Source organism: Chenopodium quinoa, unplaced genomic scaffold (assembly GCF_001683475.1).
Source record: "Chenopodium quinoa cultivar QQ74 unplaced genomic scaffold, ASM168347v1, whole genome shotgun sequence".
NCBI classification, from domain to species: Eukaryota; Viridiplantae; Streptophyta; class Magnoliopsida; order Caryophyllales; family Amaranthaceae; genus Chenopodium; species Chenopodium quinoa.
Genome location: NW_018743389.1, coordinates 19,821 through 137,066, shown reverse-complemented (window position 1 = coordinate 137,066; position 117,246 = coordinate 19,821). Strand labels below are relative to the sequence as shown.

General features: G+C 35.9%; 10 protein-coding genes, 1 long non-coding RNA gene and 1 other non-coding gene across 20 annotated transcripts; 7 read left to right on the top strand and 5 right to left on the bottom strand.

Moving 5' to 3' along the window:
* Nucleotides 1–5,570: 5,570 nt before the first annotated feature.
* On the bottom strand, nt 5,571–6,729 carry LOC110738275. Its single transcript, XR_002514588.1, has 2 exons — nt 6,489–6,729; nt 5,571–6,407 (listed from the first exon to the last, which is right to left on the bottom strand). It is a non-coding gene; the product is annotated as an uncharacterized LOC110738275 (long non-coding RNA).
* A 255-nt stretch (nt 6,730–6,984) lies between these two features.
* LOC110738339 (crossover junction endonuclease MUS81-like) lies at nt 6,985–21,897 on the bottom strand. Of its 5 annotated transcripts, XM_021918706.1 has the most exons (16): nt 21,608–21,897; nt 20,926–21,014; nt 20,729–20,807; nt 20,049–20,135; nt 19,779–19,904; nt 17,906–18,122; nt 15,197–15,404; nt 14,993–15,051; nt 14,504–14,646; nt 13,118–13,175; nt 10,943–11,101; nt 9,424–9,503; nt 8,350–8,587; nt 8,125–8,211; nt 7,633–7,875; nt 6,985–7,329 (listed from the first exon to the last, which is right to left on the bottom strand). In XM_021918706.1, the coding sequence occupies exons 1-15, from the start codon at nt 21,802–21,804 to the stop codon at nt 7,771–7,773; spliced, it is 1,932 nt and encodes a 643-aa protein (XP_021774398.1). In that variant the 5' UTR covers nt 21,805–21,897; the 3' UTR covers nt 6,985–7,329; nt 7,633–7,770. The 5 variants fall into 5 exon arrangements, with proteins under 5 accessions (XP_021774398.1, XP_021774400.1, XP_021774397.1 ...); XM_021918708.1 differs by lacking the exon at nt 6,985–7,329 and having other exon boundaries at nt 7,798–8,211; nt 15,197–15,251; nt 15,348–15,404; XM_021918705.1 differs by lacking the exon at nt 6,985–7,329 and having other exon boundaries at nt 7,798–8,211.
* A 117-nt stretch (nt 21,898–22,014) lies between these two features.
* Nucleotides 22,015–22,088, top strand: TRNAV-CAC. The gene has a single exon. It is a non-coding gene; the product is annotated as a tRNA-Val (tRNA).
* A 6,154-nt stretch (nt 22,089–28,242) lies between these two features.
* Nucleotides 28,243–29,476, top strand: LOC110738274 (heavy metal-associated isoprenylated plant protein 16-like). The gene is made up of 3 exons (XM_021918651.1): nt 28,243–28,429; nt 28,557–28,635; nt 28,718–29,476. Exons 1-3 carry the CDS (start codon nt 28,424–28,426, stop codon nt 29,155–29,157), a joined length of 525 nt encoding a protein of 174 aa, XP_021774343.1. The 5' UTR covers nt 28,243–28,423; the 3' UTR covers nt 29,158–29,476.
* Nucleotides 29,477–32,358: 2,882 nt separating this feature from the next.
* LOC110738273 lies at nt 32,359–33,478 on the top strand. Its single transcript, XM_021918650.1, has 2 exons — nt 32,359–32,852; nt 33,191–33,478. The coding sequence occupies exons 1-2, from the start codon at nt 32,504–32,506 to the stop codon at nt 33,214–33,216; spliced, it is 375 nt and encodes a 124-aa protein (XP_021774342.1). The 5' UTR covers nt 32,359–32,503; the 3' UTR covers nt 33,217–33,478.
* A 1,681-nt stretch (nt 33,479–35,159) lies between these two features.
* On the top strand, nt 35,160–39,863 carry LOC110738338. 2 transcript variants are annotated; one of them, XM_021918703.1, is made up of 2 exons: nt 35,160–35,748; nt 39,540–39,863. In XM_021918703.1, the coding sequence occupies exons 1-2, from the start codon at nt 35,409–35,411 to the stop codon at nt 39,554–39,556; spliced, it is 357 nt and encodes a 118-aa protein (XP_021774395.1). In that variant the 5' UTR covers nt 35,160–35,408; the 3' UTR covers nt 39,557–39,863. The 2 variants fall into 2 exon arrangements, with proteins under 2 accessions (XP_021774395.1, XP_021774396.1); XM_021918704.1 differs by lacking the exon at nt 35,160–35,748 and adding an exon at nt 37,908–38,434.
* Nucleotides 39,864–44,236: 4,373 nt separating this feature from the next.
* LOC110738302 (uncharacterized mitochondrial protein AtMg00810-like) lies at nt 44,237–44,883 on the bottom strand. Its single transcript, XM_021918666.1, has 2 exons — nt 44,367–44,883; nt 44,237–44,247 (listed from the first exon to the last, which is right to left on the bottom strand). The coding sequence occupies exons 1-2, from the start codon at nt 44,881–44,883 to the stop codon at nt 44,237–44,239; spliced, it is 528 nt and encodes a 175-aa protein (XP_021774358.1).
* A 2,951-nt stretch (nt 44,884–47,834) lies between these two features.
* On the top strand, nt 47,835–50,431 carry LOC110738337 (protein JINGUBANG-like). Its single transcript, XM_021918702.1, has one exon. The coding sequence runs from the start codon at nt 48,573–48,575 to the stop codon at nt 49,839–49,841; it is 1,269 nt and encodes a 422-aa protein (XP_021774394.1). The 5' UTR covers nt 47,835–48,572; the 3' UTR covers nt 49,842–50,431.
* Nucleotides 50,432–60,163: 9,732 nt separating this feature from the next.
* On the bottom strand, nt 60,164–68,065 carry LOC110738336 (glycosyltransferase-like KOBITO 1). The gene is made up of 11 exons (XM_021918701.1): nt 67,415–68,065; nt 66,708–66,857; nt 66,539–66,591; nt 65,894–66,002; nt 65,670–65,804; nt 65,512–65,556; nt 64,759–64,946; nt 63,832–63,973; nt 61,265–61,311; nt 61,061–61,148; nt 60,164–60,858 (listed from the first exon to the last, which is right to left on the bottom strand). Exons 1-11 carry the CDS (start codon nt 67,751–67,753, stop codon nt 60,580–60,582), a joined length of 1,575 nt encoding a protein of 524 aa, XP_021774393.1. The 5' UTR covers nt 67,754–68,065; the 3' UTR covers nt 60,164–60,579.
* A 15,752-nt stretch (nt 68,066–83,817) lies between these two features.
* On the top strand, nt 83,818–87,854 carry LOC110738335. Its single transcript, XM_021918700.1, has 2 exons — nt 83,818–85,183; nt 87,268–87,854. Exons 1-2 carry the CDS (start codon nt 84,908–84,910, stop codon nt 87,391–87,393), a joined length of 402 nt encoding a protein of 133 aa, XP_021774392.1. The 5' UTR covers nt 83,818–84,907; the 3' UTR covers nt 87,394–87,854.
* Nucleotides 87,855–87,939: 85 nt separating this feature from the next.
* On the bottom strand, nt 87,940–92,658 carry LOC110738334 (pentatricopeptide repeat-containing protein At4g20740-like). 3 transcript variants are annotated; one of them, XM_021918696.1, is made up of 4 exons: nt 90,252–92,658; nt 88,895–89,025; nt 88,692–88,788; nt 87,940–88,579 (listed from the first exon to the last, which is right to left on the bottom strand). In XM_021918696.1, exon 1 carries the CDS (start codon nt 92,436–92,438, stop codon nt 90,264–90,266), a length of 2,175 nt encoding a protein of 724 aa, XP_021774388.1. In that variant the 5' UTR covers nt 92,439–92,658; the 3' UTR covers nt 87,940–88,579; nt 88,692–88,788; nt 88,895–89,025; nt 90,252–90,263. The 3 variants fall into 3 exon arrangements, with proteins under 3 accessions (XP_021774388.1, XP_021774389.1, XP_021774391.1); XM_021918697.1 differs by having other exon boundaries at nt 88,895–89,012; XM_021918699.1 differs by having other exon boundaries at nt 88,895–89,002.
* A 16,798-nt stretch (nt 92,659–109,456) lies between these two features.
* LOC110738333 lies at nt 109,457–113,659 on the top strand. Of its 2 annotated transcripts, none has more exons than XM_021918695.1 (2): nt 109,457–110,173; nt 112,145–113,659. In XM_021918695.1, exons 1-2 carry the CDS (start codon nt 110,093–110,095, stop codon nt 113,264–113,266), a joined length of 1,203 nt encoding a protein of 400 aa, XP_021774387.1. In that variant the 5' UTR covers nt 109,457–110,092; the 3' UTR covers nt 113,267–113,659. The 2 variants fall into 2 exon arrangements, with proteins under 2 accessions (XP_021774387.1, XP_021774386.1); XM_021918694.1 differs by having other exon boundaries at nt 109,461–110,173; nt 112,134–113,659.
* The last annotated feature ends 3,587 nt before the right edge of the window (nt 113,660–117,246 follow it).

The window sequence follows — 117,246 nt, the reverse complement described above, 5'->3', positions numbered from 1 at the left end:
TTTCAAATGACCATCAATTAATAAATAACCAAAAATGAAATTAAAAAAATAATCCCTTGTTTGGAATCTTTGGATAGAGAAAATTAGAGAAAGGGAGAGAGGAGAAAAAAATGAATTCATCCTCCTTGTTGGGATATCATTTATAGTAGGGAAGGGAAAGGAAATGAAAGGATTCATTTTCCCTCCCTGTTTAATTAACTATTGGAAAGATTTGAAGGAAAATCTAACCTTGATTTCCATGAGAGAAGGTAAGATTACATTTTCCTTGAAAAGAGAGAAAGAGGAGAAAAGAAGTTTGGGTGGTTGAGCACCCTGATCAGCCGTCCAAAAAGAAGAAGAAAGAATTTAAACCGTTCGTCCTTAAGTACGAGTTTAACAAAGACTGTTGCACCATCCTCATGGAAATCAAAGACCGGGTGGTGCTTGAGAAGCCCGCGATGATGAAAGGTTCGTCCAAAAACCGGAACAAGGACAAGTACTGTCACTTTCATGAGGACATTGGTCATGATACCTGATACCAACGACTGCTACAGCCTCAAGCGGTTGCTGGATAGATTGGCTGATAAGGGTGTGCTGAAGTCTTACATCCTCAAGTCCAAGGTGACCTTGAAGACCGACCTCAGGCAGCCGTCAAAAAAGTCAGCAAAGGCTGATAGTGGTTCAGACACTGATGTGGACATGATCTGCACTATTGCATGCGGCTTTGCCTGTGAGGGCCCAACTATCAAAGGCACCAAGGACCATGTCAGACAGATCGATATCAGCTCGATCGATGAAGGCCAAACGTCTGCCGATACCTTTCCTAATAAGGGCGTCATCTCTGAAAAGGACCGGGGCAAAGTTCGTCGGCCGCAAGACGACCCCATTGTCATTAAATTTAAAAGGTTGGTCGAATTCTTATTGATACTGGTAGTTCGTCTAACATTATCAGCTGGCATTGTCTATCCAAGCTAAAGTACAAGCTAGGCAGCATGCACAAGGTCACTCACCCCTTGGTTGGTTTTGGGGGTGGAGTTGTACACCCACTTGGCCGGATTGATCTACCCATCTGGTTGGGGGAGAGGGGGCAAGGGCGCACTATGGTTGTCCGGTTCTTGGTCGTAAAAGAGCTGAACGCCTACAACCTCATAATTGATCGCCCGACTCTGAACGAATTCAAGGACGTCATTATCTCATCTCTCATGCTGCTGAAATTTGAGAAATATGATGGTTCTGTTGGCTCCTTGAATGGAGATTAGAAGACGGCTCAGGTTTGCTATCTCTCAGACGTCAAGCCTACAGCAGTCGGCCGGGACGTTGAGCCAATAGACCTTGATGATGTCAAGAAACCAGAGTCTGCCCCACCAGCAGGCGGCAAGAAGAAAAAGGCCGACCAGCTGGTCACTATCAAGAAAGAGAAAAAATAACAATCACTGACCGGGGAACAGTCAGATGAACTCCGTCCCAAGTCGGCTAGTGAGCACATTGACATCTCTCTTGAAGACACGCGTCTAGAATGAAACGTTAAGGTGGGGGCGATTGTCTTTGCGAAATTGGGGGCAGACTTGCATAACCTCTTGAAGAAACTCAAAGATATATTTGCCTTTGAAGTGGAAGAGATGTCTGGCATAAGCCCGGATCTTACTGTCCACAAACTCGTCGTGGATCCAAAGAAGAAGCCTGTTAGGCAAGAAAAGAAATTATGGTGAGGAAAGATCTCAGGCGACAGCTGCCGAGGTTAAGAAGTTGCTAGACGCTAGGTTCATTCGGCAATGTCACTTCCCATATTAGGTTGCGAATGTTGTTCTTGTAAAGAAGCCGAATGGAACCTAGCGCATGTGTGTTGATTATACTTATCTGAACAAGGCATGTTCGAAGGACAATTATCCACTTCCATATAGTATGGTCGACTCTACAGCCGGACATACCCTGGTGAGTTTTATGGATGCCTACTCAGGCTTTCATCAGATACCCCCTTTGGAAGAAAGATCAAGAGAAGACAACATTCGTCACTGATCAGGGGTTATTCTTTTATACTGTGATGCCGTTAGGTTTGAAGAATGCGCCTATTACTTTCCAACGAATGATTAATACGATCTTCATTAATCAAATCGGAAGAAACGTAGAGGCATACATTGATGATATGATAGTCAAATTCAAGCTACAAACGGATCATCTTGCTGACCTCCGAGAAACCTTCACCACACTCAGGCGGCACAAGGTCATGCTCAATCCTAATTAGTGTGTCTTAGGTATTGAGTCTGGAAAATTTCTCAGGTTTTTTATTGATCAAAGAGGGATAGAGGCAACCCCTGAGAAGATACAGGCGGTCATTGACATGAAGTCACCTCGCACTATTGGGGAAGTTCAGAAGTTAACCGGTTGCTTGGCGGCATTAGGGAGATTCCTCAGCCGGTCAGGTGACAAGTGCCTCTATTTCTTCCAACCAATTAGAAAAAGGACCATTTTTGAATGGGCAGATGATGCTGAGGCCTTCAAAAAATTAAAAGAGCATCTGCACTCCTTGTCAAGGCTTATTAGCCCTCTGCCCAAGGAGACGCTCTACATGTACCTAGCCGTCTCAGATCATGCTCTTAGTGTTGTTCTCCTTGCTGAGAGATATGAGAATCAGCTCCAGGTCTATTTCATTAGCCATGTGCTTCGAAATGCGGAACTCCGATACTCTATGGTTGAAAATTTTGGTCTCGACCTGTTCATGGCAGTCAAGAAGTTGAAACCATACTTCTTGGCACATCCGGAGGTAGTCTATACAGATCAGCCCCTCAAGCGGCCAATGACAACCTCAGAATCATCCGATCGAATGCTCAAATGGGATAATGAAATGCAGAGTCTTGAAATCACTTTTGAACCAAGGAAGGCAGTGTAAGACAGTGAAGGGTCAAGCGTTCGCCGACTTCATTGTTGAAATGACAAGACCGGTTGAACCGGAAAATCTTAATCAGGTTTGGAAAGTGTACGTAGACGGGAGCTCTACTATGAACGGTGGTGGTGTAGGTATTATATGCCAATCTCCTGAAGGGGACAAATATGAATACGCACTACGATTCAAGTTTCAAGCCTCAAATAACGAGATAGAGTATGAAGCCCTACTAGCCGATATACGCATGTGTAAGGAATCAGGGCCATAGAAATTTGACGCGTGCTCTAATTCATAGTCGGTCGTTAGCCAATACCATGGTGACTATGAAGCCACCCATCCGTCTATGGTCAAATACTTACAGGCAGTCAGAACAGAGGCTGGGTCACTTGATGAATTCCACCTAAGTTAAGTGCCTAAGTCAGAAAACAATCAGGCGGATGCTCTGTCAAAATTGGCATCATCCGCCTCCTGTGATACACCGCGGTCAGTCTTTTGGGAGGCAATGGAAAAAAGAAGTATTGTAGAAGATCCCATTGGAGTACTTGATCGAAGTTTAACCTGGATGGACGACATCCGAGCCTATTTGCTAGGTGACACTCTACCGAATACATATTCAGAATTGGTTGCAATGAAAATCGTACGACCAACTTTGAGATTCGCAATGGAGAACTCTTCAAAAATGGCTTTATGTTTCCTCTTTTGAATTATATCACCCCAGAAGGGGGGCATGAGATTCTGGAAGATTTACACTCGGACTTTTGCGCCTCACACATAGGCGATAGATCTCTAGCAGAAAGAGCCAGGCGACAAGGATATTTTTGGCCGACTCTAGAAGCAGACGCCATGGAAATGGTGAAAAAGTTTGATAAGTGCCAAAGATTTGGCAAGCTTATCCACTGTTCGGCCATTGATCTAACGGAAATTCATAACCCAATACTATTCGCCAAATGGGGCATGAATATCTTAGGATCGTATACACCTGCTCTAGGTGAACAGCGATATATTCTAGTTGTTGTTGACTACTTCACTAAGTGGGTGGAGGTCGAGGCTGTCAAAGTCATCAAGACAAAGGATGTCATCTCTTTTATCTGGAAGAACATTATCACCCGCTACGAGGTACCATGTCTATGGTCTTTGATAACGGCCCTCAATTTGAGACGTCTACCCTCAAGAATTGGCTGGGAGACCAAGGGATCTCTCACTGCTTTGCATTAGTCGGTCGACCATAACAAAACGGCTAGGTTGATGCCTTCAACAAGCTAATCTCATACGGCATTAAGAAGAAAATTGAAAGAGCCGACGACCTATGGGCTGAAGAGCTAACTCATGTTCTATGGGCCATCAGAACAACAGCAAAAGGGGCAACCGGCGAAACCCCATTCCTCATGGTGTATGGCGCTGAAGCCATTTTACCTATTGAACTTTATGAGCCGACTCTTCGAGTCATGATGTATGATGAAGAGGCTAACTGGGAAGCCATGCGGCTAGCATTAGACTCTTTCCTAGAACGTCGGGGCAATATCGCCTTGCGCCATGAGATTTACCGTCTGAGAATGACAATAGCCTACAACAAGAGAGTACACAAACGACCCTTGAAAATGGGGGACTTTGTGCTACGCAAGATAATGGCAACGGGTAAGGCCAATGAGCAAGGCAAGTTGAACCCAATTGGGAAGGTCCCTACCTGATCTATGAGGAAGTAAGAGGCGGCACCTACCGTCTAGAGACACCAAACGGTAGGCAGCTAGCCAGAACTTGGAACGTAGATAACTTGAAAAAGTACTACTATCGAGACTTGTAAATTTTTGTAAATAAAAGGCTTATGAAAGATGCTTTTTATTTTCAATTTGTTTGTTTTTGCATAACATTACTGGATACGTCTCATATGGGAACACCGCCTATGCAATATACAGGCGGCAAAATCTAAACCAACCGTCTGCTTTGACAAGAGTAAGACACTCGACGACGCCCATCTGGGTGAATTTGCTTACAGAGAGCATCTCCCATTTGGGTAGTACATTGCTCTATAAACACATATAACAGACAGCCCAACCGACTGCATTTAGGCCTTAGTCGTAGTTGTTTGCCTTAAAGAATCTAATATGGAACCTAAACGGCTCAAATAACCGCATGTCCCATGCGATAACAGGCTTACAGGCGGTATCCAGCCATTATTCCACCTTAGATCAAAATATTATCAAATTGATAATAACACTATCAGGCGCCTACTATTGCTCTGAGGTAACACAAACGGCACAAAAAACAGACTCCCCTATGGGATAGCTCGTCTGCTCAATCGAAGCAAAGCCAGCCCTAATTGGAATTAAAAGCTAAGTCCAAAACTAATCATCTAAACACCATTCTTCCACGTTGACTGAATATTGCCAATGGTCGTCTACTACTAAAAGCTTACCCGTCTGCTCGATGGACGACTGATCGCTTGGTTTGGGGAAATCACCATAGTGATTGATTGACTTAGAAATCAGTCATACTCTTTCAAGTATCAAAAATTTGTAAGTCAATCAACCCACTTTTTGAAACCAAGCACACAGCCGTCCAGGGGCAAGATTATCCGGTATAATGAGAAAACCGCATGTATAAATAAGAATATCCAATATAATGAGAAAACCGCATGTATAGAACAAAAAGGCTACGTACTTAGTAAAATTCACGCATAGAAAAATTCAAGAACCAAAAATAGAGGCAGAAATAAAACTGACCTAATGGCCGGCTGATTCATATTCATATTAAAAAACCGACCTCATGGTCGGTTAAAAGAAAGTGTTAACTGATATTACAATCGGTGAAGAGAAAATTGTTGATAAAACCCGACTCTACAGTCGGTAAAGATACATCAATACTCGGCACGCAGGCACATCAATACAAGCTTATTCTGCTTGAGGGGAGGGCTCTTTTTAATTACCATCTGGTTGTCCATTTGCATTAGTCGGATGCTTCTCATGATGCTCGAGCCCCTCATTCTCTCACCCGCATCCTCATCCCCGGACGCATCCTCCATTTCCTACTGCAATCACTATTTATTTAACGCATCGGTGGCCTCGTCAAAGCGATATTCCCAAACAGAGTAGTCGTCCTGAGGATACAAAACCTTCCGCGCCATCTTCATCCGAGTGACACAGTCGGCCTCATTGCCAGAGATAAATTGTCTCTTTTCTTCCTCGACCCTGGTCACGTACTTTTTCCTTAGCTACTCCTCCTGGTTGGACAGTTTCCTCTTCAGGCTCTCATTTTAACGACGAAGGCTGTCGGTCTCCCTGCCAGCATCTACAAGCGTCTCAAGCTCGGACTTGGCTGACTTCAGTTGGGTCTCTAGCTCAGTTACCCTCTTCTGGGCCGCCTCTAATTTTGCTTGACCTGCAGGTTGGCCTCCACCTATGAATGGAGGATGTCATGAGTCGATGCTTCATTTTTACATATGTCATACATTGCCCGGTTAAGAGAAGAGACGGCCCAAATCATTGGCAGCCTTTACCTCTTTCTGCTTGTCTGAGAAGGGCTTCTTGATCCCATTCACTCGCAGCATGGCCTGCATCCGACAAATTAAATTATTAATAAACAGTCGGCATTAGAAGAGTTGGAAAAAATTTCTAACGTAAAACCAGGTTACCTCAGTAAGTAGAGCCAATATGGCATCAAAATTGAGGGTGCCAACCCCTCTTACAGACTCCTGTTCCTCAGCAGAGACGACCTTGAGTATGTTCTTGGCAAATTGCTTTATATCCGGCCTCTGAGTAGCATATGCAATTGGTAATTTCCCTAATTAAAAAATTAAAAAATTATCAAGTACAACATACTGAGGGAATATTTTCCTTAGCTTTCTCATTGCTTTTCACAGAATATATATACAAAGACTATGCATTATCCTAGGCTACAAACTAGGAACAAACTACACAATATACGTATAACAGAGGCCATAAACTAGGAAGATAATTATGAGAAATTATCTCTTTGACTAATATATATATATATATATATATATATATATATATATATATATATATATATATATATATATATATATATATATATATATATATATATAACAAACCCAAAAGTAATTCACAATAATAAGCTATGAGAGTATAGAAAATGAAATTGCAGCTGTATTGAGCTAAGAATCTGTACAAAGTAATTCAAAATTACAAATAATCCTAAGATAAGATGAACACTAAAACATAAACCTAAAATAAGAGTAACTAATAATACAATGAAATCGATAGTAAGCACTCCAAAGATTAACACTTAGTATATGTGGCTATGATTAGAGCTACAAAGAATGCAATGAATTTGGTAGTGATTAATCTGAGTTGAGCAACTAAAAAGCAACACAATTTGCAGTTTGCTCAGCAATTAACGTTTGATCAAAAAGAACATGCAACACTGAGGTGTCCAGCAGAGAAGAGGCTTGAGCACGTGGTTTCCCCCAAAAGCAACATCGCAAGTGGAACCTACAACAAAGGACAAAATGGTAAATTAACTTTTTGAGGGTAAAAAGGGCATAACACTGTTCATAAGAGACTTGGCATGAGGTACCCATTTTTCACCATTTTGGCTTTTAAGAGTTATAGATGAAGTGAGTATTTCTTTAAGGCGAGTAAGACATACCCTAAAAATTATGAGTAATTTTAATCACAAATTAACCAAGTTAGGCTAGCTAATTCAGACATTCTAGGTCTACCCTTCCTAAACACAAATTAGTTAGTACTATAAGAGATGGAAGCATACAATAATAGAACTTCCATTCATCATACCTAAGCGAGTGTGGAGGCAGTAATATTAGAAATGGAATAAGTACTACTTGACAACCTTCTCTGGCCATTAAGCTACAACAGATATCATACATAGCTTGAACTGTCCTGGCAATTGTTTGCATCAGAAGGAGGTTCCAACTAATCTGCCCATACAAAGCGGTAGATATTTCTACTAGCAACAGCATTGACTGCACCCTCACTTTTCTTCATCAGCAACTCCTGCTGAGCAAGAGTATCCTTATCCTTGCAGAACAGAGAAAGGCGAAAGTAATCCATGAACAAGTGTTAGCCTTAATCACCAATCATAAATTAAAGAAATGCAGCTATCAGGCGTATCATAAATCAGTGTTAAGTGATAATGACAATATACTCACATGTATGCAATTGAATATGTTTATGGTTTCGAGTCTTTCGACTAGAACATATCATGCACAACATAATCGAATATGGATCATAATTAACAGAAACCAACGACAAAGGAAAACTACTCACTAAAGCAGCATACGCATGAGCAAGAGAGTAGAGAGTAGGATAACATTCCAAGACAGCCATGGCAACATCCTCAGTCACCTGAGAAACCTGAAACCATACAAGATTAATTCAAGATGGTAGGGAGGGCAGCTCAGTTGATAATATTGACAATCTACGTTGCTGAAAAAGGAAATCTGAAACTCTGAATAAAAAAAGAAAAAAGGTCCGAGTTACAGCCAAACCCACCTGCATGAGCTGTGTGGCAAAAACATCACTAACCGTCAGTTTATCAGCATCTTCACATTTTTTGATAAACTGTTTATACTTAGGACAGACACCCGCGGTTTTGCATTCTTCAGCTGATGAAATCAGTTTATAGTGATCAGTAATTGCCAGAGTTAAAAAGCCATATCGGTGAAGAGTATCAACAAGGCTTGTTGTTCTTTGCACGTCAAACCCCTCCAAGATCTCTGTAGTAAAGCAACTAAAGAACACCACAAATAGGAAACACTTGTCAGCACTTTTATACATATTTCACACATAGGAAATATTACCTCCAGAGAAAATTATACGTAGTAATAAAGTAAAACATGACAGAAAATTATAATCAAGTAAAACATGAACGAAAATTATAGACCACGTCAGCGCCGGAACAACCAGTGAGTAAAACATTCCAGAGTAACTTCTTTTATTCGATCTAAGTGCAACTTTCACACTACAAAGGTGCAATATAACTTCTAGATAGCATAGAACAGCAGCCTTTTTTATAAAATAGATATAGATAAAATAGCAACAACTCAGTGATCATAATTAATATTCTTATAGGAAGGTAACCATTGTTGATGAAGCTTCACATGTAGCTGAAGATGCTGTGACATTCCTCTCAGAAAACCAAAAAGCCAGTGAAGTCGCAATCAAGAACTATTCTGTAGAGTCCAAGAAATTTAATATTTTGCTCTATCTTCTTCTCTTCTTGTTATAATGTGGAAATGCGGAAATGAGTCATAAATTGGCAGTTCTGCTTTGAATTAGACAACCCAGATCAGTTGTCTATCCAAGCTACACTCCAATATTCATTGTTCATGCAGTTGTCAGTCTTGTCATACAGCAAAAGTGTTTCTTAATGGAAATACATGAAGATAAACTATCCAATACCCTTGCCAAATTCATCTATGGCCAGAGCCCCAAGTGCCAGTAGTAGCAATCAGCTGCTCACTTCTAGTGGGGGAGAAGGACAATTATGCTACGTAGTATATACATAGATGCACATTCTAGGATATGCAGAAATGCACATAGGAATATAGAATGATAAATTCTTACGCTGTTTTAATGCTATCAGCTCCTTCACAAGCATTAGGATCACCTTCCACCAAATACATAATCTTCTTCATTCCAGTTCTCTGAAACAACAGTTAAGTTCCAGAAACATGAGAACAAGATCTAGATCAAATAACCCAAAAACTGAAGATAATATTTACATAATTATATATTATAAAATAATTTGTTATGTTACGTGGCTTAGGGAATTATACAATACCAGTATAATCAGAGGTCTTAAAAATAAATCAATATGATGAATTCAGTCATTCAGAAACCAAAGATAGGCAAAAGTGAACCAGAAAGATATTCTAAAATAAATTATATTCTAGATCAAATAACCCAAAAACTGAAGAAAATATTTACATAATTATATATTCTAAAATAAATTGTTATGTTACGTGGCTTAGGGAATTATACAATACCAGTATAATCAGAGTTCTTAAAAAAAATCAATATGATGAATTCAGTCATTCAGAAACCAAAGATAGGCAAAAGTGAAACAGAAAGAGAAGATTCTCATGAGATTGCAAATAAAAGAGAATCACCAGAAAATCAATAGACGGGTGGAATGGTTCTGATATTGATAGTTCCTATAGGTAGAATGCAGGATACCAACCAAAGCTTCTCTCTAAAGAAATTGCTCTCTTAAACATTCCAAAAGTTCTTAAAGCTGCCTTTATTATTATTTTTACAGGAAAAAAATAATGGAAGATTTTTAAAAAGGAAGAATATTAAAAACAAGCCAAAGACACCACCTTTTTCAGTCCATTGATTATCATCAGTTAGGTAAATAATTAGAGATCTGAAACTAACATATAATAGACTACAACAGGATTCACATCATAAAGCCAATTTGGAAGACAGATTGAAGCATGGATTCAACTTCTAAATCGCTCTCAAAGATACAAGAAAAAGGATTTACATACAAAGACACATTTTCTAAAATAAATTTTGTCAAAATTATTTAAAAAATTGATACACAAGCATATATTTGGAGAAAGCTTAATTATCAACTTAACTTCACATGAATTCTAAAAACCACATCGTATCTCAATTCTCATTAATAAACTTGACACATTTAAGACTCCTGCAGGGAAAATCACTTACCATTTATTTAAACTAAATAACTGGATAACTACGTGACAAATCATTTATAATAAGGACCTCAAACTGTTCCTTTGCCCTCTTTTGTTCAACTCCTAAGATAAAAGCTAATATATAATCAGCTCAGTTGCATATTGAATCTAATCACACACTTGAATAAAATAATGTAAATGCATCATTACAAAAATCAGACATTCAAAATTCCATAACAAACCAAAATGCATCAAGCCATGAAGTACACTCTGCACATTATGACCTAAAAAGAGCACAATTGATCTGACTAAGAGGAAAGAGTTTCAATGACATTAATGAACTCAGTGATTGGAGAAATTTACTAAGAAAACATAGTTTTCATAATCACAACCCGCCACGGAATCATGAGAACCTTTAAGGGTTAGTTCTTTAGACTGAATACCTGAAGTCTCAACTTCTGATCCCTGTAGCGGTTATCTCTTATTGAACTACGTAGGTCATCAACATTTTTCCTCTCAACAATGAAATCAAGAACATATTCAGTGGAATCTTTTTTATGACGTGCAATCCAAATAGCATCTCCAACGGGCAAACGTCTGACCTGCAGGGAGTCAAATGAGCCAGCATCTTTGAGGTTTGCAAAGATCACTTGGTATAACTATGCATATTACTTACAAATTATCTCTACGGTCCACTATGGGAGGTCAGAGAATTTTTGAGACATACCCAATAAAGAAAAATGTCCAAATCCATTTCAAGTGACTTTCAGCTAATTAGTAAGAACTGACACTACTAGAAATAGGCCGATTTCCGACGGACACGTATTTCCATCGAAAAAATCAGAAATTCCGACGGATTTTTATTCCGTCGGAAATTCCCGACAGAATATTCCGTCGGAATTTAATTATATAAAAAAAAAAAAAACAACCCTCCCCCTTCATTTCATCTCTGATCTTTTCTCTCTCTCCTCTCCTCTTTCCTCTCCTCTTCCCCCTTCTCTCTCCTCTCTCCTTCTCTCTCCTCCGCCCTCTCTTTCTCTCTCTTCTCCTTCTCAGTTCTCCTCTCTTCTCCTTCTCAGTTCTCCTCTCTCCTCCGCCCTCTCTTTCTCTCTCTTCTCCTTCTCCTTCCTTCATTTCTCTTCTCCTTCTCAGTTCTCCTCTCTTCTACTCAGTTCTCCTCTCATCTCTTTCTCCTTCTCACACCAACACCGCCGCTGCGCAACCAACACCACCACCGCCGCTGCGCATTCAACACCACCACCACGAGTTTTGTTTTGATTATTTTGAAGGTTTTTTAGGCCAAATTCGACCATTAAAAGCCTAGATCTAGACTTTTCATGGACGAATTTGGCCTTATGAAATCGTTTTCGTGGTGAAATTCAAAGCCCATTTCAATTCAAGGTATGTTTTATGTTTTAATTTTTCGCTTTTCTGAGTTTTAATTCAAGGTGGGTCTGGTGGATGGGTCTGGTGGATGGGTTCTGGTTAAGCAGGTGGTGTGGGCTGGTGGTGGGGGTGGTGGGAGGCGTTTTTTTTTGTTTTTTTTAAACAGTTTCTGACAGAATTTCCGACGGACTTTCCGGTGCCGGAATTCCTCTTCCGACAAAACAATTCCATCGGCAAAGGTTGTTTTTCCTACAAAAGGGCTTCCGACAACCGGTTCCGACGGAAATTCCGTCGGAAACGGGTTTTGCGACGGATTTCAGGGTGATTCCGACGGAAAAATGACCTGTTTTCTAATAGTGTACCAAGTTGACCTTGTACTTTTTATTATACCCAAGAGCGATATATTAACGAACGAGGAAAAAAAAGATGCACCAAGAGTTGAAATTTACGTCCACCACATTCTCCAAAATTATCTAGCTAATAAGAAAATTTATAGGACCGCATTCAAAGATAGTGACACCCCACTTATGATATTAAGGCTTTGATTGATTGATTGATTCGAGCATACTGACACAAGTTCAGACTACCACCTAATCACCACCAATAGCATCATTTCTACACTTCCTTATTTACTTTTGACTGCACCACAATTCTTATTCAATAAGACCCTATCAAGCTCAATGATCAAGACGAGCAAAAAACTAGGGAAATGCGATCAACTATTCCCATTTTTTAAAGTAATGCTTTTATAGAGAGATGCAATTAGTACTGTTAAACTATCTTTGATAACTATTCATCACCAAAAGAGGACTAACTAGGTTAGAATTGATTGTGGTGAACTAAAAAAACTCAAACAATAAGAATGATACTTACTCTGTTTTTTTTATAGTTGCAACACTTCTCTTCTCACGCTTGCCAATGCATAATTTCAATCGTTAATATCTTTAATTACCATTATGTAAACATTATAAACATTTGATATTAAAATAGTATAAATCGAGACGAATCTAACAAGATCCCACATGACTATATTTTCGCATAGCTATAAATCATCAAAGCTAGTGAAAGTGGAACACATGAATAGGTGTAAAAGTCAAATTGTGCAACTATAAAAGACGGAGAAAGTATAATTTTGTAAGAGGGTGTAATCTCAGAACACCTGAAGTGAGAAACGGAACATGATGTATGACAGTTGGACAAAAATACAGGTATATTAAGAAGCAAACATTTACCTCTATTTGAATTTTATATTCCTCACAAATCTTTTCTTTAAGATTTCTTGACTTTGTTCTGAAACCATAAAAGACAAATCAGACTAACAAGCAGCAAGTGCATAAATCATACAATTAAGAAACTAGGAAGAAATCAGCAATGAGGGTACAGTATATATGCATGTCTGCTACTAACTGATTCACCCACAGAAAAAACATTATGAGCAAAAAAAATTTACTTGGAAATTAAGTGTGTTCTCTTCATCTGAGTTTCACTTATCTTATAGACTTATACTTCATTTTTTTTTTTTTACTTGGAACACTTCTCATTTCACGCTTGCCAATGTATTATTTCATTCATGAATGAGGCGAATTTAACTAACTCCCACATGACTATTTCTTAAACTATATATCATTCAAAAAAGTTAAAGAAGAGTATATGAACAGTGATAAGTCAAAGGGTTGCGAGTAAAAAGAAATGGAGGAGGTTTATCTCATCTAATTAGCCTTAAACTTATCTTATCTAAACTTATTAACCCTCATTTTATTTAAACTTATTAGTCCATATAATATCTTATCTTATACTGTATTATCTAGTTCAACCTTATTAGACCTTATAATGAGGTTTTGTTATACCTTATTCAATCAATCAAAGCCTTAATCCCATAAGTGGGGTCGGCTACATGAACCAAATTTGATTATTCCGTGTAACCATCGACAAATATCCTCCTCCTCCATCCCTTACGATCCGATGCCTCATCCTCGTACAAATCCAAAAACTTCATATCCTTCCTAACTCTTTCCAACCAAGTTATTTTCGGTCTCCCTCTCTCTCGTTTGATCCCTCCATGGTCCCACCCTTCCACCCTTCATACGGTGCACCCTCAGGTCTCCGTCTTACATGCCCAAATCATCGCAGACAATTTTCCCTTAGTTTGTCTGCAATGCTTGCCACACCTACCTTCTTGCGAAATAACCTCGTTTCTGATTCTATCTCTTAGAGTGTTCCCGCACATCCACCTTAACATTCGCATTTCCGTAACCTCCATCTTTTTAATGTGCTCCTTCTTAGAAGCCCAAATCCAATGACTTGAGGTTTTGTTATACCTTATTGAAACTTATTAACCCTAATTTTATAAAATCTGAACTTTTCAGTTCTTGTCTAATTTTATCTTATCTAGATATATTAGCCCTTATATTATCTTATCTTATCTAAACTTAAAAGATGAGGAGAATGGAGCCTTAATAGTAATGACTAATGACCAATAATTTAATCATGAAGATACAACATACAATCAAAAGGAAGAAAGAAGCCAAAACCACCACGACGTAAAATTGGAACAAAACTGAGATTGTACAGGAATACATAGTCACAGCCCGAAGTATACAAAAGAGATAGTGACCCACCTGGCAAAGTGTTCTCGGTCATCCAAAATCAAGACAATTTCGTATGTATCTTCGAACTTCTGCAAATCTTCAAGTGGTGGCAGTCTAAGATCAACTGGACTGGCTTGGTAAGAAGATTGACTAGCCTTTTTTCCATGATAATCCTATAACATTGTCAAATAGAAAAGGTGACGAAAACCAAATTCACAAAATTAGTAGTATCCGAAGTAGCAATAGAATTTCCATACAGCCAATAGAAACCAAATGCAGCAAAAAGATAATATGCCTCCTACAATTTTAATAACTCCAGAAGTTTAGCCCATCCACTTCAAAAAGGCATAAACACAGTGTCCAAATAAAATCCAAAAATCAGAAGGAAAAACTCAGCATGAAAAATTAAGATAGTTGCTTGCTTTTAATTTCTAATAGTTTTTTAGAGATAAACATGCATGTGGAATTGACAGCTTTCAGCAATCCTCTATAAAAAAGGTAAATTGATTGATTACTGACCAAGGTTGATGAGGAAGTAAGACCGTTTTGATTAATTACACCAGTCACATTATGTTCACCTGCAACAAGAAAGAATATGGAGGAAAAACAAAACAAAAATAACAGTAAAAATTTGATTGCTGAATTATTAGGGATGCAAATAAGATCAATGATATAAAAACTCCAAAATCCAAGATTTATAATATGGCTTTCAAGGCACTTTACCCTCAACATATCTACAGCTAGTAGATGCATCATCAGAATTTTTTCTTCCAGTTGGCTGAGGATCAGAGGGAAGACCATAAACTTCATTTTCTCGCAGATGGCAAAGAACTGTGGGCCAGAGTGTAGATAATTCTTGAGTTGGTGGACTTACAGAAACTTCAGCTAAAGTATGTAAAACTTGTTCACTTGTGTAACCCAGGGCTGTGAACTACAAACGCAAAATTACAGGACAGCGATACATTATTTCTTTTGCTGAAAACAAAAGGCAGCCACCCCCTTTTTTTTTGTTAGGTGGAGGGAAGGATTGTCAAGTATCATGCTTTACATTTGCATCCAAAAGTTCAATCATGAATTATCATATAACATAGCACATTAAACACAAAATCCAGATTCAATCTAGATTCACAGAAAACAAAGCTATTACTGGTGATCTTCAACTTAGAGTCCATACGCAAAAATATAGCCAAGTCTCTATTACAAAATTATGGTAGTGACAAAATAGAAGAGTTTGCCTTATAATTACATCAAATAGAAAATGAAGAAACACAGAACAAATAAAATATTGACCCCCTTGAGAAAATCAAAAACCATCAATCCCCAATGTTGATGAGCTAATAACAAAGTTATCATGCTCACTGATGAGCCTGAAAGTCGTTTTCACAGTCCAGCTTAAATAAATTTTTCTAACTATGCTTTCATAAGTTTGGATTCATTGTACTCATAAACAAGTGTACGTGAACATTCATTGAGCTACTTTATTAAGAACTTGTTCTTTTCAACTTAGTTCATAAACAGATAAACTTATTATTTATACTTACAAGAATCAAACAAGATCAAATCAGACCAAAAAATATTCAAACTAGAACTTCTACTATTTGTTTACTTATACAAACTGGGACAAGTCTAATAGGATCCCACTAGATGATTTTTTTTCTTGTACTTGATGTAAAGATACAGTTGATGTTAATTCAAACCATGAGATAAGATCAAATCAGACCAGATTCAAACCAGACCTTAATAAAATCAGAACATAACACCTTGTCTCTGTTGAAGAGGACAAATCTCAAGGCAAGTAGTAAAAAACCACCCATCCAAGTCAGTGCCAAAAAGAAGGGGAGAGACAATAGACTAATTGAAGTGACAAACAAACCCACACATGTGAGTTACAAAAAATTAGGAGAGAGACAATAATAAATAGGGTAAGTATAGGATAGTGTTGCCATTAATAACATATTAACATAACAAAAACTGAAAATGATAGAAACAATGTCAAACATCCCAAAAAACATATGGTAAAACTAAAACAGAATGGAGAAAATACAAATCTATCATCACAATAATTGGAATATTTACACACAATTGATAAACAAAGTCTTCTAAGCAGGTTGAGCTAAAACTTGTTGTAAGACATGATCTACTTTAAGCAAATGAGACATTTCTTGGAGAAGATTCTCAACTTTGATCAAAAAAACCTAGCATAATATTGCTATAAGTTAAAAGGACCAAGTGCTTGATAAAGCTGCAAACTAAACTTCTCACAACCAATGAGTTACTTGGAGCATTACAGATTTACAGATTCCCCGACTCAAAAAAAAGTCATCACTGCAAGCCTATAGCTCAATCCTCCAAAAGCAATGTAGATTATGGATGTGGCATGTATGAATCAAATCTTGGTGTTAAGGAATATGATACAAATAAATTTAGATTAAGGTTATAGTACAATGATAGAGTAATTTCAGTTAATGAGCTCTTGGTAAGATTAATAATAACTAGGGTGTCACAATGCACTGTGACATTTACATGTCCCCAAACAAATTGGAGAATCAATGAATAGGAAAAGGGTTAAATACAAGAAGTTAGAAAAGTTGTTTGCGTTCGCAAACCTATACTTTTTCATGTTATTATGATTTTCTAAGGCCTTTTTCTTTCACCTTTAAAAAAATCATGAAAAATAATTAAATCATAAATTAAGTTCTAATAAGAACCAATAATGAGTATAAGGGGTACCAAATTCATTTTACAACTAAACTTAAGCTCAATCAAAAACAAGCAAATAAATTTCATCAGATTTTTCAAGTGTACTCCAAGACAATCAAAATAAAGTTGATCAATCTAGTACTCAATGTGTCCTGCAAAAATTTCATCATAGGAAAATAGCAAGATAGTGGGAATTGTATTGCTAGTGGAATAAAAAGGTACATAGATTGAAGATAGTGGGTAATCTTATGTAGAGGAAAGAGAGAGTAAGTAAATGTAATTGGAAAGAATGTGTAAATTTAAATTAAGGTGCATAATATGCAGCATGCAGGGAGTAGGTGCCTCCAAATGAATTTTAACTAATGAGCACAACCTAATATTCCGCATGTTTGCAGCTTAACAGGTATCCTACGTATAATGAACCTCAATTATGTTGACTGCAATTTCGCCTCAAGGGAATACTTTTCACACTTTCACTGATGAAACATGCAAAAAGATGCCATCATATAAGTTATTACTGCCAACACTATCACCATGATTACAACTAATTTCATAATATTGACAAAAACAGATATCTACCAGAGAAAGTAATGAAAGGTAAAGTATACCCACAAGGCCAAAACAATCCATTACATGGTGGCAGTGCACCAAAGATATTGCAATTATAAAAGTGGCATAATTTTAATATCTTTGAGTGAGAAGTAAAATCCAAATGAGATTAATAAAACGTACCCTATCAAGAAACTCCAAAGGAATATCATCTTTCATGCCCTTATTCAGATCAGGAGATGAGGGTGAACTAGCAGCTTCAAGCTCCATAATCTCTGCATCTTCATCATCTGAAATTAAAGCTTCTTTCGTGTTGATAACATTTGCAGCAGAATCAAGCATACCGGATCGAGACAAACATTCTATTGCTACTTTACGACCCTCATCAGATAGCATATATCTGTACAATAAAGATCAAAAAAAGAAAAATTAAAAAAACAGCTGTAAGCATATACAGGCATACAGCCACCAGCTCCTAGCATACAAAACATACTAGACATTCACATATTTAGTTCCAACCATTGAAGATCTCTATTCAACATGAATGGTATGAAATAAGGTAAAAAAAAATATAGAATAACAATGGTGAGAATATTTTATATGGCGGACTCTTCCACCACGATTGGTTATGAAATAGTTATCAATTATACAAAGATTCCAAACACATGCACAGAGAACCCTCCATGACTCCAGCCATTTAAGAACTTATGGCGTCTCGCCCTTGAGTCACCCCCATACACACCTATGTTTACAGTCCTTTACACCTTATGCAATCACACAAGCACTTCAATAACCCACAAACTATAACCTGTAACTATATTTATTGATTAGCATTAACCTATTTCTGCAAAGAACAGGGATTTTGCAACATTACTAAGAAGTAAGACACACATACAAACAAATTTGTTTCTCAATACATGCATCAGTTCATTTTGCACACAAACTAACTGAGTGGAAAAAGAGGTAAAATTTGACAGCATTGCTTATGTAATTAAAAAAGAGAGTGTACAACAAAGTTACAAATGTGAAATGGTCTCCACTTATATAGTGGGAAGTAAAGTAATTTCACCTGATAAATTTCATCATAGAAATACGATGCATGTATTGTAAAACATCCCAAAACGGAATACTCATATCTTTCATGAATTGGTTAATGATAAATTATTTCCTTATTATACACAAACTAATGTTTCAAACTTTCTAGTAATATCTATAAATAATATATAACATTCCTAATAAAAATAGGCAGCTAATAAAACCAAGAACCCAAGCATATCAAAGCCGCAACAATATGCTTTCCTAACAATTTAACATTGCCTTATGCATCAAAACATGGCCAAATTACTTCATGCTTCTCTCTCAGCTTTACTTAGTTCCTTCTTTGCTCTTTTTGCACTACATTCGCCCATAACCTTCAGGGCCCAAGTGCCAAACTAATACATCACACTAATTGGGATTTCAGGTTTCAACTTTGACACAAATACAAATCAAGTATCAATTGCATATAAATGCTAGTTAACATACTAATCATTTTTGAGATGCCTATATCAAGAAAGAAAGTCATGTGCCAAAGCAGAAGGGGTCATCAACATTCGAGGTTAGACAGCTGCAAATGTGTCTGCCAAACAAAATGGTGCTTAAGCCAACTATTTGATATGGCAACAAAACACACACACACACACACACAACTTTTTTATAAAAAATGATATCTTCTATAGCATTGACATTCATAACCAGCAGAAGCATCAAGACAAATCCAACAATACAAGTCATATTACAGTCTAATAGAATACAGTACACATGATAGTAACCACAAAATGCACAAGACTCAGCTATATAGAGTCAATCCATTTCCACAGAGACAACTAAAAATGATGAATTATTTTCAAGAGAAAAACATCATATAAAACCAGCAGCTAGTTCTGTTCCATGACTAGAGCAATTAAAACGAATTGACTAAGGCCCTCAGAGAAGCTTTGCAAAATCATATATACATAAAATAAGCATAGTATATAAATATAAATAATTGCAAGGAATAAAAGAATAGAAGTCATACTTTGCAGGATTACTATTTTTATATACAAGATCTTTGCCAATCAATGTCGTCATTGCACTCCATCCACTATACCAATCCCTAGGGGAACTTCCAAATTGCTTCTGCTTACCTCTGCCCGCTTCTGGCCTAAGTACATACCAAATGAACCATAAGGTTTGATGCCTTTCCTTAAAAGCCATCCAAGAGTAAATTCAACATAAACCAGACATAAGGAGTATCAATAGTTTACAAAACAAGAAAAATAGAAACAGGGTAATCAGATCATCATACGCTATTGGCACTCGTGAGAGACCACTAGCTTCAGCTGCATCAATCAGCTCTTGCTTATGCATAAATTCTTTTCCATTAGTAGTTGCCCTAATGAGGAAAAACACAGGAAGTGAGTCTACTTTGCAAGAATATACTAAAAGCTCAATAAATTCCACTTATCTCTTTAGTGTAGAATGAAAACCAAACAAATTTTAAGGCACCATTTTTATAGAGGAAAAATATTTTCTAGGAAAATAATGTTTTCATATTCCGTTGTTTTGTATTGTTAAGAGGTGGAACACAATTTTTCTAACAGTGGAGAATAACTTTTCCATGGTGGCAAACATTTTCCTTTTGTAAAGAAGGAATGTTGCATTCTGTTCCGTTACAATTTTTTTTTTTTGCTCCTCACATCTATCCTCTCCTTTCCACTTCCATTTCCGTTTTCTCTAACTTTATTTTAACAAAAATAACAAAGCAAAACCTTTTTACAATTGTGTTTATTCTTGCTGATTATTATCCATGAAAAATGAATGTTGACTAAAATGTTTTCCATTAGAACAAACGAAGCCTTAGAAGAAAATGAATCCTTTCCAACACCAATGTGAATATTATTGTATGGCTTGCAAAATCTATGAAATCAAATAACTAACAAAGTTAGTTTTCAAGAGCATTCTAATATATCAAAAGTATGACCATACCTATGTAAGGAAATCAATAATGCATAAGCAACAGAATTTTTCTGCGGTAAATACCTTCTGGAGCCTTTAGCCTTCTTACCTGGATCAATCAGTAATATTAATAAGCAATTTCCTCTCTATATATAGTAAGAAACTTATCAACATAACTCACACCATTATTCAACTAAAAAACAAAAGGCTAAAAAAGAACACAGTACCTCCTTTTGCCAAATTATCATCTTGAGAAGCACTAGAATTACTGTTGAAAAATTCTCGCATCTCATTCGCAAGCCATTTCCCAATACCCCTAGCCAATTTTTTCAAAAAAAAAAAAAGACCACACAAGTATTAAGAGGGGAAAAGCAAACAAAGTATTGTCAAAAATTAAACTTCACCCATCTCCCAACAGCCCTTAATTTTTCCCTGACTAAAACATTCATGAAATTTAACTTCACCACCTCCCAAATTTCCTTTGGCTAAAAACCATTCATGAAATGAAACTAAACCCGCCTCAAAATCTCACCTAACTTAAACCATTTATGAAATGAAACTTAACCCGCCTCAAAATTTCATCCTAACCAAGAACATTCATGAACTAAAAACTCAACCCAACTCGAAATGTTCACCCTAACTAAAACCATACATGAAATTAACCATCACCCACCTCCAAATTTTACCCTAACTAAAACCATTCATGAAATTATACATTTAAACAAAACCAAGTTCCAAAAATTCACTTAAACTAACACGATTCATGAAATTATCCTAACCCGCCTCCAAATTTCACCCAAACTAAGAACCATTCCTAAAATTAAACTTCAATTATCAAAATTCCAGTAAAGAAACAATAATTATAACAAAATTAGACAGAAAATTTGAGATTAAAAAAAATAAACTCACTTAATTGCTTGAAATTCCTTGAGAGTAGTAATGGGGGTTTTATGATCACAAACATTAGTGAGAGCTTTTTTAACAGTTTTCTCAATATTTTGGGTGTGAGCTTGGGGATTTTTCTCCATCCTTTCTGTCCGGCATTTTCGCATGTACGCAACCAGCTCGTCGTTCTCTTCACACACTGGTCTCTTCTCAATCGCCATTTTTGTCGAGGAGAGAGAAAGTTTTGTGAAATTTGATCAGAAATTTGGTGGAGTTTTTGTAAATTGCTAGGGTTTTCTGGAAATTAATTTGGGGTTTTTATATTCAAGTTTGTTGTAGAGCGAAAAAACCCCGCTATTTTTCTGTCTAAATTTCAAAATGAAAATATTAATTGTTATTATAGTAATATCAATGTCTAAATTAACAACAAAGTCTGGGTGGTGTAGTCGGTTATCACGCTAGTCTCACACACTAGAGGTCCCCGGTTCGAACCCGGGCTCAGACATTATTAAATTTTTAAATATTATTTTAATGTGTTCTTGCTTTGAGCTTTTGACAATCTTAAATGTTTTTTTTTTAATACATAATAATAAAATATTAACAAAGTGATTTCCTAAAAATTGCTTAAACAAACAAAAATTCCATAAAATTACTCTATTTTTTATAAAGATTCCCTGTACACCATCTACGTCAGCAAAATCAATCGAAATTAGGCCCTGTTAGGTAAAATTAGCGGTAGCGAGTAACTTTTAGCGGTCGAGTAGCGGGTAATTGTTAGGGTAGCGAGTAGCTGTCTTAATAGTGGGTAGAGGTTAGTTGTCAAAGTAACGATCGATAGTATGAGTGTTTGGCAAAAGTAGCGGTTGCAATACTAAAATATATTAATAATCATATAAATTGTTAAAAAAAAAAAAAGTAGGCAAAAAGTAACAAACGCTACCTACTACTCTTAAACCCTACTATTTTTAACGTTTGAGATAGCTATCTAAACGTTACCTCTACCGCTAACCACTACTCATACCGCTACCTTGCCAAACACTGTTATTTTTTTCTAATAGTGATTTGACTGATCAAAACGCTAATCGCTACCACCAAACAGGATCTTAGCGGTTTATAATTTTAACATGAATTGAATTGTATCATATTCTAAACTGGAATAAGTATAAGTTTATATTATTATAAGAGCACATATTTTCGATTTTATTTATAAATTTATCGTTGGCGATTAGGGCTGGGCGTAGGGGGGGTTTCCGGCAGCTTTTCCGGCGGCTTTTAGTCCTTTAATATCAGGCGGCGGTGCTCGGTGTCGGCGCCTTCAGGTCAGGCTTTTTTCCGGCGGTTTCCTCGGTTCTTTTGGGGCGAAATTCAGGCTGTTTCGGGCTTCATTGTTTGGGCAATTTCAGGACAATTCGAGGGCAGTTTATGGGCGAAATTCAAGCTCGTTCCACGTTCATTTTCAGGCTGGTTCTGCGATCATTAACCAGGCGTTTGTAGGTCCGGCGAGGGCTTCTCTTTTCCGGCGATTACAGCCGTTTTTCAGGCAGTATTTAAGTGGTTCGCGGCATCTGTTTTCAGGACTTTTTTATGGTCTGATTTTGGGTTGATCAGGTGCGGTTTTTAGGCGGTTTCATAGGGTTGTTTTGCTGCAGTACCTCTAGCGGTTTCCGGGCAGTTTCTGTTGGCTTTTTTCAGGTGGTTTCGGAGTAGTTTCCGGGCTGTTTCAGTTGCGTTCTTGTGTGTTCTTCTTGGCTGCAGTTGCTAGGCGGTTTCTAGTGCTTCTTGGGTGCAGTTTTTGGTTAGTTTTTGGTGCAGTTTGCGTTGTGTTGTATTGCGGTTCTCTTGTGGCAAGTTGTGGTGGATGTTATGCCTCCTAGTGTTCTCTTTCATTGCCCGTTCGTGGGTCTTAATGGGTGTCAAGATGGCAGGGGTAATGGGCTCACTAAAACTTCTTTGATCACTCATCTCCGTGACCGTCATTGTTGTGCGGATGCGCGGGATATGACCCGATGCTCTCTTGCTTCTAATCTGGCTATTTTCTTAGAGGCGGAGTCAACTTTTCGGCGTATGGGCATTTGGCTTTGTGGGGAGTATTTCAAGACTCATACTTTTCGTACGAAGTGTCGACATGGTCGTGGTTCGGATGATATTGTGGACCCACCTGATTTGGGGGATGGTGTTGTTCGGTTTGTTCTTTATGGTTTTCCTAAACCTTAGGGTCTTTCTTCGGAGGTATCTGATCTTGTTTCTAGTGCGCATCGTCAGCCTCTTTTGGCGTTCGATGTTGCTCTCCTGGATAGTTTGCTATCTAAGCGGTTCCGTTCGGTGAAATCTATTCCTCCAAAGTGTCGCTTGGGTTTTTCTCGGGTTCTCAAAGGAGCGCTTGATAAGGTGATTTGCAAGCCTGATGACGTCTCTTGTTGGGTTCAACTACTTGTGTTGCCTCTTTGTGTTCTTAAAACTTTTACCCTGAGGAGTAGTCGTGAGTGTTCTTCGGGTGTCCGGCGGCGGCGGCAGGAAGAGAGTATCACCGCTGCTATTCGTTCTTGGTGTGAGCCTGGTGGTTCTGTGCATCTTATGCGAGATACGTTGGCAGATGTGTCTCCTCCTTTGTTGGAAGCTGATGATGAGCATGATTTGTCTGAGCGAAATATTAAGCAATGTAAGAGAAAGATTTGTGACGGACATTACACTGCTGCGATTCGGGTTCTTTCGTCTTCTGGTCTTGCCCCTTACAATGATGCTACTCTTGCTGATTTACAAGCTAAGCACCCTTCCTTTCCGGCTCCTATCTTACCGGATATCCCCGTTGATCAGCCCCTTATTGCTACATCTGCTGTTGTTTTGGATCAAATTAGGGGTTTTCCGCGTGGTACGTCATGCGGTAGAGACGGCTTGCGTGCTCAGCACCTTCTGGATTGCTTGAGTGGTGCTGCGGTTGCTATTTCAAATGAGTTGGTGGGCTCTATTACGCAGGTGGTTAATCTCTTTCTCGCAGGAAATTGTCCTGCTGAGTTGGGGGAGTATATTGCTAGTGCTCCTCTCACGCCACTTGTTAAGCCTGGTAGTGGTATTCGTCCTATTGCTGTGGGTACTGTTTGGCGGCGTCTGGTTTCATAGGTTGGGGCTGCTTTAGTTGGTCCGCGTATGGGGAACTATTTAGGAGGTCTTCAGTTTGGTGTTGGGGTGCCGGTGGGTGGCGAGGCTATTCTTCATGCTGTTAATCGTTTGGTTGAGGCTCGAGGTGGTGATGTTGGCCTCTCTATGTTGCTGGTGGATTTCCGGAATGCCTTTAATTTGGTTGATCGTACAGCTTTACTGCGTGAGGTTCGTCTCCGTTGTCCAGCTCTTTCGCGTTGGGTTGAATTCTGTTACTCTACTCCAGCCAGGCTCTATTATGGGGAGCATACCTTAAGGTCATGTCAGGGTGTGCAGCAGGGTGATCCACTTGGCCCTTTGCTTTTTGCTTTGGTGCTCCATCCGTTGGTTTGTCAAATTAGGGATTCTTTTGACTTATGTTTGCAGGCTTGGTATTTGGATGATGACACTATTATTGGTGACACCTTGGTGGTAGGGAAGGTTATGGAGTTGATTTTGGTGGAGGGACCTCGTCTTGATCTCCATGTTAACGTTGAGAAAACGGAATTTTTCTGGCCCACGGAGGACCCTCGTAGCCGTCTGGCCGGTGTCTTTCCTCCAGATATTGCTCGTCCTCCTCATGGTGTTAAGTTGCTTGGGGGTCCTGTCAGTGCGGATGCCTCTTTCTGTGGTGAGCTTGTTTCGCAGAGGGTGTCGAAGACCATTGTGCTCATGGATGCTGTTGCTAAGCTTGAGGATCCCCAATGTGAGTTATTACTTCTTCGTGCGTGTACTGGAGTTTCAAAACTCTACTTTTCTATGCGCACTTGTCCTCCTCGTCTTTTTGAAGCGACCCAGATTTCTTTTGATGTGGCCCTTCGAGGTTCTGTGGAGCGCATTGTAACTGCTTCGGGGCCAGGTTTTGGTGATTGGCAATGACGCCTTGCCACCTTACCTTTTTCTTATGGAGGACTGGGTGTCTATTCAGCGGGTGATGTTCGACACTATGCTTTCCTTGCGTCGCGTTTGCAGTCTTCTGGTCTACAGGCTTCGCTTCTTCGCAATTCTGGTATTGTTGGTCCAGGTCCGGCCTTCGACGACGCTCTTAGTCTTTTTAATAGGACTGTGGAGACTGACCTTTTGCGTTACCCTGGTGAGATCGCTGCCCCCAAACTCATGAAGAAATTGGCAGATATATATTTCACGAAGGTCACTGCATCTGCAGAATCCACTTTCTCCTTGTCTCCGCGTCAGGTTGCCTTATGGAAGTCCCAGCAGGGGGATTACTCTTCTGCCTGGTTGCGAGCGGTCCCGATATCAGGTCTGGGTCAGACTATGAATGGTAAGACTTACCGTTGTGTTCTTTGCTACCGGTTGGGTGTTCCCTTGTTCTCCGTATCGGCACCTTGTTCTGCTTGCTCAAGAGTTTTTGATGGGGATATTTATGGGGATCATGCAGTGTCTTGTGCTGGGATGGTGGGTATTAAACATCGGCATAACGTTGTTCGTGATACCCTTGTTGATATTTGTTTCCGCTCTGGGATTTCTGCAAGGAAGGAGGTCAACGTTGGGTTAACTGGAGGGAACGACGGGGCTCTTCGGCCAGCAGATGTGTTGCTTAACTCCTGGGATAGAGGCCTAGATGTATGTGTTGACTTGACGGGGTCTTCTCCATTGACTCAATCTGGGTTGTCTGACTTCGTTCCTGGTCGTGTTATGTCGGCTGCGGCTCAGCGGAAGCGAGACAAGTATGGGGCGCGTTGCAGGGCTATTGGCTATGGTTTTCTTCCTTTATCCTTTTCTTCATTGGGGGAATTAGAGAAGGATGCCGTTGCGTTGCTGAAGCGGGTTCAGGCGTTCGCTAGGACTCAGGATATTGGAGCTCGTGCGGCTGCTCACATCTTTAACAGGATTGGGTTCGCTATAGCTAGAGGGGTGGGGGCCCAGATTGTATCTCGGCTCCCCACTAATTTCTTGTAAATCTTTTGACTTTGTAGGTTTTTGTTATTTAATAATAATAATAATAATAATAATAATAATAATATAAAAAATCTAAATTAAAATAGGCTGAGTGAAAACAAAATAAGGTTATGTGATGTTTTCCATACGGTAAACATTAGAATTCGTTTTCTCATATTTTCTAATGATTTTCCACTTCTCTCCTCTTTGTTATTGTGCAATTTTAATGGAGTTTTAGTCCAATATATTTTGGGTCTATCCTACAAGATAAGGTATTCTTTGTTTAATTTACACTCTAATTCTAAATCAATATTTTCGGAACGTATTTTTTCAAATTACTATTAAATGAAGTTTAATTCGTATTTTCTAGAAAAAATACAGTTTAATAATCTCAACTATTGTCGATTTACTTTTAATAATCTCAAGTAAGGTTAATTTTTTAATAATCCTAACTATGCCCTGACTTTGCTTCCATTGTAGCTAATAATCCTAACTATGCCCTGACTTTGACTTTAATAATCCTAATTTTTTAATAATAGTTGAGATTGTAGCTTACTATGTAGATAGATTCAAAGTGTATTTTTACTATTTTCTATTGCATATGTTTACTTGTAGGAGTTGTAGCTTACTATGTAGATAGATTCATCACTTAGTACTTATTTTTTGTGTAATAATTTTATTATGGAGTAATTGGATTTATATTTTTTGCCTTTGAGATTGCATGTTATCATAATATTGTCCTTTTTTATCAATTAAGTTGTTGTCTTTTTCAATTGTACATTTTTCATTATAATTAAAATTCATAGTTTATACTTCTTATAATTGTGCCTATCCTGTTTTAAAATCATGGATTCTGGCACCAACTTGATAACACCCTAAGTTTACCAAGTCACGATTCTTAAATAGATAATTTTTATTAAGAAACATTCTTAATATTAATTTCATTCTCTATAGTAGCATAACCATTCAAAGTAAATCTGTTTAAAATAAAGTCTACTAATATACAACCAACATATAATGAGACAAAATAAATTATTAAAAGTCTATGCATTTGAGCCACAAGTGATGATATAACAAATTAAAATCCACTTTTCTTACATTGATATACCAAGAATGAGCATATAGGTCTTTACCATTCTTTAACTAAAATCTTCTTAAACATGTCACCTTTAGCAGTATAATAATGTTACTCTAAATGAAGACAATGGTATATATAGTTCCCACACGCTCTATATATTTGGGTTATTTTGCGTGAATAATCTTATTTATTTATGAAGAATTGGATAACATAACAACTATTTTCAAACGAACAAGGTAATTGTAATGAGATCAACTTGATTAGAACTACACGTCATTAATGTGTACTGGTGAGCTATATAAGAATTATTGTAGTAAATAATATTTTGGAGGTTGACTTCTAATTCTTATTTACTTAGTCAATTGGCCTTATATATATTAGATTATATAACATCTTAGCATGTTTGCTACTTGCCTCATTTACAGTTCATTTTACATCACTTCTTAATAAAATTATAATTTCCAAATTCCACATAATGCAACAAAGTACATGCCATTTTATATAATAATGTTCCAAATCTACAAAGTCTTCTATTAGAACGTGGAGAATTATGTTCTAGAATGCGAGTTAAATTCCACAACTTCACAACACAGCAAACGTTCATGCCAACCTTGTTAATATATTGTACCCTAAAATTCTACTAATCTTAATTAGATCTAAACTTACAGAAGTTCCTAGCTTAATTTTCGACTAGAAGATTTATAAATTACTACATTACCACAAAAAAAATGAAGGTAAGTTAATAATTTCTTGTTCTACACCTTCTACTACTAATAATCGTTACAAGATGTAAGTGTGTACACTATTTTTCCTATTAATTTCGATAGAAGTTGATTCAATGATCGACATGAATTTTTTCAGCAAAAGATTGTGGTTAAAGTACAAATGCGGTGTGGAAAATGCAGGAAAAAGGCGATGAAGATTGCTGCTAGTGCAGAAGGTAAGATTTCTTACACCGTCTAATGGTCTTATACGGTGGATCATGTAATAATGTACCAAAAGAATTATGTACTGTGATGCAGGGGTGATATCAGTAGCCATACAGGGGAACGACAGGGACGAGATTGTTGTGATTGGAAATCGGGTGGATTCAGCTGGTTTATGCACGGCGTTAAGGAAAAAACTAGGTGATGCTAACTTGGTGAGCGTAGAAGAAATCAAAGATCCAAAGCCGGAAGAAAACAAGAAAGACGTAAAACCCGAAGAAAAGAAACCTGCAGAAGAACAGAAAAAACCAGCAGCAGAAGGAGGAGATCAGAAGCAAGCAGAACAGAACAAGGAAAACAAAGATGGAGCGAAATCGGAAGCAGCAGCAGCAGCTGTAGAACCAACAGTTGTTAATTATCATCATTATCCCCCAAATTATTATCCACCTCCTAATTACTGCGGCGCAAATCAACCTCAATGTTACTTGTACACTACTCATTATGAAGACAGTCCTGCAGGCTGCATCATTATGTGAATAATGTGATTTCATTGTATTGTAATTTTCTTTAAACTTGCCATCCTACAAAAAAAAGAAAAAAAAAAAAAAAACTGATCATGTTGTTTAATTCGTTGACATTAGCATATAAGTTTTATTAGCTTGGTAATTTTTTCTTTATTATTCTGTTGTTTTGGTTGAGCATGGTAATACAATAATGAAGCAATTTCATGCGATAAGTTTCTTGCTTGTTACGGAGTAATATGTTTTGTTTAATGTTATTTTCAACTCTTGATTTTCCTTTTGCATCTTTTGAAGATTTTTCTCCCTCACCTGAATCGTTTGTTTTGATTAGAAATTTCATAATTTCTTCAATGTGCAAGATATCTTATAGCATTATTAAGGTTAATATAAACATCATGCATGGTAGGCTAGGGTGTTTGAATTGTGAGAAGTTTGGAATGTGAATTATGTGATGATTAAACTAACCAGAGAAGCTATTTATAAATTAAAGTTTGGCTACATTAGATATTGGATGGCCATGTCCCATATATAACACTGTTAAGTCATAACGCATATACCATAACATGACACTAATAATTATTATTGTTGTCAAATTATAATATTTATCATACATAAAATTTATAATAATAATTATACAAAGAAAACCAATAATAATAATAATAATAATGATAATAATAATAATAATAATAATAAAATGCACCAATGTCCTTAAAATAGCCAGCAGCCAACAACCAACTTTACCAAATATATTTGTTAATAGCCAGGCCAACAATCAAATAGCCAACATAAAAAGTCAATACAAACAGCTGGTCAAATCAGCCAAGAGAAACAACCAATAGTCGACAAGCAACATCCAGATTGTCAAACAAGGCCATATTTCAAATTGCCAATTTTGGAAATGTGACAATGGAAGCATAGGTAAGGAGAAAACATGCTACTTAAAGCACGTGTTAGAAGGAAATTAACTTGAGGGAGGAAATAAGAGAAATCCCTCAAATGATCTGAGTTACATGAGATTTAAACTCTAACCCTCATAGAATTGAGATGGGCAACGATGTCACTACTCTACTACCTCAATGACTCAACTTTAGTTATAATCTCTCTACTTGAGTTGTGTCATAGTTACATAACACAACTAGTATAAGTACGTATAAATAATATGGAGTAATTAAATACTTCGTATTGTTGAAGAACACTTCAATTGCCCGACCTAGCTAGTTTCTACTATGCGGCTGGCTGCCTTATTTCATATGGGCTTTGGGGTGCCTTTTGATCAACCCGATGCTTATTGTGTGATTCTAGTGGATCTAATCATAATTATTACTCCCTCCAATATATATTGACTTTTCACATAAAATCGTTTTGTGAGTCAAAGTTGATCAAAGTAAAAAGATCAATACGCATGAAATAATGGAATGGATATAATAGCAAACTAGCAAACATATTTAATTAGGATTAATATCATTTTTTAATCCCAATTTTGACCAATTTATTTTTATTAACCCCAACTTTAAGGTGGTCTATCATTCTTCAATCCCAAAAACCGGTAACCTGATGAAAGGGTTAAAAAAAAAAAATTTTTTTTAGACACCTGTCACATGTTAATTGCTTCAAAAAATTAAAATAAATAAATAAAATCAAATTAATTAAGAAAAAATAGAAAAACTAAAAATTAAAAAACTGAAAAATTAAAAAAAAAAAAAAAAACTCTCCTCCCTACCAACCACCCCCATCCCCTAGCCCAGCCGGAATCTGCCGCCACTTCGCCAGAAACCTCCCCTTTCCCCTTCCTCTCCGACGAAAACAACCACCTTCCTTCCCCCACCCCGAAACTACCCCTCCCTTCCCCCCACCCCGAAATCGCCTCAAACCAACCCCCAACCATCCGCGAAACCACCACCCTCCCCCTTGCTTCCCCGCTCGCGAAACCACCCCAACCTCCCTCCTTATCTTCTTTTCCGCCTAGATCCGCTAGAAATGGGTTTTGGCGAAGAGGGCTGGAGTTTCAATGGTTGCGGGAGAAGTTAGGGGTGAAAATGGTGGCTTGATGGTGGTTTCAAGAGAAGAACGAAGGTGGGGGCTGTGAGTGGTTTTGGGGGAAGAGAGTGAGGCTGCGGGTGGTGTTGGGGGAAGGGAGCGAAGCTGCAGGTGGTTGCCGGGGATTTTGGTGGTTTTCGATGGGATTGGGGAGGGAGATGGTGGTTTCTGGTGGGGGCTAGGGAGGAGGCGGAGGGGTTGCGGTGGGATGGAAGGGTTGCGGTGGGATGGAGGTGGCTGGCTGGTTTATGTGGTTTTTAGTTTTTTTTTTTTTTTTTTTCAATTTTTGGACCAATCAGGACTTGACATGTGTCAAGTGACCTGGTACAATAGGTTAAGAAACCTGTTGGGTATAAGGAATGATAGGACATATCAAAGTTGGGATTATTGCGGAATAATACAAAGTTGGGATTAATAAAAATAAATTGGTCAAAGTTGGGATTAAAAAATCGTATTAATCCTATTTAATTACCCATATTTGGTTTCTAGCAACATATTATGACCCCACGTTCCTAGAATAATTGAATTACAGTATTAAATCTCCATAATCAATCTTCTTCTATATACCCATATTTAGTAAGTGCACTCTAAATGAACGACATTTCCTTCAGCTAGGCAGCTAGCGCTATTCATGTCATCATGTGAATAAACTAAGATATGAACTAGACTAAGGCCCTATATAACACGGAGTAATTCACCTTGATTTTCGTGATCTAATCTAAATTATTGAACATATTTCTTCTAATTAAACACAAGTACAATCTATAAAAGTCATTTTTTAAAAAATTGTTTATGATCTAAACTTATTTTTATTAATAAAAAGATAATTGACTTTTTAATTTTTCCTTTTTTACTCATATGTGGTCCGCATTTTACTTCATTTTATTTGCGATTGAGAGAAACATTGTTTTACTTCACAATTTCGAGATAAAATTATAACTTTCCTAAATGTAATATGATATACGTGCTGTAAGATAATTATAATAAAACTCACGATTCTTTGAGCATTAGATTAAAGCTGGATTTTCCTATAGTTTGGGTTTACAATGTTGTTACCTTGTAGATAGAGTATTATTCATATTAATAGAAAAGGATAAGTATTTTAATTTGCTATAAAAACTCAGACAACGTTCATTTTTTATCCTTGCCAGCTCTGTTCAACACGAGACATTTACAATTTCACATCCTCGGCCATTATATATCAGTCATTCTCCCTAAAATCAAACCACAACAAATTAATAAGCTTTTATCTTATTATTTCTTTTAGTTTTTTATTTTTTATTTTATTTTGAGGGGGACAATCTCACAAACCTACATTATATCAATGGCATCATTAGTAGCTCCTACGGTGCGTTCTACCGCGGTTGCCCTTCTTATGATAGCTTATGTTATCGGGTTTATTGAAAGTCACAACTCTATGGTTTATGGCCAGTCATGCGACGGTTATATGCCCCACATCACGGGACTAACTAGCTATTGTAACAAGTACGTGAGAAAAGACGGCCCTAGTATCCAGCCCTCCGAAGATTGTTGTCGTGTGATAAGGAATGCTAATATGCATTGCTTATGCAAGTATGCTACCAAAAGTTTAGAAAGTATTCTTAGCGTTCCTAAAGCTGTTTATGTTGCTCAATATTGTGGTGTTGTCCTTCAACGTGGAGCAAAATGTGGAAGTAAGTATCTCAAATTTCTAATTATATATCCTATTAAATATGTATTATTGATGACCTTACGTTAGTTTCTTTCTTGTTTTATTTCAATTACTACATCCATCCGTTAATTTTTAGTTGCAACAAAAGAATATTACTTGTGAGTTATAACAAATTCTTTGTTGCCACTAAAAATTAACGAAGGTAGTATAAAAATTTACTAGATTCTGCCTTAATTCCTTTATTGCAACTAAAAATTAACGGAGGTAGTATAAAAATTTACTAGATTCTGCCTTTTAATTAATGCAAGATTGATAATACATCACATTGGCACTTCTCTAACATCTATACTTATTTGGCAGGCTACACAGTTCCAAATACGCCTTGAACGTACTATATTCACGGTGCGTGGTGCTATATTCGCGGTGCGTGGTACTATATAGCCGGTTGTATCTTGTACGTTATATATGCACTATAGTGCTACTAATCACATACGAGTAGATCAATAATGCTTTATGATGCCAGAATGTAAATGGGATATTATAATCTTTGTATTTGATTATTTGATTGATATTGAACTCCATCAAAAGTTTATTAGTGAAGTGATCTTCTAATTAATTGGAAATTTGCCAATAAATTTTTGTACTTAATTTTTGAATAAAAAATTAATGTTCGTAAACAAATTGCTTCATTTGCATGTGTCGATCAAAAAGTCAAGTAACGATATTGTATGATCCGTTTCATCTAAGATCAGTATGGAGCAAATAATACAATTACTTGAGTTTCCTAGATTGCATACTGATAGAGTATAAACCATATTTTGGCCCTCAACCATCAACTTAAATTTTTGATTGAGATGATTTTTTAACATGGTATCAAGAGCCAGCGTGACACAAATCCACATTTCAAGCCCAAAGTGCTCTCATGTGAGAGGTCGTGATAGAGTATAAAACAAATTCCTAGCCTCAAACAAATATATATATATATATATATATATATATATATATATATTTGGATCAAATTCAACTCTTATACATATATATATATATATTTTATTACTATCGCCCACTTTACCATTCCATAATAATTGATGCAATCAAACTTGACTCGTTTCCTACCAATACATTATTTTGACCTTAATATTAATATTATAAACGCATTTTGTGCACGGTTGGCCACACTATGTGGCCTTTTGTAAAAGAACAAGGTAACCCCTATAACACTGACTGAGTAATCCCTATAATATTGACCGAGTAACTCTTATAATACTGACGAAGTAACCCCTGTAACACTAACCGAGTAACCCCTATCTATAACTATAACTAAATTAATTACCGCTGACATTACTATACACATGTCAACCTCTCATAGAAAAATTTCCCGCCAAAACTAATAGTGACATCATTATTTTTTTTTCAACATAAATAAAAGTATGGTAAATTAATTATATATTTTCTAACATCATTAATGATACTAAAACAAAACATGCTGACATCATCCCTTTCTCAAATTCTACACATGTCATTCTCACGTGAATTTTTTTCCCGCCAATTTGCTATGATGACATCATAATTTTTTTTTATTTAATAAACCTTTCATATACTTTACCCTTTGTCCCTACCGAATCCTTTTTTTTTTTACCGGTATGTCAATATTTTAATGTTCAAAAGTGCTCATTGTGATTTTTTTTTTTATGTATATTTTACAAGTTACTCCGTATCAAAAAGAAATAATTACAAAAATTTTAACTATATAGTATACAAAATCGGGTTTGTATCTTAATGAGCTATTCTGAAATGACCTACATTGGTTGGAGGTAAAAGATATGGGAAATTCCATGTCCTAGGAAATAAGATATGAGAGTGTTGTTTGGTTGACACAATTTTATCAATTGGGGGAAATGGAATTTCCAAGGGAAGTTGCAATTCCTATGGAACATGATAATTCACTTACCAACCCCCCCTGGTAAGTCACCTTTTCCATGATTATTGTGGGGCCTACTTACATTATTAGTACTAATAATTTAGTATCTTTCTTTCTCTCTCCAAATTAGTTAACTTTAATAAAAAATAATCAAAATAAATAATAAAACATAGGAAATCAATTCCTAGGAAATTTAAGCTCCTGTGTTATCAACCAAACAAGCTTAGCACAATTCCTAGGAAATAGACAAGAGAAATTATTTCTCATGAAATATGATTTCCTAAGGAAACTCATCTCCCATGGCAACCAAACAATCCTTAAATGGATGGGAGTAATATTACCTCCGTTAATTTTTAGTTTCAATAAAGAAATTTTTTATATATCACAAGTAAGGTTATTTGTTGCAAATAAAAATTAACCGGGTAGTTTAAAGAAAAATAATTAAGGAAATGCAAGTCAATTCCTTGTCAATGAAGTCCAAGTCAACACGCGCCAAACTCGTCGACGGTCGAACCTCAAAGTCTCCAAACGACCAAACCTAATTCTTTCTCGCCAACCCCAGCAGAACAAAAATCATTCACAATTTCACATCAACAACTACAAATTATTCTCTTCCCCAAATTAAACCACAACGCATAAACCATAGATTATATCAATATGGTATCATTAAAATCCCCAAGAGTGCGATTTACCACTGTTACCCTCTTAATGATCGTTTATATAATCGGGTTCATTGATAATCACAACTCTATGGTATATGGCCAATCATGCGCCGGGGATATCCCTAGCCTTGTTAGCCAATGCGCTAAGTATGTGCGGAAGGTGGGTGCGAAATCCCCACCTTCCGCGCAGTGTTGTGCTGTGGCAAGGAACGCGGATGTTATTTGCTTATGCAAGTATGTTACTCAAGGAGTCGAAAAGTTTGTAAGCGTTGATAAAGCGGTTTATATTGCTCAATATTGTGGGATTCCCTTTCAACATGGTGCTAAATGTGGAAGTAAGTTTTCGTATTTTCACTTGTATAATTTTAAGTATTCTATACCTTTTTGTTTATTTACGTAGTATATGTTTATGTAATGTCTATGATCAACTGTTTTTTCTTTGCTTGTTGTGTCATGAGTTTCTTAAGTTGGATATAACCTTGTTTTATTTGGTGACGGTTAAAACTTGTGGTGGAATCCTTGTGGATGGTTTGGTGTCCGATAAATAATCAATATTAATAGGAGTAATTTTTTAATTATATTAAAAAATTTGTATGATTTTCTGAAATTTGCTATCCAAGAATCATGAGGAGTTCTAGGTTCTTTAGTTTTCAAAAAGGTAAGTAGAAATGTTGTAAAGGTAGCCCATAAACTAGCTGTCTCTGCTAGGAAGGGCATGTAATTTGCTTTCTTGGCTGTAATAAAAAAAAAAATGGTGTATTTGTAAAACTTAAGCGAAATAAACAAATAAGACTTCAAACCCTTTAAAGTTGTGCCGATATGATTTATCACAACTAAAACTTACAGTGTATTTAAAACTAAGAAGTGACCTACTACGATGTTGGGAAATTATGTACTTAATTAGTTATATCGTTAAATTAGTGAACACAAGCTATATGATCCACCTTCAAATTCAGCGGTATTTGTGTATATAAAAGGATGGACAATCCATATTGTTTCAAGGTGTATCACATATATATGCACTAGTGTGTGAAGCACGCATGCGTTGTCTTGGAAATATCCATATAGATGCTTTTATTATTACATGCAAAATGCATAGCATATATAGTCAAACGTTTATAAGTAAATACTTCTTCTGTTTATTATACTTGCAACAATTCTCATTTCACACATGTCAACAATATGAGGTATGAAAAGGATTTATAAACATATATGCTTGTTTGATTAACATGAATTATATGAAAGTGTTAAATTAATTAGGAAACGACAGGACGTGATATTATTTGGTTTGCAAACATCATAGAATTTGAAATGCCTAGGTAAGTTGAAATTTTCATAGAAAATTATAGTACTCATACTAAAACTAATGCATTTGGAAGAAATGAACTTATATGTGAAAAATCACTTTTTTGGAAAAATCTTCCTATATTCAACCAAACAAACACTACTATGTCACCTTATTTTAAAATGGCCTACCGTTCATATCGTCATTCCATCATATTCCACACGTTATAGTGAAATTAGATCCCTTCATTTATGTACAATTTTCATTTACCAAGCAATTTCATAAAATTTCTAGCTCCTCGCATTCTCATAATATAGTTAAAGAAGGACAGATGATAATTTCAATAAATTGTTACATTTATGTTTATATATAGAACAATGATACCTAGTTTTTTCACCATTTTGTATACAAATTACAAGGAGCACACTGCACATTGCACATTGTTTTAATTTTCTAGTATATCATGAATATGTTTCATTCTCTAGAAGAAATAGCAATTCTGTAGGAATTAAACTTTTTATAGTGGTATACCTTAACAAGTGGTTGCATTTAAGGCCATAATTTTTAAAAAAAAATCCCTTGCTAAAATGGGGTGGTTGAGTCCATTATTATTCAGCTTTAAATAGTCCCTCCACCAACTTTCTTACCCAAATATATTATGTTATGATGTAAGATTAAGTCTATAGGTGTCACTTAAAACATAGGAATGACTATGTTGGAGACTTAGAGTGTTGGACATACCCGGTCCTTTGATCTTTAGCCAAAACTCTATCATCAAGACACCAACCACCCGCAAAAATGTATATATCAAGATGATTAATAGGTTGTTCGGATTGGATTTAGTTTGATTCAATTTAATTGCAATCAAAACTGGACAATAAATCAGTTTGGTTTCATAGTAGGATAGTAGATTCGTTTTCCATTCAATCGTTACTATTTCGTATGATAATTTAATTAATATATTGACCCATTGATTTCCTCTCTGGCCTGGTAAATTTTGTCTATCTTTTTAATCATATCTTCTAGTGCAATATGAGATTTGGACTATTTTGAAAATCAAATTAAAATGAACATATTTATCATAGATCTCTTGCAATATGTTAGTTGCTTAATTCCTTCTATTTATGAATAATAATTGTATCGTTTTGAATTGACACATTTGTTAACACACCACTTCAACTGTTAATAAATTTAATTATGCTTTTATCAGCTTGTGGAAAGTTAGGAATAGTTTAAGGATTTATGGTCCTACTAGGGCCATTTTAGTAAATTACCAAGCTAAAAAGGGGGTATAATGGGACCCAAATTTGCCTATATATACTTCCTCAACCGTCATTCCTCCATATTGAGCAAAACAAAGAAAGAAAAACAAAAGATTTAAAGAGAGACAAAAGAAATTGAGAATATGGCATTAGCAACTCCTACATTGCGTGTTACTGCAATTACTATCCTTCTTATAGCTTGCATTTTCTCTTTTGGCAACGAAAACTTCATTGCTTACGGGCAATGCGAAGGGGATATTTCGGGTTTAATTAGCCAATGTGCTATGTATGTGAGGAAGGCGGGGCCAAAAACCCCGCCCTCCTCACAATGTTGTGCCGTAGCAAAAAAGGCTAATATTCCATGTTTATGCAAGTATGTTACTAAGGATATTGAGCAATATGTTAGTGTTGAGAAGGCTGTTTATGTTGCTCAATATTGTGATGTTAATTTTAAGCACGGCTCTAAATGTGGAAGTAAGTGTCTATAAACTCAATCTTTTTGGTTAAGTAACTCATTTTTTATTTCTTGATATCATAGCACCTTGTTTTTAATATAGACATGAACATGATATATACTATCAGTAATACTATTTCTTATACTGACATTAAGTAAATGTTCGCTAATACTGTCTTTTTTAGGACACTCAATTCTTCCCTTCATCTTTAAAAGGTTTTCAATTTTTTTATGAGATAATTACCGTTTTTTATACAAAAAGAATTGTTTTGAGATGGACTAGTGGAGGGAGTATTTTTAATTTATTTGTTACATAAAATTTGTGATGAAATAATTGTAGAGCAAATAATAAGAATAATACTTTAAAGGAAAAGGCTAAGAATTCATGATTTTCATACATTATGGGATAGAATAAAAGTAAAAAAAAATGATAGAAGACCGACCAAAACGAGAAAATCATCACATAAAACAATGAAATTGTCTCCTACTGTCGGTTGCCATGATGAGAGATTTGTATCTATGTAATGATTGTGAATTTGGGAGTTTAGGATTAACGTATAAATATTATGTTGTTGACTTATTAATACTACTTGTATGTTATTTAGATGACCAAGTAAACACGAATAGTATGATTGGGTAAGAGTTGAGTAAGTAGAAATTTAATTAAATCTTGTGCATTTAGAAAATTGTCTATGTTAGAGACGGATTCATGATTTAATGTTCACAATATGCGATACATCTTCTTGAACATCTTGGGGTGGCAATAAAACATATAATGTTTGACTCTTCTAGTTTTCAGGAGAGGATCTAGGTTGAAAGTCTTTCAAAAGAACAAAAAGGATATATTATTTTTTTATGAACTACTATCATGGTACTCCGTAACATATTATGGCAAAATTATTAATCATATATTTATATTATTTGTATTTTTAAATAGAGGTTAAAAGTTTGGCGTGACCTTCTCTAATTTTAATTTTTGGTCCAATAATTGCCAATGTGTACTTAATTAGCTACCCCTCTCTTCCTTTCCCCTTCCATTGTTGGTACAAGGCACTAAGGTAGTACCAAGTACTGCTTTTCGATGTTGTAATATTAACGTTTTTAACTTATGCCTTTTTTGGGCAGGTTACACAATTCCATGAGCAAGTCGATGATGATGCCACGCTCTGAATAAAATACAATATGCCTACGATCGATAGTATATAACCAAATGTTAAATTATGTTATGTATGCACTACCAATAATAGCTGAGTAGTTAAGTAATGATATCGCTCTCACCTTATAAGAGTCCATCAAATTAGTATCCTACTGGATTATGTATTTCCTGATTATGATGCAACAGATGTTCAACAGGAGATTTGAATAGAGTATTCTGGAGTTCTAGTTTTATAAAAGAAACTTGTAAAATGTATTTCTTTCTGTTTTTAATGAATAAACTCTTTTTATTTATCTGTTATAACTGTTGTTAAGGAAAGAACAAAGGTCCATATATAATCATGAATATAAAACAAGGGTACAAATTATATGCAAATTTGAACAAGGTAATGGCAGATCCCTCTCATCAAAACGAAAAATAAATGGCGGATCCCATTTTTTCCTTTATGGATTACTCCGTAAGAATTACTATATCCATATCCCCTTTATCTGTTTTTAATAGAGGCCATAATGAGGTTCCATCTTAAAATCAATTGATATATGAGAAACTGTCCAATTAGGTTAAAAATTAAAAGCCCTTTATTTTCTTTTCTAATGAGACAACCCTCATTTAACTTCTTGATAAACAAGGGAAATTAATCTAGTGGCATAATAGTAAATAAGTTGAAAATAAAAAGGGAAAAGTTAAAATAAAAAAAATAAAAAACTGTAATAACATGTTTGTGTTCTTCTTCCTCGAATCCTCGATGAAACCCATTTCTTCTTCCTCTTTAATGAAACCCATCAGCCATCACTCCCACCACAATACCACCAGTCCACCATGTACTACCACCTTCCTACATCATCCTGTCAAAGAAGGTACGAAAAATCTTCCCTTTCCTCTCCGAACTCATCACCGCCACCACCACCATTTCTCCCGTCAGAAGCTACTTTAATGGAGAACGTATTTCGGCGGCGAATTTTAAGAAAACCCTAAGAGAAAAATAGAAATAAAGAGAATTGTTAACGCTATAGGGGTAAGTGTTTGTCATTTGGTGTGAGTCCTCTCTCCTTTATTGATTTCACCATTGATACTTGTGCTTCCATGGAGAAATTATTGTAGAGGCAGCAGTACCATATCATTGTTACATACGTACTCAACATTGATTTTACGAATATGACCCCTTCTTGTCATTGGGGGACAAACAATAGCCACACTTGCACTTAGACAACCTTTCCCTCGAGTGTGAGCCTATACACTTCCCCTTAAACATACTTACATAAGCACACCAGATCTTACACAGTTCAACTTTACTCTGATACCAAAATGTTATAACAAATGGGAGAGAGACTAGGGAGAGAAGCTCATAAGCCACTACTAGAACCCAAAGTGAGGTTCTATCCCAAAACAATTGACAATAAGAGGAGTAGTAGCCTGCTTGGGTTATAAATTGAAAGTCCTTTGCTTTCTTTTTTAATGTGGAACAAACAATGTTAACACTTGCACTTAACAATTAGTATGTCATAATTTGTATTTTTCTAATATTACTTTTATATATTTTTTTTCATTTTTTTTAGAAATGAAGGCATATTTAATTTTAGTATCATATGCAAACTAACAATTTGGGTGTGCACATATAAAAATCCTAAACCCTTCATGTCTGAACTCCAAACTCTACTATAGTACTATATAGCTATACCAAAATTAAATATATAATGAATAATGTTGCATGTCTATTCACGGTCCTGATCCACATCTTGTGTCTGTGCCAACGTTGTGATCGACTCCTTTTTCATTTGGCCATTTTAGGGCCTGTTGTGTTCAGCTTAATTTCAGTTCATCAGTTCAGTTCAGTTCAGTTCAGCTCCAATCAGTTCCTAATTTCCTTCTCTCATAAACAATTCATTTCAGCTCTATTTAGTTCAGTTTAGCCCCAATCAGTCCAGTTCAGTTGTTTTCAATAAATTGGAACAGGCCCTTAGTGTCGACCTAGCCCATGTTCACTCTAATATATGTGTTTATGTTAAAAGTCGCCTAAAGAGACAGTTCTTGGTTGGGATTTGTTATGCAACTAGATTTGGAATGAATGAAGCAAAATACGGAAAGTAAATGATGGAATTAAAGAGAGAAGAGAGATACGATATGATGATGATGTGAATAACCCCGATGAAGATGGGTAAAAATTGCGGCTGGTTATAAATTCACCAATCCACTATTATACGGACTTTTTCTTGCTCATAGATATTCACCTTTGATTTTAAGGAACACTAGCAACAACTCTGACTTGGTCCGCATTTGTTTGGCGTTTATCGTTGGTCATACAAATGACCCAGAGCAATATGCTATGTCCAGGCCCCTATTTGATCCAGGGCAAATAGGGCTAGCAATCCCTGACCCGACCCGATAACCCGACCCAAAGTTACTAAGAGAAACCCGAACACGAACAACTTGAATTCGACCCGATTTGACCTAAATTTCATATTTTGTAATAATATTCAGTTTTACACTATTTTTGATAGTTTCTAAGCACAACCCAAAATCGACCCGAAATCCGACCTGAACCCGACCTGCTGACCCGAATTACCACCCCTAAGGGCAACTGAGGCACTTGCCCAAGGCCCCGGACAAAGGCCCAAATTTTGTTACCCCTCAAATCTAAAATAAAGATTATTAACTGCATGAAAGTATTAGACACATGCGCTTTGTGGCTCACCATATGTATATACGTAGTATATCATTGTCTATTGAGTAATGAGCTTATGACTAACATCCATGTGTTATATAACTCGGTCTTAAGAAATGTGTTAGATCAATCATCATTGCTTTATAGAAACAATAAAATCTATTCAGGATATAGTAATATGATTAGCCAAGTATAATATCAGTTTTCGTTCTTTTATTTATTACTATAATTGTATCCAAATCATTGGTTATAAGCATCTAATATTATATTTGGACTAACGAGTCTTATTTTGAACAAATTAGGATGTTAAAAAAAAAAAAGTTACAGGTCCAATCAGGTGTACATCCAAACATAAAAATTAGAGTTGATGAAGTCTAATCAGGGGTAATTTGATAAGTTCGGACGAAAAAAATACACCCTTAGTAATATATTTAATTTGTTGGAGAAAGTTGTGTCTACTTAGAATTTGTCGGTGAAATTATTTATTTTATAATTTTTTTTTTTTGCTAATGACGGCTAGTCGGCTAGTTGGTTTTTTTTAATAGACTTTTTGTTTAATTAATATTTATTCTATTTAAGAAGAACATAAAAAACAATGTATAGGGCTTCTAAATAGTAGTATTAGTTTGTCCTTGGGCCTCCAAAATCTCAGACACGATCCTGGTTACGTCTATATTGCTCTTAGAAACTCTTACTTCATTGGGACATCCGGACATCCATGACAAATTGTTACAACTAAACAATATGTACTTACGAAATACTACATACAAGTATTTTTCAGGGCTAACAAAGAGACTGCCATTAATGAGTTGCTCACTATTATGACTTCTGACTTTGTGAGAATCATATGTACAATGTTTAGGACTATGAAAAGGCCTCATCTCGTCATCTTAAGTTCTCGTGGGCAAAAAAAAAAAAAAAAAAAAAAAAAATTAATTCTGGTGGGCCTATGGTGTGGACTAAATTCATTTTTTCTACCTTGCAACTTGCACGTTACACTCCAAAGAAAAGTCAAGCTAAGAACTACTCGTTCTATACTTCTATGACTTTGGACTAATGCTCCAATGTTCAATTCAAACAAAATGTTCTAGTTTGATTTTTTTGTTCTAGTTTGATTTTATTACTTGTAAAATGTAATTTGTTCTGGTTTGAATGAATCTGTTTTGATCTGATTTAGTCTAACCTAATGTACTATGTAATTGTCTGACGAAACTCATATTTTTACACAAAATCGTTAAGAATGTTCGATTTGATTCAATGTGCTTTTATGTAATTTTATGACCATATTTAAAACAAAAAAAAAAAAAAAGTGACACACTAGTATTTTCACACATGCAAAGACACGATAGGTCTGAGCATTAAAATCTTTGATCATGTATTTGCAAATATGTAATTGATATTATGAAAATATACATTTGATTAATCCAACAATGTATTACTCGTATACAACAACATAAAGTTGAAAACTATATTGAGTCTAACATGTGAATAGTGCAAAAGTCATCTTAACACTTTAAAAAGTAGAGGAAATAAACAAATTTTATAAGTTCTAATCACGGCCGTTATGTGGGCCCCTTGGTTGAAAAAGTGGCCGAATTCAAACAATGGGTAGTGACATCTAATTTTTTATTATTTATTTTAAGGTGTAGTAATTTAAAATATTTGAAAAAGAGGTGGTTAGTTCTAAATAGAGTATTTTGAGGGGTAATTATTTCCAAATTTCTTAATGAATATAAATACTCATTTTAATCTCATTTTGTAAAAATCCAAGCCCAAAAATAAATAATACTAAATAATTACTCTTGAGTACGTATCCACTTTGTTCCCACATCACAAACTATCAATATACCACGCACAAGCTCTTGGAAAAAAAAAATACTCCGTCATAGAATTTTCAAATCGAATAGCCGGTAATTGAATAGGAAATTTCATTGTAGAATAGTGTAATTCTCATTGAGTGAAGGCTACTCATTCATTGAATATATATAGGTATTTACAACCTAATCATGAGATACCTAAATTACACAAAATATATCTTTACAGAATATTGATAAGATAATACAAACCTATTATCTATCACACCCCCGCTCGCTGAGACTGTCTTTGAATTCTAAGAATAGTTGTCGGGATAAACCTTTGGTGAAAATATCTGCATACTGGTATGAAGACGGAACATGTAGGACCTTGATCTCACCAAGAGCGACCTTATCGCGTACAAAATGAATGTCCATCTTAATGTGTTTGGTACGTTGGTGTTGTATCGGATTGCATGACAAGTATACGACAGAGATATTATCACAATAAACCAAGGATGCCCGTCGAATAGGGCAATGTAGCTCGAGAAGTAGATTCCGGAGCCAACAAATTTCGGCAACAACATTAGCGACACCTCTATATTCTGCTTCGGCACTTGATCGGGACAAATTAGCCTGTCGTTTCGCAGTCCACAAGACAAGATTATCACCCAAATAAACATAATACCCTGAAGTTGAGCGTTGCGTGTCCGGGCAGCTGCCCCAATCGACATCTGTGTAAGAAATAAGTCTCGTGGGAGCAGAGCGGTATAACTGTAGGCCATGATCAGCGGTGCCTTCGATATATATGATAATACGTTTAAAAGCGTAAAAATGAGGTTCCCTAGGATCATGCATGAATAGACAAACTTGATGTACGGCATAAGCAATGTCAGGTCTGGTGAAAGTGAGGTACTAAAGTGCATCTCCAAGGCTCTTGTAAAGAGAGGGTTCCTTCATTGGCTCACCATCGTGAGGCCCAAGTTTCGACTTAGTGTTAACGGGCGTAACAACTGGTTTGCAACTGTCCATCTTAGCCCTGTGAATAATTTCCTCTGCATACTTACTCTGACAAAGAACCATGGAGTCCTTTGTTCGTGTTACAGAAATTCCCAAAAAATAACTCAACTTCCCCAAGTCAGACATGGAGAATTCGAACTTAAGAAGAGCAATAATATCACACTTGAGTTGTTCTGAGGAAGCTGTAAGAACAATGTCATCAACATAAAGCAAGAGATATGCAACATTAGCACCATGTCGCAAAATAAAGAGGGAATTATCACTTTTGCTGCATACAAAACCAATCTTCAAGACATAATTAGCAAACGTTGATAATAAGCCCGATGGACCTGTTTAAGACCATAAAGTGATTTGCGGAGCCGGCAGACATAGGTAGGAGCATTGGGATATACAAACCTTGGTGGTTGATGCATAAACACGGTCTCTTTGAGGTCACCATGAAGGAACACATTTTTGACATCTAACTGATGAATGGGCCAATCTCTACCCATGGCAATACTCAGCACAGTCCAAATGGTAGCCGGCTTCACGACAGGACTAAAAGTCTCATCACAATCAACACCAACCTGTTGAGACTTGCCATTCACAACAAGTCTAGCTTTGTGTCTATCTAAATCACCATTTTCCCTGTATTTGTGTTTAAACAACCACATACATCAAATAATATTCACCCCCTTTGGTCTTGGAACAAGATCCCATGTATGTTGTTTGGTAAGAGCATTAAATTCCTCATTCATGGCGACATTCCAATTTGATCAAGCATAGCTAATTTGGGATTTTTGGGTAGTGGAGAAATAGCCTGAACCGTAAGATGAGCTTGATATTTTGGGTTTGGTTTAAAGATCCCACTCATGGCGCGACTGGCATGGAGTGAGAGGATTGTGGAGCATGCCATGGTTGAGGGGCCGGAATTGGGCTGACCCAAATTGGATCACATTAGGAGATGTGGGGGGAGTTTGAGGTGAATTAGGTGGGTTGGTCAGTGGACTCCGTAACTGGGTTGTGGCAGATTGAGGTTGGCCGCAGCCCACCTGCGGAGTACACTGTTTGGCGTGAGTTGGAGTTGTTGGAGGGTGAGGAGGGTGAGCTTGGTCGGTTTGTGAGATTGTGTGTGGGTCGGCCTGGCTGGGGGGTTGCAGGAGTATGGGGTTTATGTTGCTGTTGATTTCTGAATGCAAGAAACCATAATCATTTTGTGCAAAAGTGTTTAGATTGGAAAATGGAAATGAGTCTTCAACAAATGTGACATGACGCAAAATGATTATTTATTAGAAGATAAATCATAACATAAAAAACCTCGATGATTAGACGGAAAACTCAAGAAAACACACGGTTTGGATCTAGGTGCAAGCTTATGAGACGCAATGACACTAAGATTTGGGTAACATAGGCAACCAAAAGTACAAAGGTGATCGTAAGAGGGTACTCTACGATATAGAACTTCGGTAAGAGTCTGATTTTGTATGGTTGTGGAGGGAAGAATGTTAAGGATATAAGCAGCCATAGACACGGAATATACCCAAAAGGAGGGGGGAAGAGATGCATGGAAAAGGAGAGTACGAGACACATTGTTAATTGTGCGAATAATCCTTTCGGCTTTGCCATTTTGGGAAGAAGTATTAGGGCAAGTGAAGCGAAAAATCATGCCATTATCCACACAAAATTTTCGAAAAGGGGAATTATCAAATTCACGACCATTTTCACTTTGAAAAGTTTAATGTCCTTTTCGAATTGAGTCCTAATATAAGCTCGAAAATTAATCAAAATATCATAGACCTGTGATTTATATTTGATAGGAAACACCCAAAGGAAATGAGAGAAATCATTAAGCAAAACTAATAATATTTGTGACCCAATTTGTTAGAAATAGGAGATGTCCACAATCCATATGAATAATATCAAACGGTGAAAAAGTAACGAAAGTAGAAGACTTACAAGGAAGTCGTACATGTTTCCCAATGGACAAGAGTAACAAAAATGAGAACTATTTCTCTTATTACAACGAATGAAATTGTTTTTCCTAAGAAAATCAAAAACAAGTTCGTCGGGGTGTCTAAACTTATGATGCCAAGTTGAAGGAGAAATTGCAGCTAAAGAGAGATGAATATTGCCATTTGCAGCGGAAAAATTGGAGAAAGGGTAGAGGTCCCCCACACTATTGCACTTCTCTAGAGTTGTCCCCGAAAGAAGGCCCTTCACAGAAAAACTGAGAGGGTCAAACTCAACAGAAACAGAATTGTCACAAGCAAATTTTCTAATGGAAATTAAGTTTTTAATAATGTTAACGACTAAATTGAGAGCTACTCGACTCAACTCGAAACTTTAACGAGCATGAGTCACAATGGCAGAACTAGAAAATTTTTATAGGGGGGCCAAACGTAATTATGTAGTAATACCTTGCGCATAAAAATGATTGGAGTATATTGAAATGTCAAAAAGAGTGAGAAAAAAAAGTGTTAGGGGAAAGATTCAAATTTGGGAGCTAGAAAATAAACTCAAATTTCACCCAAAACCAACTTAGCTACAATCAATTAACACAATATATTACCAACATTTAATAGATAACCAAAACCAAAGGGGAGGCCAAACCCCACCCCAACCCCCCTGATTCCGCCTATACGAGTCGAGCAGGATTTTATTGGTTTAAAACTTTAGCAAATATAAAAAGTTTTCGAGTCGCTGAGCTCGTGATCGCTCGTTCGATATCCTTGCACAACACACAGGCCCACAACTATCCTAATAATCTGACAATAGATTGTTCTACGCGTGCCAGGAAGCAACAATACATTAATCTAAAAAAGTACTTGCTACCCACAACAAAGAACAAAAGAATGACGGCCGGCAAGCAAGGAACCAATGCAATGCAAACCATTATCATATCAAGCTAATAATAAGACCAATTAAACGACTAAAATCACCACAATAAAGTTTAATTTCAATTAAAAACACTCAAATAAGCAACCTTGATACCAACTAACGTGACATGGAATCCTAACATTGGTCCACAATCTCACTTTTGGCCAAAAACCATGAAACCTTCTTCCAAAAATATTCATCACAAAAGTATAAACAATTTATTTATTTTTGAACAAAAATAAAAAACAATGTATATACATAAAAAAATATATAACAAAATAAAATCAAAATTGCAGTACAGCCAATAAAATTAAAAAGCCGTTAAATCGGTCCCAATGTGGACCCCAAAAGCTACCAATAAAAAAAAAAAATTTATTAAAAAGCCAAAAAAAATTATTTATATTTTATGAAATCAAACTTAGCTTTATTTTTTCCTTAATATTCAAAATTAGCCGTTGCAGTTACAACCTCCCCGTCACAACATTTAAATATTCTACCCCTTCAACAAAGCAACCTCCCTCCCTCCCTTTAATTCCCTCACTTTCCTCCGCTCCTCTACCACCAAATTTCCCCTTCATTTCCTCCCTCGACTTCGAAAATTTTCCTATTTTTCCAATTACGATCTCGATATCATTATTCGTAAACAATAACAACATTATACGTTCTATACAATGTGTTCCATTCTTCTTAACCCGAAAAGATCACTATCTACCCCGCTACTTTACCTATCCAGTAGTGCTACGAATAGCAGTAGTAGTAGTAGTAGCGAGGCAGCCGAGGATAACCCGAATAATATTGGTTATCCTCGGCCGTTTGAGATAATGAAAAATGTGGAAAAGTTAATAGGAGGGTCAACAAAATCGTACAAACTCCTAGATGTACTTTCGGGTCATGTAGGGGCGATTTCGTGTTTAGCGTTATGCGGCGAATTTGTGTTGAGTGCGTCTCAAGGAAAGGACATTATTGTATGGCAACAACCCGATTTACGGCTTTTTACTAAGTTTGGTGCAGGAGAAGGCTCGGTCAAGGCGCTTGTTACGGTTGCCAATAAAGTGTTTACGGCCCATCAAGATAGCCGAATTCGGGTGTGGAAGGTGTCTAAGAGATCGGAGAACGTGTTTCGACTCGTGGACACGCTTCCTACGACGAAGGATTATCTAGGAAAGTGTATGAAACAGAGTAATTATGTACAAATTAGAAGGCATCATAAGAAGTTATGGATTGAACATGCTGATAGTATATCATGTTTAGCAGTTGAAAATGGGTTAATTTATTCTGGTTCTTGGGATAAGACTTTAAAGGTTTGGAGATTATCTGATTTAAGGTGTTTAGAGTCAATTAAAGCGCATGATGATGCAATTAATGGGTTAATTGCTAAAAATGGGGTTGTTTACTCTGCTTCTGCTGATGGGAAAATTAAGGTATGGGGTAAGGAGTGTAGTAAGAAAAACTCGAGCTCGAGTTTGCATAGGTTGGAGGGGGTTCTAGAGGGTCATAAGGATGTATCAATGAATGCCGTGATCGTGTCCGATCGCGGGAATGGGGATGGGGATGAGAATGAGAGGGTGTATGGAGGTGCATCAGATGGGTATTTGATGGGGTGGGAAAGGGGAAAAGAAGGGGAATGGAAGTTGGTAGTAGAGGTAAAAGCACACCAATTATCAATTTTATGTTTAAGTTTTATGGGAGATAATTTGTGTAGTGGATCAGCTGATAAGAGTATTTGTTTATGGAAAAGAGATGATTATAATTTGAAAGATGGATTAAAAAGTGGGATTAGCAAAATTGGGGTGATTAGAGGGCATGATGGTCCAATTAAGTGTTTACAAGTATCACCTAATTGTGTTGGAGGTGGATTTTTGTTGTATAGTGGAAGTCTTGATAAAAGTTTAAGAGTTTGGTGGGTTTCTAAGGATATTAGTGATGAAGAAAAACATTGATTTTCGTACAAGATTTCATCAATTTTAATTTTTTTTTGGGTGTTTAGTTTTGGTTGATTAAGAAGCATTGGTCATTAATTTTTGAGAATGTCCAATGCTTTACAAGTTGATAGATACATTTTTTATTTTATTGTTTGGTTTTTTGATGTGTTCTTCTTGTATGGTTGTATAAGGTGTGGAGTTTGTAATTGGTAGTTTGATTTGTAATTTATTTATTTATTTATTTATTTATTTGTTGATGACAAGAGTTTTGGTTTACACTATCCATTAAGGAATGTTACTAGTGATGGATAGTCTATTGTGTTGATGTGATGTATATATGCTCTTAAATTGCCGTTATACTTTTATTTCATTAGAGGTTGTAATGATTGTTATTATGAATGAAAATTCCTTTGTCTTGAACTAGTTGTCTTATTTATTTTTTAGCGATTCTTTAAGATTTTATTTGAACAGTTGATAGTGGAAAATGTCTTGACATATTTTTAAGGACACGTTACAAATTTTTTTAATAAAGAGGGCAACTTGTTACACCTAAAAAAGGCGAGTTCATATATATGCCCTTGTAGGTTAAACAAACATAGCAAATAGAGTTGCATTTTGAGTTGTTAAACAATAAAAACTAATTTGTATTGTTGTAAATACAAAACATGTATCGACAGTAGGAGTTGTAAATTCAACAAACTAGCCAACAACTAAGAACTATATGTGTGAGTTCACTTTCAGCATCGCCTTGATATTCACCTTTCGTAAATTCTTGTCTTATTGGTTGGCGAAAAGTCATAAAAGATCGATGTTTTATTTTATCCTAACATATGGGCCATATATATAAAAACAATTGGGCTTATTTAATGACACAAAATATGTTTAATTTGGCCAATTAGGCAATTAGCCTTTAAACTTGTGCAATATACGAACTCATAAATGATTGTAATTTCAATATTATTACTTAGAGGAATCAGTGAACTACCAAATACTATTGTTATTAGGATTTATATGTGTAGAGAAAAAGGACTTGTTTTCGTTGATCATATCCTAATTTCCATCAACAATTTGTTCAAGACCAAAAAGGGGGCGAAGGAGAAAGTGAGACATGAAAAGATAGACAAGGAGTGGTCATTTGTTTGCAAATTAAACATGGTACTCAAAGGTATTTATCATAAAATAAGACCAAAATGGAGATATTAATTCTATTTCATTTATTTTTCAACCTCAAAAGGTGTAACTACTACCTACAAACGCACCATGTTAATGGATGCTTGCTTCGAGTACTAATTATGTTCTCCCTTCATTTTATAAGGGTAAGTACAACTTTATAATAACTTAAGCTATATCAAAATACAATTAATTTGCATTAGGACCAACCATATATGTCCATAATGGATTCAATCAATTCTGGTTAAAAATAGCTATAACTTTTTAAGTATTATACTATATTTCATGATTTATACTTGACAATAATCATGTGAAATCTTGTTAGCTATATTACAACTTTCTTACATAAAAAGTGTAATATCATTGCTTATGTAATTATGTTATTGACATAGTATACATTCTAGACAACATAATTCCTATTAAATTCAGAGTATAATGTACTTTACATTTGTTTTATCAAACTTTACAGGTCAAAAAGTATAATTGAATCATGTTGAAATAGTATATACCTTACAGATGGGCAATGTTACCTCTCATTTGTGACTTATAGTTTTATGTTCTAACTACTTGACCACCTTAAAGGGCTCGAATGAATCAGTGCAGTAATCCAATTCTTGGGCAAAAATCAGAATTGTGTTCATTTTATTTGTGTGGAAAAGCTTGCTTGTTATATGGCATCTCTCTTGTAGAAATAAAGCAATTATGTGATTTAATATACTTCGTATATAAAAAATATTGTTATTATATTCGAGATAAATTTTTATATTGCGTAGTAGTAATGGAAAATGAACTCATGTTCAACTTATATTTTCCAATTAAAGAGGTTTTTCTTCTTGTGGCAATGTTTTTTTTCTTGTAACTTCTTATTCTTCACATCTTAAGACCTTGCCTGGATTTCCTTGAATAATTAAGGGGGTAATATTAATGGGATAAATTTTATAGGAGAATCAATTAATGGGTTAATATTTTCATTTTCTCAAGTTTGGCATTATTGCTGGGTTAAAGAACAAAGTCGAGGGACATGATAGATGCACCCATCAACCATATTACCAATGGGCACTAGCCATCATCACCGCAACAACTTTCCAACATCACATTTTCACAAACCACCAGGAAATAGAGGGGAGAGAGAGAGAGATAAATACCAAATTTGTAATAGAGATTCTTTTATGGGATAAATCCAACTCCAATTGAAGGTTTTAAACTGAAATCTTTGGTCAATTTTAACCGATATAGAGTAAGATATTACTTAATTGATTCATTCCAACGGCAAGCTCATTTGGAATTGAGAGAACAAGGAGAGAGATTAAGGTAGAGGAAGACAAAGGTTGAGGAGATAGATGGGAGATGGTGGTGCCGATGACGGTTACAGAGGTGGTCACTACTAGAAAACAGCCGTTTTTCGACGGATAAAATCCGTCGGAATCATTTGAAATTCCGTTGGAAATCATCTTTCCGAAGAAATTCCATCGGAATGATCTGTTGCGGAACATTTTGTAGGAATTTGGACTTTTTCCGAGGGATTTTCCGTCGGAAAAACATATTCCGACGGAATTTCTGAAGGAAATAGATCTGTCGGCGTCTGGATTGACTTAAATTGAGAGTTCGTCGCAATATTCCGACGAAATTAATTCCGTCGGTATATACCTCTTCCGACGGAATAATCCGTCGTAATCAAATACGTTTCCGACGGAAATATTCCGTCGTAAGGTCTGTATTTTTCGAAGGATTAAATTTCCGTCAGAATCTTACAATGCTTTTTTTCGTCGCAAAGTTCCAATAGATTTATTTTCCCTCGGAAAATATATGATTTCCGACGGAATTTTCCATCTGAAAATCCGTCGCCATATTTCGACAGACTATTTTTTCGTCGCAACAAAAGGAACTTCCGACGGATAATACCATTAGAAATTCCGTCGGAATTTCACCTGCTAATTTAACAAATTAAGCAATTTTTTTGGAATTACCACCATTCGAAACGTATACCTCCTGCACCTAATTCAAGATAAAACTAAATTAATGATTTAGTTACGAAAATATTTATACATATATATACATATATATATACATATATATATATATGTATATATATTGTATGCAGACATAAAACATAATCCAAATTAAGTACATGTACATACTACTACTACAAAAGCAAAGCTATAGCCGGGGTACCCTGCCCTGCTCTGTCACTACTCGGGTCGTCCCTGGGGTCTCGACTCTGAGGTTGAATGGTGGAACATGTCTCGCCGGGGAAACAACGCATAAAATCATCCCACTTCTCCTGGTTTCTCCTCTCTATTGCGGCCATTTGGGCTTGAAATCGGGCTTCCATCTCGATTTCCAATTCACTCCGGATTTCACTGTGAAGAGCCTGCACCCTATGCTCCATCTGATCCTGCATCTGAGAAACAACGGAAGGCGTGTACTGCTGTGAAGACGTGGAAACTCGACCCATCTTGTTGCTATAGTACAGCTCTGCACTTTGGCCAAGTCCCTTCACACGACCCTTCTTGTTACGACCACCCATAGTTTCCCAGTACAACTCATTCGGACTCTTCTGAATCCCTTGAGTGCTTGCTTCTTCAACCTTCTTTTGGTAGGCCTCCTACAAGATATAAATATGAAAAGGAGCAACTTACTAAGTTTAAGGAAGCATTTTCAACAAAATTGAACCAAGTAAGGCCTAAATGACTTCTACTTTTCCCATTTTCTTACCAAATGAACTCTTTCTTTCTCATAACATGTCAATAATAGGTACTTTTAGGTGTATAGGGCTTGAAATCACAAAAAAATGTAGTCCTAAGAATGTAGTCCTCAAACTTCCTACGAGGTCAAAGGCACGCGGTAAATCAACATTGTAATCATTTTAATTGTTCATAACTTTGAATACAATTCATTCCTAAACATATTATACCTTTTGTATTCACCAAGAATTCCGCTGTTTCGTAACACGAACAAATGAGCACACTCGAGTTCTTTTTCATCTTAAAACCGAGTTTTACCCTCATTTGACACACGACCGCTATCCACCGTGAACAACTCTGGTATTTCAGCGTTGTCCACTGTGGAGTCCACGTCGGCATTCATATTTTGACCGAGATCTCGTGTTTTTGTGTCAACTGACGCCTGAAAGTAATTAGAGAAGAAGTTTGCTATCTCTTCGGTGAGATAAGCATTGCATATGGAACCTTCAACTCGAGCCTTGTTCCCAATTTTTCGTTTCAAGTGATTGAGGAACCTGCAACTATAGTTATATAAATGTATAAACAACTCATGACAATGAATGGGATGTAAGAAAGAGGATGTGAAAGGGTCTTTGATTTATCTTTCGAAGGGATACATCCATCTATATTGAATTGGACCACATAACTTGCCCTCATATGGAAAATGAATAGGTAAATGCTCCATGGAGTTAAAGAATGCAGGAGGGAAGACCTTCTCAAGCTTGCAAAGGATCTCAGTTATGTTTTTCTCCAATCGCTCCATGTCACTAACTGTGATTGTGTAGCAATACAACTCGCAGAAGAATTGGCTGATATCTGTAATTGCATTCCAAATATGGCCAGGGAGCAATTCCCTCAAAGCAGTGGGCAACAACCTCTCCATGAACACGTAACAGTCATGGCTTTTCATTCCATGTAGCTTACATGCTTGGAAATCTACGCATCTGCTCAAGTTGGAGGCGTAACCATCAGGAAACCGCAACTGTTTAACCCACTCACACAAAACTTCTCCGAGCCTTGTCAAGAGCAAATGGAGCCCATGAACTATTTTCCTCCATCATCCTCCTGAATGAAGCTACGGTCGTTTACAATATTTGACAATGTCATTTCGAGCTGATGGCGTGTCACATGTATGCCTTTTCATATCCATTATAGTGTGAATTAACTGATCAAAGAAGTTCTTTTCAATGTGCATGACATCTAAGTTGTGACGAATGAGCAGATGCTTCCAATATGGAAGCTCCCGCAGTGTGCTTTGCTTGAACCACCCCTTTTTAGCTTTTTTGAGGCGTTTAAGTGCCTTGGGCCCATCTGTAGCCTTCGGAAGGTCTTTCACACATTCCCACAGTTCCTCTCCTGACATGATGTGTGGAGGTGCACCTTTTTCGACTTTGTTTTTACAAAATGCAGTTTTACTATTTCAAAAAGGGTGATCTGTCGAAAGGAATTGGCGGTGGCAATCAAACCAAGAAACTTTACCACCATATTCGAGCCGAAATGCGTTGCTTTTCTCCATGCAATATGGACAAGACTTCTTGCCAGATGTGATCCAACCAGACAACATACCATAAGCCGGGAAGTCACTAACAGTCTATAGGATGGCTTCTCGAAGATTGAAATTCTGTTTCCTCGAAATATCGTAAGTATTTGCGCCAACTTCCTATAATTTTTCAACTCTTCTATCAACAGTTGCATGTACACATCCAAGTTGCCCTTAGGGTTTTTAGGACCAGGAACGAGCAACGAAAGGAACATTAATTGTCTTTTCATACACATTGATGGAGGCAAGTTATAAAGGGTCAAAAATGACAGGCCAACAAGAATATTGTCCCCCAAATTTACCATGAGGAGCAAAACCATTTGTACACAAGCCAAGTCGAACATTACGAGGCTTGGAGGCAAACTCTAGAAAGAAACTATCGAGGTGTTTCCAAGCTTCACTATCACTAGGGTATGCCATTGTGCCTTGTACTCGAGGGTTTTTCTGAATGCCATCTCATTTCCTCCGAAATGTTCTTGGTTGCAAAGAGCCTTTGCAACTTGGGTGTGATCGGGAAATAAAATAAAACATTCAAAGGCACTAAGCTACCTTTAAAAGTCTTCTTGTATCGGTTGCTTCCACACACCCTACATGTAGATAGTCGAGCATCATCCTTCCAAAACAACATACATCCTTTCGGGCATGCATGAATCTTTTCATGAGGCAGCTCCAACCCCTTCATAATCTTCTTCACCTCATAGAGTGTGTCTGCCATATGGTTGTTGTTAGGAATCGCTTCATTTACCAAAGAAGCAAGCCCATCAACACATCTGTGGGGCAAATTATATTCGCACTTTAGACTAGTAATTCTAGTAGTCATCTCTAACATAGAAAATGAACTCCTTTCGTATAATGGTTGTTCAGAAGCCTTCAACAAATCCGGCCAGAAAATGCTTGGCTTGTGCATTAGGCTCTTGACTGTTCGGAATGCCCTTGATCTTAAGTATGACCAAAAGCATCGAAAACCATTTCACGATATTCATTAGATCGCCGTTCAGGAACTCCTGGAAACCCTTCCCCATGACACATCCACTCATAGTAATTAGGTACAAAAACCTTGTGATACAAATGAATTTTAACCGTTTCTGCATCCCAAAGCCGTTTGTTCTTACATTTAAAACATGGACACCTAACTTCATTCGGGTTACTACTCTCGGGATGATATTTGACGTACTGAATGAATTCATCAACCCCTTTCATGAACTCTGGATTAATAGAAAGCCGAATCTTCCTTTCATACATCCAGCTACGTTCTGTTCGTTTCATGATTACAACTTCTACACAACTCACGCATATGTATAATCACATTAGTCACAAAGCATATTTAATATTCATTATCCATCAAAGTGTTATGGAAATGCAAATGAGATTTGAAATGATGTCCAAGGGTCCTTATCACTCCAACCTAACCCATCCTTGTACGTTTAATCCCACTAGTAAATGTAAGCCAGGTTTTCAATTCTATGGAAAATCCGGCAGCATTTCCCTACAGTTCTCCAAGTACACGATGTAGGCGATTAGATATACCTATGTACCCAGAGAACATTGTAGAGAAATGAGAAGCCAAGATAAGGCATACATTCACCACCTAAGTGAGAATAAGCGTACAAGGACAATCCAACCGGGGACTATTCAAGACATACTCCTAATGTGTATGCCTTGAATGGGTATATAGGCATATGATTATGCAAATGATTCATTTACAAAATATATAAAGTAAAGGACACATGAATTATACTACCTAAACAAATATATCATAATTAAACTAAACTAAATAAATATATTAAACAATTATTAAATATTATATTAAACATTATATAAAACAAATATATTAAACTAAATAAACTAACATACATTATATTAAACTAAACTAAACTAACATACATTATTATATTAAACTAAACCAAACTAAACTAACATATCATAATACAGCACATTCATTTCAAATATTTCAACATATTTAAACATAAAATACAACAAACATGTATACACTACACTAAAAACAACAATAAACTTACATATATCTATATACAATTAGTCACTAACATGCCATGTATAAACTAAACTAAGAATTTTAGGGTTTATAATGTCTAGATCTGACTTTTTATTGACAATTAAACCAAGTAAATCTACAAATCCTACAAATAATTACAATTAGAAACTTAATTAGGGTTTGCAATTAAGTGAACAACTTAAATTGAATTAGAAAACATGGGAGAAAGAACTCACCAAGGGTAGAGGAGGATTCGGTGGTGGCTGCAAGGAAAACGCTGTAGAGGAGGCGTTAGTTTTCACTACATGATGGAGGTGGTGGCGGCTTTGGTCAGACTTAATTATTTAAAAAAATAAATAAATAAAGGGTGAGTCTTACCGGCTACACAACGGCGGGAGGATGGAGGTGGTGGCGGGTCTAGTCGCAGCGACGAGAGGATACAGATGGAGGACGACGGCTGCACAATGGTGACGGTGGTTAGGGTTTAACGAAAAAAAAACCCAAATACATCTAATATTAAACTTACCAAGCGGCGGCCCAAAGGTCACAAGGCGGCGGCGGTGAGACGCCGGTGGTTGTGGGGAAACAGCGCCCCCTTTTCTCTTTCCCTTTCTCTTTCTCGTTCTTCTGTCGCTCTCTCTCTTTCCCCTATTCTTTCTCGTTCTTTCCCTTTCACACAGCAGCGGCGGTGAGACGCCGCGGGTTGCGGGGAAACGACGTCCTCAAACTTCCCTTTCTCTTTCTCTATCTCTTTTCCTTTCTTTCCGTCGTTCTCTCTCTTCCCCCTATTCTTTCTAGTTCAACAAAAGAGGAGATCTGAACTCGTTTTTTTTTAAATAAATTCTTTCCGACGGAATTAAATTCTTTCCGAAATCAGACCTTCCGACGGAATATTCCGTCGGAGTACAGTTTTCGACGGAATATCCCGTCGGAAGCTCTAATTTCCGACATAATTTAATTCCGTCGGAATTATTGCGGGGGATATTTCGTAGGTACGGCTAAATTCCGTTGGAATATTCCGACGGATTAAAATTCATCGGAAATTTCGAATTTTCCGATGGAATTTGAGGTCCGTCGGAAAATGGCCTTTTTCTAGTAGTGGGTGACGGTGACGGTGACAGAGGTGGTGATGGTGATGGGGGTGGTGACAGTGTCAGTGGTGGAAGGTAGGAGTGACCATGTGAGATGAATGACGAGCCGAAAGAGAAGGAAGCAAGATAATTTGTTCAAGGGAAAAAAGTTACCCGGGGGGGTTAGAGTAACAATTACCCCTATTTTGAGGGGAAAGTATTACCCCTATACAACATTACCTTCAATCCAGACACTTAAAAAATGTCATAATTTTTATTCATTAACTTTTCCTCCCCTATTATCGGCATTCCATGGGAAATTGAACTTGTGAGCTATAGGCTAAGACCTCATTGATTAATGTTTACCCTAATATTGGTACACTTAGTCAAGCTTTACTTCATGAACATACTCATGTGTAGAGATGGCAATTTTAAATGGATATCCAGTTATCCGATCCACCCGATATAAATACATGGATGAAAATCCGTTTTAAATGGATGAAAGGCGGATGATGGATGAAGCGGGTGACGAATTGGGTCGAATTTGAGTGGAGCTCCAAGTCATCTGTCACCCAATCCATCATCCATTTATCACCCGATATATATAAATATAATCATAATAAAAAATAGAAATTAGAAAATTTTGATCAATAAGTAGTATTAATGCAAGGCGGACCACAACAAATTCATGAATGTTTTTATAGGAGTAGTCAGTAAATGGAATCACTCAAAAGATTATAAAATTAAGAGTTTTATCTTATCATATACGAATTATACTACAGTATAGCTTGTATTAGTTCAAACTCTAAATTCATGACTTCATCAAAGAATACATTCTCCTTGTATATTGCAACTTATTCTTAATGGGAACTTTATTAGATTGTCTTCGGACATACGAAATATAATCTATTTTAATGGGAATTTAATTATAATTATCACCCGTTAAGCACCCGATCCGTTTTATCCGAGGATGATAGATGGATCGGATGCAGGTGATGGATTAAGCGGGTGGCAGGTGGATCAGATGGAGCGGATGAAGTAAGCGGATAAAGCTCCATCCGACCCGAATTCGATCCGTTGCCATTCTTACTCACGTATAATCTCAATATTTTTTTTTTTTTTGGGGGGGGGGGGGAGGAACTACTTGTAAACTAGTTAGCCTTTGATAAAATAAATTTGAATTTTATAGCTTGATTTGAACTTTTCTAAAGTTAAAATATAATTAAGAAAAAAAATGTTTTATAAAATTTCAATCTCAATCCTTAAGATATAGAAATCGGGGCTGAAGTGCATTGGCAAACATTCATAGTCTAAACAGAAACATCAAAAGGAAGCGAAAGTAGTTATCCCTCTCGAGCAACACATAACCTAAAATGTTACTCTTATCATTAATATAATAATATAAATTAAAATAACAAAGCACTATGAATCCAATCCATGAACACTAAATATTCCAAACTATCGTGGAACATGGCCTTGTTCCCCAAGATCTGGCTTTGTTGGTCGACTAATTTGCTTTAGGCCTCAACTTTTAATTATTTTTTTCATGTTGCACAAGCTATAATTCCACCACCTATATCTTGTTATACTAATTTGAATATAGCACTAGCTATTAATCTATATTCTATAACCAATAAATTTTCATCATAATTTTAGGTTCATAATTAAGAGTAGCATTCACATTTTTAAATATTGTAACTGACGTTTAATGGAATCAGATTCCCAAAATAAGGAGTATTGATTATGTAGTGTAAGCATGTGACAATTTAGAACAAGCCAAAAAGCCTTGTCCTGCAATAATCTCAATGATTGAATTAATCGGACCAAAAACTTAGACAAAAACAAAAAGAAATCAGTAGAAATGAAATAAAAAAGATCCATTCAAAGAATTAGAGTATCACAAGGTGCCTACACTACGTCTACGTATATCTAAGTAGTGAAACAATCGCCTCTCATCATATCGACCACCAGTTTCTGTACATAATACGCGACCCCGATTTCTAGACTCAGGCACAGGGCTGGTACTAGAAATGAACGGGCCAAAAAATGTTCTGCTACCACCCTCTCCCTCTCTCTTTTTTTCTCTCTCTCTATGTGTACAAAGCGCTTGGGCAATGATCGGGAAGAAACCATAAAGGTAAAACCTCTTCCCTCCTACTTCACCCCATTCTCTATACCAAACATTCTAATTATCATTCAATCATGTGGTAACATAATGGGCAGAAGAATAGGAAGCTGTAAAATGAATATGTCAAATCAATCATGATTCCTGCACATCATCATCGTTAACACCTGGTGATGGCAATGGTGGAACAGCAGCTTCATGAGTAGCCGCATCTGTAAACTGCAGAACCTTCCTCACAGTTGCCTGAGACTCTCTGGCTTTATTCTTCTTCCTTGAGGAAGCGACCAAATCATTAGGTCTTGTTGAATTAGAACTCACGATTGAAGATAAGAAATTATCCTTTGAAAGAGATGTTGAAGCAGATTCAATAATAGAAGTGAAAACACCAGATTCTCTTAAACCCTGAACAATCACCTGTAGACGAAAGCACACAAGAATGAGAGATACAGGAAACAAATAAAAATGAGAAACAGTAGCACAACACAACAAAATAGAGTTATCTCTCCTACTGAGTACTGAATAGACCATGTTTTAGCCCAGCAGTATCACACATCCATGTCTTTGTTATAAGCCTCGTAAGGATTGATTATGTTTGGAAGGGAATAACAACACTCACCATGGGAGCATATATGCGAGTTAAAATGCCCTTCCTCAAAAGTTTCAGGTTAAGTGCTTTGTCTCCCCATACAACATGCTCTTGATACCTAAAATCAGAGATGCCACAACAAACACAGTAATAATGAATCATATCCATTAAAGTAACATTTTTCCATACCAACCAATAAACAGACAAGAAGACCTCTTAGGCTCAAAAACTTACCACTTCCTCATTTCTTCCTCAGTTGCAGTTGAAGCAATTATGAATGCCTGCCATAGGTAACATGTAAGAAGGTTAAATAGAAGAATCAACAATATCGTTCATATCTTCAGCACTTGTTTGGTTGACAACAAGATACATGGGAAGTGGAAGCATTTAGAAAATGGAACAGAGCAAAACCAAAGGAAGAAGCACTACCTAGTTCTTAAGAAGTTCCAATTAGGAAGTGGAACTTCCTATAGTAAACCAAACAAGTTCATGAACTTCCTAGAAAACTAGACTATATGAAAATAACTTCCTATGAAATAGTACTTTCTATATTCAACCAAACAAACAATATATTGGCTTCCATGACAACACAAGCCAAAAGCACAATCAGATAATAGCAATCAGATGTTGAATCCGAATTTAATCAAATACAAAACTGGTGGATAGACAGCTATTATATGAAAGGGCAGACATTAATACTTGTACTATCCCTGTTAATGGTTCCTGAATCCTGAGCTTAAATGATTTTTAGTTGCAGGCTTTATGTTCAGCAAGTTGTGGGCTGGATCATTTTTATGAAAAACAATACCTTTTCTGTTGATCATTTTTATGAAAAACAATACCTTTTCTGTTGGTAAAATGTATAAGCAGCTTTTTGAGAAAGTGGCATGGAGAAGTGTTATGTGCAAAGCAAGGCTAGTCCAAATAGTATCTTATGCTTATAACTTGGCTAGCTATTTCAAGATAGGCTGTACACAGCAGATAGTGACATAGTTTGGCCAAGTGGAGCATTGAATGTTCTGCTACCTGCATTCTGAACAGCCTGACAATGTGCAGCACCGCCTTTATCAAATATTCATTTCTGATGGTAGGGAAGTATTATGTTGATCTTGGGGCATAACAGAGTTTGTGCTTGGTTCAATGCAGATCCAGAGAGAGCAGTGAAAATGAGTAGGAAGACCCGAAGACTAGGGTACAGTCAAAGCTAAAAATTACCATTTATAATCTTTGGCTAATAGGAATTACTTCATATAATTTTTCAGGAGGGGTGTGAAATCTACAGATGCTGTACATTATAAAAATTTTGTTCAAAGTTTCTAGTAAATGTTCTGAAGAGCTTAAAGGATTGCTTTTGATGTAGTAGTGTTGCTTCTTGGCAGGCCAGTCTGCAAGCTCTTGGCCCCTACCATTCTGGCAATCTGGTTCCTTTGAGACCTTTTCCAAGGTCGAGTCCTTTAGTAGTGGAGGATGGAAATGACTGTCCAGTTCTAGAATGTAACTATAGCTGGCCAAAACCTACCCCAATACAACATTCCTGATCGAAACTGAGCACAAAGTAGCTGGTTTGGATTGAAATTTACACCAGTACAATTAATCAGGTTGGCATGAATACCCTTTTGTAAAATAAGTTTAAGGATTGCCATTTCAATCAAAAAATGGCCTGTTTAATAGCATGGGAGAATGTGGAAATTACCCAAAAACAGTAAGAAATTCTAAAATAAGAGCACAATAGTAACTCAAAACGCACATGCTTTATATATTCAACATGTTTATTAAATTTCAGTCCAATAATATACCTGATCCAACAGCCATATGAGAATAAAACAGATGGGTTTAATTGGGTCAAGTATAGGTAGCCCATTTGATAGGCCAGTCAATTTGGAATGACTTTTCTAAACCAAAAATTAAGAGTTGAATTGGGTATCAGAATTTCAACCTTTTTACCGATATCAGTACGACTTGCCCAACATATTCTGTTTGCAAAAATTTAATTATGATTTTAGTGATATGAATCAACAAACAATCCATGAAGCAAATAATTATCCCCTTACAAAGGAAGTATGTATGATTTACTAATGATAAATTCTACAAATTTGGGCACATGTTTAGTTACAAAATCATATGGAGCCTTTACCCATGCATGTCATCTAAGATACAGCATCTGTAGTGTTTTCTGAACAAAGAGGAGGATTCTTGCTCTTAATCATTAAACATTAATGACGGTATGCACCCAAAGCCTCTCTCATTTCAGATTTTCCTACATGTTAAATGTCTTAATCGGCTTAAAGGGAAATTAGGTACTGACACTTAAGAAGATTATTTAGTGCATACTTGATTTGACTAGACAGTCATAAAGTTTGCTTCCATCGACAAGGACGACAACAAACTCATAATCCAACCACAGACAAGACTGTCATGCCTCATGCATCTTAGGAAAACCAACCCTATATAAACATCAAGCCCACTAAATAGCATAGATTGTTTAAAGGGAATCAAACTCTAGCAACGAATTCCCTATCTGATACTGATATGGTTTAGATACATACCATGGGACTTCAAGTTCGGACTCTGACTATTAAGGACTAACTCATAACTACAAGAGTACAAGCCCAGGTTGAGCAGTAGACGAAGCCAAGATGAATTGTATTCTAAAACTACTTTTTTCAGTCATAACAATAAAAGCTTAATCATGTGGCATACAAAAGAACAGAAGATACCCTCATTAACCAAAACACTTCACATCACAGAGAAAAGAAGAGAAAAGAATGGATATAAAAAAATGTGGTAAAACTAAAACTTACTGCTCTATCAAATTCCAGCATAAAGCATCTCTTAACATCCTCTTTTGTTGGCTTGCATCCACATCGATCACGTCTAGAAGTCAAGTCTGAAAACTTTGAATATGTATAGTGCAGAACAGCGGCTTCTTCGAATTTGATTTCACTACAAATAAAAGTGGCAAATGACATAAATCACTAAAATCGTAAAGGAAATGATATACTCCATAGATAAATATTGCATAAATAATGACAAGGGAGCTGGAAAAATTAGAAATGGGCAACACTGAATCCTGGCCTCTTGCTATAGAAAATATTGACTATCTGAACATCTAACCCTTCCCCCCCCCCCTCCATCCATTTTCCTTCCGGAATTCATGTGGCCCCTGTCCTTCCATTAAGCCATTGATGACATTGCTCATCCTAAGCCATGATGTCCAAGAACATTGAGGGCAATCATCAAATGCCTTGGTTTGATCCCTTCGAATAGCTTAAGCAAGCCCTTCCTACCCCATCTATGCCTTATAACACTCTGGAAACTTCATAGGAATTGTATCCCCTCTCCAGTCTCCACTCATATCGTTCCACCAAACCTTTTAATCCTTAATGACATTACATGATTTACACCTCAACCTTTATGCTCAAAGAACACTTTCTTTGTGCCTTATTCAGTAATAACTAATAAGTGGTTATGGTATCTTTCTAAACTGGAAAGGATCTTTACAGGTTCAAGGTTGATCTAAAGCGGAGACGCTGATCCTTAACTAACACTATATAAATTGGTAACACTCTTTCACTGTCTTTTAACAAACTTCTTTTTTATCCTTTATGATGACCCCCATGGCTACTAAATAGTACCTATAAACTCCAAAGGGAAGATACATAAAATAAAAACTTATTACATATTACTTTAAAACTAATGTGCTTACAAGACAGAAAAAGTTGTCATACTTAGGAGTCTTCATATAGTTGTGCCACCGGTGGGCACCATTAGGACGCAGATGATCCTGTACTCGAGCAATCGATTTCCCATTACCATAGGTCAAGAAGTAATTGGGATTTCCACGAGTAGCTTCCTTGTACATGCCAAAGTAAGTATCCTTCGGGAGATGATCATAATTTTTTTTAAACATAGATACCTATTGCATGAAAGCAACACACATCAGTGGATGAGCTGTAGGGTATGAGAAGAAAATGATAGGCAAACTACTATGTCCCTAATTATTTGACACTAATGAAGTAGGTACCGTAGAATTATGCAATATGTGCAAAAAAAAAAAAAAAAAATAAATAAAAACTAATAATAATAGTAATAACCATTGTTTATGTATCCTATTTGCACAAACTGTGGTAATACATTGACAGATCAGCATTTTAGTATTAAATAGCCTAACAATAACTAACAAAGATTTTAACACTCCCATCTGTTCTTTAAAATTGGTTTTAACCTTTCAGTTGCTAATTTGCCAGTAATAAATGGCTGTGATATATGTTGAAATCTGAATGATTTGATTGATACAAGAATCAAGACAAATAACCTCTAAGGTATACAGCTTATAATTATATTGACTGGAAAAGTCCGTTGCAAATGTACTATAAAGTGTCTTAAGCTAGAAAGATTTTCAATATTATACTAATCGGCAAATAAAACACAAGTCACTTTTGAGGAAAATTTTATCAAAGATCTCCATTCAAAGAGCCTACCTCACTAAAAGGATCTTGGATATCATCACGTTCCACACTGCTTTCCTGAACAAGAAATGATATTAAATTAGCACCATAACTATGTGTATAAGAAAATTAACTATACTAGAACAGATAACAACATAAAGCGGTAATTATGTTAGTGCCTTTTTACTTACATAGTTGGGAAAAACAACCATATCCACATTCACAGGAACATCAAGCAGAAGTTGCCGCAATGAATACTCCCGAGTACCAGCCGGGTGTATTAGCTCATCAGTATCAAGATGAAGAATCCATTCTGCACCATCATCCTAAAGATAGCAAGATCCATTGAAAAATCAGCCAAAAAAAGTGTAATAAAATCTGTCAAGTGCTCAAAAAATAACTGGTATTTTCTTACCCTAGCCATAACAATTGCCATCTCCATGTTAAGTGACTGCTTCACAAATAACTCATAATTGCACGGCTTGTAAAAGAAACTTGCCAGCCACGTTTCATTCCAAATTCGGCTAAAGAAAAAAAAGGAACAGCAGTCAATCGATTGAACATACAATTTTTCAAATAAAAAAACAACAAAGCATCATATCAGTCCATCCAAGGGATCTAAATTTTTAAAAATGATGTGTAAGCAACTGGTACACACAGACAGCAGCAAAACAAGATCAGAGCAGCTAAAGATGACGTAGAAGCAACATGGGTAGCCACAAGACACGGTGCTAAGCAATTATACAGCTTATATCTCAATAAGAAGAATCAACCATGGAACCGAACAACCCTCAACCCAATAAGCGGAAGGTCAAAAAAAAAAAAAAAAAAAAAAAAAAATTCCAAGGATATAACTAGCTTTTAACAGGTTAATTACCCTGCCCCCAAACACCCTAATTTTTGGGAAGTGTGCGGCGGAGAGTCAAAAAAAGATATAGGAAATCACAAAGAGAGCTCAAAATTGAACAAATACTTTCACTAATCAATGCTGCAATTAAAAATACTTGTTGGACACTGCCAGCTTAAAATTTTAAATTATCAAAATGCAGGATTAACACACCTTCTAGCCTGTTGATCCTCTAACTCTTTTGTTCTATAGATAACTTTAACACCCTGCAAATAGAACAGATGTCAGCAATTCAGATGGTCTTACCAGAAAAAAAACTACTGCAACTAAAGTAACCTAAATGTGGCAAAGGAGAAACTCGAAGGACCGCAGTTAAACTCACAGGAATAGATTCCAAAACCCTTGTAACTTTAGGTGTTGCAGCCTTCCCTTCCACAAAAAGGTAAAATGTAGTGACCCCGATAACCTTGTGGTAGAACATCCATGGAAGAATCTGTTCCAAACTTGCTGAGGTACTCGTCGTGATTGTAATCTAATCACAACAAAATTAGGTCTTTAGTTCAGACAAAGACGCATAAAATCGATACGGAGTATTTAGCTCCCTGCATGCTATCTTCTCAGCACAGTTCTCAATTTGATTTCGAATCGATTCAGGATGTTAGATCTTAACTAATACACTAATTAAAAAGTTCAAAACATATCAATTAAAATCTTCTCAGCTATTATCAGCAATTGAAATGCAAAGATACAAGAAATGACATTGAATCAGCAAAATGCCAATTAAACTCAATTAATCAATTGCACCCCACAATTCAAATTTTAAAAACTGATCCATTTACAATCAAATCAGCATCCAATTAAAAAATTACAAATAATTCACATAAACAATAAAAAATCATGCAATCAAATCAAATCAACATCCAAACTGAATCAGTAATTCAATAGCAGGTCAAAACAAAAATCCCACCAACAATCAACCAAATCAAGCAATACCCATTCCGATTCAAATCCAAACAAACAAAACCCAGAATCAGATCAACCAAAAAAAACTCAAAAACCCAAATCAACCAGAATACAAAAACAAATTACCTTAGGCTTAAGATCGGTTTGATAATGAAACTTCCAATCACGATAATAAGGAAAAGAAGGCGATAAATGGCTTAAAAGGGGCCCACAATCAGAGCGCATAACCTTGGAAGTTGTAGTTGTAGTAGGAGGAGAACTATCCATTCCAGGAAACCTGTGTTCTTCGGCAGAGTAACGTGTAGAAGGGTCTGTAACACCTCCACGCCATTGAAGAACAAAGGCGAAGGCAGCAAGCGTAAAAGGGAGAAGAGTAAGAAGGAGGAGGATTCTATAAGTGAATGAATTGTTTGACGAAGAAGATGAAGATGGTGGTCTTAGAGAGGAGTGAAGTCCACCCGCCATTGTTGATGGAGAAGAGAGAATTTTAGAGTTTTGAGTATTTTTTTTGAGATTTGAAGAGGAAATGAATTTATTTTTTGGTGTTATGTTTAATGGTGAAGGTGGGAAATGTGTGAAAAAATTAAAAAAAAAATGGAAAAGAATTGATGGTTTTGATAATTGAAAAAGTTGTGAAATTTTTGAGTTTAAAAATGGGTGAATGACTGAATGTAAGATGAGTTTAAAAATGGGTGAATGATTGAATGTAAGATGTGAATCTTCACTTGATTAGGAAGCAATCACTTCATATGGAATTATAATATTTGGTGGTGTTATGATGATGATCTCCATAACTGGTGAATTGTTATAACATTGAATAACCAAATCACAATATGGAGTAATTGAATTTAGGCTATGTTCAATTCACTATTAATTTATTAAATTTGATCTTAATAATTTTGATTTGATTAAATTATGACCTTATTTGTATATGAGATGTTAGTTTCGTAACGAGTGTTATTCAAATAGAAATTTTTTGTAATTTTATTGCAGAATTAAAGATATTTAGCAATAAGCTAATGCAAATTAATAGACATGGCCAGTCGCACACAAGACGGGCTGATTAAAATAAGTTCAGATAAATTAAGTTAAGTTCATATAAGTTCAAATAAGTGAAAATCAGGTGAATAAAACACACCCTTAATTCCTTGGCGAAAAATAAGTAGCCAACATTACAATGTTAATCAAGAATGCCTACTCAACATCGGAATCTTTTCAAAGAAGAAGAATATTGTTGTCTAGGGTGTGTGAACCACATAAGTACTAAGTTTTGTATGCCTGTTAAACAACAATTCCCATCTTTCATTTCTTCTTCTCTCTGTCGGAATTATTTGCCTTTTCCTTCACATATCTTATTTCAATGTAGTGCATATAAAGAAGATTATAGATAATCTTGGATATGATGACATTATCAAATATATGAAGTGCCAAGAAATAGTTGGCATAGTGTGGGTGAATATATGAATGAACAATTGAAAGAAGAATTAAAATTTCATTAATGGGAAAGATGAAGAGTTTTGATTAACTCATGGTAAACATGAACTGGTGAACATTCAGTTTCTCATCTCCATTCATTCAATTTTCAATTTTTTTTTTTGAAAGAATTAGTAAAATCATAAAAGGAATAATATCAATAAAATCAGTTTAAGAAAACTAAAATCATTTCATCCCTATCAAAAGTGTTTGACATACTAAAAAAAATAATATTTTAAATCCAAAATTCCTCCTTTAAGAAAATAATAATACTCCCTCCGCCCACGATTATCTGCACCAAACATCCTTTTTGCGGACTCCTAGGCAAAATTTTTAGTGGAGTTTAATTAAGTTTGAATGGGTTTAATTAAGTGGGAAAAAGGAGGGAAGAAGTGGTCCCTTATTTTTTTTGTTTTTGGGTGGGTTAAAGTGAGTGGGAAAAAGGTGGAAAATTGAGGGTCCCCTTTTATGAGTGGGAAAAAAGTGGAAAATTGAGTGTAATTAAAAGACGTTAAACAAAGTTAAAAAATAAAAGTAAGGGTAAGGTGGTCTTTTTACTCTTTAAAATTTACTAAAAGAGGAAAGAAAATAATTTGTTGCACATAATAGAGAGCAACCATTTATGACAAATGGTGCAGATATTTGTGAGCAGAGGGAGTAATATAAATAACATAAAATTACGGGGTATTACACAAGAACATCAAATGATGGGTTTTTCATCATATATTACATTGTTATCATTGTTAGATGTTAAAAAAAAAATTAAAAAAAAAACACTAATGATGATTGCGGTTTTATATACTTTCTCCGTTTTTCTTTTATTGCACCATAAGGACTTTTACACTATTCACATAATCTTCTTTGACCATATATTGTGATTTATCCGTAATGAAAAATATAGTCATGTGGAATCTAGTTAGATTCGTTTCCAAATGTATTTTTCAAATATCAACTTTTTATACTCCGTATTTTCTTACAAAAGTGTAATTAAAAATATTAGTAGCCAAACTAATGCATTGGTAAGCGTGAAACCCTTCATGGTGCAATAAAAAAAACGGAAAAAGTATCATTTAACCACTATCATCATTAGTGGTTTTATTATTTATACCGCCATCGTTAAAAGCGTTTTTACTGCTTTAAAAACATTTTAAACAAATAAAACTAGTATATGATCCTACGTGAACAACATTTTTGGAAAAGTTTAAAATGGCACAAATGGAGAATTTTATTTTATTATTATTATTTTTTTTTGCAAATAAGCCATAAGGACATTACAAATTACAAATAAAATAAATTGCACAATGTCAAGACCTCCCCAAATGAAGATCTAATTATTTTTATTTATTTTTATTCTTTTATTTATTTATTTTTTTGGGAAGAAAAATGAAGAACTAATTTCATTTAAGCAATTTCTAACCTTTATTTTCATACTACCTCTGTTTTTTAATATTTGCATCACTTTGACTTAAATTGTTTACTACTCCGTTTTATAAAATGAATAATTGTTATTGTGTAAAATATCATTGGATTAGTTCCAATGTTTATTTTCATAATTTAATTTTTTTTAACTAATATACAATTAAAGATAGTAATGATCACAGTTTTATCTCAACAAATATATAGGTCAAAGTAATCTATACTTATATATTAAAAAGCGTTCCTACAAATGTCTATGTGCCACGTCATCCCCCCTCTCTATATGCCACACCATCTTTACTCAACTAGCGTAGGGCCACATCACCACTTATCAATGTGTCATCACCACTTAACAAATTATTCCACAATTATTAATAAAAAAATTGTCGGATTTTGAACACTGTATCTTTAGGAATGAAGCCAAAACTCCTAACTATCTTAGCCAATACTCATTTCATGTCATATATTTAGATGAATACACTCATATCTCCAAATAAAATAATAAAAAGACCAATAAATTAAAGCAATGTGGGCCATGCAGTCATTGTACTTTAGAGTTTATTACACCTGTCCAAATATTCATTCATTCTTTTCTTACCAAAAATTAAAAGAAAAAAATTGTGGATCATAGGATTGCATGTTCTCAGCTTCAAAGGGATGATGAAACACACATGGTGGCGGACGAAGCAACGAGCAATCTATTATCATACATATATGATGATCGAAATTGTAGTTACAATAAGATTCGGAAGAGGGTTTGATTTCTGATTGGTGGTTAAAAATCACCAATTTAATTACCGCCACCATGACGGCATACCGTCAGAAATTTTCCGTTGAGGTAGGCAATTATAAAGACCCCTTAATTCTCCCTTAATATAGTGTAATTGAGTATGCAATTATGGCCAACCAATTAATTGTAATTCTTTCATATTCCTTTTTTCATTTGGTGCCATCAATTCAAAATTAATTAAAATCCAAATAAATAAGATGTAGAGTTTGTAACTGAAATGTAAATTATACAATGATTTTTAATCTGTTTTCTTCCAATTTCCATAAGGCTTGCTTATTTCCCTCAAATGAAAGGTTATTAGCTTATTAGTGTTGTAATACCCTATTTTTATACATACTTTAATTTAAATAAGTATTTTCTTAAAAGTATTTAAATAATTCAAAATGAATTATTTAGGGCTTTTCATTAATTTAAAAAGAATGATTTTTATTAAAAGTGTATTTTTAATTATTTAATAATCTGAAAATATTTTAATTTATGATTTGGAAATATTGGGGCATATTATTTTATAAAAGATAATTTTTAAAAGTCAAAGTTTTACAGAAAGTCAAAATCCTAGTTTGAGTAGGAAAGGGATTATTAAGGGTAGTAAGTAGGAGGTTGTGAAAGAGGGTATAAATACCCATCATTTGCCTAAGGTGGAGTGCACCCAAAGATAAATTCTCTCTCTCCTCTTATTTAATTTTTCCCCTTCCTCTTTAATTTATTTATTTAATTAATCTATTTATTTATTTAATCACCACCACCACACGGTGGGCGGCTGCCACCACCACCACCACCGTACCACACACCACCACACGGTGGCTGGCTGCCATCACCACCATAGTCGGCCGCCGCCGCCAGCACAGGGACGGCAGCAGCAGCTGTGGGCGGTGGCGCCAGCCACCTCCTTTGCTCCCCTTTTGCGTTCGTGTGTTATAAATTAAAAAAAAACTTTCTTTTTAATTTTTAATTAAATCTAACTTTAATCTAATTATTGTTTTTGGGTTTAGTGATGATTTTAGGATGTTTAATAATAAGTATTTTGTATATTAATTTTCAGATTTGGTTTTAAATTAAAAAAAAAAGCCCCAAGTTGAAAAACCTAGATTTCTAAATGAATGTCTATTGATGGAATTTGATTGTGGTTAATTAAAATTAATGTTTTTAAACTAAATTACAGCAATTTTATAAGTTTTAATAATGCTGAAATTTTAATATATAAGCTATAATTAAGTTTCTTGAAAGGATTTTTAATTACCCATTAATTGGGAATAAAAGTAAGGGTTTTAAATAAAATTTCAGATTATTTTAGAGGGTTTATGAGTGATTTAAAGAGAGTATATATTGCTGGAAATTTGTGTGAAAGAGGTATTAATACTTCTTTATAATTTTGGTTTGTAGGAGACTTCCAAGTGAGTGATTTTATTTAGTCGTGGCGATTTTGAGATCATATTCAAGGTACGTTCGCGTACTTGGTATTTATTTGAATGTGTACTATAGAAGCATGATAGGCTTTGATGAATTAATTCCAAGTAGTATCATGATAGGTGTTGATTGGAATTTGTGATTGAATTGATGTTATTGGTGAATGATTTGTGATGTATGAATTATTTATGGTGAATTAGTGATTGGAATTAATTATATTGGCATGTTGGATATGAACCATACTTTTATTATTAGCATGTTAGAGAGCATGTTTAATTAAATTGAATGTTTAATTTGGTTTGGAATATGAAAAGGGAATTTTATTATGGTTCATATAATTTTTTCTATTGATGCTTTAAGCATGGGATTTGAGCTAATAAGTGTCTTAGTACACAGGAATAAATTTTATTGCGGTGCTTATTATGCACTTAAGGTGTTTCTAACACCGAGGGATAGGATTTGCGGCGCATTATGCGTTTAAGGTGTTTTTGACACTGAGGTAAATTAAAAAGGGTTCAACTATTAAGTTTATGTGGACACTAATTATTCAAGAATTAAATTGGTATGTTTGATTGCTTGAATGATTTATTATGATTGATTGTGTTATGGTTTGAGAGTCATCACCGAGTTTAATAATATGTAAACAACGTAAAGTGAAAGAGATTACACACCAAAACTCTTAGAACGTATATACCTTGAGTATGAACATATGAGAGGAGTTATGGGGTTTTATATTTTACCACAACTTCTACTGAGAGTATAGGACGCTGTATTTTCCTTTTTATTTATTATTATGCGCTAGACGTCCAGTCACTTTCATGTGACATTTGCCTACCCAGTTAGCTCCCGGTGCAGTTTACCTCAATTTATTTGAGGCAGGGATTTGGTTGATGTGTAATCAAAATTAAAAGAACATTAGTATTGGTCTAGTTAGGTGTTGAATGTTTTGTATGCTTGTAAACAGGTGCTACACGGTAAGTTGTGTGATGTTAGGATGAAAGCATGTTAGTGTGTTTTATTACGCTTATGTACTCAGCTTTGCTGATTGTATGTTTGTATGTTTGTTTGACCTTGTCTTTACCTTGGCCCTACGACGACCCATTTCTAATGGCAAGTAGTGGGCACAAGTAGAGAGAAGCTTTTCAGGTGATGAAGCATATTCATGAAGGGCATGAGTGAACACTGAATCATGCTTAGTTCTCATAGGAATGTGATGTGTTTTATTTGTTTTGAATAATATTTAATTTATTATGATCATGAGACTAACGCAAAGGTTTTAAATATTGCTTGGGTTATAAGGGTATACAATGGTTCTAAGTTGTAGGTTGACTTCGTTTGACTTAGTTTGAATTTTTAAGTTTACTTGTTTTTAAATGGTTTTAAAAAAAATAGTCTTCCATTGTGTGTGAGTCTTTGATATTTGCCTTAGTCGTTTTCACGGTGGCGGTAATGTCTTAGATTTTCCTTTTTCGTATTTTAAAAGGGGAAAAATGGGTATTTTAACGTAAGGAATATCTAGGGTGTTACAAGTGTTCCTTTATGTTTTCCCGTATAAATTTTGATTCATCAATTTAATCAATTTTTTTAATCTTCAATATCTAATTGGTTTAAATATAGATTTTGAGTCTTCAAAACTTATAATTTTTGGTGTATATATTTTTTAGCAATGTATTTGTTAAGTAATACTAAGATAGAAAAATAGATTACTTCCTATGATGATTCATTTATTTTATCTTCTATTCCAAAGCTGCACTTCTTTCTGTGATGTGAATAGGCCTCCTTCATTTATTATGATTAACCTTTGATGTAGTTGTCTTTGAGGATTGGGGTTGTATGTTAGTAGGGAGGTTGAGAAATTACAATGTTGAGTATTGATCTAGTGTCTTGAGGTTTTTATTCTTTCTGAAAATTGTGAGTTTGTTGTGAGATTTATTTTCCCTACTTTGGTGATTAATAAAAATTAGCTTAATGTAGTCGCATTGACTTTTCTGAATTAATGTAAAATATGCCAAATGTTCCATGAATGTCTTGGTCAATTGCAAGTTCTACTTTGTTTTATTTCTGAATTATGATATGAGAGGACAAGGTTTTGTAGACATATGTTAAAAGTTTATCGTGAAAGCTCGATAGTATTGCAATCATTAAGGTTGAAGTTCTTTAATTAAATGGGAAGATGTTTGAAAATTTTCGATGAGTTAAGGAATAAGACTGGATATGTTGTCGAACTAAAGTAATTTAAGTTAAGTGAGAGGATTCTGAGCTGGTGACTAATTTGACTTATAGTATATAGTATTTTGACAGAAAAACGCTTTATTGGATATAACTAGGTGAAATTGGTTCAACGTCATATGACTATGTAAAATTTCCTTAAACTCCAAAAAAATTGAATTTGTTTAGGGACTCTATTATCTCCCTAAAATAATGAATCTGTATAGGGACTCTGTTATCTCCAAAAAAAATATATTATCTCCCAAAAATAATGAATATGTTTCCCTTTCTGCATTGTAGGGACTCTAGTCACATATTGAGCAAAAGGGGAACTTGGAATTGGATTGCTCATCTTAAAGGTAGTTGCTTATATACCCAATTCTTCTCATGTGGTCTTATATATATAAATCATAATTAGAAGTATGTGTTTTCTTTGTTATCCTATTTGTGGCTACATATATCTATCACTCAATGTATATGTGCAGTAATAAAAAAAAAGGACAATAGTGATTATCTATATAAAACACAAACTACATATTTTTAATAGAATTCTAAATTATTCATAGAAAATTACATATATCAGTCCTGTGTTTTATGATGTATGGTTTTTTTTTTTTTGGTGTTTCACCCGGTTCACCCTTTGTGTTTTATTTTGTATGTTATAGTATAGTTAAATATACTAAAATTTAAGTATGACATGATTGACATCAGATCAATAGTTGAAAGTTTGTCTTTGATAGTACATGAATACCATTATAATACATGAAAGCATTATTTTAAAATATTCAATTAAAATCTAACTACTATGCAATCTGACAGTACCTGCTATGAATAATTCTACTAAATTATTCAGTATAAGTTTTAGTTCTCTGCTATCCAATATCATAAGTTGGTATGGTTTGCCACCGCTGCTATATTAACAACACTATAAGAAACGAAGACAGCAATATGTCGTGATTTTAAAGCTAACAAAAACAAGTGGTGGAACAACAACAAGAATCCCAAGCAATAGCTCAAAAGATTTGCAAACTGCAACAGAGCACGCAGCACAATCAGCCATATACAAATTAAAGGAATGTTATAACTTTGAAATAGCTGATTTCAACTTAGAAGGCATTCGCAGATAAAGGAAAAAACGACGCATAGCACACATCAACCGAGTTAAAGAGGAAATGAATTTCGAGACTTTGAAGCACAATTATATGGATGTGTGTTGGGAGAATAGAACCCTAAAAGAAGAGCTACGAAAAGCCAAAAAATTAGGCGATGTTTTATACTAGGGGGTTAAATAACATATTTTGAGTTACTTCTTTCAATATTTTAATAATTATTGTATGATAATAGTAAAAAATATATCTTGCAAAGAAATTTTTCTGGAGTAAAATAAACATGTTTTTAATTTACTTCTTTCAATATATTTTAATATTATTGTATCATAACATTTAAAAATATACCTTGCAAAGAAATTTTTCTCAGACAAATGTAAAGTTTCAACAAACTGTTTTTGCTTTAAGGAGAAACACATGGAAAAACAAGATCAAGCAAGGTATAGAAGGCTAATGCGAAGATTCATCCTTAAACAAAGGAGAAACAAGGCTGGAAACAACAACCCATCCAGTAGAAATGCTAGATTTGCCCAACCACAATGTATGCCAGTTGTTTGGCCATAATATACATTGACCTCAATGATGAATGCAGTACAAAGAGCACACCAACCACAAACAACCAGAGGTTGGTAACACCAAATTTTTTTTTTCTAAAGATAACTGATTTTTTAAGGACTTATGCATGTTGCTTACCTTATTAAAAAATAATTAAAGGAGAAACAAGTGCACCAACCAATACACATATATTGAAGACATACAACCCACACCCACATCTAGGCGCAAATGAATTCACTATTGCCATTGAGGCCTACCACTGAAAATGGAGAATCTAACTCCATACCTCCCCAACCCAACTTAACAAAAGGTAATTTGATTTTATATACTCTAATTTTACAAAAAAATTTAACCAATAATTGCTACATATGTATATTCAACAATAACTCAACAAATGCTGACCAAAGGGCACCTTCAACACCACTTACACTTCATCAAAGTAAGTTTACAACTACCTCATTTATATAAAAACCTATAATAAAACACTTTATACCTAACTAATTCACTCCTATATGAATTCTTAAAAGGAAAATTCACAAAACCCTGGAACTTTAGTGGCCCAAAAAACATGTGTCGAAATTGCGGTGCAAAGGTTTGGATAGAGGAAAGAGTTAAGAGAGGAAAGAAACATGACTACCCGAAATATAACATATGCTGTCAAAAAGGTAAGGTCATACTCCCACTGCTTACAGAACCACCAGACTACTTAAAGTCGCTTCTCGATCCTAATAATGGGTCACGCTCATCAAGGTTCAAGGAAGCAACCTAGATTCACCCAACTCTATGTGCACGACACTGACAATGAAGTTCAGAATAGAATTAACTCACTGGCAGCAACCAACCTTGACCCTGACATGGTTGATGGACTTTCAATAATGTTATACGAGAACAATCAACTTGCAAAAGTGTTCAAAATGGCCAGGGAGCGATTATCAAATGTTGAAATGCAACCTGTTTCAGTTCGCCTGATTGGAACACGTTCAAAGGATGGTAGACAATACAATCTACTATCCAGTAATGAACTTGCAGCTTTGATTGTGGGAAATGGAGAAAGTGAAGGAGGTCAACGGGATGTCATAGTTGAAGAAAAGCGTCATGGACTACGAAGGATATCTGAAAACCACCCCAGTTTCATGGCTTTACAATATCCGCTTTTATTTCCATAAGGAGAAGATGGCTATAGAATTGACATCCTACACCGAGATACAGAGTAAAAAATGCATAATATAAAAAAACAGTCACAATGCGCGAATATTATGCTTTTCACTTGATGGAAAGATTAAATGAGGCTCACACTCTCATTCTTTGTGGCCGTTTGCGCCAAAAATATATTGTGGATGCATTCATGCATGCAAGAAGTGAAGTTAGATTATGTTCGTCTCAACCAGCAAACAATTAGAAAAGAAGTGTTGTGTGGATTGACCGATGTTGTTTCTCGAGGGGACACATCTCCCGCTTCAATAGGATAACGGGTTTTTCCTTTCGTCCTCCTTCACTGCTCGGCCTAGATACATGGTGGAGAACTACCATGATGCAATGGCCATTTGCCAATGAGCTGGACCACCAGATCTATTCATAACGTTTACTTGTAGAGGCGTGTACCATTACATAAGCCATCTCTTTGGCTGATGTTCCTCAATAACAGTATTGAGCACCCTACCTTAAGATGTATTTCATGGTTTGGTACACCCGGGAATTGCAAGGTGTTTAGGAATTATATTGGGTACAATGACTCCACATTTCTCCCACATCTAGTAGTTGGGCATATTTTGTCTGCACTCTTGTAGATCCTCTCCTCCCCTTGAATAATTTGTAAGATATGTCCATTTATTTCATTTTTTGTAGCGAGTATATAGCCCGTTGTTGGAGATATTTCGGGTCCATGTGCTTATCGAGGATTTCAGGGTACACTTCCTCCACCAATGTTACTATTGGATCGGCACCTCCATTTATTAATAAGTCAGTTGGAATATCTATCCACATTGGTTCATCCTCACCTTATTTTGCTGTTGCTGTTATTTGGCCATCTCCCATGTCTAATAACCATTTGCTTAAAGCTGCCAGGTCATGTATGTTTGACTGACGTAGCCGCATATTTGTCTTCAGTGTGTGTATAATACAGTGTGGCCAAATGGTGTTTGTTTTGCTCACAGATGCATCTACAATGTCTACTCGTCCCCCTTTTGGAATAACAGGAAGTATATGTCGGAAATCGCCTTTTAATACAACAGTTTTTCCACCAAAAACTTTATCCTTTGAGAGTTGCATTATATCTCTCAAGGTGCGGTCTATTGCTTCAAATGCATGTCTATGGACCATAGGTGCCTCATCCCATATTATAAGCTTAGTTTTATTGATTAACTCAACAAGGTCAGACCCCTGTTCAATGCTACAACAAGAATTCTCATTTAAGTTCACAGGAATCTTGAACCTAGAATGTGTTGTTCTCCGCAAAAGTAGTGTTGTTATTCCTGACGATGCCACTGCGAGGACTATGTGTTCTTATGACCGAAGCTTCGATATTAAAGCTTTCCATAAATAAGTCTTTCTAGTCCCTCCACTACCATAAACAAAGAAGAGTTTACCTGTGTTATGGTACACCGCTTCAAGAATGTTATCATAAACATGTCTCTGTTCAGTATTCAATCCATGATCTAAGTCACATGCATTGTGAGCCAACGATTGTGTGTCGTAGTTTTGTTCTTCTAATAACATTCGGTTTCTAGATTCATGTAGTAAAGCTCCATCTGGTAGCGGTATTTCGTGGTAATTAATGCGGCTTCTATTCTCTCTATTTAAGAGTTGTCCGATCTCATATAGAGCGTAGTTTCGAAGTTGCTCTTCATTAAGACTCAAGTTTGAAATACCTAGTCTTTGGCGTTGTCTGTGAATTATATCATCTAATAAGGCTTCCCAATGCTTTTCCCACAAGTCTTTTGGGTCTGAAACCTCACAAAACAGTAGTATTGTAACAAAGAGGTTCCGTATTTGTGTGCCAGTAGCCCATACAACTGCTTCATGTAAACACTCATGCCATTCATTATCTCCAGTTAGAAGTCCAAGAGCATGGCATGTTGCCTTGTATGTTGGATGTATAATTCCACTAACTGTCATGATGTCTTCGAAGCATGTCGCACCTTTGACAATATTAAGCAACAATCTTAAATAATACTTCTCTCCGGACGCTGGGTAGGCAAAGTAAATCCTTCCAATGCTCATCCCTATCTTCCTTTTTTGCCATTTTTTCTCATCACTCGACCACCTCCACTCTGTAGGGAAGTCCACATATGTCAGGTCACATGCTTCTGCATACAACTTATTAGCAGTCATCCACTCTGTCAATGTTGTTTTCTTCTGCTCTACTCTTTCCAAGAAATCATGGTGCTCATGGTCTTCAAAAAGCACATGTTGTTGATTTTCTAGGCGGAACGTAAGTCTTTGTACCTGGGGATCCTTGTATTGGATGATGAATGCAAATATTCGCTAGCAAGCTTCAAAGGCGGACACATATCTACATTTTAGATAATTCTCTATCTCGTCTACTACTTTGTCCTCTTCTGTTTGAGCGTGAAACCCTTCATTTTCCCCTCTAGTCTGCTCAATCCTTGCAATAGACATGTCTGGACCTTTGTTCATGTATTTGAATAGGTATTTCAGTGACCTATCTTTGTTGCAGTATTTAACATTTATGTGGGCTTGATATTTGATAACCAGGTCGATGTTGTAGGGTATGACAAATCTGTTATCCAATACCTGTTAATTTTTCGTTCTTGTTCTGCCATTATCTCGTCTTCTGTAAATAGGGTAGCCCTCATCATATCATTTAGCATGGTTGCTCCTTCAAAATCCTTTGGATAGTGTTTTGAGCGCTTTCCATCTTGCATGCATGGAGACCTTTGATTCATTGCCCTACAAGGTCCATGCATCATCGATTGGACGACAATTTCGTAACCAATTAAGTAATGATCCTTGTCTAGGAATTCTGCAGAAATAATTTTATCGATGTCTTCTGGAATTTGGGGCTTATCATCCGGATGCAAGAATAATAGGATGTGCGCATGTGGTAGTCCCTTTTTTTGAAATTCAATGGTATATACCACTGCATAGGTAAAACAAAATGTTAGCTTTCAAATTACTCAGAATTAAGGTTAAGGTACTACCTGCTATGTCCTCCCAAAATATTCTCTTGTAGTCAGATCACGTACTAATTCATCTAGCTTGATTTTAAATGCGCGTACCACAACATCTGGTCGGTCTTCTGAACCTTGACCTGGTATGTCTGCTAAGAATTCTGTAATTTCTGATTGTAACCAGATTACAAAATAGAGTGATTGAAGCACGGATTGTAACTGGAACAAATGCAGGAGACCTGGTTTGCATACCACGTGTGGAAATGTCTCAATCAGATACAAAATGGCCATTCATCCTAAAGCGTCGGTAGTTCCCAGTCAAGGTTTGCTTTGCAATGATAATCAACAAAAGCCAAGGGCAAACTTTCGATCACGTTGGAATATACTTACCAGAACCAGTCTTTTGCCATGGGCAACTTTATGTGGCTATCTTAAGAGTCACCGCAAGAAAGGGACTCAAAATATGCATCCCTAACACAAAATGTGAAGAGGGCCAGATTGGGAAAATAAAAAATGTCGTGTACAAAGAAAATTTTAATGATCTTAGCTTCGAAAAAAATGTATCTGTTAGACATAGGTTTAACAGAAAGCCTTGACTTATCAACCGTTAATAAAATCCTATTTAAACACCATGCTTTCTCTTGCATAAAGTTTATTTCTTGTTTAATATTATTCAAATTTTTATAATATATTACATGTTTCTTCTATGCTAAAAGCAACGACAATTTTTTAATTCAGTCATACAAATGTTATGTCTAACAAACTTATGTGCATGTATTGTGTGCAAAAATGGCGAAAGCACAAAACATTGCTGAACTGAAGAACGCATTAAAGGCTGGACCACTGCTAGCTCGAGTGATAAGGACGTGGGATGTAGTATACAAATTTAATGACCAGCCCACTTCTTTTGATATGCTTCTCTTGGACAAAGAGGTAAAAAAAATTACTTAAAAATGTCAGCTACATTACCTATCAAAAAAATAACAACGAAATATCTACATAAATGCAGGGAGGACTTATTCAGGCCACTATGAGGAAGGACTTGCTAAAATCATACAAGGAGGAAATTATAGAAGGAAAAATACACACCTTCAATAATTTCAAGTAGCTAAGAACAAAAAGCTTCACTGCCCAATTAAAAAGGATCAGATCATAAGATCATTCCTTTCACTGTTGTGGTACAAGAAGAAGAAAGTGCAGCTGAAATCCGGATGAACAACTTTCAAATACACCCCTTGACCGATTGCAAGAACGAAAGAAAAAGACAGACTACGCCATAAGTAAGCTACCTTACATTAAGTGAAATAAACTTACATTCACACACATGCCATACAACATCTACAATATATATTTTCCTACTTCTTAATCATAGCATAATATTTTCCTGTAATCATTTCAATCTGTGTTTTAAAAAACAAAAACAAATTTATAGATGTTGTCGGCCTACTAACTAGAGTGGAAGAGAAGACATGGGTCAATGTTGGCCAACAAAAAACTCCATTAAGAAGGATACACATTGAAGACTAATGGTAAGAAATTACATTACTTATTACAAAAACAATTATGTATATGTATGTCAGTCTAGTAAACTTCACGCACATAACCATGCAACAATGTGAAGGTCGTGGTCACTAGCTTTATGGGGAGCAAAATCTGACTTAATAAGCACTGAGATAACACAAGATCAAGATGGCTGCAAAGTACTCCTCATCACCTCTACAGAAGTCACCATGTACCAATGTAAGAAAACAACAAAGAACAAATTCAAAACTCCAACATCTACACTACAAATAAAACATTCCTACTGCTCAACCACAATAACATAATCCTAACATGTCACATGCAGGAAACTACCAGTTGAGCTCAACCCATGCCACAAAGATACACATCAACTTGCCAATTTCTGAAATAGAAAGTTTCAAGCAAGGGTAAGCAACTTTTACATTGATATAAATATAGAAAATTAAAAAAACCAGAGATCTAAACACAGGACATCAATCTATCAACAGGGCTAACATGGTAGAGCCAAAAACACCCATAAAACAATTAGAGGCAAAACCACATGAACCAGTTGTGGAAGCCATGTTTGAAAACAGAAAAAGGATTGAAGATATTCTACAGTTGGATCCACAAGAAAAGGTAGCGCCAATCACTAATTTTCCCATACATCTATGTTTCACGGATCCAACATTTCCAGAAATAATAATCAGTCCCATAATAGACTTTACTAAAAGAGAAGAAAACCATTACCACTTATTTTCTTACTACTTTATGCTAAAGCCACACATAATCCAAGTTTACTTCTTGCAAACATGTTAAAAAAATTTTTCACACATCACAATTTATGGCATGATAGTTTAGCAGCATTAAAAATATAATGTTGACTTCGTACGTATGTTTATTATCATCACGACACTTAATCTTTAACAAATGAAAATATGTTTAAACAAAAGCAAGGACACTTTAATAAAACTGAACATACTACCCAACTACTATATTATTGCAGGAGATGTTTACTTGTAGTGCAACAATAACAAGCATTCACGCTGACAAAAAATGGCATTACAACTCCTGTGCTGCATGTAAGAAAAAGATAGATGAGACTTTTTATAGCTCAAACTGCGATGATATAGTCAAATACCCTAAGACAAGGTACATCAGAATACCAACCACACACTCATTTAAAAATAAACAGATAAAATAATCTTGCATTGTAACAACCAACACAACTCGCAGGTACCTCTTAACTATTGACATAGACGATGGAAGTGCATGTATTCCAATGGCTTTGTTTGATAAGGAGGCTGAAAAAATTGTGGGAAGTCCGGTCCACAAATTAATGGAACTCGAGAAAAAGGTATGACTCTCAACTTACTAACAACAACTACAATATAATGCCTTTAAACTAAGATGACCATATACAAAATGTAGGAAAATGACAAAGAAAAGGTGTTAACGTTGCAACGATTAGAGCATTGTGCTGGCAAACAATTCGTTTTCAAGGTCAAGCTAAGCACAAGAAGTAACAAAACTAAACTCATTTGCCAAAAAACATACGACATCAACTACAAATTAGAAAAAGCTTACCAAGAGCGACAAAACCAAAGCCAGGTGTGTTACAACACAAATACCAATGGGACTGCCTTAAACTAAGACCTAGACACTACTAAAATATATGCATTCTGTAGGAAGCCATCATACACCAACCACAACATCTAGAGGATGACAACACAGGAAAAACTGAAACACAAAGTACTCCAAAGAAGAGGACTCGAGATGAGATGTAAGTCAAACATCTCAAAACAGTGAAAATCAGTTACAAAAAAAAGACCCACAAATAATGAAAAACGTAATCTCTAAAATACAGGGATAACGACAAAGAAGATGGAGCATCAACAACCCAGGCAGTTGTAGCAGCTGGACAGTGAAAGGAACAAAATAGGATGCACAAAAAAAAAAGGAAAATACAACAGCTACAACTTGGAAGAAAAATTAGAGGAAGCTAATCAACAACTTGCAAAGAATGAAGTGTTAAATATTGATTTTCAATACTCTATGTTCGAAGCATAATCTTTACCAAATTTCAAAGGCAAAAATAATGATGACCAAGCCCTTGGCACGAAAAAAAAAACTTAATCAAAGCGGTTGCTATTGTCTTTCAACACTCTTTGTCAGAACATAATATTTAACAAATTTCAAATACACAAAACCATGATGGACAAGCCATTTGCTCAACAATAAAATTAATTAAAGCGGTAACTTAGGGCATCGCACGGGTGACACACTAGTGCAATATTAAAAAACAGAGGGATTATTGATATCCATCAACGCACACATTACATGCATATAGAGAATTTCCCTTGCCTAGTTAATATCCTATATAAACAAAATATCACCTCACATGGAGACTATTTCCTTCCCTCTCCTCCCCTCTCATGGCCATGCCGGCAATCGACCACCTTCGCAGCTCTAAATCGGTCGTTTGACCGAATGAAAGACACCCTAATAGACTAATAGCAAAGTGTGTAAAGTACATGGACCCATACTAACCCCTTAGCGAAAGACATTTGCTCGTGCGGGTGGTGCTCGCGGTGATGTGGTGGTTGGATGGTGGTGCTAATGGTCGTGCAACGATTGGCTGATGGTGCCAGTGGTTGTGTGATGGTGCTAGTGGTTATCCGGTGGTGCGGCGGGTGGTACTAGTGGTTGTGTACTGGTGATAGAGGAGCGAGAAAGGAGGTGTAGCGGCTAAATTTACAAAATAATACTTGATGTAAGCAAGTTGTTCATTATTCATATAAGGTATAAACTAGAGGTGTCAATTATCCGGATTGAATAATGTCGAGTCGAATTATATCTAATTTCAATCTTAAATCATACTAAATTATTTCGATATGTCCATACGAGTCGAAATCTCCTCATTCCCCTTTACTCTATTTTTTTGACACACCCTTTACTCCATTTTGAAACCGCTACTATCCTGCTATATCCTGTACACAACAGACACCATATCTAATTATCTATCCACTCAAAAATGGCAACTTTCAGTACTATTCCCTCTAAAACTCTCTCTTCCTCACATCATCAACCACTTCACGTCGCTTTTCCGACATCTTTCCGACCTTCGCCAGTTCGATTTCCCGGCGAATTAGACCGCCGGCGAATGAGAGGCGTCAGTGTTGTTACTCGCGCAGGCCCAACTACCAGTCAGTTCATCTTTGCTTTCCTCTTCCCATTCTCTCTTCTCGCCATTACTGTCTTCACTGCTTTTCGAATTGGTGATAGACTTGACCAGAAATTCCTTGAGGAGGTATATAATTTTAATTTACTACTATATGTTTATGTTTGTACAATTGCATAATAAATGATAAATTTGCTGAATTCTTGCTTCCTATGTGTTTTTAGTAGTGTTATTTGTTTTTAGGAAATGGGTTTATGGTGAAATTAAGTGGGGTTGATTGGGTTGTGGTTTATTGAAATATTCAGGTGAAATTATAGCAAATTGTTGCCTTTTACATAAGGGAGAAAGTGAATTTCGGAGTGGTTGGTAACTAACTTGGTATGATTATGTGACGTAGACGGGATACCAAATCCCGAGACTTTAATCAACTAAGCTAGTTGGCAAATTCGTAATGTCCATGTTAACCGAACAATTTCGTACATCATGACATCAGGTTGCTGTATTGATTGGTCTGATCAAGTCCTCAGTGGCTTTGTTGAAGTAGTGGGAGGGTTGTTGTTTATGGTAGTTAGAACAAGTATGTGAAAATACAGTACTTTTTTAGAAGTTGTGTGCGCTAAGGTAAGGTTTTCAATAAAAAAAAATCCTTTGATAAATTGATTTGAGTGAATAAATTAAGGGGTAAAGATTGAAATATTTGATTTCTGTACTACGGAGTACTCACTAAATATATTGTTCGATACAATAGTTGTACGGAGGTTCTAATAGAGAAAGAAGAATGAATCAAGGCGAGGAGAAAGGTGTTTTTGAAGTTAGTCTTGCTTGCAAATACGACATGTCTTCATTGAGGCAATAGTGCATAGTTTGTTCTGCTTTATAATTGACAGTATCTAGTACTTGGTCCATATAAGTCTCTTGCTAGTTTCTGGTCAATTTCATAAGAGTACCATGACAGATTAAACTTCTTCCCAATATAATAATAAATAACCTGGTAAAGGGTTCGTTGTGACTATTGAAACGAGAGGGCTGGAAGTGTATATACATGGCAGGGTTTGATGAACTTTGAAGTAGTAATTGACCTGGTTGTTTGATAGCCATTTGATAGAGTAGCATGTATAAACTGTTGAGGAAGTAACACTATTCTAGTTACTAAAAACGTAGGTGAGGGTTTACATGTTGGGTTATTAGTGTAATTATATGGCTTTCAGCCTCAAATGGCTCCTAGGTTCATACCATTCCGTACCAGTTAGCTTGGAAAAAATGGTCGTTTATCCTGTTGCTGAAGTATTGAAAAAATTATTGTGTTTTAACAAAATAAATCGGGACAAGTGGATGCTGGGAGCCTGATGTATTCTCTTGATTGCATGGATCTATTGAGCTACAATGGGATGCTTTAGGAATGTGGGGGGACATTTAGAATTAAGTTGAGGATAAAAAGGGTCACTTTCATTGTATAGATTCAGACCGTCCTATGGTTGGAGTCAGTTGGACTTAATGATATGTATCTTTAAGTACTAGGTAGAGCTGACAAAAAAATGGAATTATGTTTTTAAGCTGCTGTGTTACAAGAACTTGGGATGAAAACATGGGGATTTGATGATTGGCAGTTGACGTGATTGGGTTTTTGCTGCGTAAAAAAAGATGTGCTGCTAGAATGCTCAGCTAAGACTGTCGTTGTTTGCATTGACTTATAGTGTTCGAAAGACGACTGACTGTGGCTTACTTTGCACAATGATGCTGAGCGTTGTTGCGTTGTTCAGTTCTTGCTGTCAAAGACTGCAAAGTTGAGATAATATAGATTAGTCTGCTTGCATCAGTTGATTGTGATTGTGAGATGGAATACAACATTTTCCTTGTGACTTTGTCTTGATTAGCTCAGAGTACATGGGTATCACCCCTTCTATAAGCAAAGTTGCCAATTTATAGTTGTATGCATTGTATGCTTTACTGGAGGTATTTTTCCTGAATATGAACTATGAAGCAGGTTGGATGTTTAGTGGCTTCTGATTTCCATTCTTATCAATTTAATAGAAGTAAATGCAAGACATTGGAATCAAGTACAATTATCATGGAAATTGTATGGTTAGTTGATGTATATCTTAATTTGATTCTTGAGTTTTGATGATGATATTGTGATTTTGGTGAGATGCATTTGATACTTCTTGTCCTGTTATTAGCCTTCTATTTTGTACCTAATTGTACCTGTGTGACAGCTTGCCATGAATGAAGCAATTAGAGAAGCAGAGGAAGAGATCGATGATGCCACTGAAATAGTGATCCCAGAGAAAGAGAAACCTGCACTTTCTCGAGCTCGCAATAGGCCAAAGCGTGAAGTTTGAATTCCTACATTCTACGTGAGATTGCTATTACGTATTTTTAGGGTAGATCTTATTTAGGCATCTTCACCAATCACCACTGTAATTGCTCCAGTCTTTCATGAGATGAACTGAATGCACCGTAGTTTGTATAGCTATATCGGTATAGTGGGGACTATAATGATGAATGCAATAGTTAACGTAGAAGTGGTGGAATCTGAAAGAGGAGTTACCTTTGTTTTGAAAGAAAAGTTGCCAAATGGAGCTTCCTTTTTCTCTCAAAAAACTGAGGGACCATGGAAGTCCTAACCTGCTAGCCGAGCACACAACTACCTGTTCTCATTCAGGCAGTGTACTCTGATCTTTGTAATTGTGTATACTAATAATGAAATTCTGTTGTAATCTGCATGGATACAATTTCTTTTATCTAGCCTTAGTTTTCCAAATTCTTTTGGATCTTCATTTATAAAACATCTTTCATCCTCCTTTTTTTGGGCACCTTAATGAATATTGGTGAAGATGTACAAGGATAGTCATGATACAATATAAAGAATTACAAAAAAAAAAAAAATTGAATCATCATGGCAGCGAAGGTCACAGTAATTGAATTTCTCAAACTTCACACCTCATAATCAACGATTTCAGAGCTTGGAATATGAAGGTAGGATGGTAAGCCTCTTTGAATTACCCTTGTTTTACAGGTGTAGGCAGCAATATGATTCCATAATTCTAACCAACAGTTAAATTTTCCAGGACAGAAGAGTTGTATTATTATTGTAATAGCACAAGTAATTGTCCAGCATTCCAGCAGTATACAATCTGGTTTATTTAATGTCAACACCAACAGCTAAAAAGAAATTCAATGTTTACAATGGAACATCTGAATCCTTCTCTCTAATCTACAATTTAGCTACATGACTATTAATGAACGCCAACAGTAATGCTCTCATAAGACAAGTACACAGTAGTGACTACAAGAGATATATACCACGGAACTAAATCAAGGCTGGATACTCTTTAACGTGTGTAACTGAGCAGCTATGGCACTCAGCCCCATTTAGATTATTAGCAGTGAAAGCATGCAGACGTATTTCCATTCTGAAGCGTGCATACTGCGAATCTTCTAAGAAAGCTTTGACTGAGTAACTATCAACAGATCAGCTTAACCTTTGGCACCCAAGATTTAGGTTACATTACATTGGAGCATGACCTAAGCAAGCAGAATTCAATAGTGAGTTCACTTGACTAAAAAGTCGTTTTTGACCTAAGTTATATATTTGTAAAGCATTTAAAAAAAAAACAAGACTCAGAGGCGTGCATACAGCGAATCTTCTAAGAAAGCCTAGAATGAGCAACTATCAACAGATCAGCTTAACCTTTGGCACCCAAGATTTAGGTCACATTACATTGGAGCATGACCTAAGCAAGCAGCATTCAATAGTGAGTTCACTTTATTATAAAGTCGTTTTTGAACTAAAGTAATGTATTCGTAAAGCACATATAACAAAAATAAGACTCAGATCACCTATCAGTTGGCAGCAGTACAAATTTTCAGCTTCCACCTGATCATTTTGGTACCTTGTTTCCTGATGTTTAACCTGAATATTGTATCAGTTCCAGCTCTGCGCCTCCTCTGAGGCCATCTTTGAGTGTTTCCTGCAACATCCTTTAGTTTCTTTACTCGTTTATATTAGGCTATAGAAAAAGAACATCCAATACTAATAAGTCCAATGTACTTTTGGATTCAGAATAATAGTTCCCTCTGAGTCGGATTTTGTTATTTTAGTTCCCCACACAAAATATTCGACTTTGCACTTACACTTGACACCACAGAATTTATAATGTCAGGAACCAAGAGTGAGGAATGTATGCAGGTCAGTAATATTATGTTATTGACAAAGACACCACAGACATTTTATTTTGTAATAACATTCAAAGGTAGATGCTACTAAAAAAAGGAAAACAAGTTCAATTAATATGCTCTGAATCATAGACACACAGTTTGACATGCTTCATGGTGTTTGAACAGCTTTTGACTTAAAATTGCAAGTCTGTGTGTGTGTGTGTCCGTGCCTGTGGAAATTGACACACAAGATTCTATTTCACTGGCATAAAAAATGAGCATATAAAAAACCTGGTTTATTAATATAAAGCCCATTTATTTCATACTTCTAGCTAGTCTTTTTCTAAGCCATAAACATATACAGCATATTATCAACAGGGCCACAAGCACATCAACCATTTGGAAAAAAAATAAAAACAGGCAATGGACAAACTGGAAGATCATAGCTGCAAAAGACAGGATTCTTTTCTTTCATACATAAAAGGTGAAGTGCTTGTCAGAGCGTCAAGCATACAACAGCTTACAAAAGCTTCAAAAAATAATTTGAAGTCTTGAAGAAACAACGCTCTGTTGCTGAACATTTGGAAATAGCACAATAGCATAACATCTCTGCTCTCTAAATTCTCAACCTATCTCCAAGTGTCAAATTACCTAAAATAGTTCTAGTTAGTGGTACATGGATCACAAATTTCCTGATTCCTGACCACCCAATAATCCCAATGCTTCAACGTCACACATGTTGCAGAATTCCACGAAGTTTTGCTGAGCATGTTAGCCATTACAAAATAATTCGACACGGCAATTTTGTTTCACAAAACTTTCATTCTCATTCCTTTTGTATAAAAACTATATTTATATCCTATAGAAAATATCCACACTTCTCCCATTTTCTCCCCCTTACATATAAAATAATAGTAATGCCCACATTGATTCCATCAAACTACAAAGAAAATTCTTTATTCAGAAATAAATTTTGTTGAGTTCTATAGTTCAAAAAGGAAATAACTAATACTGTTAACCATTAGATGGAAAACATTACCTCTGTTCACTCTTAGCTTGGCAGCAATGTAGAGCCTTTTGATTTTAATTTGGACTCTAGCCCAAAGAACTTCAATCCTGACAGGACCAAGTCCGCTGTTTTCTTCTTCATGTGTTCCATGAGCATGTCATCATAAAAAATCACATTGGCTTCGGATATATATTTTTGTTCCTTCATACTGGAGAAAACCTTCCTAGCCTCCTCCAATGTCCCATGCTTGCACATTCCAGAGATAACAGCACAATATATAATTTCACTAGGTATGCCTCCTTGGTGTAACATTTCATCTACTACTTCAATGACCTTGTCAGCATCATTCGATTTGCAAGCATGGATAATGCTTAGAGTGTATTTGAGCTCCATAGGTCCACTGCTGACATTACCTAAGCAGTCTTGGACTAGAGAAATCGCTGCATCAATCTCTCCTATTTTGCAAAGCCCATTCGCCAAAGAGCAATAGGCTGCAATGGAAGGAATGGAGCCCATCTCCTTTATTTTATTATACCAAAGACACGCCTCTCTCACATCCTCAAGATCAACAAGACACATGATGGCATGACTATAAGTTGTTGAATCGGGTGCAAAGTTTGAATCTTTCATTTCCTCAAAGAAGGACAATGCTTCCTTTGGTTGTCTAACCTTGTACAGAGCTCCCAAAAGAATATTGTATATCGACAAACTACAATAACCTTTATTTTTCAAATCTTTGAATACTTCTAAAGTACAAGGCAATCTCTCATCCATTTCAACCATCAGAGAGAAGAATCCAGAAAGTCCATCAATAACCGGTGATCCTAATTTTTGCATCTGGACAAGCAATTTGCAGTAATCATCCATTTTTCTTGATTCTGCATAAGATATCAACATTGGATTCACAGTTGCAAAGTCTGGTTGAAGACCCTCATTAACTGTTACTTGGAAAAGCTTATAAGCCTTGTCAAGTTGTTTCAAATTACATAATCCTTGTATTAAGGTATTATAGATTGACAAATCTGCCCTATATCCAGAATCCATCATATCCTTTAACAGGTCAAGGGCTGAACCAACCTTGCCATCAGCCACAAAACCATCCACCAGTGCACCATATATAGCTCTATCAATCAACTCTCGCCTATTCTTCATACCCTTAAATAATTCATAGGCTTTATCCACACGATTCCCTTTACACAAAGCTGAAATCAAAGTCGTATAAGCCATTGCGTCAGGCAAAACCTTATCTTTCTCCATTTCATTCCAAACCTTCAAGCACCCATCCAAATTCCCCTCCCCCACTAAAATCCGAATCATAGCCGTGTATGCAAAAACATCCGGCTTTAACAAACTCCTCATTTGTCCCAAAAGCTCCAACATCTCATCAATCCTCCCACCTTTGCACAAACCCTTGATCAAAATCATGTAAGTTACAGTCTCCTCCACCAATCCATCCTTCTTAAAATCATTATAAACCAACATCGCCAAGTCTAAATGACCCGTCTTAACTAAAGCATCCATGATCCTATTATACAAAAAAACACGAGGTTTGACCTCGAATTTCTTCATCTTCTCATACACATAATACACCCTAAGACCCCTATTATTATCAGCATGCATTCTAATCAAAATCTCAAACTGTTTCTCACTAGGTGGTCTACCCTGCATATGCATCAGCTCAGGTATTTGATCAGCAGCTCTAAACTTATTCAATCTATTCAGACAATAAGCAAATGCATTATAAGAAAGATAAGTATGTTGATAGCCCTTTTGTTTACCAGCCCAATGAAAGAACTTGGAGCAAATGTTGGGGTCATCCTGCACCTTAAGGACCTCTGCAACCATGTCCGGGTTAACCCGGCGAAGCTTCGAGAGATCAGCAATCACCTCTGGGCCCCACCTCTGGTGTTTCCTGAAAGAATCACAGATGAAACGAGCAATTGGGGATAATTTCTGACCAATATGGAAGAAATTTTCAGATGGGGTTTTAGGTTGAGAGGGTTTTGAACCAATTTGGGAATCTGGGTCCCAATTTTGAAGGTTAAAATTTGCGGGTTTTTGAGATTGATGGAAATTAGGGTTTAAGGAATTGAGGGAATTAGGGTTTATGGTTTGGCGATTGGAGAAGAGACCACCATAAACAGTGGGTCTGTTCTGAGAAGGCTTTCTTCTGCCATAGAAGAAGTAAAATTTGCTGGGTTTAGCAGGTGGTGGCATTTTAATTTTGGGTTTGATTTCATGTAACAATGGCTATCATATTTGAATTCATCAGTTAACAATTTCATTCAGATTTCCCACTCTGTTTTCTCCTGCATATGCCACCATTTTGTCTTAAAAGGAGGAAGCCAAGGAAGGGGAAGCCAAGGAGTATCATACATAGCCAACAAAGGCCAATATCTCGTACGAGTAATTAAGTTAAGCCATGTTCAATTCATCTTATTTTCGCTTTTGTTATAGAGTACATTATACTAGTAAATTAAAATTAGTCTTAGTGATTTTCTGTTATATTTGTTACTTACAGTTAATGAGTTTTAAATTAACTGAAATTATTTTTTACCGAGTTAAAATTATTTTTACTAAAATGAAATCATTAACTACAGTGAAATTATTTTTACTGAAATAAAGTTATTAATTAAAGCTGAAATAAATATTACTTCCTCCGTTTATATTTAGTTGACGCGTTCAATTTAAGCACATATCAAGAGGAGAAGAGAAAATGAGAGAGAAAGGTAAAGCAAGTGGGGTAGACTAGTAAATGCAAAGTATAAAACTTACCCAAAAAGAAAACGTATCAACTAAAAATAAAATTCCTAAAATGGAATACGTGTAACTAGAAAAAATGGAGGTAGTATCGTTTTAAGGTGAAAAGATCTGGGTCGTAGTTTAATTATTGGAATAACAAGTGAGTAGTAAAAACATGTTTGTCTACATTTTTGTTTTCCGAAGAGAGATTAGTGCTTGTTAATTTAGAGATGAATTTCGTAACTAGTATAATACCCGTACAATTGTATGATTTTAAATTTTTTGAATTTAGTTTACATTAAATTATTCAAAAATTTAAAATGGTATATATTGTTAAACTCCATTTGGTATATATTGTTCTATGGTACCATTGTAATTTTGAGTTATTCTTTACTATAGCATTTCGTTAAATAAAACATTAGCTTGGGAAAATTGTGGTCCTTTATTTTTAATTCCGACTGCAAATTTTGTTCCTTTAAGGTCATAATGACCCCCTAGACTTTAACTGAACATTTTGCACGAAACAGATCAAAATATACAAATCGAGAAATTTTTCTTGCACAAAAATTGAGACATTTTTAAGCCTTTTTTTTTTCCTAATTTCGACCTCAAACTTGAACCTTGAGGCTGCTAAGGGCTAAAACATCCTCTTAAAACCCTAATCGATCAATTTTTATGACATTTAAATCGAAGAATACATAATATGTTTGATGGAATGCTACAGTATAGAATAAATCGAAAGCATAGTGGTACCATTTTGAATAAAAATAAAAATAGGGTACCAAATGAAAAAGTTCAAAAACTATAATGGTACCAAATGAAAAATCCCAAAAAATTAAAATGTTAAACTCCTTCCTTATAAATTACATCTCATAATAGTAACAATAACATAATTGGATGCAAAAGGACTTCATTACCAATTTTCATTTTTTTTTATACAATAAACCCAATTTGTTATTATTATTACTACCTCCGTTTCATATTTTTTGCAACTATGAAATATTTTATATCTCACAAATAATACCCAAAATTTGCAAAAAATATGAAACAGAGGTAGTTTTTTTTTATTTTTTTATTTTTTTATTATTATTTTAATACAACAGCGTGTTTAAGTGAATGAAATTTAATTTTTAAATTGAAAAATATTTAAATTGTCAATGGATGGAAGAGTTAATACCATAATAAGGTATTGAACTTCTGTGAAAGTAGTAATTAAGGTATTGAAGTTACATTTGTTGCAAATAAGGTATTAAACTGGTGACCGGAGCTAATATTTCCAGCCATTACCTATTATAACTGGTTATACACAATTTCCCTTAAAAAAAATACTTTTATGGTAGACTAGCTCTTCCCAACACCATAGTCCCACAACCTCTTAGTTATTAATTCAACCACAATGAAAAATTATTATATAATATCCACAAAGAATCAACAATCAACTCAAAATCAACAATTGGAGCAAATTTCACCACCTTTATTTATTTATTTATTTATTTTTAATTTTTTTTTTGTAGAAACCCCATCCCCCATCTTAGCCCAACCACCTGAAAGATTTATGTCTTCGTCAAGTGCAGAGGTGCGTTTGTTTCAATATCGCAGCGCTTGGTCGAGAAGCAGGGGTAGATTGGTACGATTCGAGTCACTTCCACAACAACTCTTATACATAAGAGGCGTACAAGGAAACCACCACAATCGTTTCCACAAAGTTCATCTCCTTCACCATCTCCATTTTACTTTCAATTCATTCCAATGGCCACTAAGGAAGACATTGAGGGCATTCACAAGTCCATCGATGCACTTTCTACCATAATGAAAACTCTCACTACCCAAATCAATACCATGGAACAAACCAAGGTCACTGTTGCCGCAGTTGACAAAATCAAGTAGCAAGTGAGGAAAATTTCGGAGGACTTCACCTATGTGGAACAACCTGCCACTTCTTTGGCTGTGAAGGACAAGCTCCCTGAAAAGTTCTCCACTTCTGATATACCAAAGTTCAAGCCTATTGACAACCCAATGTTCCACTTGAAGTATTTCTCAACTATGGCTCTTAAAGGACTAGATGTAACACTCTTCCCTATAGTGTTCCCTCTTTCCTTGGAGCATGCCTGCCAACAATGGTTCTATTCCTTGGAATCTTAGCATACTGCGACTTGGGAAGATGTTACTAAGAGCTTCATGAATCGTTACAAATGTAACATTCAAGCCAGTACCTCTAAATGTGAACTCTCCATTCTCAAACAGAAAGAGAATGAAGGCTTCACTGCTTATATGAAAAGGTGGAGGAAAACAGCTGCACTCCTGGTGGATCGTCCCAAAGAAAGAGAGATGGTTCGCCTCTTCATCCAGAACCAGACTCACTAGTATAAGCAACATCTTAGGTTCTTGCCCTTGAACGCCTTTGAAGCTGTGTACAGTGTGGGCATCGAGATTGAAGATGAACTGATCAAGTCTGCTGCTGGTAGTAACAATAACAATAGCACTTGGAAAAACAAGAAGAACGACAATCCTTCTTCCTCGTCTTCCAAGCCCAATAATGCTACCAACAACATTAGCCAATACAATATCAATGACGTGTTTACTCTCAATGCTCCCACACAAAAATTCCAAAGGAAAAGGAGGGTTTACACACATTTGGGAATGAATTATGATACCGCTTTCGATTGTCTGCACAGTCAAGGATTAATCATGCCTATTGGGCCGTTTCTAGAGCCCCAACCTGAGAATAGAAGTGTCAGCTATGACCCCAACGCTCATTGTAAGTTTCACCTAGGTAGGGGTCATACTACTGAATAATGCTGGAAGTTAAAGGATGCAATTCAGGACTTTGATTGATGCCAATCATCTTCTTATCCCTCTAGGGGCCAAGAAGCCTAATATTCAAACAGGTCCTCTTTCTGATGCTTTGACTATCACAGGAGATGAAGTCTTCTTTGATCTGTCATTACTCATCCAATCTGTGGATGAATCTTGCCAGAAATTATTCTTATTCTATTTTATGAAGAAGTTAATGGAATTTGGGATAGTGATGATGAGGACGTCTATATCAAAGACATGGCCTGTTCACCTCTTGGCACCGTCAACCACGACGTTAGTGAAGATGTTTGGGGCGATCTCGAGGTCGAAGTCCTCACCAGGAATGGAAGGTTGCAACAACCTAGTCCACCTCCACCTTCACCATAAGCACAACCAGTAGTTGATCCCACCGACCTTCTAAGCAACAATGTGATCAAGCAACTTCAAAAGACTAAGGTGGAAATGAATGTGTGAAAGCTTTTAGCTACTTCCCATGAGCATCGAAAGGCTGTGATGAATGCTCTTGTGAAGGTAGGAGTTGATAGTGACATGACTCCTCAAGGGCTAGTCAACTTCCTTACTACTAAATTACCGAGTACCAACAATTTGATTTCGTTTTCCGACAAGGATTTACCCCTAGAAGGGGATCAACATAACAAGGCCCTACACCTTACTGTGGTATGTAGGAAAATGAATGTCCCTATGAGCCTAGTTGATAATGGCTCAGCAATCAATGTGTGCCCGCTTCACACTGTGAAGAAGCTTGGCATAAAAGATGAAGAATTGATTCCCTCCACTCAAGGGATTCGTGCTTATGATAATACACGTCGTGAAGCCATGGGTACTATCATGTTGAACATTACTACTAGAGCCATTGAACGTCGCACTAAGTTCCAAGTTGTGGACATTAAGGCTTAGATCAATCTATTGTTAGGACGCCCTTGGCTTCATGAGTTAAAGGTGATCCCTTCATCGCTGCACCAGAAAGTCAAAGAAATAATTGGAGGGATTCCAATCACCATTGATGCCTCTTCAATGCATATCCATGTCATCGAAACCCCCATTATCCATGTTGAGCACGATGATGAAGATGAGAATCTTTGAGGCTTTTCTCTGGAAGATGTTCTCATGGTTTAGGAGGAAGAGAAATGTCATCTCGACTTCGATCCTTATTCTAATGTCAACATAAATGCAATCATGAACAAACAAGGGAATTTCCCTGGAATGACCCTTGGAATTAAGAAAAAAATGGCTGAACTTTGGGGCTATCCTGGTGCACCCAAGAAAGACACCTTTGGTTTATGATTCAAGCCAACAAAAGAAGATATGAAGCAAGCTGTGCTCAAGATGGTTGCTTACAACACAGCTCGTGCCATGAATGCAGAGATGTCTATGGATCCCTATCCCCTTACTCTCAATGGTCAATACATCAAGGAAGGGGAGGACTTTCCATGCTATGAATTTCCTGAACCTCTCATTTACAATGGGAGGCGTGAGCCAGAATTTGAGGTCTTTATGGATTGTGACTTCATCGATGAAGGTGATATGTTCCCAACAGCTAGGGAACCAACTAGTCTGGGCTTTGGTGATATGGCTATTAATCTTCTCTTTGGGCTCGAGAAAAATGAACCCAAGTGTATCGACATTGATAACTCTGTGCTCATTCAAGCTATCATGTCAAACAAGGTATTTGAACCCCCCGAGCTCATTACCCTAGCCGACGATGTTTTGAAGGGTTGGCGCAAGACTGTGAAGATCACTACGCCAAGCGGAGATAAGCTGGAAGTCACCACTGGCGAGGGCCCTATGTTTGATGAATCTGAATCGTCCGAGTCCGAGTCTGAGTCTGTTTGTGAGCCTGTAGGATCTAAGGCTAAACCCTATCTGTTATTGAGTCCCTTTCTGTAGTTCCTCCTAGTGTCGAGTCTGTTATCGAGTCTCCTCCATCTATCCCAAATAATTCCGGCGAGGTCGCAGTTGACCTTGCCCTCTTTGATGTAATGCTTAATGAATTCTATGAAATGAGTACCTTTACTTACGATGCGTACCATTCCCCTAACCTTGATCAATATTGTTTTTCTAATGATGAAAATGACAAAGAGATAATAAAAGCAATGGAAGAACATGATAATAAAACTGCAATAATTGAAGAGAGGTTAAAATTGGATTAACACCAAGTCTTGACGAACGCAAAGAGCTAATTAACTTACTTAGTGAATTTTTTGATGTATTTTCTTGGTCATACCAAGATATGCCAGGTATTGATAGGGACATAGCTTAGCATATGGTACCACTCATCCCAGGTATGAAGCCAGTCAAACAAAAGCTACGTCGCATGAAACCTGATGTGGCTTTCAAAATCAAAGAAGAGATCAGGAAACAACTAGCTGCCGGCTTCATAAAAGTGTCTAAATATCCAGAATGGATAGCTAATGTGGTTCTAGTTCCCAAGAAAGATGGGAGAGTCAGAATGCGTGTTGATTACAGGGATCTCAACAAAGCAAGTCCAAAAGATGGGTTCCCTCTACCTCACATCGACATTCTGGTTGACAACACAACAAACCATATACTCCTCTCCTTCACGGATGGGTACGCCGAATATAATCAAGTATTGATGGCCAAGGAAGACATGGAGAAAACCACAATGGGGTACATACTGCTATACAGTAATGTCATTCGGGTTGAAAAATGTGGGTGCCATCTACCAAAGAGCAGCAACAACATTATTACATGACATGATGCATAAAGAAGTGGAGGTCATGTTGATGATATGATCGTCAAATCAAAGGATCGACCAGGCCACATCACTGCACTCCGCAAGTTCTTTGAACGACTCCGCAAGTACAACATGAGATTGAATCCAACAAAGTGTGCATTTGGAGTTACATCATGCAAGCTCCTTGGCTATGTGATCAGTTCTCGAGGAATTGAAATAGATCCCACAAAAGTCAAGGCAATCATGTCCATGCCACCACCCAAGACTGAGAAGGAGAATCGAGGTTTCATTGGAAGGTTGCAATATATAAGTAGGTTCATATCCAAACTCACTGCGGTATGTGAACCAATATTTAAAAAACTCAAGAAGAATGTTCCAGTCACGTAGGATGATGAATTCCAAAAAGCTTTCGACAAGATCAATACATACCAGGTGAATCCACCTGAGCACCAGCAATACCTGACTTTCCTCTTCGACTCTACGTTACGGTCATAAACGATGGGGGAAATGCTAGCGTAAGAGATCGAAAGCAAAGAGAATGCGATTTATTACTTAAGTAAGAAGCTTTAAGGCTACGAGATCCAGTATACACCACTTGAAAAGTTGTGTCTTGCACTTGTGTGGGCCGCGAAGAAGCTAAGACATTATATGCTCACTCATACGGTGCATGTCGTGTCAAAGATGGATCCTCTCAAGTACTTGTTCAAGAAAGCCACTCTTAACGGCAGATTGTCATAGTCAACCTTGCTGAGTTTGACTTAAAGTTCATGCCACAAAAAGCCATTAAAGGTTCCGCAATTTTCGACTTCTTAGAAGATTTCCCATTAGAAGAACCTGAGACGGCGGAGGAAGAGTATGATTTCCCTGATGAAGATCTACTCATGACTGAGGATAGTTGGACGCTCTATTTTGATGGAGCTTCAAACCAAAAAGGTTGTGGTGTAGGAGTCTTGCTCGTGTCACCCAACGAAGAGCACATCTCAATTTCCATGAAGCTCGACTTTGATGTCACCAACAACTCTGTAGAATATGAAGCATGCATCTTGGGATTAGAAGCAGATATTGCTTTGGGAATCAAGAAGTTGAGATTCTATGGTGACTCCTCTCTAATCATCAACCAATTCTCCAAGATATGGAAAGTGGGAAGTGAAAGTCTTGCTATGTATCAAGCTCATCTGGAAACTCTCATGGAGAAACTAGATGAAGTGGAATACACGTACTTACTTAGAGAAGAAAATCAGTTTGCTGACGCACTAACTAAGTAGGCTTTGATGGTCCGGATTCCAAGAGATATAGTTAGAATGCCCTTGACCATAGAACGAAGATATGAGCCGGCTTATGTTCATGCACTTGATGATGAACAAGACTCACAAGAAGAGGCTGAAGAGCCATGGTACACAGACATCCTTAACTATGTGACAAAAGGAGAATACCCTCCCAACACTGATAAAAGGGCACGCCGTGCTTTGAGGCTCCTAGCCTCACAGTATGTGCTCATCAGGGGAGAACTCCACAAGAGGACTGCTCTAGGAAGAATGTTATTGTGCATAGCTAAGAAGCAAGCACATAAAACAATGGAAGACCTTCATGCTGGAATATGTGGAACGCACATGAATGCAAAGATGTTAGTCTAGAAGATTCAGCGACATAGTTACTACTGGACTACCATGAAGAAGGATTGTCACGCATACGTTAAGAAATGCATGAATTGAATTGTCAAATCTACGCAAATTTGCAACTTATTCCACCATCACTCCTATACACATACACCTCTCCATGACCTTTCTCTACTTGGGGAATCAACATCATTGGGAAGATAACACCACCAGGACAAGGAGGACATGAGTTCATCCTTGTAGCAATCGACTACTTCATCAAATGGGTCGAAGCCGCTTCATATGCTAAGCTCACAACAAAACATGTAGCTCAATTCATTAAGAAAAATATTATATGCCGCTATGGTGTGCCTCATGAAATGATCAGTGATAACGGGACGCATTTCCTAGCTGAGCTAGTGACCTTTTGAGACTCATACATACGGATGTGTGTAGACCAATGAGTTCAAAAGCTAGAGGTGGATTTAACTACTTCACCACTTTTACTCACAATTTAAGTAGATATGGTTATATTTACTTAATGAAGCAAAAATAGGAATCCTTTCATAACACTAGACGAAAAAGGTAAAACGGCACCGGTTCAAACCCCCACTTTGGCACCGGTTTTGAATTGTTGGGGATTTGAGGGGTGCTAAATCCATGAAAAGTTGGCACCGGTTCAAAATCGGTGCTAACTAAACCATTTAGCACCGATTAACCGGTGCTAACTAATTAATTTGGCATCGGTTAACCAGTGCCAAAAGTGATTGCCGCGCTTTTTTTTTTGGTTTTAATTACAATTGGCACCGGTTAACCGGTGCCTATTCTGCCCTTAAAAATTTTTTTAAAAAATTGCAATATTTTACACTTCAAAATCAGCAGAAACATACACCAAAATCGTTTCCCTCAAAAAAAAAAAACCGGAATCGTATCAGCATTAATCACCAATGAACACCAAAATCGTAATATACATGAATATATATATCAAATAAATTGTTATTTTACAATTTATAAATAAATAAATAAATAAAAACGTAACAATGAACAACAAAACACCAAAATCCTTGAATCTTGAATCCTTCGTCTACGAGAAATCGCTGCAGTTGTAATACTATCTGCATTAATTAAATTAAACACCAAAAATCAGAAAAAATTAAATTAAAAAACCAACAAAAAACCAACAAAAAACTAGAAACAAAAAAACCCAGAAAAAACAAAGGAATTCGAACCTAGAAAACCCAAAAAAATCGAAAAAAATTCGAACCCAGAAACCCAGAAATTTAAACACAGAAAAAAACCAAAAAAGTTCAAGAAACTAAGAAACCGAGAAAAAACAAAAAAAAAACCAAGAATTCGAACCTAGAAAAACCCAAAAAAATCGAAAAAATTCGAATCCAGAAACCCAGAAATTTAAACACAGAAAAAACCAAAAAAGTTTAAGAAACTAAGAAACCGAGAAATAACAAAAAACAAAAAAAAAAACTAAGGAATTCGAACCTAGAAAACCCAAAAAAATCGAACCCAGAAACCCAGAAATTTAAACACAGAAAAAACCAAAAAAATTCAAGAAACTAAGAACCAAGAAAAAACCGAGAAAAAAAAAAAAAAAAAAAAACAGGAATTCGAACCTAGAAAAAATCGAAAAAATTCGAACCCAAAAATTTAAACACAGGAAAAACAAAAAAAAGTTCAAGAAACTAAGAAACCAAGAAAAAACCGAGAAAAAAATTCAAGAAAATACCTTGCATGGTAGTTATAATTGACGACGGTGTTATAATTCAAGAAAAATTCGAATCCAGAAACCCAGAAATTCGAAGCCAAAAATTGTTGTGTTGGTGTCGTTGATGAACGAACAGAAGAGATGAGAGAGAAGATTAAAAGAAAAAAAAAGAGAAGAGAGTGCGAATAAGAGAAAGAACAGAGATAAGAGAAGAACAGAGAAAGAAGGAGGAGATGGAAAACTAAAGGCGGATGAGAGAGAAAGAGGGGGTAGCTTAGGTTATAAGGGTTTATAAAACTAAATGGGCACCGGTTAACCGGTGCCAATCCAATATTTTTTTTTTTTGTTTTTTTGTCTTTTTAATTCGCACCGGTTTGAACCGGTGCCAATTACAGGAGTTGGCACCGGTTTTTGTTCGAACCAGTGCCAACTCTCAATTTTTCAATCCCGCCCATTTCTTTTGGCACCGGTTTTCAAGAACCGGTGTTAAAGGGGGGGTGCCTATTTCATTTTTTCTACTAGTGTAAGTTCAAAGAATTCCAAAATGAAGTACAAAAAAGTTCAAAGAATTCTAAAATGAAGTACAAAATCAGCTTGGGAAAACAATTAAGCACTACGATCTGATCGTGGTGGTAAATATTTGACTCAAGCCTTTGATGATCATTTGAGGGATTACGGAATTATATCACAATTAACTCCTCCATGAATACCACAATTAAACGGTGTGTCAGAAAGGAGGAATTGAACTTTAATTGAATTCGATCCATGATGAGCTTTACTAATATGAACATATCATTCTAGGGATATGCATTAGAAACAGCTGCGAACATGCTAAACAGAAACCCGACCAAAGCAGTTGAGAAGACGCCATATGAGTTATGAAAAATTTCCAAAGTTGTCTTTTCTCAAGATTTAGGGTTGTGAAGTCTATTTAAAACGTTTACAAGGCGACAAACTAGGCCCTAAATCAGATAAATGTTCTACGTGGGTTATCCCAAGAAGACAAAAGGGTATTACTTCTACAATCGCACAGATAACAAAGTGTTTGCTGCTCGCAATGGTGTCTTTCTAGAAAGGGAATTTATTTTTACAAAGCCAAGTGGGAGTAAAGTGGTTCTCGAAGAAATTCAAAACGAGCAACAAATGGATTTAGATAACACCACGTCAGAGGCAAGGGCACATGAGTCAACTAATTTGACAAATCATGCGTCGGAGCAAGCTAATACAACTAACGAGACTCCTATTGTCCCACTTGAATCTTCAAAGAGAATATTTCTATTGTTGCTCCTACCCTCGTAGGTCACTCAGACTAAAAAATAAACAGTTTATTGATGCTCTATTAACTGAGGATTCTGAAATTTTCCTATTGGAATGTGCGAAACCCACAACCTACAAGTAAACTTGCCTAATGTGGTAAAACCCAATGCTTAAGTCTATTCGGATTATTCTAGCAATTGCTGCTTTTTCAATTACGAAATTTGGCAGTTGGATGTCAAAACCGCCTTCTTGAATGGGTTATTGACGGAGGATGTGTACATGACACAACCTAAGGGATTTGAGGATCCAGAAAATCCTAGAAAGGTTTGCAAACTTCGGAAATCCATTTATGGCTTGAAGCAAGCATCACGGAGTTGGAACATTCGTTTCGACAAGGCAATCAAAAAGTTTGGTTTCCTCAAAGAGCGAAGAAAAACCTTGTGTATACAAGAAGTCAAGTGGGACCAGCCTAGTTTTCTTAGTCTTATATGTAGATGACATACTGCTCATAGGGAATGACATACCAATGCTTGAGTCAGTCAAGGAATGGTTGAAGAGTTGTTTCTCTATGAAAGACTTGGGAGATGCCGAGTACATATTGGGAATTAGGATCCATTGAGATAGGTCTCGAAGGATGATTGGACTAAGTCAAGAGACTTATATTGATAAGATCATTGACCGGGTCGAAATGCAAGACTCTAAGAAAGGATTCCTTCCCATGTCTAATGGTATTACGCTCTGTAAAACTCAGTGCCCTTAAAAGCCAAAAGAGTTAAGCCGTATGGCTAATGTACCTTATGCCTCGGCGATAGGGTCCATTATGTATGCCATGATATGTACAAGGTCGGATGTTGCATATGCCTTGAGCATGTGTAGCAGGTATCAAACAAATCCAGGGAAGCACACTGGAAAGTTGCTAAGTACATCCTTAAGTACGTGAGAAGGACTAAAGGAATGCTTCTATTTTATGATGACGAAAGTGAACTGGTTGTCAAGGGTTATCAGATGCGAGTTTCCAAACAGACATAGATGACTTTAGATCTCGATCTAGGTATATTTTCTGTCTGAATGGAGGAATAGTGAGCTAGAAGCGTTTGAAGCAAAAGCACTACCGCAAACTCCACGACTGAATCTGAGTATTTGGCCGGTAGAAGCAGCTAAGGAGGCAGTTTGGATCAGGAAGTTTCTCACTAAGCTAGACATTGTACTTAGTGCTTAAGGAGGAATGGAGTTATTCTGTGACAACAATGGCACCATTTTCCAATCAAAGGATCCAGGGTCACATTACAAATCTAAACATGTTGAGAGGAAGTATCATTTAATTCAAAAGATAGTTGACAGGGGGGATGTCAAAATCTGCAAAGTTCATACGGATGAGAATATCGCTCATCCGCTTACTAAACCCCTTCCACAACCTAAGCATGAGAGTCACACTAGGGCTCATTCGAATCTCGTGGACTAAGTAGAGGACCAATGCTTGGGGCTCTATTTTCTCACTAATTGTCAATCAACTAGCTACGTGGAGATCACGCTTCAAAGGTATAATTATGTGATTCTTGTGTGTTATGCATGCGATCTTGTTTTAGGTGCGTATGAATATAATTCATGAAATTTCGCTTAGAGTACCTAAATCCCTACACCACCACCGATCGCCAGCCTTCCCTACCCCTGACCTTTTTCTCCACCCCTTGTTAGCCGACCCTTTCCCCCTCCCTAAACAGTCAGCCTTTGTCGATTGAGAAACCACCATACTCACCTCGAATTCCAACCCTAACCACCAAAATATCAACATAAACTACCCCAAAAACCCAAACTAAACCACCAAAACTCAACATATGTAATACCTGGAAATTTCCTTCTTTAAAAAATACTTTTGCTACTCTAAATAAAACTCATTTTAGGAAACAACCAAAATATTATCGCCACCGTAATAATAACTAAGGCTATTTTCAAAGTCACACAGCGGAAGTCTAAAATTAAAACCAACTCTTCAAAATAAAACTTGAGTTCTCAACTTCAAAACAGAAGTAAAATTAAATGTTCACAAATTGGAACCAATATAAACATGGCCCTTCAAAACCAATTTAAAAATAAAACATAACAATGTTAATCCATAAATTATAAATCAATAATTCAAATATTAAACTACGAAAGCATAACAAGTAACTCTCTACACTCATTCCCTTCATGCTTCAAGCACCTGTCGCTTTCTCTTTATTTCAACCCCTTTTCTCACCATATAAATGGATCATAGTAGGGCCAATCCAAAGGAAAGCCAAACACAAATACAAAAGTACGAATCAGCAAAAGCTAAGTATATATGCTTCACACTAACATGATCATCCTAACAATAAATAATTAAAACATGCTTGCCATACAATTCACAAGTCAACTTACCTTTGACTCAAACTAACAATATTAATTATTAGATAATAGCTTTGGATTACGCATCGAACGGGTTTCCTTCCTTAACTATCCCTTAATAATAAGGGACTCCTCATTTGGGAGCTAACCAAGCGAGTACCAACTAGTGTCACCTTGTGACGGAATTCCAGCGCATATTAATAATAAAAAAAGTACAGCGTCCTGTACCCTACAGAAGTTATTGTTAAATATAAAACCCCACAACTCCCCCAATACGTTCATACTCCAGGTGTATACGTTCCAAGAGTTTTAGTGCGTATCTTCTTACACTTTACGTGATTTACCAATTTAACATATGATGATTCCAATCAATCAATCGAGAATAATACAATACAACAATCATCAACACATACCTTAATTTAATTATTGAATAAATTAGTAACCACATACAATTTATTTTAATTAAAGTTCCTTGCCTAGTTTTGTGCACAAAGTTGCACGATTACTACCTTAATGCATAAGATGCACTACCAAACTTCCTTGACTCAAACGCAACTTACATGAGTAAGTAAATAATTAAACTAACTTCTTAACTCAACACCAATAATAAATAGGTGAGAAATAAAATCATGAATCATGCTAAAAAATTCTCGCTTTAGCTCTTTTAAACATACATAACCCTTGCTTATTAAATTCACGCTTTCTTGATACTTGAAAATATAACATACTTCCATGATTCATACACATTCAACACGTATCATGCCTCAAGTAACATATTCACATGCTTGCATAGTAATTTATGATCAACCAACATCCAATCCAAGCATATAATCAACCAAACATACTACTATTTCATCACTTGAACACATTTTACATTCCTAGCATGATACTACAGACACAATTAATCTCATGCGCATACGTATCTTAAATAGTGTCTAAACTTGGCCACACTCGCTAGAAATCACCTAGCTCAAAGCTTCATGCAAATAAAAATACATAACTACAATTAATCCACTATTCTTACAAATTTCCAGCAACTATAATACACTTTAAACCTTACTAAATAACCCAATTTAATGGTTTAAAAGCTTTAAAAGCTTTTCTTTAAGTGGGTACTTTAAATTCTTTCAAAAAGACTTAGTTTTTATGGCTTAAATAAAAGTCCAGCATACTTATTTAATATAAAACATCACTAATAGACTAGGAAATCATATTTAAATCATTAAAACCTTTTTCCCTTTTATGGGTAATCAACCTCTAACACAATAATTAAAATAGTAGTGTGTATAATTAAATTCCAGCATTAATTCAGGGCTTAAAACTCATTACAAACATGTTTAAATCATTAATTTAACAACCACAACAACCTAGGATCAAATCCTAACCGTATACACTAAATTCCCAAATTCTAGAGTTTGTAAATTGGGGTTTTGATTAAATTAAAATCTAAAAATTATAGAAATAAATTAACAACATTAACTACTCAAAATCAATACCAAAACATAATCAAAATTCATGCTTTATATTAATTAAAATAAGCTAGAAATAAATTAAGAGTAAAGAGAGTTTTTTTTTTCTTGTACCAAAACCGTGATGAGAGAGAGAGAGAAAGGTGGCACACGACTGGCTATCAGTGCTGCCGCGTTCGCCGATGGTCGCTGATGATCACCGGTGATGGTGGTGGCGCCGGTGGTCGGTGGATGTGAGTGGAAAGAGGAGAGAGTGGCGTGGAAGAGAAGAAAAGAAAGAGGAAAAAGGAGAGAGAAAAATAAAAGGAAAACTTTTGGGGTTTTTGTGAAATGTGACAGTATGATTTTTAGAGTGTGAAATTCTTGGGGTTTTGGGGTATTTATATCCCTCTTTTTAAAACAAAAACATTAATTTACCAAAACTGTCATTACTAATCCTACTTCCCTTTAACTTCTCCCTTAAGGCCAACTTGTTGGGCTATTAAATATTCTTTAATTCCCAACAAGTTGATCCAACAATTAAATTGATGTTGATCCAATTCAAAATACTTTTATTGCCTCAATTAATGACTCATATTATTTTATACACACTTATTTTATTTATAAATAATTAATTTTTTTAATATGAAATGAATCATTTTAAATTTATAAATAAAATAAATAATTTATATATGTAAAAATATTATAAAAATACGGAGTATTACAACCCATCACTTCAAATCAACCCAATACCCACCAGAAAAAGCCCCCCTAAACTTCGTTATAAGTAAAAATTAAAGAGAGTGGAGGAGCAGAGGTGGCAGTAGTCGGGGTGTACTATGGTGGGGGGAGGGGAATTTTCTTTTTTAATTTTTAAAATGGAGAGAGATTTTGAAGTTTTTTTGAAGTTGATGATGAAGAAGATGAAAAAAAAAACAAACAAACAAACAGAAACTCAAGGAGGGGAAGTAGAGAGAGAAAGATAAATCAAAGGATAATTAGTAACAACTTCTAATTAGTTATACAAGGTAAAAGAGGGGGTTTACCTGTTTCAGTACTCTCTAATTGCAACTTTTGAAATCAGTATCTTATTTGTAACTTATACTAAAGTTCACTTCCTTACTGTGATATTTACTCGTGGATAGAAGGAGAAGTTGGTAAAATTAATATTTGAATAATAATTAACAACTACGAAGTATATCGTATGTTTGTGTGTTTTTATTTTTTTTTATAAAATATAGCAACTCAATAAAAGGCTATAAATACGTGCCATCTAAAGGTGCATCATGTTAAGAAAACTAGTCTTTTGGCCCGTTCGATGCACGGGTTATTCATTGAAAATTGCATTGAGAGATGAGTGAGGAAATGTCAATAAATTATTATGGGCGCAATGGGTAACCACAAATATGAATAAAGAAATTAAAGTTTTGGGACTTTAATTCAAAATTAGGTCTGAAAAAAAGAAGGTGAAAGGACTTATATTAAAGAGAGAAAAGAAAAAGGTTGAATGGAAAAGGGGAGATGGAGAAGAAGTGTTTAGTAAAAGAGTTAAGAAAGAGTGTAATAAAAAATTAAAAATGTAAGAAGACATGTGGTACATCAGGTTGGAAAAAAAGATATGGAAATGTAATAGGATGGGAATATGTTTCTTTCCCGATTTGAGTTTTTAAATACTAAAGTATAGATAGATTATTTGGTTAATGTTTAGTCATGATTATACTTAGGGGTTGTTTGGTTTGATCGTTTGGAATGGGTTGAAATAGAGTTAGAATCCACTCCATCTAATTTTTTTTATTTAGTTGAGATTTTTAGTAATGGAATCTCATACCCAAAGGGTTCTAACTCCTTCTCATACTCATTCCCCCTAAGATTCACAATCCATTCTATTAATGAAGGATATAATCCATTCCAACAATAAAACCAAACAACTTTGAACTAGTATGAGTTTTGAAATCCATACCTCTCCAGTATGATATTCCATACCAATCCATTTCAAATTGATGAACCAAACACCCCCTTAGTCCGTTAGTCGTATATTACTCTCACTTTCTAATTCTTGGATTTAAAAATTAAAGAAATAAAACTTAGTTTCTCTTACAATACTTTAAACTTGACAATTATTTCGTATTATTTTTCTACAAAATAAGAATTCCAAATATGTTTACAAAAGGGGAAAAAAAGTCATCCCCAGACTTTTTCATCTATTTTTTTCAATTAGTTTGTCTAATGTGTCTTCGTGGGCACACGTCGTAGATTCCCATAAAAGAGATATTATACCAAACCAAAATCATGGTTTAAATCTTTAGTCTTTTACCTAATGCAATATACCCTCACGACTAAATTATCATCAGAAGCTAAATCTTTAGAATCCAAAGGTAGAACCTTTGGATGTTGTTGTGATTGTATTAAGCTTGGTCAATTTTGCCAGAAAAGGAAAAAAGAAAAATAGATATCAAAAGTTCAACGATTAGTACACTTTTAATGATGGCAAGGCCGAAATTGTGGTCGTGCTCTCTAGTTTTTCGGCTAATAAGATTTCTGAGATTGACTAGTCAAATAGGGTTGAGTTGGTTATTCTTCACTATTGAATGGGGGCATTTTCTCTGCGCGAGTCACCTTCGGCATGACATTGTCATCCAAATATAAGTTGGTCATGATTGAGTAAAAAGAGATAATTCATTAATAGAATTCATAACTAATATACAATATTCCATTTTTACGCGCACACACACAAAAAAAAAAAAGTTAATGTATAAATTATTCGATGAGCTTCATTCAAAAAGATCTCCAAAATTAGAAATCCGATATTTAAAAATGAGACACTTAAAAAATAAAAAAACGAAAGAGCACCAATCTAGTAAATCGAGCTAATACCAAAGAGGCCATCCTTGTCGGAAGGAAGCATAGAAGAAGAAGAATGTGAAAGATTTAAACCCTGTTTTGGTCAGTGTACTAAACGGCAAAAGTTGCATCTACTCAATTTCCAACTCAAACCAAATCTTTTCAACCAAATCTTTTCCCTTTTCCCTTTTTTTTTAATTTTTTTTTTAATTTTTTTCCCCCCATACAAATAAACACAGTAAATTGCTTCTTTAGTATATTCAGACACGTTATTCTTCTTCTTCTCTCTCCTTTTCATAATTAAACGTTAAAAACCTAAATTTAATTCGTAAAACCTAAGAGAAAATTTTAGAAATTATTTGGTGAAATGGGTAAATGGGATCGACGCTATTATGCTAGACCAAGGCGCCGTTATTATCAAGATTATCAATGGTCTCCTCCCAGAGATGAACCTTGCCCTGACCCTGAAACTGGTATCTTTCTCTCTTACCTTTTCTGAATTTTTTTGAATAAAGATTTCTTCAATTGTTCTTGAGATTTACGATCAATTCTGAACTGGGTTTATTGGGTTTTTTAAATATTTGAATTTGGTTTGAAATTCCCTATTTTTGTTGAAATAGTTGGTTTAATGGGGAAAATATGACGAAGGAAGTAATTGGGATATACCTAAAGAGAAAATGAGACAAATAATTTGAGACGGAAGGAGTGTAACGATTAGGTGTATAGGATGTAATGTGACACTATATTGTAGGGTATAGAGTAGAATGCTATTGATTGGATGATTGTTATATTTTAAATTGATTCAAATGAACTGTGGTTGGATGTGAATTTTAGGAATTTGTTAACATTGTGATTGTGTAATTAATTTGAGGTTGATTGAAGAAATATTAATTTATTAGGGCGATTGTTACTGGGCGATTATCACTTCAACGTTTTCTTGGAATTGGTAAAATTGATTGTGTGTATTTGTGTAGTGTTGTGATAAATCCTTAAATCAGCGTCCTATAATGTTTGTAGTTAGCTGATTTGTTATTGGTGATTTTGAAATTGGTTCTATGAGAACGTGTAGAAAAGGAAAGATTGTGTTTGGACATCGGTTTTCTACGTGTTTTCGTTGGTTGATTCTATGATGGCATTCGTTTTACTTGCTAAACTTGTCCTAATAGATAATCGCACAGTATTTTTCCTTTCACCTTCCGCTCAAATTCAGAACTCTAGTTGTTCATGAGGCTGAATACAAGGTGTTGTGAAGAATTGAAGCAGTTGCGTTCTTGTAAAAGAAGAAAAAAGAGAGTAATGAGAGTTAAACCCGGGGGGGTGGGGGGGGAGAGGGGGTTTTGAAGTGTTATCATTCGGATGTTGATCATAGACAAGATCTTCGAAAGCTATAAATTTGTGGACCCAATGTAAACAATATTAGAACTTTTTGTATTGGTAGAAGGGGTAAAGAGATTAATTAGTTTTATGGTCCAACAACATTAGAGAAAATATAAGAGTTGATACTCCCTCAAATGACAGTGTCAAAGTTCAGATCAACCTTTATTAGATGAATGCTAACCGATTTAGCAGGTGTTAAATACCTAAATGATGAATATTAACCGATTTAGCAGGTGATAAATGCCTGAATGATACATCTTGTTCAATTTGGATTTTTGTAGTTAGTTCATTTATCATAGTGCTTGTCCATCCTGTTGCTTAGTTGTATACTTCTATACTGCTGTTGCTTGTGCTCCATGATATATTTTAGCTTTGATTTTTAATGTTTAAAATCAATTTATTTAGTACACCTCGAAATGAACATCATGTTAATTAGTTTATATGTCACATAAATCTGAATTAAGGTATTAATTTCTCTGAAAGCATATGGGATGGGATCATCCTGTCAGCGTATGTCACACCCGCAAGATGTTTTTTTTAATTGACACCACAATTGTCACTGTGATTTTGATTGTAAATTTTTTCAGTGATCAAGAGTGATTGTGTCAAAGACTTTAAAGACTTAAGGAGGGAATTAGGAAAGTGAGACAAGATATTTCCCATTGGGTTACCTTATGCATCTATGTGCATGTTACCATTGTTGTGTCTGTAGATTTACTTACTCCTTCCATTGAATATTTTGTCCCATTTGGAATATTCCATTTGAAGAGAAAAATATCACCAATAAATATAAGAAAAATATACTGATTTGGGATGTTGTTGGATTCACCTTGATGTGTAGTTTCAAATTTTTTTACCTGTTATAAACTTTTAATTTACATAATTAAAGATATATTTTTAAAATTGTGAAAAAGTTAAATGGGACGAACATTAAGGAATAGGGCAATTGTTGGGGGAGTTAGAGAATGGATGTAGTTATTACTTTTATTATATTCGTAAAATTATTGAATTATCTTGGATATTGTAGTATATGTTGCTTAACTTTCTATACATCAGAGGTTTGGCAGGATAATGTGCCGATGTGGGAAAAAAAGTTTTGTTATATGGTGGGACGGATGCCATGGAAGAAAGTATTGAGTACGAAGAACTTTATGAATCTCCTTGGTAATAGTAATGTGCTTAGCTGGGATGATTCTGCTGGTGAGGAGGCTTTTAATACTGCCAAAAGATGCTTTTGGGAAGATATGAATGGCCTTTCATGTGAAAATGAACTCCCTAATCCAGATATGTACATTGATGAAATAGATTGGAACCCCTATATAGATCCAGCTTTAATTAGGGAGGCAGATAAAGCATACTTTAATCCAGATGATAAATATTACTTACCTTCTTCTACTAGGTCACAAGAACATAGTGGATGGCCTGTTGATGTCGATGATCGTTGTGAACATGCTTATGTACAGAGTTGCACAGAGAAAAATAAAGGATCTGGCTGGGGCCAGTGGGATAATTCTGGTAATGGTGCTAGCACTTCGAATAAAGATGATGATCCTTGGGTGAGCCGTGACATACATGATAATGGAGCTGTCAAGGATAAAGCTACTGGTTGGAATCAGTGGGATAACTCTGTTAGTCACACAAGCAAGTTGAATACTGATAATGACCCTTGGGAAAACCATTGTTCTCGGGGGAATGAAGTTGTTACAAATACTACTTGGGGAGGTGAATGGAATAAACCCCCGGGTTTACAACCAAATACACACCCTGACATGTCGAACAACTGGGGTGCCAATGGTAATTCATGGAGAAAAGAAAGCTCTGGATGGCAAGATCGTGCAGCAAGTTCATGGAGCAGGAATCAAGAGACAGGAAAGGTAACCTATTCCAGTTATTGGAGTGACAGAAATAGAGAGAGGCCTCAAGAATACAGTTCTTATCGGGGTAATAGAATGCAAAATGGTAGGAGCAACCAGTGGGGGCAGAAACCAAGGGACAAGTATAACTGGGGGCCAAAAGATTCCATAAATATCCATCGAGGGCAAGGACAGTTAAATGCAGGTTGCCGTAAAAGAGAAGGTCCTGATTACTATGTCGCAAACAACAAGGGCCCAAAGTTACAGGGGGATGGCCAACCATCTTATCACTGGAATGGAAGTAACAATAAGAGGGGCAGTTTTGGAGGCTACTGATCTTGATTGGGCTTGTCTTAATTTTGGGTGCATTTCTAGTTCTTTTTGTAACTAGCTCATTATATAATAGTAGGTCGATCGTATATATCAGGTGCTGGTGAACTAGTCATTGTATCCATGGATGGAGTGATGATGGGGCTTTAACTGAGATTGTGACACCCTTTTTAAATGTGGTGTTTCTGTGATCTTATGTGCCATCCACATATTTTGGCTTTTAGTTTAGAAGTTATGTGGAGTATGTAGTTTTAGATGTGGTGTATTAGCATCTCTGTGATTTTATATCAAGGGCTTCCTCATTGCAACCAAACTGTACAAATTATCAGGAGATTTTTGAAAATATTTTGGGTTATTGCTTTTCATCCCTTCGCCAATGAATTTCGGATTGTTGGTCAATTGTGCTTTAATTTTAGATTTGTCTAATGTCATCGTGTAATGTCATTTCTCTAGAATGTGAAGTTGGTGCAGCACATATCTATGGCAGGTTTCAGGCTGAATGTGCAGATCTTGAAGTGCAGTATACTTATATGACATAGGTTGGTTCAGCTAAACGACGGTGTGATCTGTTTTATCCATCTTTCTAATAGACACTGGTTCTCTTACGGGGCTCTTTATAAGTTTATAAGGGTTTTTATCATTTGGCCAGGCTAAATTCCTGAGGGGATGATTAAAATCTTCCAAGTCCCTTTGATTTGGGCATAATTGGCGTTTTTGCAAAATTCTCTCGTGTAAACGCACCACTCCTTTTGGTAAGGTAGGATGAAAGGATATCTCGCTTGGGTGTTGGGGTGGGGGGATCATGGTAGGAATTGACTCCTAGTTTTCAAGCAGTTCGCTTAGAATTTAGAAGATCGGCCAATTGCCTCTATGCTCCAACTCTATAAAGCCGCACAAACTCTTTGTAACACTACTTGATCCTTCAATATTACGAGTATATCATACTAATTCTCAGCATTGTGAAAGACAAAACCAAAAATTTTGAATGGGGTTCAAAATTTTGACTAACTAGATAACATGATTCAATATCTAATACATTCCATATTGCAAATTACAGTTATTATGATAAATTGAAATGAAAGTATCGACAAACCTTTTTTTTTTTTTTTTTTTTTTTTTTTAAAAAAAATAAATAAATTTGGATGTAGGTTGCAATGTGTTAGATAACAAGGCTTACTGGCTTAGTAGCAAATCACATTGAATATACTGAGGGTGAATGTGTGATGCAATCATAAAAAGGGAGATCGTACATAACGGATTACACCTCATCCATCCTAAATATGCACTCAAAGGAAACGTTTTAAGCCCAACTTAAACGGCATATTAGAGGTGGAAATTCCAAGAAATGCGGACATGTTTTTAGGACTTTACAATTTTACATCATCCTTCCTAAATGTGCACTCAAAGGGAACATTTTTATTTTTTAACATAACTAAAACGGTGTTGTGAAAAATCCTAAACAAGTTGAATTTTTACTGCATTGGATGAGAGTAAAAATAAACAAGAGTTATTACAAGGATTAATATTCGTACTTAGATGTGTCAATTCGGGTATTCAGATAGAGTTTGGGATAGGTTGGGATATTTGGGTCGGTAATGACTAGTCATTTTATCCTAACAGGCAAAATCAAGTTGGGTCGAGCTTGATTAGATTCAGGTCAAAGTTGAGTTCAAGTATGGTCGAGTACAAATCGAATTTGAGTCAAGTCAAATTCGGTTTAAGCCATATTGAGTTGGGTGAGCACGGATTTAGATCTAACCAGGTTTATTTGGGTCAAAATGGGTTAAGTAGACTTTGGATCGGGTCTTCAGATAGATCTTAGTTCAAACCAATTCATCGGTTAAATTTTAAGTTAAGGAATTTTGATTATTAGCTCAATCTTAGTTGGAATCATTTCAATTTCGGGAAGGAGAATATGTGAACTTCAAATTTTATTAATGTTTGAATTTTGAGATTGTCGGTAAAATTATACCCCCACTATTTCGTAATAATTGTCACATCATTAACTAGATGACCGACTTTAGCAATCAAGTCTGTTGCTTGACTTAACTCTCGGTAGATGCAAATGCCATAAGTTTTGAAGTTATGAAAAAGCGTGCAAATGTCATATAATCAATATGCCACGAAATTGATGAGGTCTCTTTAACTGAGTAGATGACTAAGAGATTATCACCTATTGTGAACTTGTGAAGTCATTAATTATCTCATTGATGATCGAGTGCTAGAAAAACACATTTGTTGTGGCTATGCCATGAACCTTGGTAATGCTAAGATTGAAGGTGTGTGGTTCAAATAGTAGTCCATTGCTACCTTTGATGATGATTTATGTTGCTACCGTATCGAGAACCAAACCATTAATATTGAGTTAGTAGAAATTGGCATGATGAATCGATGATGTTTGATGAAGAATTGAAGATTGAGGAGGTGGAGGGATCTCCTACATTAAACAAAGTATCAAATAAATGACTTGTAGATAGCCCAACATATAAAGGGATAGCATTTATCCACGAGACATTAATATATCCATGATTATTAGATTTTATTGGTTTATACCTGTGATAGGGAGACATTAATATATCCATGTACCATTTCAATTAAAGAAATAACTAATGGGAGAGCATTTCTATACTAATTATAAATTTCATTTTCACTCCCTCTTTTTTTCAATATTAGGAATTTTAACGCGCGCGATGCGTGCTGTATGGCTAGCAATTATTATCGATGGCCTTTATACTCTATACTTATTTACATGATATTTTATTATAATTATTTGTACATAGGCAATAAATAATGTGTCGGATGGTGTGTAGTTGTGCAATGTTTGAAGCTTTAATAGACCTATTTTGATTTCGCGAAAAGACGGTAAAAAAATATCGAGTTTTAGAAATATAAATGTATAGAGCTATTTTGATTTCGCGAAAAGACGGTAAAAAAATATCGAGTTTTAGAAATATAAATATATAAAATGTTTAAAAATTTATTGAGATTAATTGAATAAATTAAACAAGACATCACACAACTTTATACTCAGTAATTCTTGTACTCCATATATATTAAAATTAATTTAGAGTCTCTTTAATACTTTGTATTTAAAAGAATTTCAAATAGGAAAACAAAAGGCGATGGAGAGAGTAAAAGATGGTTTTAAATAAATATTGAAATAAACACAACTTTTTATATACAAATCAATAATCAATTTACTATTTTAAGGCTTTTGAAATTAAAATGGGGGCAAATATGTAAAAGAACATTTTTAGGATATAAATGTCGAAACATTATTCATAAGAATTTTGTTAAACTTTTTATAAGGTAGGGATAGAGACCTGAGAAGCAAATGCCCCTTGCGAAATGATAAAATTGACGAAATATAGAGTTTTAATTTATGAATCTTATTACCTAATTGTTTTAATTATTATGAGGAAGCCCTAGTTTATTAATCGTAAATAAAGCGACAATTTATCCAATCAGCATGATATTTTTGTTAATAAATCAACAATTGTGAGACTCATATTTTATTTATCAAGTTGATAAACTTGTAATCCGTATTTTCTCATTAATCATACCATATGTATTTAAAACAATTCTTTCAGCTAGCTCTCATAAGTCATAAATCAAGGAAGTCATGTTCATATTTAGGCAACAATGCCTCCTTAAGTCCACCTCTAGTAGCATAATTGGAGACATTCAACAAAAACATTAAATATGGAATTCCAAATTACTGACTCATTTGTCTGCACAAGGATTGTTCACTAGTCACAACCATTGCAAGGTGAAAAAAATCACAATCACTAAAAAGTACAAACATTAAATAAAAGAACGAGTAATCTCATTCACATGAAAATGAAAATACACGTTGATCACCATCGACATGATCACTAGATAAGTCGGGGATCACAAAATTAAAGAAAGAGTACTCTCATGCATTCACATGTTTTGAATAGAATCCAATACATCAAATTGAAAGAGAAACATTACGAAAAATATTT

Coding starts and splice junctions, on each gene's coding strand:
- LOC110738339 (XM_021918705.1), bottom strand. CDS start 21,804: ATGGCGATTGAGAAGAGACCAGTGTGTGAAGAGAACGACGAGCTGGTT. Junction 15,405..17,905: donor CTTTGGAGTTTCTTGATAGG/GTACGTTTTATT, acceptor TTGCGTTTGTAG/TTCACAGCCCTGGGTTACAC. Junction 8,588..9,423: donor GCTGATAGCATTAAAACAGC/GTAAGAATTTAT, acceptor GGTGTTCTTTAG/TTGCTTTACTACAGAGATCT.
- LOC110738274 (XM_021918651.1), top strand. Junction 28,636..28,717: donor GATTGCTGCTAGTGCAGAAG/GTAAGATTTCTT, acceptor ACTGTGATGCAG/GGGTGATATCAGTAGCCATA.
- LOC110738273 (XM_021918650.1), top strand. CDS start 32,504: ATGGCATCATTAGTAGCTCCTACGGTGCGTTCTACCGCGGTTGCCCTT. Junction 32,853..33,190: donor ACGTGGAGCAAAATGTGGAA/GTAAGTATCTCA, acceptor CTTATTTGGCAG/GCTACACAGTTCCAAATACG.
- LOC110738338 (XM_021918703.1), top strand. CDS start 35,409: ATGGTATCATTAAAATCCCCAAGAGTGCGATTTACCACTGTTACCCTC.
- LOC110738302 (XM_021918666.1), bottom strand. CDS start 44,883: ATGCATGATCCTAGGGAACCTCATTTTTACGCTTTTAAACGTATTATC.
- LOC110738337 (XM_021918702.1), top strand. CDS start 48,573: ATGTGTTCCATTCTTCTTAACCCGAAAAGATCACTATCTACCCCGCTA.
- LOC110738336 (XM_021918701.1), bottom strand. CDS start 67,753: ATGGCGGGTGGACTTCACTCCTCTCTAAGACCACCATCTTCATCTTCT. Junction 65,557..65,669: donor TGGTTGTTTTTCCCAACTAT/GTAAGTAAAAAG, acceptor TTTCTTGTTCAG/GAAAGCAGTGTGGAACGTGA. Junction 61,312..63,831: donor TGCTGGAATTTGATAGAGCA/GTAAGTTTTAGT, acceptor TACCTATGGCAG/GCATTCATAATTGCTTCAAC.
- LOC110738335 (XM_021918700.1), top strand. CDS start 84,908: ATGGCAACTTTCAGTACTATTCCCTCTAAAACTCTCTCTTCCTCACAT. Junction 85,184..87,267: donor ACCAGAAATTCCTTGAGGAG/GTATATAATTTT, acceptor CCTGTGTGACAG/CTTGCCATGAATGAAGCAAT.
- LOC110738334 (XM_021918696.1), bottom strand. CDS start 92,438: ATGCCACCACCTGCTAAACCCAGCAAATTTTACTTCTTCTATGGCAGA.
- LOC110738333 (XM_021918694.1), top strand. CDS start 110,068: ATGGGTAAATGGGATCGACGCTATTATGCTAGACCAAGGCGCCGTTAT. Junction 110,174..112,133: donor TTGCCCTGACCCTGAAACTG/GTATCTTTCTCT, acceptor TCTATACATCAG/AGGTTTGGCAGGATAATGTG.